The 121896-nt window shown below is 47.4% G+C and overlaps 1 protein-coding gene across 7 annotated transcripts; it reads left to right on the forward strand.

Annotated features, from left to right (window-relative positions):
• Window positions 1-9948: 9948 nt before the first annotated feature.
• Creb3l2 (cAMP responsive element binding protein 3 like 2) lies at window positions 9949-120962 on the forward strand. Of its 7 annotated transcripts, none has more exons than XM_005082405.4 (12): window positions 9949-10416; window positions 74610-74826; window positions 90068-90243; window positions 91783-91870; window positions 95260-95444; window positions 98341-98487; window positions 99407-99465; window positions 100612-100680; window positions 115833-115932; window positions 116172-116298; window positions 117482-117698; window positions 119461-120962. In XM_005082405.4, the coding sequence occupies exons 1-12, from the start codon at window positions 10315-10317 to the stop codon at window positions 119534-119536; spliced, it is 1563 nt and encodes a 520-aa protein (XP_005082462.2). In that variant the 5' UTR covers window positions 9949-10314; the 3' UTR covers window positions 119537-120962. The 7 variants fall into 7 exon arrangements, with proteins under 7 accessions (XP_005082462.2, XP_040584481.1, XP_021089945.2 ...); XM_040728547.1 differs by lacking the exon at window positions 9949-10416 and adding an exon at window positions 11740-11881; XM_021234286.2 differs by lacking the exon at window positions 9949-10416 and adding an exon at window positions 24124-24300.
• Window positions 120963-121896: the final 934 nt, after the last annotated feature.

The raw sequence follows: 121896 nt of genomic DNA on the forward strand, positions 1-121896 counted from the left end.
AACAAAACTATTAACATTTCCATTGATAGCAACAGATCAGAAAAATGAAATTGAGGAAAGTACCATGCCGTGGCCAGAGTAAGAATTAGGGATCCATTTTAGATGGAAATTAGAATATCTAGAGTTTCCGTTCTGAAACCACAAGAGCAGATGCAACTAATAGTGGAATATTTCATGCTATAAGTTGGAAAACTAAATATCTTTATGATGTCAATTGCCCCTAAATTTACTTAGAGATTCAAAGAGACTTTCCTTGGAATTTCAAACACATGGGTGATGGGACAGTTCATGTGGCAGTGTACAAGACCTGAGTGACCCATACAGTCTTGGAAAAGAAGAAAGGCATCTTAAGTTACCGTGCTCAAGGCAAACTATGGTCCAATAACTAAGACTTCCGCTATAATAACAGACACACAGTGGATAAAGCAGCAGATAGAGTCGGAAGAGGAAATGACTGAGTGGAGCCCTTTGTGGCTTTCATGTTGGAGACGTGGGGAAGAGTTGGTGCTGTGGCCGGAGTCTGAGGCCACTCACAGTCTCCTGTTTCCTCGAGGGATCCTTGTCTTCTTCCTTGATGTCTTCAATTGATTTGATGTAGCACACGTACATTTGGGGGGTTAATACACTCTCTTCTGAGTGGACAGATTTAAATGTTAATGTCTTCTTAAAACGCTCTCCCAGACATGATGGGCAAACTCGTGGTAGCGAGACCTAGCCAAGCCGACGTGTCGGTGTCAATCAAGCTGATACATCAGTGTCAATTACTTAACGGAGGAAGAATCTTGCAGCTCTAAGAGCAAATGGATAATTGTGCAAAAAATAATAATTTCTAACTTAACTCATATTATGAGGGAACTTGAATTTGACATGACCATAGACCAAAAATGTGATAGGTGAAATTATAAAGCTTTTACCTAACAGAAGCAAGACACAGATTTCCATACCTTGGGATAGGCAATGATTTCTTAGGAACCAAAAATCAATAATCCTAAATGAATAATTAACAGCTTAGAATTAATAGCAATTGAAAAGGCTACCAATGGACATCAGAACAGCAATGGCCTCTGGGGGAGTACTGACTGGCAAATAACATGAGGACATTTGTCACACTCACAATGGATGTGCTTATTTGATAAAGACACACACACACACACACACACACACATATATATACATATACATATATATCAGCAATAAGAGGGATAAATAGTCTCATTAAAAATGTCCAAGAGAATTGGGATCATATGAACTGGGCATAATGACACACACCTTTAATCCTAACACTCAGATGCAAAGGCAGGCAGATCTCTGTAAGTTCAAGGCCAGCCTGGTCTACAAATTGAGTTCCAGGACAGCTAGGGTTACACAGAGAAAACCTGTCTCAACAAAAAAAAAAAAAAAAAGAAAGAAAGAAAGAAAAAACAACAACAAAACAAAAAAACCAAAAAGAATTGGAAGCATAAACCAAAGAGAAATATCCAGATGCTGGAGAGATGGTACAGTTGGTTAAATACACAGAACCCATGTAAAAACTTGGTGTAGTGGCATATATCTGAAACCGCGGGTCCAGGGGCAGAGAAGGAGGATCCCATGGGTTTGCTGTCCAGCCAGCCTGAAACAGTGAGCCCCGAATTACAGAAAGACCCTGCCTCAAAAGATACAGTGGTGAGCAATAGAAGAAGATACTTAGTGTTAACCTCTGGCCTTCGTGCATGTAGGCACAAGCCAGTGCATTCATACATACATGTGCGCCAAATACACACAGCACATATACACACACGCACTTGAAGAAAAAGGATGCGTCCAAATGGTCAGCAAATCTTTGGTCAGGTATGCAATACCATCAATCGTGGGGTGAATACAAGTAAGACCAGTGGCACACGCCCATCAGATCAAACTCATGAACAACAACCTATAGCAGGCGTCCATGAGGAGGGGAGAGCACGTGACACTCCCGTGGGGCCGAGGAGAGTACAAAATCCTCCAGCCCTTTGGGAGTTCATGTTTCCAAGGAAGCCGAACGTGCACAGCAACTCCGGACCTCAGTCATACATTCCAGAGAGGTATGTTCATTATAACCCCAAAGAGGCTTGCAGGAAGCTTAATCTGTCTAGTAGCTGCAAACCGGAAGCAACCCCTAGTTCTACCTAGAAGTAAATGGACAAACAATGACACATCAGGAAACTGGATATCTCTCAGCGAAAGAAAAGAACAAAGGGCGAATAGAGTCGTCGTTCTTCGTGGATTCTGCCCACGTGCTAACATGTGTTTGTGACTATAAAAGCAACGTCCATGATGTTTCTGTAGTTCATGGGCATGCATGGACGGGCGAAACTTGGCCAGTTCCAACGAAGGTGGCAGAAGTCTTGCTCCAGCTCTCAAGCTAAACACGTGGCATTTTCATAACTTATTTAATGTCCCGTTTCTAGCACTTTTGTGCTTTTTTTTTTGGCAATTTTGCTGTTTAAAATGACCCCTGAGTGGAGAGCATACTTAGTGCAAGAAGGCGTGACGTGAAAATTATTAAATATGAAATTTTAAACAGGAACATAAATTATGTCTTTTGCTGGTTTATATGTATTGATAAGCTTACACATACACACATATACACAATAGTGGTTCACTCTGTGTTTGTACACGTACCATGGACATACCATAATACTCAATAAGAATTTTATTCAGGTTATGTTTTAAAACTGGCCGGTCTAACCTACGGACGTGAGACCAGCAATGGCCTCGGGGAGTGCTGACTGGAAAATAACATGAGAACGTGATGAGTTGTGGAAAGGTTCACCCGGGAGTTGGCGGTTAAGTCAGAGGTGAGACTTGGTTTCAAAGCTATCATTTGGGTTAACAAGCTGCAGTGTTCTTCTACAGCCACAGGGTGGCAGTGTTGTAGAGATGACCAAAATCAGGGTCTTCGAAATGGATCGTGTTCTCCCTCTTCCTTCCAGGAATGTCTGTTCCGTTCCGTGTGACTCGGTAAACTGTGTCCTTTTAATGAGACCTACACTGTCCCGAGGGAAAACAAAGCACAGCACAGCACACCCCTGAAGCCCGTCTACCCTTTTCTTGGCCCTGTGCATCAAGCTCAAATCCCCACTTCCTGTCTGGATCCTACACCCAATAAGCAAGGCCCATTCTCTGAGCACCAGGTACCCCAAACTGTCACATTTAGCCACTTAACCTGAACCTGCACTCCACGGACAGTTCAGAAGAGAAAAGGTCATTATCCCATGTGGCAAAATTGGTGTTTCTGGAAGTAAAGCTTGGAAATGGAGGAAATGCTTATCTACGGGGATGTAAATTGTGCTTCATTAAAGAACGATACTGGAAAGTGAATTCCAAACCGTAAACACTGTGTACCTGGGAGAGGGATATGGCGTGGGTAGCTGGAGCGTTTGTCTAACCATTCTTTATCAATAAAAACCCAGCAGTCGGGTATCAGGGTAAGAACCTGAACGATCAGAGAAGCGCATACTGAGATCAGAGATCGCCATTCAGTATCCACCTTGATCGCTCTCCATTGTATTTACCGAGTCAGCCCCTCTTGTCGAACCTGAAGCTAGCTCATTTGGCTGGTCTAGCTGGCCAACGTGTCTTGGGAATCTCGTCTCTGCCTCCATGGCCCTGGGATTACAAGTTGGCTGCCATGGCTGCCTGGCTTTTACATGGGTGCTGGGGATTAGGAAGCCTGTCCTCGTGGTTGCATATCGAGCACTTTAGGCACTGAAATATCTTCTTACAGCTATGTAGTATATACTGAGCATGTCTTGTCCCTGCCCCCCACCCCTCTCTCTTCTCACCCCTCCTTTCTTATGGTAGTTTGAATGAGATGCCCACTATTGTCTCTGGCATTTGAAGACTTGGTTCCCAAGTGGTGACCCCCGCTTGTGTAGGTTTAGGGGGTATAGTGTTGCTGGAGAAGAGCATGTCACTGGGGGTGCTCTCTCTCTCTCTCTCTCTCTCTCTCTCTCTCGGAGAAGAGCACGTCACTGGGGGTGCTCTCTCTCTGTCTCTCTGTCTCTCTCTCTGTCTCTCTGTCTCTCTCTGTCTCTCTGTCTCTGTCTCTGTCTCTCTCTGTCTCTGTCTCTCTCTCTCTCTCTCTCTCTCTCTGTGTGCCTGTCTGTCATCTGTCTCTTGAGATACAGGTCAAATAAATAAACGTTTTCTTCCATTTATTTGCCTTAGTTGCAGCATTCCATCACAGCAATTGAGAAGCAACAAACACAGTCCTCTAGACAATTTCATGTCCCCTTTCATTTAGTGGTCAATTCACATGTACGTGCACATTTGTCTTAAGCCGTATGTTTAACATGCTCTCTGTTTAGCCTACACCCTGACCAAAAATATGAATAATTTATCTTTAGTTTTCCTGTACGGTTTTGCTGTGACATTTATATTCTTAGCCAACCTGAATTATGAGTATTTCAACTTCAGTTTTCCCGTACAGTTTCACTTTGACATTTACATTCTTAGTCAACCTGAAGGTTTTTAGAATATATTTGTTAAGGTAGCAGTTTGGTAAAAGATTATTTTGTTTTGTTTTGTTGAGACAAGATTTTACCACATAGCCCAGGCTAGCCTGGAATTTGCTATGTAGCCCAGGCTGGTTTGGGATTATGGTGGGTGTCATCATTTCTAAAAATCTGCTTTTAGGTTGTGCATGATTTATGTACCTATAAGCAGAGTATTTGGGAGACGGCAACAGAAGGACCAGGAGTTTCAGGGCAGCATTGGCCGCATAGTAAGCTTGAGGGCCACCTGGGCTATGTGAAACCTAATCTCCAAGACAACAAAATTGAAAATTATAAAACCAGTCAACCATTTTACTCAGCTCAGAAGAAGTTGCAACGCATTAGTGGGCTCTATCTTAAGCATGAATTCCTGTGAGTAGCGTTCCATACTGTGGAGTCTAGGGTGCTACCAGGAGGTTAGCAGTCAGGACAGCACCCACCAGAGAAGGGACAATGGGTGAGCTCGCTGCTCTGTCCTCCCAGCCTGCCTCTGTTGTCCGGGTGATTTCTCCACCTGATCTTGTCGAGGTGGGCAGAGGTCTCTGTACAGATCTCCACTAGATTTTCAGAGGTCATCCTATGCTTGGGACGGTCACAGTGCAGTGTTCAGAACGGAGGGTCAGGGACTTACTTCCCTGCTACAGGCAGAGGGGCTGCATCCAAGAGCCCTCTACTGTTCTCCACCCACCAGCAACCTCCACCGAGGCCCGGGCATGCGTGCCTTTGGCTCTCCCACTCACAGGCGTACTTTGGAGGTGAGCAGTAGCTTTCCTTACCCCTGCCCGAGGAACTGAAGGGAGAGACTCCAGCTAATGTTCTTATCCCCAGCCACCTGGTCCCTATTAACATCATCGCACGAGTTCCAAGGTAAGCACGTGTCTTTTAAAATCATTTTACTACTCCCAGGTATCGTTGTTGGTTCTTTATTAAAAGCCACCACAGCCTTAAAAATGAGGCTCATGTTCAGCTCTATCCCAGTGCTGGGTCCTTGGTGACAATCTTCCCCTTCTGTTCTTGTGTGGTTTACAGCAGTATCTAGGATTTCTTAGGGAGAGGCTGCAGTTTCTCCCAGACTGTGTGTCTCTGCTGAGCTCTGTGTGCACAAAAGAGTAACAACTAAAAAGAGGAGGGGATCGCTTCTGATTGTGTTATCGTACGTATGGGCATTCCTCAAGGCTGGGAAAACATATCTGATGGGGAAGTCCTGTGTATATGTCAATAAAGCACTGTTGGCCAATAGGGAAGCAAGATAGGTGGGACTAGGAATCGAGGAGGATTCTGGGAAAGAGAGACACAGGGAGTCATCATGTAGCCACCATAGAAGTAAGAGGTCCGAACCCTTTCTCTGGTAAGATTAGATTAGCAATTATGGGTTAAATACTTAAATCAGAGATAACCAGTAAGAAACCAAGCAAACAGCCAACAGCGTCATAATTAATATGGCCTCCTGTGTTTATTTGGGACTGATGCGGCTCTGGAACCAGGCTGGCAGGAAGGCTGCACTTAACACATATCTACTGTCAGATGCCACCATATGGCTTATGCCCATAGACCCAGATGCTCAGAAGTCTGCAGCAGGAGAATCATCTCAGTCCAAGGGTTCAGGACCAGCCTGGATAACTTAGCAGGACTGTCAATGAGGCAAAACTATTCAAGAGTGCTAAACCAGGACGAATGAAAAAAGGGTGGATTAAACCTAGTCAGAATTTACTCCCCTTCCAGAGAGTGGTGGCGACCCAGAAGGGAGATTCTCAGAAGGTGGCAGAGAGCAGGGGTGCCGAGTACAAAGCAGGTCCTTGGTCAGAATCCACGAAAACCATGTTGAGAGAGGAGATGGAGTTTGCTAAAGTAGGAGACGCTGTTCCCAGAAGGAAGGAGACATTCTCAGAGCCCAGATCCGGCCGTGCAGTTGTACTTTGCTCAGCATTTTCACACCGACTCGGGTTCATTTTCTCTCCTCTCAGTAGCTGAACTGTGTAAAAACAACTACAGCCAGGGGGCTGAAGGAGAAGGCTCCGTGGATAAAAGCACCGGCCACCAAGCCTGATGACTAACTAGAGTGGAATCCCCAGGATTCACACGTCCTCTGAATGCTACATGTTCCCTGTGGCACCTTCATGACCTTCCTCCCACATACATGCACAAGAAACAAGTAAATGTTGTTCTGGAAGACTCCAGCTGTGGGAGGAGGAGCAAGGGCCAGTCTGTTTCTGACCATCATTAACTTCAGTCTCTTGGGCTGAGTCTTCAGGTCAGAGGTCAATTATGACCCTGGGAATACTTGACAAATGCCACTCTGGAATGCATCCTCTTCCCGATGGGTCCCACATCTTCATGCTCAGGCTGAACGTGGTCTTTTTTCCTCCCTAAGTATGACTATGGAAACAGGTGACTGACATCCTATTTATTTCAATAAGGGAGTTTTATACCTAGCTACATGTGCACAAGATGCTTCCTGGAATTTTCCAGGTATTTAACCCATCCTCTTGGAAAACAAAAGTCTTGGGTATAAGATTCATATCCAAGATTCAGTGGATCGATATCTGCTGATTAATCACATATAAAATGTGCCAGTGAACGGGGCAAGGTCAATATAGAAGCTGGACTCTGTTTTCATGATGGGAGAAACTGTCAGTGTCAGTCCCAGAGACAGCAATGACCAAGACGAGAGGAAACAACACAGACAGCAAATAATGCAAGGGGAAATCAGAAAAGTGTCTGAATTTGGTTGGAGGAAGGCATGGCTTCTAGTCACACACATGCCATCCTACCAATTGATAATAGAGAAGGGAACAAGTGAAGTGACTTCCACAGGACACCAGGAGGCTGGAAAAACAGTCTGCAACACTGCCAAGCCCTAAGAATGGGTGAGCGACTTTGGTGTTCAAGGTGGGAATCAGGAATACGAACTGCAAGGCGTCTTGTGTGTGGTTATCAGGGACACCATTCGTGAAACAGGGGAGGTTGAAGAAATCCCTGGGTTGTGCCAGCATCATCAGGATATGGATGGTCCTGCAACCTACTTTACAAAAGAAAAACTTGGTGGCCTAAAGCCTAGTGCCACCTAGCTCACAGAACCTGTGGGTCAGGATCAGTATGGTTCAGTGCAATCTGTGACTCAGCTCCTCTAACAGATTATTGCCCCTTCCGTGGCTCTCAGGGGATTCGGTTACTCATGGATTGTTCTCTGAGGGACCTCAGTTCCTTGGCTGGTGGCTGAACACTTTCTCTCTGTTCCCTGGATATACCGGTCTCTCCACAGGGTAGATTACAACATGGTGGTGACTCTCTTTCCTTGGAACAAACTAGCAAAAGAGAGGAAGAGAGCAAGAGGATAGAGTCAGAATCCTTTATTGTCTCCTTCTTTTTCCACACTGGATAGGAGAGGTTTACCCAAAGGGGACCATTGCAGAAACTGCCTATCACTGGGGCCATTGCAGAAACTGCCTATCACTGGGGCATTGCTAGGGTCAGACTCTGTCAGATGTAGTCATGTTGGGCCCAGAAATGTTTGTGTCTGTATGCTCTGACCTACTTTCTCATGCTGAAGACTCTGTTAAAATGAAACAGGGCTGCAAGGCAGTGGTGGTGCATGCTTTTAATTCCAGGGCTTGGCAGAAGCAGGTAAATCCCTGAGTTCAAGGCCAGCCTGGTCTCCAGAGTGAGTTCCAGGACAGCCAGAGCTGTTACACAGAGAATCACTGTCTTTTTCCTTTCTTCCTCCCTCTTTCCCTCCCTCCCTCTCTCCCTCCCTTCCTACCTTTTAGTATTTTGAGACAGGGTTTCTCTATGTAACAGCCCTAGCTGTAGCACAAATAATAAAACCCCAGAGGCAGATATTGGGGTTCAAGCTGAAGATCAGAAAAGCGAAGCAGCTAGCTACCAGAGAGTTCTCACCTCTACCAAGACTGAGGTGATCCTATCCTCAGCGTGACTGAATGCACTACACTCCTGTCTCCTCTGCCTTATATTCCTCTCTACTGCTGGGATTAAAGGTGTGTGCCACCACTGTCCAGCTTCTATGGTTAACTAGTGTGGTTAACTAGTGTCTACCACCACTGTCTGACCTCTGTGGCTGACTAGTGAGTGGGACTAGCTTTGCATTCTAATCTTCAGGCAAGCTTTATTAGATCATAAACAAAATATCACCACATCTAGCTGTCCTAGAATTAACTGTGTAGACCAGGCTGACCTCAAACTCACAGAGATCCATCTGCCTCAGCCTCACCTTAAAGGTGTGTGCCACCACTGCCCATCAGGAGAAAACCTGAAAGGGTAATTTACAAAAGAAGTTGTGGTTTAGGAAGCTAACAGTTTAGAAAAGAAAAACCAAGGGCTTATGGGAAGTTGAGAGAACTATTATATAAGTAAGCTATGTATTTAAATATTTAAGTTGTCTCTCAAGTTCCTAGACTAGACAAATAGACTCGTTTACATGGAAGCAAAATGTTACTTAAAGACAGTGTAAAGTCCTGAGACTTTTGACTGTCCTCAGACACCAAACCACGCTTTAAAGAGGACAAAACAATACCGATACAGGACTGCCCCATTGTAAGAGCTCCTATGCATCTAAGATGGCTAAATTATAGGCAACTAAGGACTGTTTCCATAAAAGGAAATTGGGAATAAAAGGTCTGTGAACCAGGCACCAGTGGCAAACCCCTGTAATCCCTCCCAGCTCTCCCGAGGTGAGGCAGGAAGATCAGGAGTTCATGGCCAGCCTCAGCTACACAGTGAGGCTGAGGACAGTCTGCACTACCTGCGACCCTCTCTCAAAAACAGAACAAAACGACAACAAAACCCAACTGGTTTTAGAACTTGGATAGGTGTGTCATTGGTTAATGTCTGTTTAATCAAGTCCATAAAACCAGACAGAAAGTAAGCAGTGCGTGTGCCAAAACTGTTAAAATCCAGATTCATGTGCAAAAGAGAGTCACGCGCCCATTTTCGTATATATGGAGCGCATTCTTTAAAATCCAGACAGACTCGGGCGACCTAAACTGGTTTGAAATGTGGGCAGCGCTCCAATCTGTTAGGTCTCTCTAAGGAAATTACGCCAGGGAGCGGACCTCACTAAAAGTGGAGAGTCTGGGGGCGGACGCTGGGCGCGCACGCCGTCTCTTATAAAATGTATTCTTGTCGCTATCTGACTGGTTGGCCTCTTCAGATCCCCCTTTCTCATTGATCTGCGTCCCAGTCGATCATTTCCAGACCCAAGCAACCCATTGGTCCGCCGCGACGCTCGGGCAGGAGGGGTTCTCCAGTGACGTCAAAGATGCTCTCCGCCCACATTCCGAGGTCTGGGCGGAGACTTCCCGCGACTCTGCCCCTGGGGGCGGGACATGGACGAGACGGGGACTCCTGATACGCTAGACTTGGCAAGGCGGGCGTCCGATTGGTCACCGGGCTGGGAGGAGGTGGGGTCGCCTCTGGGTTCCCTGAGCCGAGCTCTAGAGCCCAGGGGAGTCTCAAAGTTTGTCCGGAGCCCTAGTGGGGGGAGTGGGCTTGTCGCGCGAGGGCTTTCTTGGCACGAGCACCGTCTCCTTGCCTGCCTTTCGGATGCACAGCCCGGTTTAACTCCTGCACCCCAGGCCCGAGCCCGGCAGGCTTGTCCTCCCCGGGGATTCGCACGTCTCGGAGGACACGGGTCGCGGGGCTGTCGGCGGGGCTCTGCCGGGTCCACGCGCGCACGCTCGAGCGCTCGCCCGCGGGGAGAGGCGTCTCGCCGGCCCGTGGCGGCTCTGAGCGGTCCCCTCGTGCCTCAGCATCCCCGGCCCCGCGCGGGGCTCCCACCGCCATGGAGGTGCTGGAAAGCGGGGAGCAGAGCGTCCTGCAGTGGGACCGCAAGCTGAGCGAGCTGTCAGAGCCCGGAGAGACCGAGGCCCTCATGTACCACACGGTGAGGACCCGCGGCCCGGGCTGGGAGTGCTTGGAGGAGAAAGGCGGTTGTTGTCACCAGCTGGAGACCTGGGAGCTGGGAGGCAGCGTCGTCTGGGGAAGGGGCATGGCCGTAACGAGAAGTCTGAGGATGGAGTCTTCCTCTGTGAGCACACGATGGTGCACAGCTGGGGCCTTTAAACTTTCTTCCGAGTAGTGGCCCTTTGTATTCCAAAGTATCATACTATTTTCCTAACGGTAGCCCCTCTTCCTAAGGCTAACGGTACAGCAGTGTTGGGAAGGGGATGTGTTTTGAGGATAATGCCTCCGCCCAGTTACATTGATTTTTGTGGTAAGATTTGTTTGTTTGTTTTAAATTGGACAAGATAATGTAGTATTTTCTTTCCATCTGTTTCTTATCTTCTCCCCCTTTCCTGTTCCTTAACTTTAAAAAAAATTATATCTTTAAAATGTACGTGTGAGTTGAAAAGCCTTCTTTCTCCACACGGGACAGCGGGGGCCAGCCGCCTGCCTTACTTAGCTGCTTCAGCTACCCAGCCTTGAAGATCGGCTACCTCCCTTTTCAGGGGAAAGATCTCCGAGAAGTCCGGAAAATCTGAGGCAGCTGCATATTTCAGAGAGGCTTTGGGGGAGAGGTGGGACAACTCACCAGTTCCTTCCCGCAGAGACCTCTTGGGAACCTCAACTGCCTCAGAGGATGGCTCCTTTAAAGATGTCACTTTCAGACTTAAGTTTGCAAAAGGGTATCTTGTGCGTCTGATCGTCAGTGTTGGTAATATGGCTTTGTTCTCGATCATCTCCAAGTTTGTAATCAGACACACACACACACACACACACACACACACACACACACACACACACAAACTCTGAGGTAAGAACAGGCTTGGCTGCTTTCCTGCCTTGGTGCTGTTAATGGGGTCAGCGCCAGGATATTTGAAACTTTTGCAAAAAATCGGCCTGCAGGCTCCACCTCGTTGGCCTTTGCTGCTGGCTGACTGTATTTTGGGAAAAGGGATGGGACCTCCTTGCTGCTTCCTACCAAAGCGGCTGTGGTGGCTGAGAAGAGCTGGTTAAGAAAAGCCATGTGCAGGCTTGACAGGGAGTGGTGGTTCCCTCTGGGGCAACAGCCAGATGTTGAGTGTGATCCTGATCCTTTCGGCCTTTGCCCACTGTCCATCCCCAAGAAGCCTTTGGGTTAGGAGCCCAGATGTGCTTCGTGTGCTCCGGAAAGAACCTGAACGTGCTGACCCATAGCTGTTGCCTAACTTTGCAGGGGGGTGCTCCAGATGTTTCCCCTGGCACGAGTTACAGCTTGATCACGAGTGGAGAGGCGCTTGTTTTCAGCCACAGTCCTCACTGGGGACCTGCTTCAGCCAGCGGCTGCAAGGCCACCGATTCAGGCCACCTTGCAGCTGGTGGGATAAAATGTGCAGACAGCCACATTGCTGGATCCCCGAGGCTTTGAGGTGAGTCCCTACCTGAGGCTGGCAGGAACTGCAGGACAAAAGCTTGGCTTGGCTCCAGCTACCGTCTTTACAGTTTCAGAGCTGGGCACCTCGCATTCCCTTTGATATTAACAACTCAGGTTTTCGGTGTCGTTGTGGTAAAGCGGTGACGTGGGGTCATTTTTCTGATAATCCCCTGCTTTTCAGCAACTATTGTGGTCTCCAGACGAGTGTCTCCCTTTTGAACCGCTCAGGCATACAAAATGCCATTCATAATTGCTGCAAGTCATGAGTGTGTGTGTATGAGTCAGTGGTGATGGGGCCTACATGGCTGGATCTGAACCGGGGGCAAGTTTGGAAATGATTTGAAAACGGGTACATTCCCAGCTCCCTCTTGGACTCAGATGTCTGTACGCTGAGCTGTTCATGCAGTTCGTCCATGATGGCGGAGGGGGCTGATTCCCCAAGTAGGTGAAGTGATGGTCTGTTTTTGTTATGTTTTCATTCAAAGATGTTCGTTAACTTCGTATTTCCTGAATAATTTCCATGTGCCAAACAGTATTCTAGGCACGTGGGATACATAATGAACAAAAACAGACCAAAGCACGTGACTCTGAGTAGTTTACGTTTTTCGCACGTGTTTGCAGATGTGTTGGGAAAAACAGACAACACATGAGCATAAAGAGAAGCAAGCAATACAGCACGCTCAACGTTTTAATGGAAACAGTAAATGTAGACTAATGTCACCAGGATGGAGTCCTGGAGGTAGAGGGGCAGGGGATAGACCAGAACTGATGAGTAGTCTCCAAACGGGGGATTGAAGGAGGGGAGTGTTATCTCAGCAGGAGGAGAAGCCTGGGCACAGGCCAGCTGTCATCAGGTGGAGTACCTTGGGGACATGGACCATGTATTTGGCATCATCTTCTGCTGTAGGTTAGCCTATCTTGGTGAGTCATTTTCTTTGTAGATAGGGGCTACTTCCAAAATGCTGGAGCCTGAATTGATCCAGTGAAATTTTCTGAGTGTATTGAGAGGAGAACATGGGGGGGGGGGGGGTAGTGGGGGTGTAGATAAGACTGTCTTTGGGGAAAGTGTTAAGTAAAAGATGATGATAGCTCTGGTCTATACCTCAAAGAGGAGCCCCTGGTGTGTGTGTGTGTGTGTGCCCTTGAGCAGTCTCCCAGGACCCTTGGATGGATGGTGTCCTTTTACTATCTTCTGACCCTCCCCCCACCCTCTGTGTGTGTGTGTGTGTGTGTGTGTGTGTGTGTTTCTTTGGCCTGTGTGTGTGTGTGTATGTGTATCCGTGCGTGCATGCGTGCATGTGTATGTGTGTGTGTGTGTGTGGTGTGTATGTGTGTGTATGTTTCTTGGGCCTGTGTGTGTGTATGTGTATCCGTGCGTACATGCGTGCGTATGTATGTGTGTGTGTGTGTATGTGTGTGTGTGTGTGTGGTGTGTATCCGTGCGTACATGCGTGCGTATGTATGTGTGTGTGTGTATGTGTGTGTGTGTGTGTGGTGTGTATGTGTGTTTCGTGGGCCTGTGTGCATGTGCGTGTGTGTGTGTGTGTGTGTGTGTGTTTCATGGGCATGTGTGTATGTGTGTGTGTGTGTGTATTTTGTGGGCCTGTGTGTGTGTGTGTGTGTTTCATGGGCATGTGTGTATGTGTGTGTGTGTGTGTGTATTTTGTGGGCCTGTGTGTGTGTGTGTGTATTTTGTGGGCCTGTGTGTGTGTGTGTGTGTGTTTCATGGGCATGTGTGTATGTGTGTGTGTGTGTGTGTATTTTGTGGGCCTGTGTATGTGTGTGTGTGTGTTTCATGGGCATGTGTGTGTGTGTGTGTGTTTCATGGGCATGTGTGTGTGTGTGTTTCATGGGCATGTGTGTATGTGTGTGTGTGTGTGTATTTTGTGGGCCTGTGTGTGTGTGTGTGTGTATTTTGTGGGCCTGTGTGTGTGTGTGTGTGTGTTTCATGGGCATGTGTGTGTGTGTGTGTGTGTGTGTGTGTTTCATGGGCATGTGTGTGTGTGTGTTTCATGGGCATATGTGTGTGTGTGTGTGTTTCATGGGCATGTGTGTATGTGTGTGTGTGTGTGTATTTTGTGGGCCTGTGTGTGTGTGTGTGTGTATTTTGTGGGCATGTGTATGTGTGTGTGTGTGTTTCATGGGCATGTGTGTATGTGTGTGTGTGTGTGTATTTTGTGGGCCTGTGTGTGTGTGTGTATGTGTTTCATGGGCATGTGTGTGTGTGTGTGTGTTTATGGGCATGTGTGTGTGTGTGTTTCATGGGCATGTGTGTGTGTGTGTGTTTCATGGGCATGTGTGTGTGTGTGTGTGTGTTTCATGGGCATGTGTGTGTGTGTGTGTGTTTCATGGGCATGTGTGTGTGTGTTTCATGTGCATGTGTGTGTGTGTGTGTGTGTGTTTCATGGGCATGTGTGTGTGTGTGTTTCATGTGCATGTGTGTGTGTGTGTGTTTCATGGGCATGTGTGTGTGTGTGTGTGTGTGTGTGTGTGTTTTGTGGGCATGTGGAAGCCAGTGTTATTTCTCCACCTCCTTTGTTGTTTGAGACAGGGTCTCTCTTTGGCCCGGAATTTGTCACTTAGGCTAGGCTGGATGGGCAGTGAGCACCAGGGATCTCTGCTTCTTTTACGTCTCCCATGCTGGGATAGCAGGGATAGCAGGGATAGCAGTCTGAGATAGCAGGCCTGTTTGTTTTTTGTTAACAATGGTTCTCTGTTTTGAACTCCAGCCCTTGGGCTTGTGAGACAAGCACATTCTGGGATGGGCCTTCTCTCCAGCCCTTCTGTCACCATCTTAAAAACCTTGGTTATTTTTGAATAGGAGTCCTGTAAGTTTATTTTGCAAGGGTTCCCCCAAGTTTTGTTGGGGAAACAGATGCTCTACTAGAATGATGTTGTTTTCCTCTTTCTGAACCGCTGAGAGTCCTTGTTTGGTCTGTTTATTTCTCACCGTGGGTTCCAGCTATTGAACTAAGGTCCTCAGGTCTAGGTGTAGTTATGTGCCCCTTACCTGCTGAGCCATCTTGCTGTTTGAGCTTCCTCCCCTCCCCCATTAGTTTAATTTCATATATAAAAAAATAACTAAGGCGTGATGCTTTGGAGCATGTTGTGAGGTTTGGACCCCACAGCTAATTAGTAATGTAACCTGGATGCAAATCCAGATCTGCTATAGGTTGAAAACTCCTGACTTGAAGAAAGGTATCTGATTAAAAGGTTGGGAGAGAATGATAGGGTTATAGAAACTGCTGAGCCCCGGAGCAGCTCATGTTTAACTGGGGCTGGCCGCCTCTTCTGTGATCTTTTTTTGTTTTAAGTTGGGATTTAGCTAACATATCTGGTCACCAAGGCTCTGTTTTAACAAACCTCTCAATTCGTTTCAAAAAGAGAAAAGGTCCAAGTTGCCTAAGGCTGGGATTTTCTTTCCTGTATGTGTCTTGTGAACACGGAGAGCAGTGCTTTTCTTGTTTAGCTAGCCACGAAGACTTCTCTGTCCTGAAGGCTCAAGGCTTAGGGGAAACAGGTTTAAAGTCACCTGAATAATGAAACACATGACTAGGCTGGATGTGGCTTGCTCAGCAGGTCCTGAGTGAGGAGAGCTTTGGGCTTCCTCTTGAGGCCTCAGTAAAGCCCTCTGAGCCAAGGTGTGACCCAGGAGGTCTGTCACCAGCACTGAAGAGAAGGTTGTGATTAAGGTGACAGATGTTATTTTAGTTCGACCAATAGTTTTTCCATGAAAGCTGCTGCTTCCAGGCCAATCAGGGATGAAAGTGTTTATAATGATGGCTGATACAGGAATGAGGACTTGTCTTTTAGAGTTGGGAACCATTCTGAGAACCTTGTCCCCTTTTTACAGACATGCCTGGATGTTGGGCGATTCTAATGTTATATGCCCTTGTAAGAGTCTATAAAAACTATATTAATGTATCTGTGCACAGACTGTCTGGGGATGTGATTTTAAAAAATGGAAAATTGTTTCTGGTGAAAGGATTTGGAGTTCTAGAGTCAGGAGAAAGGAGGGGGCTCAGGTATATACTATACCATTTGGCACTGTTCAATTTAAATATTTTATTTATTATAATGATTATTTGTGTGTATGTGCATGTGTGTGCTAGTGTGCATGTGTGTATATGTGTATATGTGCATGTGTGTGTATGTGTGTATGTGTGTGTGCACATGTGTGTGCATGTGTGTATGTGCATGTGTGTGCTAGTGTGCATGTGTGGAGGTCAAAGGACACCTTTCAGGTTTGGTTCTCTCTGCCACTGTGAGTTTCAGGTGTTGAACTCAGGTTGTCAGGCTTGCACAGAAAGTGCTTTAACCAGCCTGCGCTGTTTGGATTTTTACATCCTGGATATGCTTAGAAAATGAAGACTTGGAGCCAGATGTCATCGTCATGGCTATAATCCTAGCATTTGAGGCTGACACAAAAGGATCACAAGTTCATGGTCCATGTGCACTACTTAGCAAGTTCCTTGTCAGCCTGGGCTACATAGTGAGACTTTATTAAAAAGATCAGAAAAGGAAAAAAATGCAGTTTAAGAGACCAAGGCAATGAAATTGGAGTCTAAAATGAAACTAAAGTAGACTCATCTAAAACTGGACTAGACGTAATTTTCTCAACAGAGGGGATATCAGCACTGCATTAAAGCATATCCCTCATGTTGCCGCAGACTTTGCGGGAAGACACCAGGCATCAGTGACACGCCATGGAATGGATTCCCAGGCTGAAGGCTAGCCAGCCCTGGATTGTGCAGAATAAACTTTGCCATCATGGCCACTTCCCCTCTTCTGTTCTACCTGGTGAATAAAGATTTTGCCAACCTTTACATTGATTCCATCCATTTAAAAATGAGCAGGTAGAAGTAGTCTTTACAGAGATGGCCGCAGGTTCTGCTTGTCTTGAACGTGCGGTACAGATGTAAAATGAATTGGGGGCTCTACTACTCAGATTTTCCATCTGGTCAGTTTCTGAAGTGAAATGACTGGTCTCCGCTGGTGGGAGTTAAGGAACCCGATGGTGTCCCCTGGGAAGCATCTGGCTTTCTCATCTGGCTGACACTGTCTGCTGAGGAGTTGGCCCAGCTCATAGGCTGAGGGCTTTGATCTTCTTGCCAGCAGGCCCAGGGACCGGCATGGCTGTAATGGACAATGTAGCCTTTGGTGGGTGCTATGAGCTGTCATCTCCTGTCGTTGCCCGCTGGCAAAGCCCTGATGTGGAACCTGGGTCCTCATTGGCTGAGGGGACCAAATCCTCTGAAGCTGGAGTTACAGGTGTTTGTGAACCACCCAGTGTGGGTGCTGAGGACCAGACCCTGCCCCTTGCAAGAGCAGCAAGTGCCGAGCCATCTCTGCAGCCCTTAGGAAAATTTTAACAGCTCCACAGCTGACTTAGTTTATTGTTAAGGATCGTGTCATAGGACCATATCCAAACCAGCAGCTAGGAAAAAATGTAGGATTGAAAGGACGGGCCTAGATTAATTGTTTATGGCTGAAAGAGATACTAGAGGCTTAGGTGTGATTGTTGGTATAATAGTCTGTCAAAAGCTATGTTTGATTAGCAAACAGAGGTGTGCCTGCTATCTCTTGAAAGGTGAGGTAGCAGCTAGAAAAATGTTTTACATCAGTAATTACTAACTACAAGAACAAAAGAATAAGCCCAGATTCTACGTCTAAGGATTGTTTAGGTGTGCTACCAGTGTCCAAGGAAGGAACTCTAGAGTGGCAGAAAAAAAAAGATGAAATACATACAATGCCTGTTCATGGAGGTGAGGTCAGGGAGGGTCTGTCCTAGTTCATCGACCGAGATGTGCAGAATTAGCCATGTTATCCAGACTCTCAGCATCAGAACCAAATACCAGCGCTGGAGGTAGCTGGTGGGGCTAGGAATCTTGCTCACCATGCAAGGCAAAAATGACTTGTACCGTTACAAGTCCACAGCAGGGTGAAGGCTGAGGACCATTTTCAAAGCTATTTTCCTGCTTGCCTGTTGGCTGTTCGAACATTGGTGAAGCATTATGTGTCTGTCTGCTGCATGAACTTCCTGCCGTAGCCTGGCCTCCCTACTGACTTTCGTGGGGCATGGCCCTAAGGCCTTGCTGGTCATTTGCTGTGGTTGAGCTGTAGAACATCAGCCATTAGCACTGTCCCAGGGAATGCCTCTGTCTCCTGCTTGAAGAATTGAAAGGAAATGATGAAGCCTGTCATCTTACCATCTTTGTGCTAACCCTGAGCTAATTCCTCCCTGCTCACTGGATGTTCCCTGGCTCTTCCAAATCAAAGGTCCAGGTGACCTTGAATTTTTGGTACAGAGTGAGTTTTATATGAGTAATCTGAGACTTGGAGTAGTAATTTGCTCCCCTGGAAGACCGGCTTCTTGAGACCAGATGCGCCTTTGGTTTTTCCATGCCCTTCTCTTTACTAAGTGATCCATGATAGTCCCTTGACACACAACCATCCTGGAAAATGGATAAATTGGGTGATTCCGGTCTTTTTTGTTAATATATAATGATGTATCAACATGTGCGTGTGCATGTGTGTGTGTGCGTGTGTATTTTAAATCTGCATTGTCATGAAGGCTTTTTAAGATACACATATTTAGTTTGATAAGGACTCCATGTAGCTGGCTTGGTGTCTTAGTGTTTCTCTTACTTTGATGAAATATCGTGACCAAAGCAACTTGGGAAGAAAGTGTTTATTTGGCTTACACTTCCATATCACTGTTTATCTCTAAATGAAATCAGGGCAGGAACCCAAACGGGGCAGGAACTTGGAGGAAGAAGCTGATGCAGAGGCCATGGAGGAGTGCTGCTTACTGGCTTGCTCCTTATGGCTTGCTCAGCCCGCTTTCTTGTAGAACCCAGCCTAGGGATGGCACCACCCACAATGGGCTGGACCCTCCCCTGTTGATCCCCAATTAAGAAAATGCCATATAGGTAGATCTTATAGAGACATTTTTTTCAGTTGAGATTCCCTCCGTTTAGGTAATTCTATAGCTGTGTCAAGTTGACGTTAAACTAGCCAGGACACTGGTATTGTGTCTGCCTTTTGTTTAGAGAAGACAATGAAAATGGAGCAATCGTCCAAGAGCCCTGGCTTTCACTAGGGGTGCGAGTGGAACCTGTATTGTAGAATGGGTGGGTCTCTATCCAGGCCCCCGATTGTCTGGAGTCCTTGGGCGTGTTAGTTGGATTTGTTTCTTTGCCTGTAATAGACGTATTTATTTTTACCCTGTCCTCTGTGTCAAATGTCTTTAGTTTGAGGATGAGCTGTCCTGACCATGGGAGTCTGATGTCACTTGGGAAGCAGAGGGGGGCTTATAATTATTCTCTTTTGTGTATCTGAATTCTTCTCTTGCCAGCTTCTATCTTCAGCTATAAACACACGTTTCTGCCTTCGACACATGCTTGCCAGCTGCTCATGTTTCTGTCAGTCTTGTTTATGGTCAGGTTTTTTCCCCCCACACAAGTAGTTATCAGCTACAGCCTCTATTTCTTTAGTCTCACCCCGGTGCTCTGGTTCCTGTCACTGATTGTAGGCTTCTACAACCTCCCCCTAACTTCAAGTCCAACCATCCTTCCTCTGTGTTTACCTCCTGGGCCTTGTGGAAATATTTGACAGTGTTGACCATAGGCTTGCCTTGTAACTTTTTTTTCTCTTTGAGATGGGGTCTTGCATTGTAGCCTGTGCTGGCTTTGACTCTTCTAAAGCTCAGGCTGGCCTCAAACTATCTTCTGGCATTAGCTTCCTAAGCACTGGGACTGCTGGCATGCGCTATCATGCCTGGCTATCAGTAGCCTTTGCTTGAGTTCCCACAACACTGAGGGGATGGGGTCTTAACTTCTCCTCTGTCACTGGCTTCTTGACTCTACCTTAAACATGAGCATTGGGTCCTTGGCTGTCTTCTCTTTCTGTGTGCTCCCCGCCTCCTGGTGTAACTGAGTCTTCAAGTCTGTTGTTTGTTGATAGAGAACTGGAGATCTTTGGAGTATGACCCCAGATTCTTCTGGGTCTGCCTTAGCTGCAAAACATCTGGGGCTGAGTAACCCTTGAATCTTTACAGTATGTTCCTCTGACTAAGGAGGGCCCAGGCTTGCTTTGCTTCCTGTTATCAGGCTCCCTTGTTATCTCAGGGGTGTTTGGTGACTTAGCAGTCCCGAAGTGTCAACCCATGCAGTGCTCTCATGGGCATTCCTGAGACAGCTGCTTGGGGATTCAATGTCACCTACCACATGCAGCCTTGTTTTGTCTGGACTTCTTCTACACTTTGGCAAGGGATATCCTTTGTGGACTTGGTGTGGTGGTGATATGTAGAGTTGTTTCACTGTTTGGAAGGTCGGTGCAAAAGTCAGCCCTTAGATCATGTCCCTTACAGTCCTGTGGGTCTCATGACTGTTCTCAGGGTGGGTTACAATCTGTTCATGTTAAACTGGCTGCTTTTGGGCTGCTTTCCTCTGATGTAACTTACCTAAATTTGACTAGCATTGTAGAAGAGCCTTGATTTTTGTCATTGTTGAAGAGTTCGGATGGGTTCCTCTGCACTGCCCAAGTCTCCATGGCCCTTCCTTGCCAGTGGCATCTGTGGTGGGCAGCTCTCATCCGGGATCTAAAACATTTTGATGTGGGAGCTCATCACAAGCAGCTTGCTTCATACTCCATGCCGTCTACCCAAGCCAAAGTCCACATTTGTGTTAGATGGGCTGAAGTTCCCTTTATGGCTTGGGTACCCACCATTGAATGTTGTTGTTTTTGTCTTTTTAATACAGGATGTCACTCTGTGTTTCAGGTTGGCCTTAAACCCACTGTGTAGCCAACAACAGAAATCTTCCTGTCTCAGTTCCCCGGAATACTAGAGTTACAGGTGTGAACCATTACACCAGACTAAAAGTCTCCTGTCTGAAAACAAAACCAGGCTACATAATGCCATAACGAAACCCATTACTTTGCATACTAACTTAACAATATATTAAACAAAAACTCTAGAAAACTTCAGTTAAATGGGCTATTAAAAATAACAATAATGGTATTCAATCGGTTGACTACTTCATTTGGACAACCTAATTGATGGGTATAGTTGTGTGTGTGTGTGTGTGTGTGTCTTGTTTTTTATAGTCTCTGCAGCCTAGGCTGGTCTTAGGATCATGATCCTACTGCCTCGTCTTGCCGAGTGCCGCCATTGCTTATGCATGCCGCCCCGCCTGGCTGATTTGTATTGTATAATGTGGAAACCTGCCTTCTGGTTTAAAAGTTGGCTTCAGTGAAATCTAGACAAAATAAAAAGTGGAAAAAAACAGGGAGGTAGGAGACATTTTTTTTCATATTAAAGAGAAAAGGCCTTTCAGAGTCCTTGGCAAATAAAAGGTGTCTGGGGAGAAGCGATCCACAGTTTCCAAGTTGTCTGGGTGGAAAATCCTGGTTTGTAGCATTTCGTGTCTTGGAAATGTCTGAATAGCTTTTGTGTAAAGGGAAATTCCTTTTGGCTGAGAGCGAGCAAGCTAGCGGGACTCAAAACTGATAGGGCGATGTTTTTAGACAAGTGGAGGACATGGGATTTGTGGTGACGAGCCTCCCTCACTGGGCAATCCTGTTAGCAGACAACCTGGGGCGGCCAGTCAGAGCCTTGCCAGGGCTCCATCACCAAGGCCGTCCTTGCTTCCTGCCCACACATCCTGGGGAAATAACACTCTCAGTTTGTTCCTTCCTCCAATCGCAAGATCTCTGTCTCTCTGTGTCTGTGTCTGTGTCTGTGTCTGTGTCTGTCTCTCTGTGTCTGTGTCTGTGTCTGTGTCTGTCTCTCCCTCCCTCCCTCCCTCTCCCTCCCTCCCTCCCTCCCTCTCCCTCCCTCCCTCTCTCCCTCCCTCCCTCCCTCTCCCTCCTTCCCTCCCCCTCCTCCCTCTCTCCCTCTCTCCCTCTCTCCCTCTCTCCCTCTCTCCCTCCCTCCCTCCCTCCCTCCCTCCCTCCCTCCCTCCCTCCCTCCCTCCCTCCCTCCCTCCCTCCCTCCCTCCCTCCCTCTCTCTCTCTCTCTCTCTCTCTCTCTCTCTCTCTCTCTCTGTTTTTCCCCCGTAGAGTCTGGAGGAGCAAAGGCAAGAAGGCCATTGAGTTATAAGCGGTTAAATACCGGGAATGTGTTTTGCAGGAGAGCTGTGCTCAGGCTCTTTTTTACAGCACAGGGAATGGAATGAGAGATGAAAGGATTGAAGAGTTGCGAACTCTTTGCAGAGTCTAACGTAGCATCCACAGTGGGTGCTCCAGGGTGAACAGGAGCTCACAATGTAGAAGGGTAACAAAAAGCTGGAGCTCATCCCGGGAATCCTAAGTAGTTTTGTTTCAGAAAGGGGCTTCAAACTCAAGATCTTTCTGTCTCGGCTCCCCTAGTGCTATGATTACAGAATGGGCACTGTCACTTCCCCACAGACACCCCCAAGTACTTTTCAGTGTAGCTTGGGGAAGGGGGCTCTGTGGGAGAGTGTTGGGAGCTAGTCCAAGATGGTGAAAGGTTTGCACGTTCTTTCTGTAGATGGGAAGGTGGGAGCAGTTAATAAGACAAGGACAGAAGCAGAAATGTGTTTGAGGAAGGAAACTCAGAAAGCGGTTAAAAGATAACGCTTGGATGGTGGAGTTGACGGTGGCAAAATGGTCTACAGGCTGGCAAGTTCATCCGGAGGCCTGGGACCACAGCGGGAACAATGTCTGTGAGAGGCTTCGAAGGCCGATCTGGAGACTTGGTGATGTGAGGAAGGAAGAGTATGGGAGACTTCCTGTGCCCTGTGTTGGCTGCTTGAGTTGCCATTGACCTAGAATGGGAATGTTTGGAGAGCAAATGAGTTTGGTGAGAAGATAACGAGCTCATTTTCAGACTTGGTGACAGATGCATTTGTGGAATATTCAGGAGTGATGTCTGAAACGCAACTGGGAAACTGGATCTGGCGTTCTGGAGAGGGGTTCCAATTGGAGATTTCAGTTGGGGTGCTGGGAGTCTGGCGCTTTGTATTGAAGCCAAGGGTCCACATAAAGTAATCTAGACAGGCCTGGGGGAGGGGAAGAGGGAGAGTAGAAGGGGAATGGAGTGGGGGACACAGGGGCGTGGGCGTGGCAGAGGAATAGGCTGGTGAACTCAGAGAACGCGCAGAGGGAGTGCAGAGAGCGGGCAGACTTCCTTTGCAGGATCCCGAGGGCTGGCAAGATGCTAGGGAGTGGTCAGGGTGAGGAAGGCTGTGTGTGCCCTCCCGCTGACTGCGAAGCCCACTAGGGATGGATTCGCCTGTTAGTGCAGGGCTGTATCAGTGTCGTCTCTGGCGGCAAAGCCTTTGTGCAGGGCGGGGGCTCCATCTGGGAAGAGCTGTCTGGTAAGAGTACAGACTGCAGGAAGGAGGGGGAGTGTATTAGCAGTGTACACACAGTCAATGCCAGTTTTCAAAACTGGCAGCATCCTTGGTGCCTCTGTGGTCCTGCTTTCATTCTGCCCATGATGAGTCCATTTGTCCCTGGATGTCCTTCCAGTCAGCATAGTGTGTGTGTGTCTGTGTGTGTGTGTGTGTGTGTGTGTGTGTGTGTGTGTGGTGTGTGTCTGTCTGTCTGTCTGTTTGTGTGTTTCATTTGCGGTCCACAAAAAAGGCGGAAGGCCACAGACTTATAAAAGTGCTGGAGTTTGCCGCATGGCCACAAAGAACTCATTTCCCTTCTTCTGATTCTTTCACTGAGAAAGCACTCCGCACACCCATTCATGTTGAGCCCAGAGTCGTCAACAGTACTCACACTGTGGGGAAATAGAGAGAAGGCCAGGTGTGGTGGCCTAAACCTGTGAATCCCAGCGTTTCGGGGGGTAGAGAGACAGGAGGAGTAGGAGTTGGAAGCACATTTCAACTACAGATGGAGTTTGGGGATAGCTTGGTTGCTTGAGATTCTGTTTCAGTAAGAGACATAAGAAAGAGAAATGAAGGAAGGAGAGAGAGAGAGAGAGAGAGGGAGGGAGAGGAGAGAGAAAGAGAGAGAGAGAGAGAGAGAGACGACACAGAGGGACAAAGCTTCCCCAAACAAATTGGCTCCAGTGTTGGATGAAGTACCAGGGCAGGTGAGGACAGAGGCTTTGTAGTGTGGCCAGCCTGCAGGAAGGACTGAGTAAATGCTGCTTTAAAGGAAATAAGCAATTCCAAACTGTTGCCACAGAGGGCGGTGGTGGCACCCATGCCTGTTCCCCTGCAGACCCCTGCCCCATTCTGCCCTCACTGTCCGCTTTACTGAGTCCAGGGATGCTCTTTTCCAGTCTTCAGGCCTCCCAGGGACAGGAGGAGTTCTTAATCCTGGCCTGAGGTCAGCCACATAAGTGCTGAAGAGAAATACGGCTGAAGAGAAAATTTGGGTTTCTCAGCAGCCCCAAGCTTCTAGAAGGGCTTCCTCCAGCTGGGATTCCTCCTACAGGTGTGTGTGGGGGTGGGGTGAGAAGAGTTTCTGGTCCAACTAGGACACAACTATCTTGAAGCCTTTGGGTCTTGAATTTTGTTTTATTTCTGTGACTGGGTCTCACATAGTCGAGGCTGGCCTTGCAAACACTTTTTGGTTTGTTTTAAAGATGAAAACAAGTGGTGTGTATGTGTCTCCGTGTGAGTATGCACCAGTGCATGCGGGTTCCAGGGAGGCCAGAAGAGAGTACCAGATCCTCTGGTGCTGGAGTCATGCACAGACAACTAACTGTACACCACCTGACACAGGTGTTGGGAATAGAACTCTGGTCGGATGGAGAATAGCCAGTGCTTTTAACCACTAGGTTATCTTTCCAGCCATGGCCTCACACTCTCCTGTAGCCAAGGATGACCTTGCCTTTCTGATCTCAGGTAACAGGGATGTGTGGCCCCCACACCTGCTTAATATGTTGCTGGGTGTTGAACCTAGGGGCTGTGTATGCTAAGTCATACTCTGCCACCAAAGCCACATTCCCAGCCCTTTCTCATCCTTTCAATAAGAAAATGTCTTATAAATTTGAAACTCCTACAAAGGAAAATCTTCTAAAAATAATTTAACCTCAAAAGTTTTTTGTATTTTAATTCGTGTAGAGGCACTTTGCCTGCCTGTATGAATATATATCACATTTGTGCCCGGTGCTCGAGGAAGTCAGAGGAGGGCATTGGATCCTCTAACTGGAGTTACAGACAGTTGTGAGTTGCCACGAGGGTGCTGGGAACCTAACCCAGGTTCTCTGCGAGAGCAGTCAGTGCTCCTAACCTCTGAGCCATCTCTCCAGCTCCTGAGTCTTATTATTTTTTAAAGCAGTCCCAGGTACAGGGCAAAACTGAGCACAGGCGCAGGAAGTTTCTGGAGCCCCTCCTGCATACGAACCTCCCTCACTTGATTGCTCTGCTGCCACGTTGTAGACCCTGACTTCATCAGCCGGGGTTGCCTGTGGCAGCGGTGCACTTTAACTTTGTGTCTTTAGATCAGTCATAATGGTTTTCCCATACCACCAGCAGGAATCTGGATTGGCTTCTAAAAGAGAGTCGTGGGACTGTTGGCACACAGATGCTGTTTTTCCTTTATGTTGACGAGGGCTTGCTCAAATGCCCAGGTGCAGACCTGTGGATTTCAATAGAGAGCAGCTGAAAATTTGGGAGTGTTGGTTCCTCCTTGTTTCCACTCCAGATGACTTAGTTCCTATACATCATCCTTTGCAAAAGGGGCTGGCGTCTCCCAGAGAATTTATATAAAATTCTAGTGCAGGCTATTTACATAAAACCAAAGACTTCCCCAAGTCAGTCTTTGCCACTCTGACTTTTAGCTGCCTGCCTGATCATGCGTTCACCTGGGAGGTGCTGCTTGAAGTTGTTTTTCTAGTTCTGTTCTGGGTTTGCAAGTTTTCTTTCCAGGATTCTTGCTGCAGGCTGTGACCCACATTTGGGAGCCCCTGGAAAGCGGGGCCTATAAGGTGAGGTCAGGACCAAGCCCACATGGAAACAGGTCTGCTTTCTCTTGGGTTCAGGGCATCACAGGCTATATGAACATACTCAGTGACCTTGACTTGTCTTGAGGTGTGCATTGTTCTTGCGTGGTGAGAAAGAGAGGCAGACGCCTAGCTGCCAGCGGCAAATCCTTTTGGCAAGGGACACGAGGTTCTTTGGTGTTGCCTTTGATTTGTGGGAAGAAACTGAACCAGCAGGAAGGCCAGGCAGACTGAGAAACATGAAGTTTGGGCTTTCTTGTTCCGTTTCTTCCTGGTTCTGTTTGCTCTTATTGTCTGCAGGTGGCTTAGCTCTGGGGGAGAGAATTGGAAGTGGGATTTTGGTTTCCACACATCTTCATGGCCCTGATTGTTGTTGACAGACTGTTGAGAGCATTTAAGCTCTGCTGTCATGACACACACAGAAAGCCATGGTGTCCCTAAGACTCCGGGATGAAATCTAGTCACACAGGAGGGTTCCACCTCAAGTGGTGCGGGCTCCAGCTTCCACTGCTGGTTCCCCATCCCCAACCACATGCCTGGAACTGGGTGCTCCATGTCGGAGTGAGTGAGGTTCTGGCTGTCTAACCCCTGAATGTCTTTCTGAGGCTATTTCACCAGGCTATGACAGATAAAGGATGACACGGAGTAAATGTCCACTGTTGTGCCTGGTACCAAGCTGCTTGCTTCTCAGAAGGGACCAAGTTCCTTTCCTCTAGTTTCCTATATTAGTAATTTCAGACAGACATAGGAAGAAAACTTGTTGAATTATGAACTTATGGTGAAAAGATCAACAAACAGAACAGGGTCTGTGTATTGTAGCTCAGTTATGACCGACTTTGAGGGATTTTGATGCCAGGAGTTTCTTTGTCTTTCTCCTGAATCCTCTCGGGCCCCAGGCCCTTTGGTGATTTGCATGACTGAATTCACACTTCAATTTCTCAGGCACCTGCTCCCAAGGAACTGAAATTCTCTGTGAGTGCTGATGGGGGAGGGTTGGGACAGGTGTTTATATTCTTGAAGTTACAACAAGGGAACAGGCTGTTCTACATACTTGCCTACCTCTGCAACAACTGCCCATTGCTGGACATTGAGATAATCAATTTGGTGTTTTTCTTATATAAATAGCTTTCCTTGCCACGTGTTGCCTAGTAAGGAATCTTTAGCATGAGGAGACTGGGGGAGGGAACCATACATTGTCATTGAGTGGTCCAGGTAGGGCTACAACCCATGACTTCACAAAATGCTCATAGCCTCTCTGTTTTGCGACACAATTCTCCCACCCCTAGCTTCCCAGCAGAGTGGCTCTGCCATGTCATCGAGAAACCCCTGTGCCCAAATTCTGAACCCCAAATTCACCAAGAGACCCATTCTGATGCAAAAGCAAAGAGTCTTTTATTGTTTAATGAGTTAAAGGCATTAACTCAGTTCCTCCGAAGGCAGGGAATTTATTGGGGTGAGCAACGGGAGTGCCTGGAGGTTCACAACAGCTTCAAGGATTTGGGCACTTCCGGGCCTGGACGCCTTGTGTTGATTGGCCAGCTGCAACAGGAATGCCCTACCAGGACAGTTGCTATGCTCTGCGTTCCGCTGTTATCATAAATCATATCCAGAGCCTGGCAGTTAACTTCTGATTGGTTCCTTGCCACATGGAGGGCATCTAGCTTCCTAGTGACTAGGAGGCCAGGCAAGGGAGGGAACTTAGCACATGTTGCTGGGTCAGGGGCCTTTGTCTTGCTGGTTTTTTTCTGCAGCCTGTCATGGCTGCAGAGCAGGAGGTTGGGGAACAAGGAAGCTGTGTGGAGTCTCTCTGGCCCCCACTGAGTTCAGTCTTGGGCTTTCTGAAAAAGTTCATAAAAATAGCCTGGAGTGGTAATCCATGCCTCTAGTCTAAACACTTGAGAGGCAGGATAAGAGGGTCACTACACTTTGAGGCCAGCCAGGGTTACATCCTGTCAAAAATAATAAATACATGTATCCATGAGAGCTGAGTTATCCTCTTCCTCAGAGAGCCTCCTGAGACCTGGGCTCTAAGATGGCATCTGTCTTTCATCTGGACCTGTCAGCCCCCATCGTCCGATAGGAATTCACAGACTCTGCCATGTGAATGGACCCTTTCCACAGTGTCATGTATGTGACTTTGGTCAGTTCAACAGAGCCTTGGGAAGACTAAAGTATCAGTGCTCACTGGGGGTCCCAGTCCAATGTGAGGCACAGACCAGTTTGAGACCCACTGGGTTATGGTCCCCTGGATAGTCTAATACCCTTGAGCACTGGTGGCTCAGGCTGCTCTTACAGGGAAAACACACCAGGTTTCTGGCTTGTTACAGAACTGTTTCCAACCTACAAAACTACTCACTTTCAAAAGCATACACACATAGAGGAGCTTCACAAACCCTTATTCCAAGCCGCCCCCACCCCATTCACATACACACATACAACCAATATCTGGGCCTTGCTACTCTGACTCCAAGGCCTTCTTCCTTCTCCCATTCACCTCTTCAGGGTCTCTCTCATGCCAACTGGGACTGTAGGCCCTCCTAGCTTGCACTCCACAAGGGCAGGCCTGAGCCTTACAGCGGCTTTTGTGATCATTCCAGAAGGCTGGATTCCAGGCCCTGCAATCAGAGGCGGCCCCTTAATTATTGTTGGCCAGCTGCTTTTCCTGAGAAAGCATAATCAGGCCTTTTGATTCCTACACACATACAGCCTGTTCCCTGCTTCCCACCTCTCCAGTGGACGAGAACCTCACAGTACACACATGTTCCAGACCAGGACATAAGCATCCACCCAGGAGTGTCAAAAGTACCAATGGGGGTTTGCCACTTCCCTCCCCCAGAAGCAAGAGAAGAAAGCGAAGCAGTTCCCTTATCGCTGGGGTGAAGAGGCTATGATCAGCTCAGAGCTCATCTCCAGACCAACGCCCACATAAGCATGGCCAAATGCCACTCTGATGCAACACACACTAGCCATGAAATATCCGCCTTTCTCTTCCTGCTATCACACACACACACACACGCACACACACAGATATACACACACATACAGACACACACACACCATACATACACACACATAGACACACACACAAACACACAGATATACACACACCTTACACACACACAGATACACACACACATACAGACCCACACACACACCTTACATACACACACACACACCATACATACACATAGACACACACACACACTCACAGACACACATACACACACACACACACACACACACACGTTTTGCTCTGGGCAGGAAGGCACTCAGCTGTAATAAAGGCCTCTCGATCACTCTTTCAGGTAGAGGTGGCCAAGGAAAGGTAAATGGGATTCTGTTGATGGTCTCGGGGAACCCTTGGCTTCTCAATTCAGGCCTTCCTGCTTCACCTTTCCACTTCCTTCCACAGTGAGGTTAAGGGTGGGCTGGAAGTGAAGGAGATGAATTTGCAGTCATAAAAACACCTCTATGCTAAAGACGGAAGAATACACATGTAGGAAAATTCTAGGCGGCATGAACATTGGACAGCGGTGTAAGTAGTTCTTACCTGTGTAATCCATGGGCTTTCAAGACATTCACCAATGTGCTTGTGATTATAGTTTCTATATTGTGACTGATGTGGGGTTTTTTTGTTTTATTTTACAAAAAGCAAACTGACTGAAGTGAGTTTCTCAAACGAGCAATAAGAAGAAAAGTCTCTTTGCAGTTGGGACCCCTTGGGAATGCTCGCTAGGATACTGGATGTATACTGTGTATCGGCATCTTTCGTGAAATTCCTAAAATTGTAGGCTTGAGCCAAGCAGGGCTAAATGTCCATAACTGTAGAATGAGCCTACAACCAGTGTCCTGTATGTACGTGCTGGCCTCTGCTGTGACTGCTCCGTCCCTTAGAGTATCTTCCAGAAGCTCTATTTCCTGCTGCTGCTAGGCACCCGTTAGACCCTGGCTATTGCCAGAGAAGAGCTTATGGCCCAAGGACCAGAGATACAAACACATATCAGCAAGCTATACCATGTGTTGAACATCTGTATTCAAAACCTAATCTTTAGACTTTGCTTTTTGGACCAAGTGTTTTAAAAAATAAAAAAGTGAAAGAAGCAGCCATGTCCATCATGTCACCGATTAAAGACCTCTTACCATAGTCTCTAGACTCTTCCTCAAAGGAGACCCAGGCTGAAAGAGACCTTTCTGACCATCAGTGGTGGGCTTCCCCGAGTTCCCCCTCCAGGCCAGTACACTTACCCTGGCTAGCGGCTGTGCCAGGCTCACTGGGCAGAGCATCAGTGGACTTTTCTGAGTTGATTGTGGTGCAGACTGGAGTATTTCCCAGTCTGGCGCTTGTATTTTCTCCTGTTCATGCCCTCAGCGTGGCTGATTCTTTTCTACACCCATTTTGGATTTTATTTGACCCGGAAAGTCACCTAAAAACCTTTCAAAACCTGGCCACCAAGAACGTACTTGAAGAGTGTAGATTCAGAGACTCTGCCTGGCCGAGGGCTGAGTCACCCCTGTCCCCAGTCCACTCCAGGGCCCGAAGCATGCAGGAGGCATTTGCAGCCATCCCCGCCTCCCTTTCCCGAGCCTGGCCTTGCCCTTTCCTTTCTCTCTTTTCCTTTGCGCTTTTTGCGCTCCTCTTCCTGATCCTGGGCCTGCTTCCCCTTCTCCTCTGGACTCTCTCTTTGCTTCTCTTTCTGGGAGTCCTGAACTCGGAGTTTTTCTGCTCTCAAATGCATGGCCTCTGGCCTCCTTTTCTTTAGTTGATGGAGTCTCTCAGCTGACATCATGTTCCTCTGGCTTTACCATCTTCCCACACCCTCTCCTGCCATGTTCTCTAAGGCTTAGGTGCAGGAGTTGTGTTGTAGATTAATCAATTGGGGCTGGACGCCACATGGTCATTTGTTTTCTCTTTGTCTCTGTCTCTCTCTGTGTGTCTCTGTCTCTGTCTGCCTGTTTGTCTGTCTGTCTGTCTGTCTGTCTCTCTCTCTCTCTCTCTCTCTCTCTCTCTGAGGTCTGTCTCTGTCTGTCTCTGTCTCTCTCTGTGTGTCTCTGTCTCTGTCTGCCTGTTTGTCTGTCTATCTGTCTCTCTCTCTCTGAGGTCTGTCTCTGTCTGTCTCTGTCTCTCTCTGTGTGACTGTCTCTCTGTCTGTCACTGTCTCTCTCTGTCTCTGTCTCTGTCTCTGTCTGTCTCTCTCTCTCTCAGCTGCTGGCATCACCTGGCTGTGCTGCTCAGCCTGCCTGGTAGAGTTTGCCCTGTCCTGATCTCGGGAGGTGGAAGCAGGAAACTCAAGCTCCAGAGTATTACAAGAGGAAACAGATAAAGCGTCTGGGAGCTGTGACCGGCACACACAGGTGACAGGCGAGGGCCCTGGCGTTTCCTCTCCCTCTCTGGCTCCCACAGACAACCCTCATGAACCTAGCAGATCAGGAAAGGTGTCTCAGGAGCTCAGAAGTGTGCGCTTGGGATCCCCTCACAGGAAGCGCGGCCCTCAGCTCCCGTGGCTCCCTACCCTACATTTGAATGCCCTGTGAGCTGAAATAAAGCACAGGTTTGATGTGTAAGAGTTTTGCACTGAGAAAAGGCCATGCAGTGGACATCTTAGAGGCCACCTAGGGGTAAGACGGAGGTGTGGGAAGTTCACAGACATGAAGCACATGTTCTACCCGAATAAACCGAACTGGGCACAGCTCTAACCAGCCACAGACTGCAGTCTCCCCAGGATTCACGAAAAGAGCCACTCACGCAACTGACTGAAAGGCTTGCGAGACTGGAACTGGAAAGACACCAGGATATCTCACTTCCTTTGCACCAAATGCTTTGCAAGGCCATGATTGCCTGTTGCAGTCTTTGTAACATCTGTTCTACCCGATGTTAGATTTTCTTCAAAGTGGTTTGAAATTAGAGAAAGGTGGCCTGAAGTCAGGACATTTTCAATTTTGGGTTTGCTGAGTTTAGAGGTCTCATGTAATTTTTTTTTTATTTTGGCATCGTTTGCCTCATTTATAGTGGGCAGTTATAATAGTGGTTTTCATTTCACCCAGCTGGTGTGAAGATAAATTGAGATTACTTCTGAGGAGGAAGAGAAGTGAACTTCTGCCATTGCCAGGTGGTGTTAATTCCAAATTATAAGACATTCCTGGAAACTGCTTCCCCGTGTCTCTGTAAACAAAGCAAAACATGTTTATGTATGATTACCTGTCTGTCTATCCATCCATCCTGTTAATTTACCTACGTGTGTACCTATCTGTCTGTCTCCCTATCCCGTCTATCCATCCATCTGTCCTTCCTACTTTTTCTTTCTCCTATCATCTGTCATCGATCAATTCTCTCTCTTTCTTATCTCTTTGTGTCTCTGTCTCCCAGCCGTAATCTGCCCATCATTTAACACCTTCAACATGAAATTGTCCAGGCCATCCTGAAATCCTGATCCAGTCAGATGCCCAATGGATTACATGAAGTTTCCCGCTAAGTCATAGCTTCTCATCCTCCCTGAGCCCCACTAGGGTGCCTTGAGCCCCCGTGAACATTACCTGCCCCCAGCAGTGTGCCTGCAGCCACCGTGCTATTGGAGTCCCCTTTCCTTTGAGCATCAGGATTTCTGAGAGGAACTGGGTGACGGCTGCTCCTGTCACTTGAAAGCATTTGGGGTTAGGGTTCCCTGAGTACTAGTAAACCAAAGCAGGCTTCTCCCTATCTGCATTTTGAGCAGCTTTGCAACCCACTCTCCTGTAGCCTTCCTTTGGGGTGAGCAGTAGTTTGAGGGGAGGAACGATTGTCAGAGAGGGGGTGAGGTAGCACGGTGGTGACCATGTCCAAGGATAGATCCTTGCGGCTGTCTGTGGATCTGGATGTATGGAATAACAAGAAATGTCCTTTGTTGCTTTGTCTGTGGTAGTAGTGATTATGTGCTTGGAGAAACCTGGGGACTGCAGGCTGCTTGACTCCCGCAGGATATATAGATTTGTGACAGGCAAGGATGATGAAATGTTATTGCTAGCCCTTAGGCCAGTGGTTCTCAACCCTCCTAATGTTGTGACCCTTTAATATAGTTCTCATGTTGTCATTGACAAAACCATGCAATTATTTTCGGTGCCTCCTCATAATTGTGACTTTGCTACTGTTATGAACGATAATGTAAATGATATCTGATATGAGACCCCTGTGAAAACAGTGGCTTGACCCCCAAAGGGGTCGCAACCCACAGGATGAGAGCCACTGCCTTAGGCAGTAGGCATGAGGTATTATAACTGCCCCCCACCCAACTTCTCTGTGATTTACATCTTCCAACGAGAACGGTGGGGGAAACACACCACACCTGCCCAGAGGATGATCCCTGGACTAAAGGATGAAATGGTGATCACAGCGACGAGATATTTAGGGCATGAAATCTGGGGCTGATGCCTGCAAAGATTGAGAGCCGAGATGAGTGGAGAGACTGCGCCAGCTTTATGGGGAAGGAGTATTGGCGCAGCAAGTCTGAGCACATGCCTGGTGGCTGTGTGTGTGTGTGTGTGTGTGTGTGTGTGTGTGTGTGTGTGTTACTTCCATTTGGAGAAGGAACCTAAGAAATCCCTAGAGAGCAGGTGGACAAGAGGAGAGTCTTGGTTGGTCACATATCCTTGCTGAAGCCAAAGCTTGCTCAATCAGAGCTCTGAGTATCACGGATCCACATATTCTCATGGAGAGAATGGCTGTTTTGGAAGAGGCTGACTCCGTCAACAGAGTTGATGTCTGGGAAACATCTGGTTCTCACATGTGGGAGTAGAACGCCAAGCAAGAGGAACCACAGAGGGCCATTTGGCCCAGCCTCCCACGCAGCGTCTCTCTCAGTGAATTACCCTCCGTTTATACAGCTGGGCAGGATGGCTCTAGGGTACTGAAGAAGCCACTTTTAATTCCAGCAGATGTGTCTCCAAGCCTGTCTTATATAACACTCGACAGCTTTCTTCCTGCTCGTCTCGGTTGAATGTTGAGGGTCTGCAGGGGGGACAGCACCCCAAGGAGAGCCCTGTCCTGCGCCCTTCACTCCTGTCAGCTCTTCATCCCCCACCCCCCACCACACAGCCCCAGCCGTCTCTCTCCAGCCCCCTGGCTCCCCTGACTTCTGCTTCTACAGAGTTGCAGAAGCAAAGGCCCTTCTGTCCTGCCCAGGAGGCTGGGGAACAAGTGACAAAGGCCCTTTAAGAGATGGAGACAGGCCCGAGTATTGCAGATGTGAGGTTACAGTGTGTCAGTGGGGGCCCAGGAGCTGCAGTCAGCTTGTTGGCTGAGGCCTAAGTATGGGGCTCACTTGTGGGTTCTGGAAAAGAACTCCCCTGCTGCTGCTGCTGCTGCTGAGCATTCAGCCCCCTTCCTGGAGCCTCCTCAGAGCTCAGAGGGATCCTCCCTCAGCTTTTTTGGAGCTCCGTTACAGGTTAAACTCTTGCTGAGTTTGTGCAGTGAATGGCTTATCAACATCTCTCTCTAGGAAGTACCGAGGAAGCTTCCCTGCCACTTCCTCTCAGCTGTTGGGGTGACTGATGTCCCCCTCCCCTTTTTAAAACACGCCCATTAACATCATCGCCTTGAATTCGTACAGCCTTCTAGAGAGGCTGGCTGTCTCGATGGTGACATGTCTCCTCTCACGTCACTTTTGTTGCTCTGGTTACCATCTGTCTGTAGACGACGGACACCTCATTATCTCTTTAGCCTGGGTCTGTCTACAAGGCCTGACCATCCGGTTGCCAGTGTATCCCTGCACCAGGCTGTCCGGAGGCTCTTCAACTAAATCCCCCAGGCCCCAACGTGTGGCGCTTCTCCCTGCTAGTATTAACCCCGGACCCATCTCCCGCCTGAATGAACAGTGACGTCATCTCTCCGCTTGCACAGACGAGCATCTATCACCTGCCCTTGATAGCATCATCTCCCCCTTAAATCTAGCAGTCCCCACAGGCCCGCAGCCTTCCTTCCTGAGTGCTAGCTACTCCATGGACTTGTTTCCTTGGCCATCTTGGTAGGGCAAGGTGAGCCCAGTTTTCTACTGGAGTAGCCTGTGGGCGGGTCTCTGGGAATGCGCTGTGTTCTCTGTTTCATGCCTCCCTCAGATTTATAAGAACTCTTTCAAGCTCTGGTTATGTCACTGTCACCCCTTTCACTCTGTGATGATTTTTACGTGGCTATTAGGACACAAACACAGCAGCACCCAGGGAGGCCTAGAGCATTCTCTGTGGTTTGTCCTCAGTTATCTCTGTTCTCAGATACGAGCCCCTTTCCTTTCTTTTTATTTTTTTTTATAAATTGTATTTTATGTGCAGGAATGTTTGTCTGCTTGTCTGTACATGTACTGCATGTATGCAGTGCCTGTAGAGGCCTGAAGAGGGCGTTGGAGCCCCTGGAACTGGAGTTACATGTGGTTGTGAGCTGCCACGTGGGTGTTCAGAAACCAGCCTGGGTCCTCTGTAAGAGCAACAAGGGCTCTTAACTGCTGAGCCATCGTCTCTCCAGCCCCTCCCCACTGTTCATCCTTATAGCTCTCTAAATATATTCTTTCTTGCACTGTGGCCTTTGCACCCTGCACCTCTGTCTGAACACTTCTTCCGTTTCCTTTGATCAGCTAACAGGTACTTGTCTTCCTGGTCTAGCTCAAGGCATAAACAAATACCTTGCCTAAGGAGAGAGAGGGGTTCTAGCCCGCGGTCTTTCTGGTTCACTCTTACTTGGTTGATATCGCATCTGTTGTTAATGGGAATTCCCACAGAGCAGGGCGACTCTTCCCTTTTCATCGCTGTTGGCCCACCCCCATGCCCAGCTCTCAGCAAGATTTGTTGAATACATGAATTTCCCTATCAGAGTCGGCGATGCGTAATCACTGGCTCTAGGAACCGGGCGTTGGTGGCGCACGCCTTTAATCCCAGCACTCGGGAGGCAGAGGCAGGCGGATCTCTGTAAATTCGAGGCCAGCCTGGTCTACAAAGTGAGTTCCAGGACAGCCTCCAAAGCCACAGAGAAACCCTGTCTCGAAAAACCAAAAAAAAAAAAAAAGTAGGAATCGTTCCTCAGAATGTACGGTGCTGTTTCATAAAATGTTCTCAGGCCGGGCGGTGGTGGCGCACGCCTTTAATCCCAGCACTCGGGAGGCAGAGACAGGCGGATCTCCGTGAGTTTGAGGCCAGGCTGGACCGACAGCCTCCAAAACAATACAGAGAAACCCTGTCTCGTAAAAACCAAAAAAAAAAAAAGTTCTCAGATAGCTAGGAATCAGATGGAAAATGGCACAGTAAACTTGGGGGGGGGGAGTTGAAATGCCCGTTTAGAAGGGGAGTCATCGGTTACTTGGTCAGTACCGATAGCTGATGCCACAGAGCACGGGAGTTTGCAAGAGGAGAGATGTAAGATGGAACTGTAAGACCCCTTCTCGCGACTCCCGTGTTTTCCTGCACGGCCCTGGGCACTCGCATCTCAGATCTTCTGAGTAAGTCTGGGAAAAGTCGCTCACCTGTGTAGCCAGGTCTGCGTGTTCTCGATGTGGGGGCATGTCCCATCACTGTTTGTTGCTTGCGCCTTCTGGATACAATAGACTGTGACTTTTGAGTAGGTTGGGTCCTCCACCTCCCCAGGGCTGTTCGGCTTTCCACTGTGCTGTTCATACAGACTAGGTACCGCTGGGTTGTTCTGGAGACTATGTGCCTTGCTGCAGTATTAAACCAGTTCTTTGCAGTTCACTGCTTTTAAGCCGTAGCCACGTTGAGCTTATGGATTCTTTGGTGGATCCGTGTCTTCTGCATGGGGTAAACCTATGAGAAAATGGTTCTGACTGCAGTACTTGGGCCAGCATTAGTTGAAGAAGTGTAAGCCATTTTAGGTTTTCATACCCACTTCAAGGTTTGAAGTTTCTGAGGAGAGAGGAGGGACAGAGGGATAGAAGGGCAGAGGGAGGGAGGAGGGGAAAGGCAGGGTGAGAGGAGGATGAGAGAATGAACCTTTTTCCTGTCTGCACTGGGGTTGGGGATGTTCCTCAAAACAAGCCGGAGGACTCTGTTGTCAGGACGTCCATCTGGGCACCTACTGGCAGGAAAACACAGGTGTTTACCCATGGATGCTACAGATTCACGCCTTTCCCAATCTCTTAGCTAGAAAAAAAAATCTGTCGTTATTGTTTATTATAAAAAGCCATAAAACTAAAAAGCAAAGCCCTGCATCCCTCAAAATTCATTATCCGCTTTCCCCAGCCGCTGCTTATTCCGATAAACCATCAGCCACCACTGTCTCTGAAAGTCTTGACAGGGCTGTGGTCTGTAATCTTCACGGGTCTGTTGGGCTACAATTCTTGCGGTCAGTAATAGAAACCTTCCTATTTCAATGCTTCTCCATCCTTTTTAGTGTGTCCATCCTTTGTATATATGCTTTGCAGTTTCCTAATACTCACTTACAATGTTTGGCTGTTTTCCATGGTTTGCCCTTGGAAATCTATTGTCATTGTTCCTAGCTAAGAAGTTCAGCAGGCGGGAACTGCTAGACTGAAGCAGAAACACTGCGTGACTTTTCTGAGACTATCTGAGAAGCCCAGGGTTCAGGCAAGGCAGTTTGCCACAGGGAAGGCAACCCAGGACATGGGCTGAGGACGTGAGATCTGGGCACACTAGCTCATTGTCACACGAAGGGAGTTTTGCTTGACTGACCTCCCACAGACCCTTAAATCCCACATAGCACCTTCTGTGCCCTCCAATTTTTGACATAACTCAAACTCTTAGAATAAGCAAGCAATGCGAAACTCTATGCAGATTTGATTATTTTCCTTCTAGTTTGTGTTTAGCGCTCAGAAATCACACTAACTTTATTTAGGAGCTCAAACGGCGTTGCGGTTGGAGGCCTGCCATCCTCTAGGTCTTTTAGAAGTGTGGGCACTCCCAGACTCTCACAGTGGGGCTCACAGTTCTAAAGTAGCTGGGGTTAGGTGTGTACCGTGCATGGCGTTCAGGGAGCTGCTGGAAGCTGGAGGCATGGCTGAAGGAGAAAGCTGTTCTCAGAACAAGGCACATGCTGTTGGATTCAGACAAGTGGTGTTTAACGGCCCCGCTGGCCCCTTGCCCACCCTCCAGCCCTGTGGAATGTGCTCTGTCTGGACTGCTCTCCCAGTCAGCCAGGCCCTGACTTGGAGAGAGAGGACTGAAGTCTGCTCTCTAGGCCCTTGGCGCATTCCCCTGCCACAAGGAGGAATCTGTTTGGAGGACCGGGCTTCACCCTAGGCCATCCCCCTCATTCCAGAGGCTCCCCACTTAACCTGGGGAAGCTCTTTCCCCCCATCTTCTTAGAGTTTCTTTACTGGTGGGCTTTGCTCGGAGTGTACAGCCGAAGACAGGGTTTGTAAGACTGTATGCAGAGCTTCAGTTGAGATGTAGCGCCCCACTCTCGTGTTAAAGGTGGGGTAGAGAAGCTGGGGAGGTGGCCCCTCTGTTGAGAGCAGCGAATGACCCAGACCCAAGCACCCACATGGCAGTCCCCAAACTGCAGTGGCAGAGAGTTGTGAGCCACTAGGTGGGTACCAGGCACTCTAAAAGAACAGCCAGTGCTCTTAATCACTAAGCCAAGCATCCAGCCCTCTTTGCGTATTTTATTCTGAAAAAGTTCAAGTCTGAGGGAAGTCAGATAAACAGTGCAACAGGGCCAGGAGGAAAAGACGCGCGATGCCAAGCCCAACAAACCGAGTCTGAGCCTGGGATACAAATGGTGGAAGGAGAGAGCCGACTGCTTCAATCTGTCACCCAGTCTTTACGCTGTGGCACACATGTGCCCCCAACCCCCACATAAATAAACAGAAGTAATGTAAATTAAAAAAACAAACAATAGCCCACTGCAACAAAGATGCCCCAACCCCCACATAAATAAACAGAAGTAATGTAAATTAAAAAAACAAACAATAGCCCACTGCAACAAAGATGCCCCCAACCCCCACATAAATAAACAGAAGTAATATAAATTAAAAAAACAAACAATAGCCCACTGCAACAAAGATGCATATCTTTCCATTAAATTCTCCAGTCGCTAATAGTTATCACATTAGCTTATCTCTGTGTCTTTCCATGTGTGTGTATAGGGTTCTATTTTCTTTATTATTAATTAAAAATCTTTTTGAGAACCTCATACATGAAAACCACTTCTATATCATTCTTCCCCCCTTCTGAATTCATGATGTCGTCTTCTTTCTTTATTATTGCTATGCAAAGATGCACATGGATATACAGCCTACTGGGTATATTTATAATTGTTTGTATGTACTTTTGTCTGGGGCTGATCACATGGGATTGGGTAACCTGTGTGGAATCTCATCCCTGAAGGATGGTTCTTCTCTTATCAGCTATTACCTCTTTATAGCTCTTCATCTAGGGGTGGTACCCTGTGGAATTTCCCCACCCACATCGCCTAGGCAACCCTACTGTTGAGAGTTCCTTGGTGCAGCTTCTCTGTCGTGTTTTGAGGACACTAGCTGGCAGCGGGCTTCCCGCTCTTCTGGCTCTTACAGTCTCTTTTGTCTTCTCTTCTGTGATTTTCCCTGAGCCTTAGATATAGGGATTGTTACAGATGTTTAATCGGGGTTGTGGGGTTGGGAACCTATTCAGGACTTATTTTTATTTCCTTTTGCTCAGTGACCCTTTGAAAGCTCGTTGAGACATAATGACACCACCCCAGAATGCTTAGCAAGTGTCTTTGAAGATCCAAGGCATTTCCTTAAATAATCTCAATGAAAGTCATATTGCCCAAATGTTTTTACTCTATTACCCTTTATGTCCATGTTCAAATTGCTCCAGTTGTCCTCAAAATGTCCTTTATAGATAAACGCTTCTTGTATTACTCAATACACAGATCAAATATTGCTGTCATGATTTCCCTAGTTGATGTTCCCGGCATCTTCAATCCAGCCTGCTGTGAGTCCCTGCTGTAGAGCTGTCCCCTGTAACCACACAGTGGCCTTCCTTGACATTTGTTAGCTCACTGGGTGCCACGTCTGTTTTTCCTCTCTTCTACTCTTTGCCCTTTTATCTTTCTCCCCTTCCTCATTTTCCTTTCTTTTCCTGGGCTCTCTCTTTCCCCCTCTTTTCACTAATTTATCATAGTGCACATAGACTTACACGGAGACTGGGAGATCATGAGTCATCAGCTCCAGTCCAGGGAGGCACCGCCAGTGGAAGGCAGGAGGGGTCCAGTGTGCAGTACCATCGTGCATTGGGAAAAGTGTGGCCTTTTCAAAGTCATACGAACATATCAGATTAGCAAGTCTTTACTGAGTGGTCTTATTGTATGATCTTGGGAAAGTTATTCATCCCCAAGTGCTTTTCTCCCACAATGAGAAGAGTCCTATTACTCTTGCAGTCCTGTGTTAAAGATTAGGAAAAATACATCCCAAAACAAAGATCCTGGCACACAGCCGATGATCAGTAATTGGGGACCATTAGGTAATTGCATGATGTCCCGGCCAATGTTTGGACCAGGGAAGTCCCAGGTGAGTGAGTGGCTGGCAGTTCATGTAGGTGACCAAAATGCGACTGCCCTCTGGGGTGGAGTTTAGGGCAGGCCACCGGGTAGGATGGAGATTTGCAAGGCTGGTGTTGATCTCAGAAGCAGGGACTGCAGCTACACTCCCATCAGAAAGCACGGGGCTTGGCACCTAGAGTACAGTCTAAGACTCAGAACCAGCCGTCCCACCGGGTTCAAGTGAATGGCAATGCGGCTCGCTACTGAGCCTTGTGTGAGCATCTCTCGTTTGTGGCTCACACTGGGAATGAGCTGGGGAGGCAGGGAGCTGCCGTGGGAGGAGGCTGGCTCTCTAACAAAGACCAGCATTGATTTCCTTTCTAGAACTGCTGGTGACAGGATAACGGCGGTTAGACTTCAGAGGGGTTTTCTTCCTGCGTCCTTGGCCTTCTGCTGGACGTTTGGCACAAGGTTGTTGGTGATACCATCCATTGTGGACTCAGAGTCAAACTGCTGTGCTGGCCTAAAGCAGCCAGCATCTGCCTCTGTCAGCTCAGGCTGCAGGAGCAAAGCCCCACGGTTGACGTGGTTGAAACAGTAGTTCTGGAGGCTGAAGGTTCAAGGTCAGCATGCAGTAGGGTGTGGTTCTAGTGAGAGCCGCCTTCTGGCTTGAATGCGACTTCTTCATGCTGTGTCCTAACAGGACAGTCGGAGGGAGCGGAGGAGGAAATGAAAGAGGGCAGGGAGAGCATGCTCTCCGGCTTCTTCTTACAAGAGCTCTAATCCGTTGTGAGGACCCTGGGCTTCGTGACTATGTAAACACAAGCACCTCCCGAGGCCTCTCTTTCAAACGTCATCACACGGCAGGCTAGAGTTTCAACATATACATTTTGAGGGCTCGATTATCCTCTCCTCCCACACTTGGGAATCTATATTTAATGGGAACCTTACCTTGATGTGGAGGCAGGGGCATGGCATGGAACTACAGTTCTACCAAGATGTCCTTGAACCCTTGCAGGGGTTTCATGAGAGTGCCCTTACTGCTTGGGGCCTTCCTTTCTGCCTCTGATGCATTCCCGTTTACACTATTTCTCATTCCCCACATGAACCTGAGGCAAAATGGCCTTGCTTATTCTCTGTAAAACCTCCAAATTGAACTTTTTATAGCCTCAAAGTAGAACTTTCTCCCAACTCTCTTCAATAGAGTCTATTGTTCCAAGCTTTCCTTCTTCCCACTGAACCATGGCTAAAATCAACATATGACTCTCAAATATCAGGGCCCAGTATGCCTAGCGTTTCCAGATTTCTTTGTGGGCAGCATTTGCTTTTGTTTTTCACCTGCTTTCTGAAAGAGCATCCTATTATGATCCAAGCTTATCAGAACATAGTTCTAAGGAAGTATTTAATCTTTCTCCCTTCCGGAAGAATCTCATGGCTGTCACACATGTACCTCTTTTCTTTTATTTTCTTTTTGTTTTTGTTTTGTTTTGTTTTTGTTGGTTTTTTTCAAGACAGGGTTTCTCTGTATTGTTTTGGAGGCTGTCCTGGAACTCGCTCTGTAGACCAGGCTGGCCTCAAACTCACAGAGATCCGCCTGCCTCTGCCTCCAAAGTGCTGGGATTAAAGGTGTGCGCCACCAATGCCCAGCACACGTATCTCTTTTCTTTGGCCAATGTCCCATATGACTCTGCTCCCAGTCCCTGCTCTCCTAAGTCCCTCATTCTGTCAGTGAACATCAGGTTCCTCTCTCTGGTGGCCAGTGGTTCTTGCTGTGTTCTCTGCAGACTCTAGGTAGCAATGAGAACTCGTTAGAAGGGCAGACCTGGGTCCCTCCACAGAGGTTGTAAATTAGAAACCCTAGGGGTGAGACACAGTGTTCATGCTTCAGTGAATGCTCCAGGGGATTCTGCTGCACCCCAGTGGTTAAGATTTCCTGCATCCCATTAGATAGATGGAGTCTGTGGGTATTTATCTCCTTATTGACTCTGCCCCCAAGTAACAGCATTTTGTTTGGGTCATCTTTAGACACCGAACCATTGTAATAGAGTGAGATATTGAGTGACACCCCTCCCCCAATTCAATGTCTGCAGGAGCTTATAATTTGTGCCAAAGTGTGGCGAATGGTAGCAGTACTCACTTGGGCACAAAAGACATCTTTGTTCTTACGCCTTCGTCATGCATGTAGGCCATGCTCTCCCTTAGAGGAGTCACCAATGCTTTCTGGCACCAGGGTTCTTTGAAAGGTGACACAAGGAAATATTCCAGAAGACATACTAGCATTAACCCAATCACCCGTGGACTCTTTTTAACATTTTAAAATTAGTGATAACCAGTATCTCAGTGGGGGTTTCCAAGTCTCAAAATCAAGGGCTTGCCATTGTTTTGATTTAATTATTCTATGGGAGAAATTGAATGCTTAGATTAGTAACGTTCCGTATGTTTCTGTCTTGGCTTTGTTCTCATTTAGCTTTGGTTTTCCTATCTTAACAACGATTGTAAGTATATTTGCGTGTAGATGTGGGTGTGTGTTGTGTCTGAATGATAAAAGGAAGGCAGACTGACTTTGCTCATTGGAAAAATGTCAGTTATCTGAGAGGAAGGAGTGGCACCAGGGTGGGGGAGGGCTCGCCATCTTGACCTTTGATACCTAGATTAGGGCCAGTGTCCGAGTCCTTTCTTTATCTAGCTTACGGTAGGTTAATCTCTGTAACGGAAGTAGATTTTGTTCACTGCTGCTTGCAACTCTCTGTAGTCTGAAGAAAAGGGTAGACTGTAGTGTTTTCAGAAAATTCAGCATTGGATTCTTCCTTTCCTATCACATCAGCTTCTCTCCTGTCCCTCAGTGTGAGGTTACCGGGGGCAGGGATGGGACAGGGCGGGGTGGATGTGGGTGGGGTGGGGTACAGCGGTATGAGATAGTGGTCAGCCTTACAAAGCCAGCCCCTTCATGGACGACCCGGGTTTTTGAAGTGGCTTAAAACCCTTGCATTTGGAAAGTCAGGCTCCTAGGGTGCTTCATACTGTGCACCAAGGGCATGAAAGGGTTAACACCTGGACCTGTGGGGGCAGCTGGGGAAAGTGAGGCTGTCTTTGGCATGGTGGTTTTAAAGGCAGGAGGTCTGTTTAGAGCTCTGAGCAATGCATTTTTCCAGAAAACGGACTGTGATGAAGTCTTCTTATGTTGTCACTCTTCTGATGATGATACCAGTTGTTAATTCTCATTCCTCCCTTTGTCTTTGAGCAGCTATGCCAAATGCTACCGTAAGCACTGAGGAAAAATGGTTTAAAAAAGAAAGGGTAATGAAAGATATTAGTGTTTCTATTTTAATGTCCCAAAAAACGTATCAAGGGGCTGGAGAGATCACTTAGTGACGTGCTGGCTTTCGTGTGTGAGGATCTGAGAGTGATCCCCAGAGGACACATTAAAAAAAGGAAAAAAAGCCAGGCGTGGTGGCACCATTCGTTAACCATTGCTTGGGAAGGTGGACACTGGTGTCTCTCTGGGGCTTACTGGTCATTCGTTACAGCCTGCTAGACAAGTTCCAGGCCAAGGAGAGACCTGGCTTCATGAAACAAAGCATGTGGCTCTGATAACAACACCCGAGGTTGTCCTCTGACCTGCCACACGCTCACGCGCACACACGCGCACACACACCACTTAATTCTTAATTGATAAAATAGGTCAAGGAATGTCTGGTCACAGACTCCCACTGTGTTTATAATATGTAGAGCAGGGTTTCAGGAGCACCAGGGGGACGTTGGATGTATTCCACATCTAGATATTCTAGTATAAATATGGATCATGAAAGGATGAAGTTAGGAGAAAATTTAAATTTAGTCTGATACCAAAAAAACCCAACCAAACAACCGAACAAAAAAACCACAAACAAAAGTGATGGCAGGGGCAGGAGTGGCCATGACCCCAAAGATTAATCTGGAAAAATTTCCAATAAGCTCAGAATTCAGAGTGTGTCCCCCGAAGGCAGAAGGACTGATGTTTGTTTTAGGACAGCTGTGACAAGAGCTTGGGGTGCTGGAAGCATCGAAGGCAAAGAGAAGGGGCCTGGAAAGTGCAGGGGCCGGCGCAGTTCTGATTTGTGAAAAGCAGGGGCAACCACGGGCTCATTGTTAACAGGCCTTCGTGAACAGCTGGAAAGCAGAGCTAGAGTTTGAGGTGTTTGGTAGAGTTGGTCCAGAGAGGTCAGAGTGCTGCAGGGATGGGGCTCTGTAAAAATGGAGAACCCGGAGGATGGAGGGGACGTGTCTGGGCACTGGGAAGCGTGGGGTACAGAAGGGAGGGGCCATCCCCCATGAAGATCTAGGGGACCCAAAAGACCGAGGGAGGCTGCCTGAATATCACGTTAGACTCCATGCTCCACCTGGCACGCTGGTGCTCCCTGAGGGAAAGCAAGTGTGCTGTGAGTGCTGGGGGTTATGTGTGGAGATAGAGTGGAGGGATTCAGTTCTGCCAGAGATAATTGGAGAGTACCGGGTTTGTGCCGTGCTTTGTGTACTAGACTCACAATAGTTATTCACTGATACGTGGATGAAGATCTGCCCACCCCCCCCCCCCCACCCCCGCTGCTGACATATAGTGAGAGAGATAGGAAACAAACACAGAAATGCATTAACTTCTCAGGACACGAGGCTCATTTTATGGGAGAAGGCGGGCTTGGTGGTAGCATGTGTTTACAGATGTTGGAGGAGGCAGGGCGGCCCCTTAGATATTGAAGGTGGTGAAGACGTGGTCAAGCCAAATGTCTAGGAGAAGGAGTTCTCAAGATGTATAAACATATGAGTGTGTGGTGGGGGTGGGAGTGGAAGGGGCCTCACACACCTGGAGCAGTGTGAGCAAGGGAAGCGGAGGGGGGGGGGACTGGTGCTTGGAGAAGGCGGAGGGGGCAAAGGGGTAGTGGACCTGGAGGGCAGCTGGTGGTCCTAGCAGAGGGTGGGGGTTTGTACAGAGGAGAGAGGAGACACTCTGGCTTTGTGTTAGACTGTTCAACAGTGTTCTGAGCTACTTCGTGAGTCCAGTGTCGGGATTTTCAGCTGAAAATCTCTTAGGTCCCTCACGGTGGGCCATCCGACCGATGCTCCTGGCTTTGGGCCTGACGTCGGGCGGGGTGGCAGAGAGGGAGGAAGAAGGTGAGATGCAGGGCTAGGGTTGATTGGTTTGGGGGTTAATTCAGTGGGGGGGGTTGGGGCACTTTCTAGGATTGCAAAGGTTAAGGTCAGCTGTGAAGACACTGAGTGGTGTGGGATAGGGGTGTGGCTCCTGAGATCAGGGGACCCTGGGCAGTTGCTTCCGGGAAACACAGATGAATGAGCCTGAGAATTCCCGGGGACAGAGTGTAGAGACGAGCGGCCGTGGCCAAGGTCTAGAGGCTGCTGAGGAGCCACCGGGCAAGAGGCTGGATGTGCAGCCAGATGGTTACTTACCTAGAATCTGTGAAACTTCGGCTTCCCCCAAAACCTTCATTTAGGTTTGGTGTGCATGGTTGTGTAGGTCCTATCCTTTGAGGAGGCTGAGGCAGGAGGATCACTTGAACTTCCCATCTGACTTGGCAAGATTAATTTTAAGAGGTCAAGGAGAGACAGGATAGGGCAGGGCAGTGCTTGCCGACGGCCTGATTTAGGGATGCACCTGTAATTCCAGCGCACTTACGGCAAGACGGGAGGCAGAGATAAGGGTAATGAGAATCAAGCTAGCTAGCCTAGAGAAGCAAAGGAAACCCTGCCTTGGAAACAAGGTGGAAGGAAAGAAATGACCTCCACACACGAGGGGACGCGGGCTCACGCACTCGCACGCACGCGCCTTTTAAAACAATCTAAAGGCTTTAGTTCTCCAGGCACCGCCAATCCTTTAAAGAAAGGGGGTGGGGAGTGGCCGGGTATGGAAACGGGCTGGGAGGTGAGTGGCTGTCAGCAGCATGCATGCGTGTGAGAGCTGGGCACCATGTAGGCGACACAGTTGCTTCTCAGGCATCCTCTCCCCATGCTGACCTGTCTGTGTGTATGCATGTGCACTGTGTGTGTGCGCGTGCACGTGTGCAGTTAGTTTTGTGTTTATTTGTGGTCACTGTCTTTCAAGTTTGCATCCCCACGAGCAGCCTTACAAACTCAGCTCTCATTATTCTTTAGGGGCAGTATTACACAATGTAAAATTCATTAGCCGTGTAATCAGACATCTGGCGGTTTAAATTCTAGCTCCCACGCATTCCAACAGCGTGTTAACCCACGTCTCTGTTTGCTGCGGTACAAAATGGGTCTGATCATATTTACCTAATGAGGTAGTTGTGAGAATTCACAGCAAGTTCGCACAGTATCTTTTTCACTAGATGTTAAAAGCACCTAGTAAAATGCTTTTACTGGTATTCTGTTTGAGGGTTATAATGGGAATGTCAAGTGTGGACAGGGAAAGGGGCCATGGGAGAGTAGACCTCTGAGGGATCAAGGGGAGATCCCGAAAGCAAGAAGTTATTGAGGGGCAGGGTTTATCACCGTGCTTTCTGCTCTGCCTAGAAACCCATAATAAATTCACTTTGTGAATCCTAGATAGTGCGTTTACTTTCCTCACTGGACAGCAAAGCATACTGCTCTCACAGGATAATCTACGTTGGACTTTATAGCTGATTCCCATTACCCCACTTTACAGTGTTTGAGAAATCGTTGGTTTGGTTCCTCATTGAAGAATTGAATACTATTCACATATATTTCTGCTATCCCTTCTGTTCATAAACGAGTTCCTTGAAGACAGTGATTTTAAGCTCTCTTTATCCGCCAGATGATCTTAAGTCTTTGAAGCAGCTAAGAATTGATTTTCTCATTCTTTGGAGGGAAGAGAAAATATGAGGTTAGTATATGGCTGTTTTTTTGGGTTTTTTTTGTGGGGGTGGGCATTTGTTGATGTTGTTTCCTCTCTCTCTTTTTTTTTTTTCTCCTGTATCACAAATCATGACACATCTTTCTGGCTTGGAATAACCATAGTAATTTAACCCAAGACTCTAGACCAGTGTTTTGCCCTGGGCCTACTCGATGCTCTGCTCTTTTGCTGGTCCCAGCTGGGTCCCCTTGTGAGTCAGCTGTTGGTGGGCAGCCAGCTGTACTTCTAGGGTTGGCTGGCTATCAGGTTATCAGCTCGGGAGACAAAGGAAAGGAGTGGTGGAGGTTGGCCTCTCGTCACCCAACAGTCTAGCCCTGGCTTGTGCCAAAGGCAGCTTGGGCTTCCAAGAGAAAGACTGGAAATGCCAAGGACATTGGGGGCCCAGTTTCAGAAGTGGAACAATGATATCTCCACCGTGTTCTAGTGGCCCAAGCAACTCAGAAGGTCATCCCGATTTAGGGAGCAGTGGGTGGGCACACCCCCTCCACCCCGAGAACCCCCCCTCCAGGGGAACAGCTGTGATATATTAGTTTCTGTTTGTTTGCTTTTTTGTAATTCTTTCTTCCAAAAAGGATTCTGCAGACCTAGCGAGGAATCAGTTGGAGTCCCTTGGAGCCCATGATTGTTCCAGTTGTTTCCTTCAGGGCCTCTGTGGTAGCCTCTACTTTATTTCACTCCTTTCTGTTTCATGCCTTGATTTCATCGTTTGGATCTTAAATATGGCTCACATGTTAAGGGCTCAGTTGTCAGCCTGCATTATTGTGAAGCATAGGAAGTTAGGCAGTTGGGAGAATGCCCTTAAAGAGGGTATTGGGGTCCTAGCCCCACTCCCTTCTCTTTCCTGGCCGCCACAAACTTTCTCTGTGATGTTTACTGTCTTGTCGCTGACCTAAAAGCAGCAGCACCAACAAGCCATGTCCTGAATGAAACCTTTGAAACTGTAAGCCAAGGTAAATCTTTTTTTTTTTTTTTTGGAGTAGGGGAGGTTTCGAGACAGGGTTTCTCTGTGGCTTTGGAGGCTGTCCTGGAACTAGCTCTTGTAGACCAGGCTGGTCTCGAACTCACAGAGATCTGCCTGCCTCTGCCTCCCGAGTGCTGGGATTAAAGGCGTGTGCCACCACCACCTGGCGTAAATCTCCTTCTTTAGTTGATTATTGAAGGCATCTGTCATAGCATCTGAAAGATGGCTGACAAAACAGGCATTTTGAAGACTGGAAAGAATTCATAAACTTTCACGCCCCTTCCTTTACGGTGTGGTCTCATTTGTTAAGTGCTGCTGCGGGAAAGTTAGGTCTGACCTCCACTGACCTTTCCCGGACACCAGCTGGACAAGATGCACTTCTGTGTACTTGAGTGGTGGCCAGGATAAGTGGAGAGGTTGGCTGGGTGACCCAGGTTCTCTGGCTCAGGAGCAGCTTATCCAGTGTCTTTGACACAGAAGATTGACAAGAGTAAACAGGCTTCCCTGAACCCACTGGATCTCTTGGAATAGTGACGGCCATGGCAGTAGATGCTGGGGAGATAAATGAGTTCCTTGAATCCGGTGATTTTAAGCTCTCTTTATCCATCAGATGATCTTAAGTCTCTGGGTTGGCTTGAAGTAGCTGAGAATTAATTTTCTGGTTCTTTGGAGGGTGGAGGTATTGGTTACTGTTCTGTTGCTGTGATGAAATACCATTACCAAAGCAATTTATGGAAGAGTTTATTTGAGCTTACTGTTGTAGAGGGTAAGAGGTCATGATGGAAGAGAAAGCATGGCAACAGTGTCAGGAGACAGACAGAGAGAGAGAGAGAGAGAGAGAGAGAGAGAGAGAGAGAGAGAGAGAGAGAGAGAGAGAGAGAGAGAGAGAGAGAGAGAGAGAGAGAGAGAGAGAGAGAGAGAGAGAGAGAGAGAGAGAGAGAGAGAGAGAGAGAGAGAGAGAGAGAGAGAGAGAGAGAGAGAGAGAGAGAGAGAGAGAGAGAGAGAGAGAGAGAGAGAGAGAGAGAGAGAGAGAGAGAGAGAGAGAGAGAGAGAGAGAGAGAGAGAGAGAGAGAGAGAGAGAGAGAGAGAGAGAGAGAGAGAGAGAGAGAGAGAGAGAGAGAGAAGAGACAGAGAGACAGACAGAGACAGAGACAGCAAACTGCAAATAGGGTAAGGCCTTGATCTCTTGAAGCTCTCCCCCAAGTGACATACTTCCTCCATCAAGACCACAATCCCAGCTGGGCGGTGGTGGCGCACGCCTTTAATCCCAGCACTCGGGAAGCAGAGGCAGGCGGATCTCTGTGAGTTTGAGGCCGGGCTGGACCGACAGCCTCCAAAACAATACAGAGAAACCCTGTCTCGTAAAAACCAAAAAAAAAAAAAAAAAAAAAAAAAAAAGATCACAATCCCTAAACCTTCCAAAACAGCACCACCAACTAGGGACCAAAAGTGTTCAGATGCCCAAGACTATGGGGATCATTTCTCATTCAAACCACCACAGGACCTTAGTGGTTAGTCTTGAAGACTCACACTTGACAGGGATTGTTTTTACATGTATTTTACCTTAGAATTTTAACTGGCGTTAGACCACTGTTTCTCATCACTGTGACAAAATCCTTGAAAAAAAAATCATCTTAAAGATGTGTTTATTTGTGCTAATGTTCCCCGGGATACAGTTTGTCATGGTTGGGAATTACTTGTGGCATGAGCAGGGAGTGGCAGGTCACATTGGGTCCAGTCAGGAAGCAGAGTGCAATGGCAACTGGAGCTCAGCTAGTTTTCTCCTTTTTATTCAGTGCAGGACTCCAGCCTAGGGAGCGGTGAGTCTTCCTGCCTCAATTAACCCGATCTAGAGAACCCCTCACAGGCATGCCCAAAGGCCTGTATCGTAGGAGATGCTAGGTCCTAGAGCCCTAGCCCTGGGGTGAATATTGATAGTGAGTATAAACCACCATAAAACTTAAGTTTCTCATATTGTCGGTCTTCTATGCTTGCAGGGTATTCTCAGTTACCTCCTGACTCACAAACCTAACTCTATTTTCACTAAGACTCCACTATAGGGAATTGCACTGGCAAGCTGGGATGACTGTTTCCCTTCGGGACCATGGAGGTCTGGAATGGTGACGGCTTAGGAAAAAGCTAGAAAGTGACTGACTCATTTCCTCAGGACCTCAGGGTACCAAGTATGGCAGACTTTGTGGGGAAGAGGCCTCATTGTATGGCTGTTACCTCCTCAGGAACAGATAGCTTTTCTTCTGCCCTAAGGTATAGCATGAGCCCATCTGATATGTTTTCATTGACTGTTGTGTGAACGCCTTGGCAGAGGGCAGGGATACACATCACCTGCTTATTGTACGTCCCCAGCGCCTTCTGTCTTCTTTGATGAAAACTTGTGAAATGGGTGAATTGAAGTGATTGGAAGGAGCAGGAAGCTGTCAAGCCTGAGTGCAGATTATAGGGTGAGAGGTGGCTCTGGGGTTATAAACCCGGGCAGTGCTGAGGGTGGCCTGGATGTGACACGGAAGGGCAAGGAAAACAGTAGGGTCATGGCATTCATTAATTTATCAAGCGTTCGTTTGCCTTCAAACCCTGCCTGGCGTTGCAACCTGAGGCTTCCCCATGCTGAAGCTGTGAGTAACGTGGCCGGTGGCCACATACATGGAAAGAGGGGAAATGGGCAGAAGTGCACAAAGATTGGTGAAAGGGAGGTGAGTTTTGGGAACGTGTTGGGCGCACAGCACAGCGTCCTGAGTGGGGAAGGCTGTGTTGTGAAAACTAGAGGAGTTTTTTTTTTTTTTTTTTTTTTGGTTTTTTCGAGACAGGATTTCTCTGTGGCTTTAGAGGTTGTCCTAGAACTCGCTTGGTAGTCCAGGCTGGTCTCGAACTCACAGAGATCCGCCTGCCTCTGCCTCCCGAGTGCTGGGATTAAAGGCGTGCGCCACCAACGCCCGGCGAAAACTAGAGGAGTTTTACAGGAAGAGAAATGAGGAAAATCATTCCAGGGTTTCCAATCCGTTCCAGCATGTGTCCAAGGCGGGGAGATTTGGTGATTTGGTGACCTCCTTATCTCTCCACCAGGTCAGGGACAGGAAGACACAGACGAAACGTTCTGAGGATCGTCATGTTAGGAGGGATGGGGATGAAACACACACACACACACACACACACACACACACACACACACACACACACATTTAGAAAAATGCAATACTGCCCACCCGGGACAGCTACTCGTTGTCACTGCTGTTACTCAGCTTTGACACTTCCCTGCATGGGGCAGACATCCCCCTCCCCGCCACAAAGGTGAGCGCATCCCCCTAACATGGGAACGGGTTTCACCTGTCCTAGTGCATGAACATTTTACAGGAAGCACTGTTCTCCGTGTCAAGCCAGAGGTCGTAGAGTCTGGACAGCGACATACAAACTAAAGTACAGTCAACACTGTTGCTTTGTGCCGTTGCCCTTGGCTATTCAGCGTGGCCCTCTAGATGGATGGGGAGTGTGCAGAGAGAGCTGTTGAGGGGCTGAGGTCCCAGCAAGAGCTTTGTGAAAAAGAGAACTCAGTTACCGTTCCAAGTGAAGAGTTCTTTGGGAGTTAGTTTATCACACAAAGCCAGAGGCAGGACACACCCCAGCAGGACACACCCATTTCTCTTGGTAAAAGTGGCAGTGGGAGGATGAGGGAGACAGCTCTGTTGGCAGGGTGCTTCTCTTGCAAGCGGGAGGACCTGAGTTTGATTCCCAGAACCCACATACAATGTTTTGTTTTGTTTTCTAAAACCAAGTGTGTTGGTGTGTACTTGTAATCTTAGCACTGGGGAGTTGGAAACAGGTATGTCTCTGGGGTTCACTCACTGGCCTGCCTAGCCTACTTGGTGAGCTTCAGGCCAGTGAGAGACCTGGTTTAGAAAAAAAATGATAGGCACTGTCTACGGAATGACACCTAAGATTGTACACACACACACACACACACACACACACACACACACACACACGCACGCACGCACGCACGCACGCACGCACGCACACAGTGGTAGTTGGAGCATCAGACAGACAGGTGCTGCCCTAAGAAGTTGTCACTTAGCTTGAAACTGTTTTATGATGAAAACAAAGCTTTAAATATGGAACTGAACTCTACTGGGGCTGCATTATTTCCAGCCACCACCTTTAACTTAGTTTACACAGATCTGGTAAACCATTTAGAAACATTTCCAAGGCCTCTGGGACCTCACTTTATCTTGTCATCCTACATATGGCACCTGCTAGTATAAGATGGCAGTAAAACCTGAGTCCTGAGCTCCCAGGGCTTGGCTAAGTGTTTTAGATATCAAGCTGGTGATTATTTCAGGGGATTTGAAGGTACCCAGGTGAGAGATAGATTATCCATGTCTCAAGGAAGACTGGAATCTGGTTGTGCCTTCTCGATGGCCTCGGGGACATTAGCTATCCTCTTTGAATTGTTTCTCTCAGAAGTTTCTAGTTTTATCTGGAATCATTCAGCTTTTCTCTAAAAATGTAAAGCTGAGAGAGCAGAGGTACATAACTAAAAACTGAGTGGAATTGTTTGTTAGTTTTCCTCTGAAACACTTTTTCCTTCCTGTGTGTGTGTGTGTGTGTTTGCATTTTGTTTTTGAAACTACAACACTTGTTTTATAACTGATGGAAACCCTCGAGAGTGTGTGTGTGTGTGTGTGTGTGTGTGTGTGTGTTTGCATTTTGTTTTTGAAACTACAACACTTGTTTTATAACTGATGGAAACCCTCGAGAGTGTGTGTGTGTGTGTGTTTGCATTTTGTTTTTGAAACTACAACACTTGTTTTATAACTGATGGAAACCCTCGAGAGTGTGTGTGTGTGTTTGCATTTTATTTTTGAAACCACAGCACCTGTTTTATAACTGATGGAAACCCTCGAGGTGAAGTGCATGCTTAGGTCTTGGGCTTAGGTGGAATTCATGTCTAAATCAGTGACAGACGGTTTTTAGGTGCCTCATCGGCCCAGTCCCTCTGGTGTTTTGTCGCTCAGCCTGGGCTCTCCAGCTGTGCTTCCTCTTGTACTCGGCAGGGCGGCCACCTTTGTCACAGGCCGACTTCTGAAGGCGGTGGCCCTAGCGTCACAGCAGCATGTCTTTGCTCTCCAAAGCATGACGCTCTGTGCAGCATCTTGCTGCTGCCATCTGGGTCAAAGAGACCAATACTCCCTGTGGATAAGCTTCTGCCCTGGGGACGTCAGATTATTTCCTAAGTATTAAAATGCATGGGCTTTTAATCTCAATTGGAAGGGAAGGAGCTGAGTACCCTCACACGTACTTCCAAGGCTCTGAGTAATTTTGAACATGTCTGTGTTTGGCTGTCAGGGCTCACCGGGAGAAGAGTGAGGTGGTGGGCGCTACTAAGGTATTAATCATAGCATGGTCATTGAGTCTTCCCTTATGACACCACCCTCTACCAGTCAGTGCTGGCTGTGACAAATGTCACCAACATATGCTTTTCCTATGCCTGTCTGGTGGCCTTACTCTGTACCTCAGTGGTGAGAAATGGGCAAGAATTTCTCCATAGTGTCTAGCGACTCAACCACTTAGAAAAGGGCAGGTGTCGTTCTGAAAGGTCAGGGGGATATCGGTTGGTCACAACCATCTCTCAAGTGTGTTAAAATGGGACCGGGTTTGCACACCAGCTAAAGCGCCTCCCTAGCAGACATGAGACCCTGGGTTTGGTCCCAGTGGTGGTGCAACCCCGTCCCAGATTACAAGAGATGGAGGCAGGAAGACCAGAAGTTCAGGGTTGCCTTGGCTGCCCAGAAAGTTTGAGGCCGGCCTGCAATACGTGAGACCTTGTCTCAAAAAGGTGTGTTTAAATGGTGGGAGGATGGGAAAGGTTGGAGAATCTTGTTTAATGCTAAGTAAGGCTTCGAGGGTGCCTGTAATCTGCCAGTTATATCCTTAGTACCATAGTCTTTTCATTTTAGGACAAATGATACACGGGACACAATGTCACTAAGTGCCAAATGCTACACTTGGTCTATTGGAATCATTCAACACTGTGGATCAGTTTCCAGGGTCATCTGCTTATCGATTCTGTTCGAGTATAACAGATACCTTCCTGAGTCCCAAGGTCAAAGGGCAGAACTCTGGTTGTACTGTGGAGGTTGAAAATTTGAAAATAGCAGAAGCCCAGCAGGGGCCTCTTGGGTGGGACTTTCTCTCCATGAAGAGTGATGGGAGGTTTTGTGTTGTTTTTTTCCCCCAGTGACTCATCAGGACAGCTCTGATTTTTCTTCAAGCCTGCAGCTCACAAAACCCCTCTTCTCTCTCCTCCTGACTGGTTGCTAGGTCTCATGCCTGTGTGATATCCCTGGCCAGTGTGAAAGTCTCGGTGATATTTTTCCACACAGAAAGGTCCTCTTTGTTTGGCTACCCTTCACTTGGTTATCTGGCTGCTAATGAGCTAGTCTGCACTAAGTGTTGCCTAGACACCATCATGAAAACAGGCTTGGGTAAAGCTTTTTTTCTTCTCTGTCACAGGTGCTTTCTGATTAGGTTTGGTGTTAGAAATAGCTCAGTGTATATACCCCCTGGCACATGGAAGTGAAACCCAGCCCGTCAATGGAGGTGTCTCCATGTGCCTGTAGTCAACATTCTAAAATGGTCCCGGATAACCCAAACCTCTCCTCCTCTATAACCCCACATTACCTTCCCTTCTAGGAGACTCTGTTGTAAATTGCTGGCCCTTTCTAAGGAACATTAGCAAAAAGCAACAGAAAATCCCAGACACCATTATTCATCTGTCAGTTACTCGGAGCACAGCCAGCCTGGGGTGTGTGTTAAGTGGGAACGCTGGCGCCCCAAGTCGGTCATGAAGCAGGAATGTGTTTCGTGGAGTGGCCGTTAATCAGCCCGTGATAAGCAGGCTTTCAGCAGAGCAACCCCGGGAGCGGATCCTCTTTCCAAGCAATTCCAGTGACTTAGAGGAACAAACTCCCTAACCCTGGACTCTGCTCCTTCCCAGGAAGCAAATCATGATGGAGTCAAGAAATACCAGCACGTGCATTTTCAAAGTTCTTCTTAAGTGGCTGAAGGAGTCTTAAACTCCTAAGCAGGGAAAGAAATGATTGTGACTGGACCTGGGGTCAAAGGAGAAAGAGATGCCAGGAAACCTTGGTGTTGGTAAAGTCAGCAAATATTTACTGAGCACCTCCTACGTGTGGAATTTCCCGCATAGGTGGGGTAGGGTCCCAGTGAGGCAGTCAACAAGGTTCCGATAGTGAAGTCCAGAGCAGATAAATGTTAAGTTCAGACAATGGGAAAAGTGAATGCGGATGACCCCAGTGGAGGCCTGGGTACTGTCTTCCTGAGCTGGCTATTGATACGGGCAGCTGAGAATCTGACATAGGGGGACCTAGACTCAGCAGCTGGGATGCGGGGAAGGGGGTGCTTTGCAGTGGGGATGGGTTCTAGAAATCCAGATACAGAGGATGTGCAAGGCTTAGATGACAGCAAGTCATTGTCAAGTTTCCCGGATGGTTTTAATCACCGGGGGGGGCTTAACATGGTATCAGTCACACGAATGACGATAAGGACCTGCAGACCTTTCTCAGAATTGCTTCTTTTGCAGTGGTGACGTGCCACAAAGCCACTAAATTAGCTACCGCATTCAATGTATCCCATTGGCTTATTTACACTGGACTCTAGCCAAGAGCTCCATACCTTGCTTGAGTGGAGCATACCTGTCCCGGGGATGTTTTCTGTAAGGCACATCATAATCTCCTTGCTGTAGGGACACGTGGCATCGTGTCACAACTGTGCCTGGGGCTGCTTCAGACAGCAGACTCATCCAAAGTGCCGAGATGTGTTAACATGACAGTAAACAGACCCCGAAGAGGACGCTGTGTCCAGTGTGAGGATGGAGCCCGAGAAGCAGGTAACCACTGCTCTCCCTGCTTTGCCCGGATTCACAAGACACCGTGGAACTGCCACTGATTTGAGGGTGGTCAGCAAACTGTGGCAAGAAAATGAGTCACAAATACAGCGGTGTCCCTCTGTCCTACCGACTGGTGGTATGTGACTGACAGTGTGGTAAATGGCTCCCCCGTGAGCGTGTTTCTATTCACAGAGCCAGATCTTGAAAGCCCTAGGAGGAGACAGCTGGAAAGGCTGAGGTAGGAGACAAGCAGCCCCCTGTGTCTCAGAAGGGCTGATGGCACCATGTGGCCTCTCATTTAGGAGGGCCATGTATGAATTTCTGTGTCGTGGACTAACTGTCCGGAAAAGGACTAAGCTGTGAACTGACTGGAACCATGTGTGACGTCACCTAAAATGACGGACAGGCATTTTCCTCACCCCCCTGAGAGCTGCAAGAGTGAGTCTGGACCCTTTCTTTGACCACTGTCATCTGGTAAGAATAGACATACTAGCCGAGCGTTGGTGGCGCACGCCTTTAATCCCAGCACTCGGGAGGCAGAGGCAGGCGGATCTCTGTGAGTTCGAGACCAAGCCTGGCCTACCGAACAAGTTCCAGGACAGGCTCCAAAACAATGCAGAGAAACCCTGTCTCGAAAAAAACAAAACAAACAAACAAAAAAAGAATAGACATACTGAGAAACTAGATCTCATGTAGTGCATGCGCGAGTAACACAGACAGGCATAGTTCTCTTTTCTACTACTTAAACATCTTGTGTGTTTATGGCGACTATGCTCCACCTGTGTCTTCACCATGAAGGATGAATTAGCCGTGGATGCTGACCTTTGTTTCCCTTAGAAGGATGGAACAGTAGGGAGAGTGTGGTCCTGATACTCGAGGAAATAGGTTTTGAGTCTCTGGCTCCACCCCTCCCTTAGCTCCACCTTCAGGTCCATCGCAGAGCCTCTCTGGGCTTACATTTTCTCATTGACAAGCTGGCTAGGGTAATTACTTAACTCCCATGCCTGTGCTAAGGATTTATTCAAACAATACACCTAGCCACTTTTCTCCTTGTACCTCCGTGGCTCCTCGGTGGCTCATCACCCGGTGACCTTTGTCTCCCAGCTGCTTGGCCTGGAGAGGCTCACACCCAGCCGCACCATTATCATACGGCCGTGTACACTGGCTTCTGCATCAGTCAACGCCTAACCCAGCGTCGCTATTTACTTTCTTCTAAACACAAATGTTCAAGAGTAAACGCGGAGGAAGATTCCCCTAGATTTTTTCTCTCTCTACCCCTGAAGGCGTTGCCGGGTTTTCTGTGTCAGTTGTTGAGTGGAGGGCGCAGGGACACTCGATAGCTCTGACAGACAAGTCAAAGGTATGGGAAGCCGCTCCCTCAGTGCGGTACCCGCCTCATCAAGGGAACGGTGCCAGGAATGACTTGAGCCACAGGATCCTGGTCAATAGCGGCGTCTTTGAGATACTAGACTAGAGACATGAAGACCCCCTTTATGATAATTTGATAATTTTGCAATTGCATGGTACTGTGTGGTTCTTTGTGGAGTTCAGAGCTTCTTCACCTTACTCCGAATAAGGACATTTCCCAGCATCTATATTTTAAAAATCTATTTATGGTCTCGTGGATTGGCTCCAGGGCATGCTAGGAAAATGCTTTGTTACTGAGCTTCGTTCTCAGCCCATGAGAGTCTTTTAAGAACTTGTGTGTGAAGTTAACAGGTGAAACCCAAGTACCAGGGTACATTGTAAGGTCAGCCCCACAATGGCAAAGACGACGGGGTGATCAGTCTCATGCTGAACTCCAGGTCCAAGTGGCTTCTTCTCTCTGAACTTTGGTAGCTGATATCTACAGGAGAGAAAATCGTGATGGCTTGATGAGATGACATGGGCTGTGATGATCTCTGAACCCTGATGTGAGCTGACTCATTTCTCAACGAGGGGGAGGGGAGGGGCATGCTTCTTCATCGACCTCCTTTAGCTACTTTTCCAAGTTGTGGGAAGGTCTCCCCACATCTCCCATTGTATTTGTGTGCCCTGTTATAGTCCACATGCATGCGGACATCTGCAGCATCCCATGACCACTCGGATTGGCATCGTCTCTTGATTGCCCACCTATGTTTCTGTATAGGCCAGAGAACGAAGATGACACAATACATCTAGCACATGTCTAGGACCTTACGGTCTAAAGTAGTGCACGGCGTGGCAGGTTATTGGACGAGGCTACTTTTCAGTAATTTACTAGTATTCGTGCCATCACATCAATCCATCAGAAAGACTCAGACTAGAAAACCCCAGGTGAAAAACACAAGCACGCTTAAAAACAGCCAAGAGGACCGTCTTAGGGTTGAATTCTTGTCTTGGTTAAGGTTTATTGGCATTCTGTTTTCTTCTGGTAGTTGCAACAGGTATCTGCTAGTGAGAGCTGAGTGGGGGACACCAAAACTATAACACATTTATTTTAGCCTTACAGGGTTAGAGAGCTGGAGGAGGGGAGAAGCTACAGGTAACTTTCGTGTGTCCCCATACCCCCTCCCGCCCCCCGATCCATAGTGTTTTCTTGGCTACCATTGAGCTGAAGCTTAGGCACTAGCTGGGAAGAATAATTGAATCCTGAATGGGCTTTTGACAGTAGTACTAGCCTCCTCTTTTGGATTCTGTAGCCAGTTGTAAGCTGGGTTGAAGTTTCTGTGTATGTTTTTGGGCAGTTGATCTGCCTTTTCCAGACCAACAGGAAGGAAGACTTGGAGACATTATTTAAAAGGACCTCCTGGTTAGGACAGTCCTAGTGTCCTAGTTAGGGTTACTATTGCTATGATGGAACCCTATGACTAGAAGCGGGTTGGGGAGGAAAGGGCTTATTTGCTTACACTTCCACATCGTAGTCCATCACTGAGGGAAGTCAGGACAGGAACTCGACCAGGGCAGGAAGCTGGAGGCGGGAGCTGATGCTGAGGCCATGGAGAGGAGCTGCTCACTGGCTTGCTCATCATGTCCTGCTCAGCCTGCTTTCTTATAGAAGCCTAGGTGTAGCTGGACAAATTACGGTACACGGGATTGGGATGAAGTAAGTTAATTTTACTGATGAGAGAATCACTTACATGAGAAACTGACAACCCAGGGTCAGCACTCCGACAGTCTCCGATGCTCTCAGAGACCCGACTGGAACCGAGAGAGAGAGAGAGAGAGAGAGAGAGAGAGAGAGAGAGAGAGAGAGAGAGAGAGAGCTGCCTCTCCCCAGGTCTTTATCCCACACCCCACGTATGCACCTGTGACCACACCCAAATGGGCGTAGTCAGCATCACAGGTGCTTAGTAAGATCTCTTCCTACAATTCCCCTTTTAGTCTAAAGAGAAGATCAGACTTTATACAAAACTACATACAAAGATGGCAAAATTCAAGTATGCACTAGGTAAAGGAGAAGTACAAACATTCTCCCTCAAGATCTAAAGCCAGTAAGCAGGAGCAAATGACAAGAAGGACATATACTATAGAGCTGTACTAAGCAGGAAAGTTTAAGTCTAGTACCTAATATTTCTATCTAGGGAGAGAGAACAAGAATTGTAAAAGTCTAATCTTCAACCTCATCAAAGACCCGAGAAGGAAGAAAATAATACCCGTTTGGGCATGGTCACGGGTACCTAGTAAGATCTCTCCCTGTACCCAGGGACAGAAGCATCCACGATGGGCTGAGTCCTTCCCCACTGATCACTAAGTAAGAAAATGCCATACAGCTAGATCTTAGGGAGGCGTTTTCTCAATTGAGACTCCCTCCTTTGGGATGACTCTAACTTGTGTCAAGTTGACATAAAACTAGCCAGCTCACCTAGACAGGGTGGCCTTCCATTTAATGAACTCGTCAACTGAATCAGAACCTCAGTTACATCTCTAAAATAGCCTCACATCATAGCCTCCTCTTCTACCCTACTCTTACTGCGGATGCTGAGCTCTGGGGAAGAGGCTAAGTACCCAGAGAGCAGGGAGCAGAGACCTGGAGTCGGCTTAGGATTCAGCCCACTGCAGCAGATGAGATCCGGTGAGTAGCCAGGGTCTGTGTGGTGCCTTAGCTGGCAGGAATGGGGTAGGTATTTGGATTGTAGGATCAGAGATAATGATTTTTAGCTGTTTGTCACTGGTGGTCACAAGTCGCAAGAGCAGGGAGCTACCGCTAAATACCATTCAAAAATAGACATTTAGCTGAAGTACTTGAGGGTGGAGTCCACGGTGGAGCCTGCCTGATGAGGAGCTGTGAAGGGAAGGGTCCATTGGGGGTGGGGAGACGCGGGGATGGGGACTGGGGAGTCTCTGGCGTTGTTCATGAGAGTGTGAGTCCTAATTGCTGCTAATGTGGGGGAGAAGTTGAACGGGGAGATTTCTGTCCATTTAACAGTGTGTCAGAGGCTTCTGGTGACTTGGTGTATTACTGGTATGCAGAATGACTGCATTTTAAACCCCGATCCCCAGTGGGCTCTTTATTTACATATTTAACAAGGATGGAATTTCCAATATCCGCCCTCTGGACAGAAAACGTTGCCTAGTCAGGGATCCTCGCTGTTCTTTGTTCCCTGAGGACTATTTAAACCAGGTTTCACTTAATTCTTTTAAATGGAGCCTGTTTTCAAGGTGGAAAAAAAAAGTGTTTTGTTTTTCCTCTGCTATCACAAACTTGAAAGTTTTTGTTGCAGAAAACGTAGACCAGGAAAATCTCATATCTGTTTTCCTCTATAGATTCTCCCCCTTGCTTACCATTTCTCTGTCTGTATACCCCTACTTCCAGCATTTTGTAAGAAGCCTGCCCTGTTATCATTGAGAAGCTACAGGGAATTCAGGTTGTTCAATGCATATCCGTGTTAGGGCTTTTTACAACGTGTTGGCAAATGAATTTCTGCCAAAGTGTTTTAAACAGTTACTTAAACACACCTTAAGTCATTTCAGCAGTCTTATCTGGGCCATTTCTGTTTCACATGGGAGGTTGGTAGCAGTGCCGGATGATCACCTCCGTTAGGAGACCCATCTTGGTGGCTGCGTCCTGTGTGTTGATCCAGTCAATGCTCAGAGCTCATCCGTGTAGCGTGTCTGCTGCTTGCGAACACCTCCTCTATGTTTGCCTTTTCCCTGCTCCGTTCCCAAGGCTCCTTTTTAAAAATGCCTCTTTTGTGAGTTAGCAGCCCTAATAAACAAGCCACTTTGTTGAATGTAGGAGTGTTAACACTGCCACAGTCTCCCAATTTGACTGTGCGTGGCAGACGTCACGAGGTGGCAGGGTGGTCCAGCTGCACCTTGGTTCCACACACAGGCTCTGTGTATAGCTCAGTGAACTGGGGTTTGTCTTTCATTTTTTTTCCTTCCAACTGGAATGCGGGGGCAGAAATCTGTTTAAACAAAGGTGAGCAAAGGATCATGGTAGAGCCTCAACTTAAAAGCTTCGCTGGAAGCCTGACTTTGCAATAAGGACATTGAGGAATGTGGCACATGGATTTATCAGCTCATATATCAATCCTTTTTTTTTTTTTAAACTGGTCCCATGTACACTAGGCAGGCTTGCCTCAAATTCACTGTGTAGCGAAGGATGACCTTGGATTTGTGGTTCTCCTGCCTCAGCCTCCTGAGTGGTAGGATTACTTGTACCCAGTTTCATGTGATGCTGGAGATTAAGCCCAGGACTTGAGGCATGCTAGCTAAGCACTCCGACAACTGAGCAGCATCCCTAGACCAGGGGCTCCATTGTGACCGTATACCTTTTTGACTTTTTGGACTGTATGGCGACACTTTCGGTTGTTGTTGTTGTGATTGGAAAGGGAACTCCACTAGCATTTCATGCCCAGAAGCTTGATCCATGTGTAGGCTAATCCCGATGCATGCACAGTCATTTACAGCATGGCCTGGTTGAGTACCTCTAGCAACTTCACAACAGTTGCGTTTCTTCTGACGAGCCGTGTAGAAAACATGAAACCATGGCCCTGGGTTGCTCTGGAAATTTTCCTGCCTCCTTTTTTCCCACTGAGGTTACTCAGAGCCAAGGCTGGGAAGATCTTGGATTTGTAGGTCAGGGAAAAGTAGTGCAGGGCTTTCAAGCCTTCATCTACAGTTGGCCTGTAAAAGTTGAGTCATGGTTTTGTTTTGTTGATAAATGCCTTTCTGGTTGTTTGTCTCTAAGGCCAGCTGTGGGAAGGGTGGAAATCAGCCAGCACTGTCCAGCTGTTAGCTCAACTGTCCTCAGGGAAGTAAATTCTTTGCCAGGAGGCCCAGAAAAGGCCAAGCGAGGGCTTCGCAGGGAACACTGACTCAGGCTTAGGATTTGTTTTCAGACTGTATATTCCCTCTGGTGGAAGGGGAAGCAGAGGCCAGCTGCATCGTTACTGCCTTCTGAATGAAGGGTGGACCAGGTCCACCCTTTACTTTATAACCTGAGAAAAGAGACCTAGAAAGATGCAAGGACTCGTCTGGGAGGGAGTGGGGGGGCAGTCACAGAATCAGGTAGTGAGAATATGTCTAAAACTAAAAGCCTTGGAGTCCCAATGAGACATCCTTTCCAGCACACAGGCAGACTTCTCACAATTTATTACTGGAGCTTTGCTCACTTTCTTTCTAAAATATTCCCCTCGTTCCCACAAAGGCATTGCATCATGGTCCCACTCAAGCCACACATGCTTCTTAAGGCAGTTGGCTGCAGGATGGGGGAGGAGACTGTTTTATGGACAGCAGGCAGCTCTCTGATCGTGCTGCTGTGAGCAGTTTGCCGTCATTGGTTAGCCACGGACAGCACACAGAAGCAGCACCCTATGTTGTCTTCCGTGTAGGGAGAAGAAGACGATGATGACAATGATCACACGCACACACACACACACACACACACAAGCTGTTTGGTAACCAGTGTTAACATGTGGTGCTTACATATGTTTCCCAGAGAGACTCTATAGAATATTTTTGGTTTGGCTGTTCTTATAACAACCTGCTAAGATCACAAGGTTTCATTTATGCTCTTTCTTAGGAAGACAGCAATGTGACCTCTGTTGCTTAGAATCAGAATAAAGAAACTTTGGGTGTGGCTATGATGCTTTCTGTCAAGCTTTTTTAGTTCACTCTTTTTTGCACTGAGCTCTGTCTTGGGTTCCCAGTGACCGACCCAGTGTGTGGGGGTATATCTCAGGCTTCATAATGGCTACTTTAAGTCATTTGGGTCTTTTTGGTCAGCAGTTTCACCAAAACAGGAATTTGGCAATGCCGCTTAGTGCTGGCCAGTTCTCTTATAAAAGTCTGAGTGCGGGTTGGAAAGATGGTTCAGCAGTTAGAAGCACTGACTGCTCTTCCAGGGGACCTAGATTCAATTTCTAGCATCTACAGGGCAACTCAGGACCCTCTGTAACTTTAGTCCAAGAGGAATCTGAGGTCCTCTTCTGGCCTGCATGAGCAATGCATGTGTGTGCTGCATAGACATACATGAAGGCAAAATGCCCATACATAAAGTAAAAGTAAAGGGAAAATTGTTGCATGGGTGAGAGGTTTGCATGAAATTATAATTTCTGGCTAGAAGAACACCAGAGAATATAATGGATATAATCAAAGTTGATTTATGGAGAAGCAGTCATAGGGAATGGGAGAGATGATTTCAGAGTGGAGATGTGGGCCTCTTGCAGAAAGGGGGAAAGAAGATATTCATTATAAACTGATGAGGTGACAGCCAGGGACATATCTTAGTTGGTAGAGTGCTTGCCTAGCATGCATGAAGTCATGGGTTTGATACCTAGCATGCACAAAATGGTGGGTTTGATCACTTCATGAGCTTCTGTGTATGTGTCTGTGTGTATGTGTGTGTGTGTGTGTATGTATGTACATGTATGCACACATGTGCATGCATGCATATTTGTAATTCTAGCTCTTGGGAGGTAAAGGCAGGAAGGCAGGAGTTCAAAGTTATTCTTGAATACATAGTGAGTTGGAGCCCATGATAACCTGTCTAAATAAGTTAATTTTAAAAATAAATTAATGACCTGAACATTGAATCCCTTGCTAAATAAAATGGGTAAAAAGGAAGCTAGTGTGAGTTCACTAAGAAAAAGATGAATTATGAATTAATGAGCTTGGTCATTTTGTATATATACTCTATGGATACATCAGAGAAGTAATTGGTATTGTGTCCCAACTTTAGCATGCAATGAAAATGACCTCAGTAAAACATCAAACCTTACTAATAAGTACGTATTATGTGAAAGGAGCTGTTCTAAGTGATGAGAGAAATATCAAATTCTGCTTATTTGAGAGGAGGTACGGAGTCACTAGAGAGTCATTTAAAGTGATGGAGTTTGTATCTCTGGCAGTGTGGCTACCATTAGTGGCTTCTCCCGAGTCTGGCAGAGTAGGATAACAGGACTTAACAGAAAGTTCTTCATTCTCCTCTGCTTCAGGATATTCTGTCCTGAGCAGGTCATTCAGCCTTTATGTTCTAGAAGCATTTGGAGGTGGAAAGGGGTTTGTTATTGCAGTTGGTTTACGTCCATTAAAGGATCTGAATATGGGAGCAGACAGCCAGTGGCTATTGTGTTCTAAGTTTTGGCCACTGCTAACTGGCTAGACGAGATAGAGGTAAGAAATTATCACCTGGAGTACTGGGACATAGCTTCCTCAGCCAATTTTTTTTTTACCATGTCATGCCTAAAATATGAATGCATTGAATTTGTTGATATTAAAGTTCTGAAAAGCAGATTGTATTTCTGATTTTCAGATGAGATAGAAAGTACAAATGATTTGACTAAGGTCAGATGCTAATAATAATAGGGCTGACTTAGAAATACAGCTCTCACTAGGTGATAGTAACACACACCTTTAATCCAAGTACTCAGGAGGCAGAGGCAGGTGGATCTCAGTGACTTTGAGGCAGCCTGGTCTACAGAGCTAATTCCAGGTTTGAGGCCAGCCTAGTCTACGGAGCTAATACCAGGACAACTAGGGCTGTTACACAGAGAAACACTGTCTCAAAAAAAAAAACAAACAAAAAAAACCAACCAACCAACCAGACAAAATAAAAAATCAAACCAAACCCAAACAAAAACCACAAAACAAAACAAAAAAGCCATCTCTCAGGACCTAAAAGAGGATTGATACCAGAGCTCCTTCCTTCCTCTGTGATTAACAAAATCTGTAGACACTCAAGCCTTTTGCATAATGATATAACATTTGCATAAGCCTACACACATCATCTCATGTACTTTAAATTATCTGTAAACAGTTTACAGGCTGAGGCCATGTAAATAGACGTTCATTGTATTGTTTAAGGAATAATGACAAGAAAGGAAGTCTGCTAATGTTCAATACAGAAATGGTTGTTTGGTTTTTGTTTTGTTTTGTTTCTGAAATTTTTCAGTTTCAGTCCATGGTTATTCTGTCCATGGTTTGCAGATGGAGACCCACAAGCGTATGTGTGAGCCCGGTGAGTGAAACACTGCTTTACTTGCCTAGCGTCCCCTGATGTGTAGCAGTCGCTGTCATTCCAGAGAGGTGGGTCATACTCATGAAGTCTAGAGACTGCATGGCTGAAAGCCTGTTGCCTTATCTAGGATGATGGAGCAGCTTCTGGCAGTGAGCCCCTCCCTGGGAGTTTAAACAAGACGGTACCTTGTATATCTGACACACACCTCACCCTGTGACATCGTTGGCACATAAATAAGACAGAGTCCGTCAAGTATGCATACCTGACAACTGACCTGGCATTAGGTCTTGACTTAAAGGTTAGATTGCACAGCAGAGTATATGTCTTGCTTTGAAGATTCCAGGTGGCATCGGACGTGGGGGGCACCTGTGAGAACCTCCTCACTCGCTTGTTTGGTGAGCCTTGTGTTTGGTCAACCCTTGGCTCCGATTCATGTGCCTCTGTTTTTCTCCAGTTGGAATGGTCGCTCATGATTTCAGAGTTTCTACCATCCTCAGTCTCTGACTTTGGGGCTGTGTTATCCTCCACAAGTGTGTCAGGAATGGCAGATGTCCGCCATTCAACGTGGACTCAAGATAGTGAGAACGAGTATCTTAACAGTGCCTCGACTGAAGGAGATGCGGGAACACCTTGGACTGCTGGGACAAAGCCCAAAGGTTGACAGTAGAAGACAGGAGTTGAGGGTGGACGGGCATACTTTCTGTTGAAGAATAAAAGGAACCTAAAAATTGTAGTGGGGAAGGGGAAAGATATTCCTACAAGAGATTGAGCGAAACACCCTCCACATTCACTTACATCATGAAAATGTAAAGGGGTTGAAAACTGCAAACTAAAGAATCCAAGAAAGAGTAGCAACAGGGAGCAAAACATAAATCAAGAGGAGACTCTTGAGGGAATTTAGCTGCATGATGACAGATCACAAATTTAAACCCGTTTTAACTTTACCTGTGGGTAAGTTGGGTTTAGAGCTGTGGCAGAGGCTGTTTTCTAAGTGTGGAAGTGTTGGGAATGCATGTTTCCCAGGCTCTGGTGTGTAGGACAGCCCAGGCACGAGCCCCTCTGTGGCCAGCACTGGCATCTAAGGGTGGGAGGGACTCATATGGAAGGAGAGAAAGGAAAGAAGGAGGGAATGACCATGAAGACAGCCGTTCTCTGTACCCGGGGTCTCTGTGTCTCCCCCTCTGTGTTCGGAGAGGATAGAGTTGCAGACTCTGTACTGCTTTAGCCTTGATCCTGATTTTGGGTGACTTTCATTTGATGGTCAGGTTCAATTGCCTGCTAAGGAAGAAGCAAGAGAAGGACTCCCAGGCTCAAAATAAACCAAAGAGGCCTCTCCTCCTCCATCGCACAAGATTCTGCTGCTCTAGAAAGACCCTAAACTAAGAGTCTGAGTTGCGAGCGCTCTGGTAGAGATGTGGTAGTGGGGGACAGTGACGGAAGTGTTGGAAAGCAAGCTAGAGCCAGGGGGGACCCTGCCCTGCTCCTTTGGGTTCCAGTCTCCACCCTCTGGCTTAGCCGAGTTGAAGCAAGGGTGAAAACTCCCGGTGCTCTGCAAAGCACCAAGCATTGGGCATGGAGGGTAAACATTACTGTAGCTTCTCGCTAGCCCCACAGGGGACTGGAGGGATAGACACCTGGGGCAATGGAAGGAGAGGCTCTTTGTCAGGCCTACAGTCTAGTTTGGGTTCGGAAATTACTCAGTTACATGTTTCGGGTTCATTGGCAGCTATAGATGCCAATGACGCACGCAGAAAGCAGATGCAGCTTGTTTGTGCTAGCTGAATGAAACGCTTGGAGCCCTGTTGTCCATCAACGGGCTGTTCACCCCATTGAACTTGTGCGTGCATGCGTGTGTGTGTGTGTGTGTGTGTGTGTGTGTGCTCACACGTGTGCGTGCACTGAGAGTGACAGTCTTCAAAGGAAGCAGTGTGTTCTCCCTAAAGCAAATTCAAGAAGAGCTGCTATGGGCCATTAAGGATTGGGCTACAATTGTTAACAGTTCATAATTTCTTATTTTAATGATGGAAAGTTACACAGTTTAAAAGCTGTTCTCAATGGTGCACGACGTCAGACAAATAGCATCTGTAAAAATTTGCATTTAGATTAATAAATAAATGAAGGGTGACAAGAAATGTTGAAGAACATTTTGAGGTCTGCAGCAAAATTGAAGAAGAAATACTAGAGGTTTCCCTGACAACTATATTCATGACCAACACCTGGGTCATTGTGACCCATGCTGATGGGCGCTGACACACCCTTACCAGGAGAGTCAGTAGTTTACGTTGGACTTCCGTTAAGTGTTGTGCATTCTGGGGGAATGGAGAAATGTACCCTGACATGTGTCAGCATTACAGTGCCATGTACAGGAGTTAACTATCATTCAATCTTGGTGTGCCCTTGTTCCTCCCCTGCAGAATAATTCTGTATATAAACCATGGATGCACCTATGTGTGGATTCATAAATGCTCTCTTCGAATCCACATGTGTCTTTGTAGTTTGATTAATTCTATTACATGTTTTATCTACAAAGAAAAGCATACCTGCTTACAACATACTTTAGTGTGTATGTCATAGGGTAGGACTTGAGACATTTCTGCTAAACTGCTTGTTAGATTTCAATAAAACAAATAACATTTACCAATGTAAAAATCAACCTCCCCCGAAACACCCTTAATAATGGAAGAGCTCTAAGGCTTGGCCCTCTTTTATTTATTTATTTTTTAATTTAGAGACATCTGTAATTGCCTGAAGTTAATGCCAGAAACAAATTGGGCACACTTGGAATTTTCTTGTAACGGGATTTGACTCATCAGCCTTTTTTTTTTTTCTTTTTGGCTTGTAACTTGGACAGTGGTTGCCTTCTTCCTTATGGTTGTGTGTGTACAGAGTCCTGAGTCAGAACCTCTCAGGTCCAAGGCCTCTGGGGAGGGGAGGGGACAGGGAGAGCATCCTGATGGTCTCCAGAGCCTTGGAGACCGTCTATCCCAGCCCAGGACTGTTTAGCTGGAGGAGGCCTCTGTTTCTAGTCAGCTCGAGGCGTGTCCTCTAAACCCTTCTTTGTCAGCTTGCCCCACCGCATTCCCCACTGGCGGCTCCAGGCCTTGGGAGTGCCTCGCTGTGTGTGTGAGGCTCCTAGCTGTGAGTTTTCGGCTTTGAAGTACAAAGCCTCCTTTTTTTTTTTTCTGTCCAAGTACAGTCTTTTCAGGCAGAGGCCCACAGCTAAGGCAGTTCTAACTCCCAGACCACAGACCAGAGAACAGGACGCTTAGCAAGTGTGGATCAGGGCTCTTGATCTGGCCCTGGGGTTCGTCAAAACCGATTTATCTGCTATAGCTGCTTCACTAACCCCAGGGTAGAGGTCACGGGGGGGGGACCCAAAACAAACAAATCAAAATAACAAAAAAGACCAAGAAAAGCAAGCCCACAATAGAGGAGGGCACTCGCCCTTCTCCTCCAAGGCAAAAAAGCTTGTATAGTCTCATTTTCTGTTGCCTCAACATTTTAGAAAATTATAGAGTGCCCTAGCTGAATAGGTTACTAACCATGGCCTGCCAGTATCTGTGAGTGATTACTATTATCTTTGTTGGCAGTGCTTAGGCTCAGTGCATGGAATACCCCTCTTCTATGTGGGATGGACTTAAGGGGTGGGCAAGCCCGGGTAAGTAGGGTTTGTGCACCTGTGGCTGTGGGTGTGTCTCAGGCAGGATGGTCCAGCACATGTATGAGTTTGTCCAGTAGGTCCTTGAGTCAAAGCAAGATACCAAGTATGGACCAAGTCCAACATCTCTCTGCTCCACCATCCCTTAGCATCTAACACCCTACTCCTCGAGGTGGACAGGTACTGAGTGTGTTATTCCTCAAGGAATCCCCACCACCCCATTCCTCCAACACACACACACACACACACACACACACACACACACACACACACACACACACACTTAACTGATTTCAAAAGCGGCGGGTTGGCAGCTCCACAGTCCCAGTCTGCTCTCTTCTTAGGCTGTGAGCACCCAGGACCATGACCACAGGACATGCTTCAGATCCCTCTGTACACCAGACTAGTTATTTTCTCTCTTCCTGCTTAGCCCCCTCGCCTGGCCCAGTGCCTTGGCCAGAGAGCTGTACATAAGCTACATTGGATTCGTGGCCTCAGGGGTGGGTGTTTTGAGGAAGACTGTAGGAAGTCTATGTACCAGTTATTTGAGCTCGTTACAATGCCTTCATTTTGTTCCCATCTCATTTCTTTTTCCTGACCCCCCCATGACTTCAGATCTTAGAACAGTTATTAGCATTAGGTCACCTTTGTTGTGTGTGTGTGTGTGCGCGCGCGCGCATGGCATGTGTGTGTGTATGGTGTATGTGTGTGTGCATGTGTGTGTATGGTGTATGTGCATGTGTGTATATGTGTGTGTATGGTGTATGTGTGTGTGCATGTGTGTGTGGTGTATGTGCATGTGTGTGTGATATGTGCATGTGTGTGTGTGGCATGTGTGTGTGTGTGCATGTGTGTGAGAGTATATACACACCTATGCATGTATTGAGACAAGAGAGGACATTGGGGATCTTGTTCTATCATTCTCTGCCTTATTCCCTTGAGACAGGGCCTCTCACTGAACCTGGAGCTAGACTGGGAGCTAGACTGGTGGCCAACAAGCCCAGCCATCCTCCTGTCTCCACTACTGTGGCTCTCGGGTCATGGGCACAAGGGTGGTCACATCTGGAGAAGGGAAAAAAGCCATGCTGTTTGAGTGAAGCTGGCATGGAGCTCAGCCAGCTATGTGGTAGACAGACAACATAACGTTGGAGGGAGAACTTTTGAGAAAGAGTGAGGAGGCCCTAAGTGCCAGAGGAAGCATGCTCAGAGCAGAGGTAGGAAGAAGAACAGGAAATATGATGTTTTTCTGAGTAAGTCAGAGAAGTGGGATGATTTCAGAAGCCATAGCACTGCAGCCCATAAGATGCTGTGCTAGTCAGGGGGTAGGCTCCTGGGAAGGAGTGGTAAGTACATTGTCTCTTTAAAGGGATCATTACTCTATCTCTTCAGCATGACTTAAGGTGAGACTGCATTCCTAGGGTTGGGCTCCTAGGCTTGTCATTGACCTGCCCAACTGGAAGCTTAGGTCTCTTCCCAGGCCAGAGGTTTCATCCTCTTGACCAGAAAACAAAAACCAAAACCAAAACAAACAAAAAACAGTTTTCCCTTGGTGGGTCTTTGTTATTGCTCTTGATGCCATTCATCTATGTTTAAATGAAGCTACCCAGTGTCCTCACTGAGCTGGATGAAACACTTTGTGTCGTGAGGTAGGGTCTAACCCAGTTCCAGCTCAGATGACTCTGGACCCTGTAGCAGGGATACATACTAGGAACCAGAAATACCTCCACCTTCTTTGCTGGTGGATCATAGAAGGCATAGGTACCTCTCCACTGAACATTCTCTTAGTGCGTTTGTACAGTTTTCATGTGGAAGACTGTGTGCTCAGCAGTGTCTGCGTAGCATTAGAGGCAGACTCCAATGAGGCCGCATGCTGTAGTAGAAAGGGCACAGGATGTGGAAACCCTTAGGCTTGGCATGGGACTTCAGTTCTGTCCTTCATCAATAGCATAACGCTGGACAAGGTACTTACGTATCATAATCTACAGTGTTCTCATTGACCCAGAGGTATGTCTCTCCTGTAGGAGAGTATCTGATAGGTCACTCAGCTTACCAGGCAAGCCTACCATACCACCTAAGCTGTTTCGAAGAACTTGCCATGGAGCTCAATGGTGAGGCTCAAATGTCTATTTCTTGGGAGAAACAAGGTAGGGAAAGTCCCATCAATTAGAAATAAGAGGACCCTAGTACAAGGGCTTGTGATAGATGACAGAGATATTGGACTGCGGGTTGCTAGGCAACTTCACAAGATTACTGTGATCATTGCATATGGAGTAGGCTATGAAAGTAAATTAGCAAAGCTAGATTAATAGGCAGGGTGGTAAAATGCAATGCTATCATCTCTAAAACAATTAAACTACATTTGTATAACCCTTGGTTCTTTTCTCTGGTTTTGGACCACCCAAACATAATGCTTTTTTATCTGGCTGGCATTAATGATGGGCTGGTGCAGGCCTGAGCTCTTTACCAGCAATAGGAGCTTGACCTGTCTGCTGAGTCCCCAAGACCATAGCTGCCGAGTAGACCCAGCCAGCACCCCCTTTGCTGGTCTGAGTCATGGCATCTGGTGGGACAGATTGGGCGCCATCTCTTTAGTCCCCAAACCTACTCAGTGGTTACCTTTGTTAACTCCAAGGTGGGTGGCTAGGCACTGTTAGCCTTTGCTTCTGGGGAGCTCCTTTTCTCCAGAGGGGGAGGTTATGATTTAACAATTGTGAATTTTCAGGGCTGCCTGTCATTAGGGCTAAATTGTTTCATAACATGATAATTACTGTATCATCCAAAGTAGGGGGAGCCTGAGGAAGGCGAATAGAGCCAGGGGGTTTATTATTGGTTATCGAGGGGATGTTCATGAAAACATTCATTAGTGCTTCTCTGGAGAAAGAAAACAGGGTGTCAGCAGAGCAGGCCAGCCTAGGCAGCTTCGCCTTGCCTCCGGATGGGACGGGATTCCAGAGGCTTAGTAAAGCCAGCCTATCCGGCCAGCATTGATCTTGTAGCTCGGGTCAGAATTGTGGTTTGGAAATGGGCAGACTGTGATCAGTTCTTGCTTTTGAATCTTAGGGTTTGCATTATTTGCTTCCCTTTCTGTTACTGTGATTTTGTTCTCAAAGGTAATCCCATCAAACACCTCATAATAGTCACTGTCCATCAGTCCCATCAGGCCGGAAGTGTAGGCTGCTTAGGGGACCATAAACTGACCTTTGCTTACTGTGTAACAGAAAATCTGGTTCAAATCTTAGTCTCACAGCTGCCCTGATCCTCTGTTGATTCAGCTGGTAACAAAGGAAGGTTCTTGGGCCCCATGCATACATGTGATTCAGAGTCTCCCTCTTCAGTCCCTCCAGATAATGTCTGTGTGTGGAGAAGTTTAGGACACCCTATCCTAAGTGGCCATGCCTTAGGGAGGCATGGGTCTTTTTTGTCTTCATGTTTATTTCATGTCTTCCTAAAGTTTGACATTAGCTGCAATGACTGGATTTTCTTCTTATCTTGAACACGTCTAAACCTCCGAGGATTATGTCACAGTCTGAGGGCAAAAGTCGTACAGGCAACAGAGTGGTGAATGGAGGTGTATCCAGCTTCCTGCTGAAACAGAAGTGAGTATAGAATTATAGGTGGTGAGGTTAGCTTCAGTGTGGAGATACTTTTTACATTTGGCAGTTCGGGGAGACATTTTTGGTTTCACACCCAATTTGGGGGCAGGGTGTCTGACTTCTAGGGGGTATTGGTCCAAGATGCTGTTAAACATTCCATACCATACAGACCAAGCCCCCCCACACATGCACACATGCTGCTGCTACAACCTCTCCTCAAAATGTGTCTAGTCCAACATACCAACAGTGCCCTGATAAGTGTTGTCCTGCAGATCCTTGTAGCACCGTTACACCCGTCTGATGGATTGAGGGTTAATGGGGCTTCATCTCCTTCAGTGTGGGAGGGTGGACAGGGGGATGTAGTAACCCCAGATATGACATACAGACTACTCCTATAGCTTGTCCATGGCTTGGCAGGGACTGAGAAGTTTGCAGAACTAGAGATGGAAGGTGGAAAATGGTTTACGAGAGTAAATGGAAAAGAAACAAAAATCCAGTGGAGAGAGCAGAGAGAAGTGGGCTGTTAGCTGCTTACAGTTACTACAATGCATGCCTGATATGATTAACATGCAAAAAGAGAAGGTTTCCTTTGGCTTATGTTGTGGAGGTTCCTTTGTGTAACTGGTCACTTTGCATAATTGATCTCCTTGCCCAATTGCTTCATGCTGACGCTGTTGCTCTGGGCAAGCCAGCCTACCTTGATATGTGGGTGCATGGCAGAACAGGGCGGCTGCTCATTTCGTGGCTGAAAAGTGAAAAAGAGAAAAGAATCCCAGGGTCCTGGGTGACCTGAAGACCTCCTTCTAGGCCCCACCTCAGAAAGGTTCTATTACCTCTCAACAGCAACATGGAGGAGGACCAAAACTAACACATAGACTTCTGGGGGACATTCTAGATTGGGATTATAGCACTGCCCCTGTTACTTTTGAATTGGGCACCTCGCTGTAGGCATCCTCTTACTCTGTGGAAATAGAGGACAGCCTTTTTAGAGATGTTGGTCGTACCGAATGTGGCTGACCATTCCAACAGTGGCCCTCGGGGAATCACAGCATCCATGCACACTCATCTGCAAGTGGATTTTGTCATTTTCTTTGTTTGTTTTTTCAGTCCCAGTAAGTAGAGTTGTGTTATGCCACACTGTGAGCCTGGGCTGGATTTGTCACTTGCCTTGACTAGAGCGTCCATGGAGACAAGGATGTTGTGTGACAATGGTGTATGGTTCTAGCTTTCCTTTTGTTCTTCGGGGAAGATTTCTACCACTCCGCCAGCTTCCTTGAATGAGGACCCAGGGGTCCAGCTGCCTGAGTCTGGCCCCTAGCCAAGCATGCAGTTCAGTGTGACTGTAGCGTGGCACCTCAGTTAAGTCAGCTCCTCTCTCAGACAGCCCGCAAAGTGTCAAGGAATAATAAGTTATGATTCGTTTAAGCTACTTTTTAAAATATTTTTGTGTGCGTGCGTGCGTGTGTGCATGCATGTGTGTGTGTGTGTGTGTGTGTGTGTCTGCGCACATGTGCGCACAGACTCACAGGCTAGAGGTCAACCCTAGTGCTCTCAGGGCCTATTCACCGTGCCTTTGGGGCAGTGTCTCTTACAGGGACCCGGGGCTCCTCAATTAGGCCTGACTGGTCAGCAAGCCCTTGGAGTCCACCTGTCTCTGACTCCCCAGCACTGGCGTCACAGACACGTGCCTGTCTTTTCATGTGTGCACTGGGGATCAAAGTCAGGTCCTCATGCCTGTACCATCAGCACTTGCCTTCTCTCCAGCCCCCCTGCCGAGGTTTGATGGACAGAACTAGACAGGCGGACATTGCAAGAGACTACACGGGCATCTCTTTGCCTTGAGGTGTGTGTGCTGAGTGTCCGGGTTGAGAGTAAGAGAACCTGAGCTCTTCCTCCTCTGCTTCTTACAGCACTTCTCAGAACTCCTGGACGAGTTTTCCCAGAACGTCTTGGGACAGCTCCTGAACGACCCTTTCCTCTCCGAGAAGACTGTGTCCATGGAGGCGGAGCCATCTCCAACATCACCAGCGCCTCTCATCCAGGCTGAACACAGCTACTCCCTGAGCGAGGAGCCCCGGGCTCAGTCACCATTCACCCATGTGGCTGCCAGCGATGGCTTCAATGACGGTAAAAACCGAGAGCAGAAGAACCCCGGGGGCCTGAAAGCCTTTGACTGTAGCTTGTTGAGGAGACGGGTGTGGGCTCTGTTATTGTTAGCATCCACATCAGCCACCTGCCCGCTGCCTGGCGCTAAGGTTGTAAATGCCAAGAGGAGCAGCATGTACTTTCCTCCGCTAGGCTGCATCTCGGGGAACTTGCTGTCACTGAATCATCTTGCTGCCTTTGACTTGGGCCTAGGGCAGCCGAGCAGCTATGTGCAATCGAGCTGATGACACCCAGCAGTGCGGGAAGCCTGCTGTTTTATGGGATAGTATCATTTTCCCGACAAAGGGTTGCTATGATAATTCTTATCTAGAGAAACCTCTGGGGGCCATCCTCTTAGCCATTTTCTAGCATGTTCCACTGGCCCCATCTGTGTGGGATCTTGGTGAATGTTTTGGACTCTCTTGTTGGTAACCCTTTTGTGCCTATTCTCAATCACCAATGCTGCTGCTTGGCATTGTTGAAGGACGGGCTTTTCTAATTCCAGAGATGATAAGGCATCTTGACCGTTACTCTACAAGCCTTTTAAACACGTCATTTTTCCTGCAAAATGTTTGCTGTGTTTTCCACCTTCCCAGTTCTCCACGTGTGCATGCATTCATACACACACATGTGCACACACACACACACACACACGAATTGTTTTATCTTCTTAGAGGGACAGCCAACTATTTTAAGTACTTTGAGTAAACTTTAAAGACCTTGTTTTCATTCCCGCGTATTATTTTCCCCCACAGGAGGATGACACAGTGAGGTGTAGCCACTAAATTGATCTCTTTAGGTTTTGTTCTGAGCCCCCTTCTGCCATCCCTTACATGCCATGTGTGTGTGGCAATATCTTTTACAGGCTGCTCCCCACATAATGCATGGCCTCATACTTCCCTGTGGTTAAAGGTCAATGCCTATACCCACATGCATAAGGAAGGGGTCACTCCTCCTGGGGAATTCATTACTAGCTTCTAAAAAAATTAGCTTGGGTACCAGTAACACATCTTTCTCTCAGGACACAGAATGTTGTGGGTGTGAAGAATTCCCATTCTCCCCGAGGGTACATTCTTGCTTGAAGGGTAACTCTAATCTAAACAGGGGAAGTGTGTGTGTGTGCTTGCTTGGTGGAAGGGACGCTGTGAATCTGGTAGTGGGTTCTCCATAGCTGGAGCCTCACCCAGATGATCTGATTTTCCTTCTTTTGTGGGGGAGCTCAGGAGCATGAGGACTTAGCCCTCCCCCGGGGTCTGTCGGTTATTCCTGCCTTACACCAGTAGGATGAGGTGTAACGCCTCCCGGAGAGAAGGAAAAGGGAACGGAGCTAATTTGAGGACATCATGGTGTTTTGCAGGTAAAATGAGGCGTTTAAAAAGCTCAGAGCAACATCTACTGCATAGCATCTCAGCAAATCACGTTCTGCTCCCAGTGCCTGCCCCCTCCTGCAGTTCATCTCAGAATTGCCCTCAGATGAGATGCAGAATATGCTCTCTGCTGTGACTAGTACTGTTTTCTCCCCAACCTCATCACAGATGGTGAATTGCTATAGCAACATGTACAGCACACGTTATTTGAAATGTATGAATTGCTTATTTCTCTAACTTGCCATGTAATGTGGTCAGACTGATTGACCATAGGTAACTGAACCATGGGAAGTAAACACGGATGATGGGGAGTTGCTGTCCCCCCATTCCTCACTGTGTGCAGACCAGCTCAAGTAAGTCAGTTGTCCGGGTTTCAGGTTAAATCATGTAAGCCCTAAATTAATCTTATTATATTTTAAATGGGCCTTTGGTGAGTGGCTGGACAAAATGACTGTTAAGATTTCTTCTAATTCTGAGACTCTTTGTGGGGACCCACTTGCCTTCATGCAAGGCTCCTCATGTTCTTCTTATTGCTGTATCTTTATTTGTCTCAATAATTCCTTTGAAACCTCTACCTCTAACCCTTCTTCATTTGTGGGATTAATCTTCAGTGTCTTTTGCATTAGCCACTTATAGTGTATAACAAATACCCCACCCCAAAATTAATGTCTCAGAATGACTATTTATACCCTTGTGATACTTGTGTGGTTTTGGTTCATAATATATCATGAGATCAGAATCAGGTGCTGGCCAAGACATTCTCAGGGTTAGACACTCTACCCTAAAAGCAGCTCTCTAGAGTAGTCGACAGGTCATTGGTGGTGAACTGGTAGCCCTTTATATGGGTCTCCCAATGGGAATGCTGCCCTCTCCCACAAGTGAGAGATCTCCTGTCAGTTACCTATCCGGACACAGCCAGGTAAGAGACTCAGCCGCCCACACAGCTTAGCAGTGATTCATCGTGGTAGGGAATTGCACAAGAAGGTGTCCAGCAGGAGGTTCAGTCACCGGAGGCCGTCGTGGATGCTGACAACCATGCTGTGAAGTGATGTCTTGGTGTCTGGATCCCTTTACCTAGTATTACTATGCTACACACTCTTCATTTCATGTGTCCAGTGGCTCTCATGTTCATATTCAAGGTCCTGGATAAATATGAAGAAAAAAAGTCCATTGCTCTCCAAGAATGTATCAGGAGGGGAGGATTAGAAATGTGCAGTACACAACTCATAAAAACGTTGTGCATGTGCCAACCCTAGTGGAAGTTATTCACACCTGTTCCAAATTCTACGTTACCACTGACTGCCTTGGGAGGGTCATTTAACTCTCCCAGCCCGGCTTCTCTGAGTGCAAAAAGAGGTGAGAATGACTTTTCATGTTTTCTCTTGAGGATTAAGTTTGATAGATTTCATTGTGTCTCGGGGTCTCGCTGATAGCCAGGAAGTTCTTAGCTCTGTTGCTCTGTTATTTACAACTGAGATCTCCAAGAGGACAAGGGTATCAGTAAGACTTTGTAGGGGATTTTTTATACCTTACTTTATTTATTGGGGGGCACATGAGTGTGCATACACCATGAACATGTAGAGGTCAGAAGAAACTTTTTTTATTTTTGTTTTACGAGACAGGGTTTCTCTGTATTGTTTTGGAGGCTGTCGGTCCAGCCTGGCCTAGAACTCACAGAGATCCGCCTGCCTCTGCCTCCCGAGTGCTGGGATTAAAGGCGTGCGCCACCACCCCCGGCTCAGAAGAAACTTTGCAGGAGTTGGTTCTCTCTTTCCACCATGTCAGCTCCAGGAATTGGATTTAACTGAAACTGCCGTTACTCACTGAGCCATCTTCTTGGTCATTCAGTTTAGCAGCCCATGAAATTTAGCAGGTACTTAGCTTATTAGTGGGTTGTTTAGTTTTTGTTAGTTTGTTTTTTAATGCATCAGCTCGGCCCAGAGGATGTGCCCCAGATTATAGTTGTTTAGGGGACAGAAATGAACTGTAAACATAATACTTTTTATTTGCCTGGAGATTATTAGTTATCCTTGTATTTTTCAATTACTCATGTAGCTGTTGGGGTCACTTCTATATTTTGAGCTGAGTGAGGGCAAGTTCCAGTCTGTGTCTTGCAATTAGCTTTATGTTTGGCACTTTGAAGATGTCTGATGAATATTTATATTGAATTGCATAGCCAGTTGTCAAGAAAAGAAGATGCTAAGAGATGGAGCCCCTGTCTCTGACCTGCAGGGTAAACTCGTGGAGGCAATTGCTCTGTTCTCCTCACGCACACACTACAGAGGCAGGGCTTCACCTGTGTTAGCTCCCGATGGCAGCTTTCATTTGCAGGATCAAACGCCGTGCCAAAGGGAAGTAGGTATGCTGCTAATGCTTTATGGCTCATTTTCAAATCAATATCATAGCACACTTTTTAGGTGCCAGGATGACATACGGAAAAAAATAGAACGGACAAGGGACGTCCAGGAAGGGAGGGAGAGAGCGCTGAAATGTGAGTGAGATAGACGGGTGACACACACAGGAATAGTGGAAAAGGAGAAACGGGTGTGTGTCTCCCACGTGTAGTTTGCTGTTCAGGATACCCAAACTGGAGATGGTCTAATGAATTCAGTAGACTAACTTTGCTCCAGCTCCACATGTAGGTTCCGCACACCTACTGTGTGCCAGACTTGAGCTTAGATACTTATGAAACACAGGAGGAACTCCTAATACCGTATTAGGCAGAATTTGAGCAGTGTTCCAAGAGGAAATTAAACTGTAGGAGTTTCCAGGAAAGAGAGCGCACTCCCTGAGGAGTCAGGAAGAGCGGCCTGAATGAAGCAGAGTTTCAGCTGGGCCTTGGCTTGCTGCCTGGAGTCAACTCCCCCCCCCCCCTCCCAGGGCCTCAGATGGAGCCCAGAAGACCAGAAGGCCAGGGCACACCGGTCCTCTGAAAACAGATCCTCAGTGAAAAGATTGTTCACAAAGCAGATTTCCAAAGCTCTGGGGCTCCTTCCTGTTCCGTTCATCAGTTGTCTTCCTTCGGCTATGTCTGGACACATTGTTTCTACATCTCCTCCACCGCTGAAATTCCTTCTTCTGTGTAGGCTTGTCTGGTGCTGATACTTTTTGAAGTAGTTTTTATTTGACCGGTTGACCTTTTTTCACTTAGGGAACTTCTGCTCAGTTTATTTTCAGTACATGGATTTCCTTGCTGATTTTTTTTCCCCTCTGTTTTTGGACTTCCTCCTCCGATGTACTGTTTGGCTCACTTTGGAGACTGTCTTGTCAGGGAATAGGCTTTCTTAGCTTACCAGCATACTCAAGTCAGCTTACCAGCATACTTGAGTCATCTATATAGTCATTAATTCTTGTTAAAAGGACTCTGAATTCATCATGGACATTTCAGCCATATTGGGGGTTTGGGGTTTCATTATAGGAGCTGGTAGTTTGGGGATGAGTCATGGTGAAAACATCCTTTGGAGGACTCCCAGAAAGCAAAAGAACCAAATAGAACTGGGGATGGGGAGTTAATACTAGGAGACCCATTCAGCTTACAGACTTTCAAAGCACAGCAAAGTAACATGACAAATGTAAGAGTTCTCTATCCGGTGAACTCTGGACCCCTAAAACTATACACAAAACTTGGGGCTATCTAAGTTTGTTAACTTTCCTGGTACAGGACATTATAATTTTATTTTTTACATTTGTGTGTGTGTGTGTGTGTGCATGTGTGTAATAGTATGTGTGTATGGGGTATGTGTATACATGGAATATATTTATTTGTGTGTGTGGTATGTATACATATGGTGTATGTGTGTATGGTGTGTGCGTGCATGTGTGTATATAGTGTATGTGTGTATATGGAGTATGTGTGTGTATAGTGTATGTGTACAGTATGCGTGTATGGGGTATGTGTGTATATGAAGTATGTGTGTGTGTATGCCCATATGAGGGTGTGCACATGCACATGTTCCAGAAATGCTGAGGTGGGAGTTGCTTCTCTCCTTCCACTACATGGGTCCTGGGGAATCAAACCAAGGTCCACTGGGCTTACCTGCAAGTGTCCTCACCTACCAAGCCGTGCTGTGGGCTTCGATAACTTTCTTTAGCTCCTCTAAAGGTTCTATGACTAAAAATAAAAAGTTAAGAAACCTGGTCTGCTGCAGCATAGGACTCATCCATCTCAGAGCTAACTGAAACACTGGAGCCACAGAGTTAGCCTCCTGGGCTCTGGCCACAGAAGCCAGGCCCGGGAATGTGGCTGACCTTCGTGCACACAGGAGGCAGTGTCCACCCATCCAGCCACCTCTCCTCAGGGTACAGGCTGGTGACTAGTTGTGGAGAGTGCTTCTTGTCCAACAAAAACAGTGAAGTGTAAAAAGGAGACAAATGAAGCGGCTGTAAGAAATTCCCCAGTAAAATGTCCCTGGCTATGCCTATGATGGGGTGAGCAACCTTGTATGTCACCCCAAAGGGTCACTGTCATTAGTGCCTATTAGGGGTCGTGCTCTGTTGAAATCAGATTGGGCTGTTAGGTTTATCATTGTTTTCTGCTACTATACTAGATATCTGATGTAGTCACCTTCTAAGGAAAGCGGTCTCGTTTGACAGCTTTGGAGGTTCCCTATTGTCACCAGTTGCTGAGGAGTCTGTGGTGAAGCAACACCTCACCTTGGGACCAGAAGGAAAACAAGACAAAGAAGATAAGACAGGGTCCGATGATCCCCTTGAAGAACATATACCCACTGACCCCAAACCTCCCACTAAGCTGCACTTCTTATAGTGCCCGACAGGGTACAAAATCACACACACACTGGAAGACATGATCCACACAGTAGCTGGGCCTTAAACTTTCTCCACTCACTGGCACTTTTCTTCATCCAGACCTAAAAGCAGCAGGAAGAAAAAGTGGGCCTGGCTTAGCTTCTGAACCCTCAAACCCTCTGACACCTTCCTCCATGCAGGCCACGCCTCCTAATAACGTCAGTCCCTGCGGGCCCATGGGAACCACTTTCATGCAACCAACCACAGTGTACGTTTTAGATTTTTGTTTGCTTTGTGTTTGTTTGTTTGTTGAGATGGTTTCTCTGTGTAGCCTTAGCTGTCCTAGAACTCGCTTAGTAGACCAGGCTGGCCTTGAACTCACAGAGATCTGCCTGCCTCTGCCTCCCGAGTGCTGGGATTAAAGATGTGCACCACCACCGCCCGGCTAAGTTCGGATTTTTAAAATCAGTTTCTGTCAGTTGTGCATTCAGACACCTTTTACTGTTTATTAATTTGCCACGGTACCCACATTCAGTTACGTGACTTGCAGTTGAAGGATCTGGAAACTATAGCACAAGGCACACACTTGATTTGCTCCTTCATTTCAGGGTTTTTACTGAAGGAGAAACTTAATAGTGCTAGACTGGGGCATTCAGAGAGAACTTGACGTGGCCTCTGTCCTCCAAGGTTGTGTAAGAATAGAGTTTGAAAGTCTACAAAATGCCGGCAGGTTAATCAGAAGGGATATGTAATGCATTGGTGCCAAGGAAACTATTTGGGCTGGATTAAGAGACTAACTAGTGGGGGCTGAAGAGATGGCTCAGTGGTTAAGGGCGTGTACTGCTCTCGCAGAGGACTGGAGAGTTCGGTTCCTAGCACTTGTATGAGGTGACTCAAAACCACTTCCAGCTCTAGGGGACCCTCTTCTGGCCCTCACGGGCACTGCATCTATGTACACATGCCAACCCCCTCCCCCCCCAACACAGACATAGGCACTCAGTTTAAAAACTAATAAGAAAAATAAATCTTTATACAAAAGACCAACTCTTGCTGTTTCAGGTCTATAGAGCACAGACAAACCAGGGGCATCCCTTGTGACCAGTTGTCCTGCTGATGAATCCACTGGGGCTATTCAGGGTTTGCAAGAGCTAAAGATAGGGCTAAGCATTGATACCTTATGCCACAAGCCGCTGGAGGAAAAGGACCCAGGAACTGAGCACTGTGGGGTGACTGGGAAGCAGGGTTGGAGGGAAGAGGGATGTGATGGTTGAAGAATCAAAGGAGAGAATAATGGTTCATGGCTGAGGTTGCTAGAGCAGGGGAGAGGTGCACAGAGGGTTGTCTGCAGAGCAGGGAAGGGGTGCACAGAGTGTTGTCTGCAGAGCAGGGGAGAGGTGCACAGAGTGTTGTCTGCAGAGCAGGTGTGTGACATAGATGGCAAATAAAGTTGTTTTTGTTGTTGTTGTTTTGTTTTTGTTGTTGTTTTTGGATTAGAGAAATAGGCTGCAGAATTCACACGGGATTGTGTGTGTGAGGAAAGGGTTAGGGTGAGTCATAGGTGACTTAGGTTTCTGCCCTGTAGCCTTAGAGGGATCTTGGTGTTGACATGTTCCCAGGAAGTGGGGCCCAGGGAAAAAACAAAGACACAGAAATGAGAGAAATAGCTAATCACATTTACTCTGAGCTGGTGTCGAGAGCATCTATGTGAGTCATCCCAGAGGGGTAGGCGAGGATGACGTATTCAGCATCTGCTTCATTCTGGGTCCTCTGCCACGGGTGGGATGATGAAGGGGCCTGCTTGTCTTTGGGTAGGACACACTAGGGCACATAGGTGAAAAAGATAACAGCGCTTCCCTTAAAGCAGTAAAATAGTGACCCCCTTGCTTAGCCACTGCAGTCTAGACAGTATGATGTAGCCAACAGCAAAGTCGACGACCGTCTATCGAGTAGAGCTACTTCGATTATTCAGTTTTGTATACATCTGTATACTAAATTAGCCTTTTCAAATCAGCCCTATGTTCTGTGGATATTTACGTGGTTCATGCTCTAAACACAACATCCTGCAGGAGAAGCCGCGAGTCTAAAAGCAGACTGCCAGTCAAGTACAACACGGGTCTCTAGAGTCCTATTTTGTAGGTTTGAGTCTGGGCTCTGCCAAGATTATGAATAATGTGATCTTGGGTGAGTTGCTTCACTCTCTCTCTCTCTCTCTCTCTCTCTCTCTCTCTCTCTCTCTCTCTCTCTCTCTCGTCTCTCGCCATTCAGATCTTTAAAATGAGAATATAGTCTTTAGCCCCACAGCGTTGCTGGAGGATTTCTCTGAGTTAATACTTATTGAGCACTTAGAACGGTGCCTGTCACTTTGCCAACACCAGATAAGTGTCAGCTATCCTTGCTATTGTTCGTCTGTGGATTGCTCTGTAATTAAATACATAATTTACCAAGTGGCTGTGATAGGAATGGCAGGCGCCGAGGGGAGAGTGTCTGTGTACACAGACACAGAAAGAACACAGAGTGACAGCGATGGCTGATTGTGTTGGTCTCAGAGGTCCATGCAGCACAGGGCGGCTGTCTGCCCAGCACGTTTTAGCTATTATGAGCTGGCCTTAGACAATGTTTCTTCATATTGCATGGATCGCTGGTCTGTAGTACAGGAGTGATCAGTACTTTATTTGTCCCTATGCCTACTTAAGGGCTCAAAGAGAACGTTCGTTAAAACATAACCCTTCTAGGCTGTATTGAACTATTGCTCCCTTGGAAAGCAGCACGTGGCGATGAGAGTGAGCCCAGGCCATGGGACACGTTTCTGTGTGAGCTCCAGGTCTACCACACACCAGCTGTATGTACACTTTTGGGCAAATGACGTCTTCTTGCAGTTAGCTTGTTTTTAAAGTGGGAGTTGAATGGTTACATTAACCTCTGTGGTTGCTCTTAGGACTAAGTTAATATTTCAAAGGACTTAGAACAATACCCAGCCCATGGCAAATGCTTTCGGCGCTGCTGATTCTCCTGTCGTGAACTCTTCTTCATACTCTTCTGTATGGGAATTTGTTTTAGGGCACCATGTGCAGACAGGCCGCTGGCTTCCATACATGGGCCACAGTTTTTCATAATTCTGACATGTTTCACAGTATTCTTATCCCACAGCCTCAGCCTTGGAATTTTTAAAGGAGATCATTATTTTTTTCTTATTTTATTAGTCTGGTTGTTTTTCCTGCATGTGTGCATGTATGCACCACTTGTGTGCCTGGTACCCTGGTTCCCTGCCATGAGACAGTGGCATCTTTTCATCTTTGCTGATAGCCAAAAGAGGACATCAGGTTCTCCTGGAACTAGAGTTACAGACAGTTATGGACTGTCATGGAGTGCCGGGCGTTAAACCGAGGTCCTCTGGGAGAATGGCAAGTGCTCTTAGCCACCGAGTCAGCTCTCTTAAGCTTGGTGGGGGGGGGGGGGCTTTATGTGGAAAAAAATAAGATTTTTCAGTTTCGTTCAACATGTTCAAAGAGCAAACAAATAAGATGAAGGTTTAGAGGAGGCATATGTAGCTTAGATACTTTCTTCAATTTATATATATAATTTGGATAACAGATGGATACATGTAGGGCTTTTTTTTTGTCATAGATCCTATTTGTACCAAGTGATTTCTCTTAACAATATATGTTTACTCCTATTCTGTGTTTTATAGTGTGTCCGTGTGTGTATTCTCACACACACCTGTGCATCTGTCTGTAAAACACAAGTCGTGTGCAGGGTTACTTGACTGTGCACATGGAAATGACTGAGGCTTTACTCCTGATGCTGTCATTTCATTGGCTTTAAGTAGCTCTGTCCTTTGGTCTCCAAGGCCACCTGATGTTTCAGTCATTTGATCATGGTGTTGATGGTTGTTCCATTCATTGTGAGCTCAGGGAAAGATTTGCTCCCTACCATGAGACAGTGGCATCTTTTCATCTTTGCTGATAGCCAAGGCTGATGCTCAGGAGATGCAGCCTTGGAGTTTGACCTTTAGGTGAAGCTGTGCAAACAAAGTCTGATGCTATGAGGGGTACTTTTTGTCCAGAACATGCACTATTAAAATTAGGGAGGGTGTCTTTCATTCGAAATGAAACTGAAGAGGCATGAGGATACGATTCAGAAAAACACTTTTTTTGTTGTTGTTCAAAGTCTGAATTGCATAATTTAGAAAAGATACAACTAGTATTTCATACACTTACTTTTCTCTCTCTGTGTGTGTGTGTGTGTGTGTGTGTGTGTGTGTGTGTGTGTGTGTGACCAGTTATATGAATAACTGAGGATGCATACAATTCTAAGCCTCAGGGGTCTTTTTTGCCAGTAAAATTTAACTGTAAAACTAAGACCCCGGGCAAGTTGTAGAGGCCACTCCTTTCGTAATTCTATCCTTTGTTAACCTTCTGCCTTACAGGCTACATTTGCAATTTTCTTTTCTCTAATTTGATATTTAATTCCAGTGGGGAAAATTTTTTAGGTCAATAGCCAAGAGTTGGGAATGTAAGCTCTCGTCTCTAGTTCCAACCACACTGGAATGCTGCCCTCACCAAACTTCACATTGACTGCCCTTCCTCAATCTGAGATCACTTCTCTTACAATGCATCTGGAGGGTCTGACTGACCAGTCTACAAGTATTTATATATTTGTATTAAGCGTGTATGTGCGAGTCAGAGGACAAATTTTAGGAGTTGGCTCTCCTTCGAGTTTTATGTAGGTTCTAGGAATTGGACTCAGGTCATCCGGCTTGGGAGGCAGGTGCTCTGTTCTGCTCAGCCATCTCAACAGCCCATCCAAATATTTATTGACACAGCCTCCAGGTGATGACTTAGAGGAGTTAATCTGAAAATATCAGTGCAGTTATCCTATTGCAATAGATTATGAGGTCAGAATCCCATCCATGTTACATTAGCTAGCTACGCTGTCTAAGAGACCATCTCAAACCCCGTACTTTTACTTTCTGTGTGTATGTGGGGGCAGTCTATTCCAGGGTGGTCTCCAATTTACTCTAGTCAAGGATGATCCTTAGATCCTCCTGCCTCGGCGTCCTGAGTTAGAGCACTGGGATTGGCAGTGTTTATGTACAAAGTATATACTTTGTATATACTAAGTAAGCAGTGTATCAACTAAATGTAAATACCTGAAATAAAAATCAGTTCATTACTAGAGTTCGTGCATTTCTACTACTAGGGATTATCTGATTGACATGGGATCAGCTTAGCAACTGCCTCTTTCAGCTACATTCACTCTCATCTCAAGGCTAGCAGAGACTCGGATGGCTTGTCTCAGCTCACCTTGGCATGCGTTTGATCAGTGAGGCTGTGCTCCTTCCTCTGGGATCAAGAGATCAGTCATCTCAGCACATCCTTATGTGGTAATGAAGCCATAAGAACATAAACCCAGTCTTAGCCAACTCATTTCAAGATTCTGCTGTGCTAATAAGCTAACGTGCCATTGCTTAGGCTAAGTTGCAGGGCAAAACCCGGGTTATTGAAAGCTCTTATAGCAAAAGGCGCAGTTGGAGGGTATGGTGGCTTACGTCAGTATAGCTTCACCTAGGAAAGGAGCCACAGGACATACTTGTGGAGAATTGTCTTGATGAGGTTAATTCAGGCAGAATACTTCCTGGAACAAATAAGGGCAGCACCACACCCACTGGGCGCCAACCTTTATCTCTCTCTACTTAATGGATACAAAGTGACCATCTGCCTCACACTCTAACCACCAAGCCTTCCCCACCTATGACGACTACCCTCCAACTGCAGCCTCCCCACCTATGACGACTACCCTCCAACTGCAGCCACCCAAGTCCTTTCCTCTCCTAGGATAGGAGATCTCCACTGAAATAACAAAACTAACACAAAGTGGGAAAGCTGACCGGAGTCAGCAGTGGGTCATGTCATCCACTCCAGTTTCTGTCAGGTCATTGTCATTCCAAAGCAACAGAGGAGGCAGGGCAGACATGTCCGTGTGTGACAGCTGGGGGTAGTGCTGATAGTTTAAAATGCAGGCTTTTAGAAATACTAACGCTAAAGAATAAGACAAGAGTCACGGTGTTCTGACTGATTGTCTTGATCTATATTTACTGTTCAGACGTGTTTCCTTTGTCCCTGTCTTAGTGTATTAACAGTGTTCTGTTGCTGTGGAGAGACACCTTGACCACAGCGACTCTTATAATGGAAGACATTTAACTGGGGCTGGCTTACAGTTCAGAGGCTTAGTTCATTGTCATTGTGGTGGGAAGCATCCAGACCCAAAGGAGTGGGGGGGCACTGGGCCTGGGTTGAGATTCTGAAACCTCAAAGCCCATCCCATGGTGACATAACTTACTCCTACAAGGCCACACCTCCAGTAACGCCACGCCCTATGAGTCTATGGGCCATGGGGGGGCGGATTTTCATTCAAACTACCACAATCTCTTTTCTTCATCAATAGTATATTATTGTACCAAGGTTTTCCCTAGTATATTGTGGACCTTTCCTTTGCCATTGAAAAGGCTTTGTAAATATGTCAATGTCTGTGCACAATGAGAGTGTATTCCAGCACATCTATGCACAAATCTCCATCCACCCACTTGCTGGCTTGCTTCCTTCGTGGGAAGAAAGCTGGTCGGAATCGAGCGAGCGATCCGGGTCTGACCTCAGGTGGCCGCGTGGAGGAGATTTACACACGTCAGTCTCCTCATCTGTAAAAATGGTGCCTTTGAGCTTGGGCTTCATTTTAACTCGAAGCTTCTTCAAGGTGGAGGACTAAACTGCAGTCCCAGAATGGAGGCATGCTGGCAACACCAGTTGTTTCTCCTCAGCCAAGCTCAGGGGCGGGGGAAGCAAAGCTTCGGTCTTCTCACTTGGATTACTCCTGTAGTCTTCAAGAGAGGATGCTTCCTTCTGCAGTCCGGTACCATTGCTGGCTCTGCAGTCTCTGCTCCCTTGGGACATATGTTTTCAGACAGGGGCTAAGCATGAAGACTCGATACTGCCCTTTCCCAGAGCTCAATTTCTTCTTACCCCATCCCTTCCAGCCTCTTCTGGTAGCAAATGGTGTTCAGTTTGGGCTGTGAGTGTGACCTCTATAGAGCACCAGCTTCAGCATCTCACTGGTGAGAGCTGAACCTGGTCCACGCCCTCTCTCTGACTCTCCCTCCCTTCCCCATTCAGTCCTAGGGATGCTCTCCCCCTGTCTTCCTTGCTGTGGACAGTCTTCTAGCTCTGAGCCTTCTTGTGGGGGAGTCACTGGTCTTCTTTGGGCCCGTGGTTCATTTGTTTCTATAAGCTGAGCAGGGCGCCCATCTGGCCAGCAGAACTATGTGTCAAGGGCAGTGCGGTCTCCCTCCTCTGGCAGCTGTTAAAAGGCCCTTTGTTCCCTCCTCGCCCCTCCTGGTCCAGGATGTCGCCTACAGCCTGTGATGGAAACCACCCCCATCACACCAGACACTGGGCAGCTTATAGAACTCGCTCTGAAAGCAGAATGCCACCTTGTGAGTGGGAACCTAACCTTTTCTGTGCTCAAAGGAAGTAGCTCGTGGAGTTCAAGTTTGTCTTTATGAGCTTCTGCTTTTGGGGGCTCCTCCCAATGCTTCCCTCCTTCGCAGCTCTGTATGATTTTTCAAGTACCGCCCCGCCTCTCTTTTAAAGTAGAAAACTTGAGCCAGATTCTTGAGCGCGCACAGTGGGGACTGCTCTGCACCCCAGAACAGTTGTGGGTAACCGTGCAGGTGGGGCTTGTCCCAGATTGCAGAGGGACTGCCTGCTTTGTGTGCCTCTTCTTAGTAAGCCGGTGGCACTTGAGGGCTGTGGGCTTTGGGAACTGCTGGTCTTTCTTTTTTTCCCTGCATGTTTCCAGACTCTTGGCTCTCCTTCCTTACCCCACCCTCCATCCCTACAGGGTCGGGCTGAATAATTTGCTCTGAAGCAATTTGGTGCAGCTTACACTCCAGAGCAACGCATGTCCGGTGACCGAGGAGTCCCACTGGTTCCCTCTTGCTGCTCAGCAGTCATCTCTCCCCAGACCCAGCCGTCATCATGAAAGCCTTGGTAGCAAAACAGAGCCCGGGCTCACCAAGACTCCGTCCTCTTCCCTAGATGAGTCTTTCATCCGTTTTGGTCAAGAAGACCCAGAACTTTCCCAGGGATCTGGAAGTCTAGTTAAATTTGAAATGTCTGTGGGGAAACAGAAGAGGGCAAAAACTAGGGAGTGGGAATTAAAAAAAAATGAAGGAAGGGAGGGAGGAAGAGAGGGAAAAAAGAAAGAAAGAAGAAAGGAGACAAATAATTGAATCCTCTGTCCTGAGGCCTTGCTTGCCAACTATTAGCCTGTTTTTTCCTTCTTACTTTTGACTATACTTATTTATTTCTAAACAGATAACATATTCACTTGGATGGAACACCAAAAAGTAACATGTTCCATGGTTAAAAACCTTCCCTCCGGTCTTATTCTCTATGTACTGAGTCCCCTTCTTGCTGTGTCCAGGAAGTCCAGTGCACTGGCTACTTTCCTATTGCTGTGATAACTAACCCACCATAACCAAGATAACCTATAGAAGGAAAGGGTTTACATGAAGGTTAGAGTCCCTCATGACAAGGAATCGTGGCGGCATGTAGTAGAGATGGTGACAGGAACAGATGAGAGCTGAGAGCTAGCTCACTTCTTGAGCTGTAGGCAGGAAGACAGAGAGTGCCCCATGAATGGCATGCATGGGCTTTGGAAACCTCAACACCCATCCCCAGTGACACGCCTTCTGTTTTTGAGCAAGGCCACACCTCCTCAACCTCAAGCAGTCCCACCGACTGGGAATCAAGTACTCGAGCGTCTGAGCCTATGGAGGACATTCTTATTCAACTGCCACATCTGATTCTGTCTTTGCCGTGTAACCCTCCCAACATTTCTTCAGGCGCCTTGTGTCCGGGCATGTGCATAGAGAGATTTTTCTCCTTGCCGTCCATTTCCTCATCCGCGTATCGCTTTTCCCGTGCTTGTTTCTCTTCATTCTCCTCTCAGTGGTCCTTTGCTGGAGCCGCGGTTAGGAGTAGTCCGCCGTCCCGTGTCTCACTTACACGCGGGTGCCCTGATGTGTTCACGTGTGCCTTGTCCTTTTCCCACAGAGGACGTGGAGAGTGACAAGTGGTACCTGTCTGCAGACTTCCCTTCGGCCACCGTCAAGACAGAGCCCATCACAGAGGAGCAGCCCCCGGGGCTCGTCCCCTCTGTCACTCTGACCATCACAGCCATTTCCACTCCTTTTGAAAAAGAAGATTCCCCTCTGGATATGAATGCTGGGGTATATCCAGTTTTCTTCCTTATAAATATAGATATTGAAAGGTAGAGGTCCTTGGTCTCCAATAAAGCGTTTATCTTAGGAGATGCACGCATTTGAGGGAAAACAGCCGTGTGTGTAGGCATGCATTCCTGTGTGTTGGCATGCATGAGTGTATCGAGAATGTGTTAATTGTTAGCAATATTGATTATGGCAACCTTCAGAGGTGTTGTGCAGAACAATCCGTGGCAAAGATGATTCATTTCTTACTTTAATTGCCACTATGGAATTAAATACACAGTAAAAAACATTGATTATGGCAACCTTCAAAGATGATTCATTTTTTACTTTAATTGCCACTATGGAATTAAATGCACAGTAAAAGGGGAAAAGCTGTGCGTGGCATTGGCTTTCATTCCAGAGGGAGAGGATGGTTGAGGCTGTGGTACAGACCACAGCATTCGGTGCCATGGTGAGTGGGCACGCTGGCTCTGCATGGACCTTTCTTTCTCTAGAACCCTGCAGAGTTGCTCTTACCCAACCCGGGGTCTCCTACCTACTGGTTCACACACGGCACGTTCCTAGTGGAGACCATAGGAAGGCAGGCGATCCCTCCTCACTGAAGCCCCTCCCTGTGGGATGTAGAATTTAATTGTACTTGAATCTCCCTCGGTGTTTCAGGGTCTGATGGCAGACATGAATCACACTTGTATATTTTCCAGTTCCACGTTCAGAGCCTCATTGTAGCGGCTCCAGAAATCCCCATGTAGTTACATATCCTACCAGCCAGATGTGACGTCTCTCTGGTCCTGAAAAGGTAGCACATCGGGAGAAGCCGTCCACACATCACAGCCTCCTCACTAAGGAGATCTGGGTTGCAGTTAACCCTAAGATTCCTTTCCTGATGCCTCTCTAGATCCCCGGTGGGCTCCTGAGATCTGCATTAGTCTGTTTGCCCCAGGAGATTTTTCTTCAGTTGATTTATATGCATGTGTGTGCTACATGTGTACATGAAATCAGTGAGTCCACAAGGGGGCATTGGATCCCCTGGAACTGGAGTTACAGGTGGTTGTGAGCCACTCTGTGGGTTCTGGGAACTGAACCCAGGTCTGTAAGAGCAGTGAGTGCTCTTAACTGCTGAGTCACCTGCTCAAGCCTTAGTTGGCTTTGAAGTATGTATGTAACTAACAGTTCAGGGTCCTGTCCTCGTGCTCCCTCCCTCCTTCCCCTGGTGGGTATTTTATAGTTAGATATTGTCATCAGTCGTCAAAGCGTGGGGGGGATAGGACAAAATGGAAGCCTGTGACTCTTAATTTTTACCAGAATATTTTACCATAAATGCCTTTATCATAACACTACTGCCACCACAACCAATAATGATGATGATGATGATGATAGTAATAATAATATGAGCCTTGTCAGGTCCCAGGTTTGGCTGTGATACAGTAAGATGTAGCCCATGCTTTACTGTGCTGGCCCCATAGTAAGGCACAGTTGGCGAATAGCCTGCTCCGTAAAGGCAGTTACTGAGTTAAAAACACATGTTTGAAATTCCTTTTCCAGGTGGATTCGTCATGCCAGACAATAATTCCTAAGATTAAGTTGGAGCCTCATGAGGTGGATCAGTTCTTAAACTTCTCTCCTAAAGAAGGTATGCTCCTCGCCCCTTCCTCCCTCCCTCCTCCCTCACCCTAGGTGCTCATTCTAAAGGAAAGGGAGCACAGGACAGACAGTACAGGATTACAGAGGTAGCTGGCCGTACGGAATTATCCTCCTGTTCTCGAGAATCTTGATTGCAGTGCTGGCGTTGGTGGCACGCCTTTAATCCCAGCACTCTGGAGGCAGAGGCAGGCGGATCTCTGTGAGTTTGAGACCAAGCCGAGCGAGTTCCAGGGCAGCCTCCAAAACAATACAGAGAAACCCTGTCTTGAAAAAAACCAAAAAAAAAAAAACCCAGAAAACAAAAAAAACTTGATTGCAGGGGCTGGAGACATGGCTCAGAGGTTAAGAGCACTGACTGCTCTTCCAGAGATCCTGAGTTCAATTCCCAGTAACCACATGGTGGCTCACAACCATCTACAATTCAATCTGGTGCCCTCTTCTGGCAGGCAGAACACTGTATATGTGATAAAGCAATCAAATGAACCTTTTAAAAAAAGAATCTTGATTACAAAGATATAGTTTGAAAACTAAACATTTCTATAGAAAAATTATTTCTCTTTATGTCCTTCATTTTCAGCTAAGCATCAGTGTGATTTGATGCTTTACTGGGGGGGGGGTTTAGACCCTTTATCAACTGCTGTGACATGGCTGACAAGACCCACTGTCCCTGCTCCCTCTTAGTGTGAGCCTGCTAGCACCACCATGGGTACCCAGCAGTCCACGGTGGCACTAGCTCAACTAAAACTTGAGTGTTAACCCCTCTGTAAATGAAGTCATAATGCATCTGCACAGTCAGGGTGTGGTTTTAGCTGTCCTGTTTGGGGGACAGTTGTGATGAACATCTTTCCTGCTTGGTAATGTCCATGGTCCTGATGGTATACCTCTTGGGCTTCTTGACTTTAGAATCCAGTCATGCCTGGGAATTGTTTACTTTTTGTTAATTCTCTACATCTTTTTTTTTCTTCCTGACTTCCCCTTTGTGTTCTCATATGAGGTCAAGTTGGGATCCTGAAGGCAGACCCTCAGCCTCAGGGGGCACAGGAAACTCTCAGTACCTCATTTATACAGAACATGGAGCCCATGGCTTGTTAAAATTCTTTGTCTTGTTGTCTGCAGCTTCCTTTTATTTACGCGTTCAACATATGTTGAGATGTTCATTTCGTTGCATGGTCAACAAAGGAGTCAGCATACACAGTTACAAAGAAGGTGTGTGCATGTGTGTGTGTGTGTGAGAGAGAGAGAGAGTGTGTGTGTGTGTGTGTGTGTGCGTGTGTGCTGCAGCCTGCAAAGGAGCACACTTTGTACATGAACATTGTATACAAAGTACCTTATTTCCTCTAGGACTGGACCTAGGGCTGGATCTGAGACCACTGAATCAGGGTTGGCCATGACTGCCCTTACTATCTGTAAAGAAGTGAAAAGTTAAATGACCCATCTGCTTCTGTATTGAGCCTTTGTTTCTTGGCATTGAGCAGCACACATTCATGCCTTTGAGTCTTGGAGTCTGCTCTCAAGCATTTCTTTCATCTTTATGGCTGCTTACAATCACCAAATGTATCTTTTCTTTTTACTGTGTCACAGCCGGAACAATAGATCCCCATAGTGGAGGAGGAATGGCAGTCCTTCCTCGTTATCCTGGATAAAGACAGATAAAGAAATTGAATATCCTGGCGTACAGCAGGCTTTCTAGGCAGAGTAGCTTGCTGTCCCCAACTCCTTTGGCAGCCGAGGAGCAGCATTTCAAATGATGTCTAGAAACCTGATCCTGGGGCACCTGCGTGCAGATGGGCAGGCTTTTCCTGTGCGCCTGCTGCCCTCTTTTTTGGACTAACCCCAAAGGAGTAAAAGCGTAGCCTGTGTCAGGCCGGGGGTGGGGGGCAGGAGAACTCATGGTGCCCTCGGAGATTCAACTGCAATCTCTGGTAGATTAATCTGATTCACAGTGTCATATATTCCTGGCATGGGGAAACCTTGGCTAATACCTATGGCATGCCTACTTTTTAGCCAGGCATGTAATATGTGAAAGGGGCATACTCAGCCTACCCCTGAGCTACTCAGGTTTGTACAGAATGCAAGTGCCCTGTGGATACAGAGATCCTGCATGAAGCTGGGCCCCCAGGAGGGATTGGGGGCAAGGGGGCCCTCAAATGTAATCTCTCTGAGCAACAGTGGCTGGCAGAACAGAAAAATCCTGTTCAGGGAAGAGAGGGAGGGAGCCTCCAGGTGATAGTCTCCATTCAGAAGCTCATTCCAGCTGCCCTGGGGGTGCTGGCCTGACCCCTGTGGGGTGCTCTCAGCCCTGGTAATGTGCCACCCCGCCCCTGAAGAAAGGCTTTCAGGGAGAAGGCACCACATTTCTTTTTCTTGTGACTACTTACCTGTCAGTTTAATGTTGGATGTAGGGTTTCTGAATAAAGAATGCCTGGCCTCCTGCCCGCAGGCCCCACCAGGCACATTCCTTTAGAAACAAAGTAGCTTTTCTCCAAGGATTCCACAAGCTCTCGGGTCGGCAGTTTCCTAAAAGATTGTTTTAAAAAAGCTGTGTACTCCTGACACCATTTAGGCATCAACCTGTGTAAAGTATCTGAAAAAAGACGGCGGGGGCTGGGCGTGTAGCTCAGTTGATGGAGGGCTTGCAAAGCGTGCAAGAAGCCTCTGATTCCACCCCAGGACCAGATAAATCCAGGCTTGGTGGAGCACACTTTCAATCCCAACATTCCAGAGGTGGGGAGGCAGGAGGGTCACAAGTTTAAGGTCATCTTCAGCATCCAGAATTCATGGCCAGGTGCGGGTACGTGAGTACCTGTCTCAAAAATACAACTGTAAGCCAGGCGGTGGTGGCACACGCTTTTAATCCCAGCACTCAGGAGGCAGAGGCAGGTGGATCTTTGTGAGCTCGAGGCCGGGCTGGACCGACAGCCTCCAAAATAATAGAGAAACCTTGTCTCATAAAACCAAAAAAAAAAAAAAAAAAAAAAAAAACTAAAAAAATACAACTGTAAAGGGCCACAGTGAAACGTCTTGTCCATGCCATGTCAGGGGCACCCACCCTCCCAGGCCACCCCTGGAGTCATCCTGTGGTTAGTGTCTCATGCACATGCCCGCCCGGGGTAGCTCTGTGTCTGTGCTGGGACTAGGAAGTGTGAGTCCATACTCACTTTGTCTTCTCATGTAAAAGAGGCAACAGGGTACACAATTCTGTGCCTGGCTCCCCTCTTCTCGCTGCATCATGTAAAGAACTCTCCAGGTCAGCCTAGAGAGAGTCACCACTTTGCGCGCCCACCCCAGGCTCCCAGCGTGGAGACAGACGCGTGTGTTCCACTGAGTCTCTTGTTACTCTTCTGATCGATGGGATACATATGTTCTCTTCACCCTCAGCCTCCGTGGATCAACTGCACTTACCACCAACACCACCCAGTAGCCACAGCAGTGACTCCGAGGGCAGCCTGAGCCCTAACCCACGCCTGCATCCCTTCAGCCTGTCCCAGGCCCACAGCCCTGCCAGAGCCGTGTCCCGGGGCCCCTCTGCCTTGTCCGCGTCTCCCCTCCTCACAGCTCCACATGTAAGTATCTGACTGGCCCTTCCGGACAGAGCCAGGAATCCTCTCAGTAGGATTTTTCATTCTTGCAATGAAATTTTTGTTTAATGATCGGAAGTCTTTGTCTATGCTGTGTTGCCGTAGCAAATTCTGAGTAAGCTAGGGAAGATTTCGTTTGTTTGTTTTGGTATATAGTCCTGGAGGTGGTGGATTCTGAGAGCATGGCGCCTATATCTCCTTAGCTTCTGGAGAGGATGCTCCATGTGTAGCAGGGAAACAGAAGGAAGAATCAGGGAGCAGGGAGGACACTTGTGCCCAGGAGACAGGGACCTGTGTAGCGGCACACCGCCATGGGAGCTAACCCAGTCCTGTGAGACCCAGCCCACTCCAGCAAAAAGGCATTGATGTGCATTCTTCACATCCACTCTTCTCAATGGCACCACACTGGAGGACAAGCCTCCAGATGGGGACAGACTCGTTCAAGGTGCAGAGTGGAGTAGTAAGAACTCTAAAGAACATGTTTGTAAAGACTTGCCCACAAATCGCAGTAATTCTACGTTTCATATGCACAGGCCCAGTTCTTCCCGATCCATTTATTCCCCAGGGCTAGCAGACTGAGACATACCGTGCCTGTCCTTTTCCCCTCAAAGTTCCGCCGTAAACACTTGCCATTAATGTAGGTGACGCTTACTTAGTCTGCACTGGGGAATGCCTTTCATCTCTTAGATAAGCTGCCTGGGGAGAAATTTGAAAAGAAAGTCTCTCTGAGATTAAGTTCTTTGATGTCAAAAGCTCAAAAAACGTAGTTTAATCTTTGTGTGTGTTGGGGGTCTGGGGACAGCCTGGTACAAAAATCACAGGTCATCATTCATCCCACACACATAAAAGGAGGGATAGAGAATTCATATTTTATTGTTCGGAAGAGGGAATCTGATTTCTATGAGGTCTTAAAAACCACAGTCAGATTTTTAAAATTATACTATATGAAGAACAAATTTTAAAGATAATATTTTATTCTTTGAAAATGTTCATACATGCATGCAAATATAAATGAAATATTTTGAGAAAGTATGGGAACCATCTATCAGCATAATTTTGAAAGTTCTGAGATGCATTTGTCCCCATAAATTTTAGATCTTAGCAGGTCACCAGCACTGAGAACAAAGGAATTCATGTCCCCTTCTTTGCCTCTTCTACTTGAACATGGCTTTGGATTGCTGGAACTACTCTCATCCTCTGTGTCTGCATCTCCTTCCAAGATTTACCCATTTTGCACACTTTTGGGGGGGAAGCCCCCCACCCCCATACTCTTGCTAGCGCCAGGCAGTGTTTACTGCTAGGTGCCCCGTAGAGCCCTACAATGTCTGCTGTATTGAACAGCTCACCCTTTGCTGCCTGGCCCCATGAGCCCACCTGCTCTGGGCAGAGGCCTCTCCTGTTACTTTTCTGAGTGGAGCACGGCCTTTTGCTCGGGACGCGCCTCCCCCCGATCCTGAGAAGGCATCCCTTCTTCAGAGAGCAGCCTGCTCGTCTCATCGCCTCTCAGCCTGCTCTCGTCTTGTAAAGTCACAGGGCTTCTCTTTCTCCAGCCAGCATCACAGCTCAGCACTCAACTGCTCTGAGATTTCACGGGTGCCACTTCAGACTTAAGTCTTGATCCTAAGCCACTTCAGAGACTGGGTTTGGTTTCAGTCCCCCGTGGCAGGGAGCATGGAGATTAAGCACCAGTGAGTCAGCCTGAGTGACTAATAGAGATGCATCATTGTGTCCCGGGCTAAATGGAGGAGCCGCGGTTCTCGTCTTCATTGCTGATAGGGTAGCGTAGGACTCCGGAAGCCTGAACTTCCTTGGAAGGTGCCTGCTGGTGTATCTCTGGGACTTCAGGGCCTTCCTCAGCTGTAAGGAGGGGAACAGCAAACTGTGGTGTGGAAGAAGGAGCTGGTTATAAAATTAGCCCTTGTAGGAGAACAATAAAGTCTTTGTTTTTTATTGTTTTTTATTTAAGTTAGAAACAAGCTTGTTCCACATGTCAACCCCAGCTTCCTCTCCCTCCCCTCCTCCCCCACCCTCCCCACCAGTCCCCCCAATACAATTGTTTTTGTTGTTGTTGTTTTGTTTTTTGCTTTTGTTTTTGTTTTTTCGAGACAGAGTTTCTCTGTATTGTTTGGAGGCTGTCCTGGAACTCACTCTGTAAACCAGTCTGGCCTGGAACTCAGAGATCTGCCTGCCTCTGCCTCCTGAGTGCTGGGATTAAAGGCGTGCGCCACTAATGCCCAGCTACCCCCAAGACAATTCTTGAATGAAGCTGAACTCCAAGGGTATATTCCATCATCCCTAAGTATCCAGAGATATGAAGTGTGAACTCTATACTGTTACTTTGCATGTATTTCTTGGGAAACGGTGGATGGAGGCCTCTTTAGGCTTCCCTTTGAAGGTGACTGAGCAGATCTGAGGTCTTGCTCTGCAAGCACAAGGGCTTGGGTTTGAATCACAAGCATCCTCATAGAAAAGCCAGGCATGGATGCCTGGGTCTGTGACAACAGCCTTGGGGGTTGGGACGGTTAGATCCCAAGAGCTCACTGGCCAGCCAACCTGGGTGAAAACGTCAAACTTCTGGTTCAGGGAGAAGCCCTGTCTCACTACAGTTTAGAAGATGCCCTATGTCCTGTTCTGGCCTCCATATGCACACTGATACTCAACATGCATGCACCACACTTACATATAAAGCACATACTACACGTGCCTCACACGCATAAGTAAACAAATAAGTCACCCACACAGGCACACCTTTTCTCTCTTGTCTCTTACTTGAAAGCACCCACTGCGCGCAAGCCGTTGCGACGGGTCCTCCGTACTCTATGTTGAGGTCTTTTTTTTCAGCCACTCCTCTCTGACCCTTCTGCGTTCCCTTTCTGCACAGAAGCTGCAGGGGTCTGGCCCCCTGGTCCTGACGGAGGAAGAGAAGAGGACCCTGGTCGCTGAGGGCTACCCTATTCCCACCAAACTGCCCCTGACAAAATCCGAGGAGAAGGCCCTCAAGAAAATCCGGAGAAAAATCAAGAATAAGGTGAGCGGTTCCTCTCTAGGCATTTCCGTGACACACAGGGAAGAACTGAACCCCTCACTGCCCTCCCCCACCCGCTCCACCCCAAAGTCCACAGTGGGACTGCCTGTCTCCAGGCCAGGAGCACAGACACCACCTCTGCCCAGCCTCTCCAGCTCTTCCCGCCCACCATGGGTGTCAACTCTCACGCCAGTGTGTATGCTCCTTGTTGTGTGTATGCTTCCTGTTCAGAAGCAGGAAGAAGAAGGTACAAGAATCCCCTTTTATGTTTAAAAACAAAACAAACAAACAACAACAACAAGAAAACCAAAAACCCAGCCTTCCGATTTTTTATGATGCATATGATATTTTCTCCTCTTTGCCCTGTATGTCATTTATAGACCACTGTGACTCTATGCTAGGGAACTTAAAGGTTTGTTTTTCTTGATAGTGGCCTGTGATAAAAAACCAACTTCAGTAGCCACCTGGCCTCTGTCTGGGCTTGCCTGTTGCCTCCAGGGCTGAAGGAGCCTGGTGAAGCCCAGGCCTGGGACCCAGGCAGAGAGAGCAGGAGAGGCAGGCAGAGAGGGAACCCCAGTACCTTCAATGGAGCCAGCAGACAGTTTACACACATCCAAGCCCAGCTGGCGGATTTTATATAGAACTGAGCCAGCTGAGGTCCAGAGAGCTGACATCATCTTTCTGAGCTATTTCAATGATCAGTCTGTGACCCAGGGGTTTGCTGGCGGGTTGGGAAGATCTGCTTGGGTCAGAGACGGGGTGGGTGGTGAAGAGATTGAGAGTCCACAGTTTAAACAAAGGGGAGCAGGACACCGGAGTGAGGCCAGCTTGGCGGATCTTTGTGCGGTTGGCCTCCCTGTGTTCCATCCACTCCTGTCTTACGTACAAAACTGGAAATGTACCCCGTCTCTTTATTTCACAGATTTCTGCCCAAGAAAGCAGGAGGAAGAAGAAGGAATACATGGACAGCCTGGAGAAAAAGTAAGCCCGCTCACTGCCCGGTTGTGTGTTTTTCACATATTAGTCACCAAGCACGGTGAGGCGCCCAATTTGGCTTCCATGATCCCCCCAGTGCATCAACAGTGTTGGCCTGCCCCCTGGTGGTCATATGAGGAACTGCTTCTAACCGTGCTTTTGGACCATGGTCTGGAGTGCTGGCTTCTACGCTCCTTGAGCAAGTTTTAGATATAGACATTCCTGAAACTCCCAGAGGTGCCCAGCTTTCGCCTGCTGGGAAAGTGTTGTTTACCAAGGTCCTCTTGGCTTCAATGACACAATTCAGACTCTCGTGTTTCCTGTATTCTGTAATGCGAGCTGCGGGTGGACACTTTATATATATACATAAAGGCACCTTTGTTCTTTTGAAAGCCCTGGAGTGCCCTAAGAGCTCCAGGAGAAGTGTGAATCGAGTGCTGTCTCCACTGACCTAGGAAGCATCTCTTCCTCTGACAAGTTGGCATGACTTTGAGATAGGAAGGAGGTCCCAGGAGACCCATAACCGAGTCTTTCTTTCTCACTTGTGCACGTGAGAGCAGGCACTGGCCGGCTTCTAACTGGTTCTAGAAGTTTCTGCGGGAAATAGTGTGTCCGTGGCCTGATGTAGGTGTTGCAGATGCAGCAGCAAGCACTCTTCTTCTGTTTTTGTTTTTTTTTTTCGTGTCCTAAAGGCATCCACGGCCGAGCTTATTTCTATGTATCTCTCTCCCCGGCCTCTCTGGGCATGTGGGCTCCTTACTTCACTGTCCTGGGTTCTGGTCCCGCCTGCCTTTCACACAGGCTCTAAGCTTTGTAGCCGACCTGGTGAGGAGTGCTGCGGCTCTCCATCCTGCAGTGTAGTATGGGTGAGAGCGACCGATGGGAATGTGTGAGGAGCCAGACTGAGTTGCCTGATGGGGGACTGTATGTGCCCAGCCTGTGCTCCTTCCTGAGGAGAGCTCCCCTCTCCCCCCCTCCACCCCCCACCCCTACCCCCCGCCTGCCAGCCATGCTGTTCCTTTAGACTCTCTCTCTGTCCTCCACTGACCACCCCTGCTTCTTTCTCCGCGATGCCACTCACCTCAGCCTTAGCTCCTGGCTGGGCAGTTGCCCTGTGGAGAGTGACTGCGAGCCTTCGCCCTCTCTCCTCAGAGTGGAGTCCTGTTCATCTGAGAACCTGGAGCTTCGGAAGAAGGTGGAGGTCCTGGAGAACACCAACAGGTGAGTGTGGCCACAGGAAGGTGGGGAGGGGCCAGAGCAGGGGGGGACGGGGTCCCCTGAAAATGGGGGTGGCCTGGATACCCATGCAGCTGGGCAGCGCCTGCTGGCTCTGCTTCGAGGGCTCCCCACCTGCACACAGGCGTGTGTCCAAACGCGCGTGCGCACACAGCACGTGCGTGCTCTCTGCTTTTGAATGCTTGGCAGGGAGGACGATTAAAGGGGAGTGGGCTGAGGGTGTGGCTCAGTCCTAGAATGCTTACCTGACACCCACAGAGCCCCAGGTTCAGTCCTGAGTACCACAAAGCACAAATAAACACAGGAGGGGTAAAGGGGGGCTTGGAGCAGAAGGAAGTCCCTAAGTCCGATCCTCCTGGAAATGACACTCAGTTTTAGAGCTGGACAAGGAGGCGTGGGGAGTTAACGTCAGCTAATTATAGCAATAATCATGTTTATTAGTTTAAAAAGAGACTCTTGGCTTTGTAAGCCCTTTTTTAAAAAAAAGGAATGGCTTACATTTCAGTCGCATTTTGAGACATTGGCCGTGGCTCTGAGTTGCTTAATTCTTTTGACATCGCCTGTGCTGTTATTGTTTTTGGCACATTGCAACTATTGACTCAGTCACCCTTGTGGGGTGGTATGAGATTATCCCCATCATACAAATGAGGTCTGGGACTCGGGAAGGTTGGCGAATTGCTGGGCACCACTTAACAATTTAATCCTGTGAATTTCAACATGGAAAGATCCTATTGGGTTTAACTCTAGCTCACACGCAAGGGATTAGGATGGGGTAAGTCATGTCATGTTTGATTCAGAGCGTGTGTCCCTGGACACCAATGGTGCTTATCTGTGTTCTGAAAATGTCATTTGTTGGTCAAAGAGCCCTGTTATCCTTAGTGATAATTATAGGTTCTATAAACAAAACAAAAACTCTCTGGGAGCTAATATATATATATATATATATATGTATGTATGTATATATATGAATTAGTCAATATGGAGTTCAGCATTAATGCCTAATAACAAAATGTCAAAGGCCAAGACTCAGTCTCTTCAGCAGTGACCTTGTGGTTTCAACAGCCACTTTGCATTTGAAGTCCAAGCCCTGTATCTGTCTATATGGGTTTTTGCTGCAGCAGTAGGCTGAGAAATCGAGCTGTTCTCCGTGGGGGTCCACAGATCCCCTCTTGGTTATCTGGCACTCACAGAGAGGGTCTTCTGTGTCTTCAGGCTGCCTGAGGCAGGATGGTCCCCTCCTCTCCCTCGCAGGGACATTACCCCCATGCTGACGGAACTTCCTCCCACTGTAGGACTCAGTTCCTACTGGGGCTCATCTGTGCTCCCCATCTTCTGAGTCACCTCCCTCTGGCCACTTTTCTTCCCCGCGGAGGAAGTGACTTCCAGGCCCTTCTGGTCCCCTAGATCCTGCACCTCAACCGTTTCTTTAGGGCTCGGTCTCCTGCCCATCACCTGCTGCTGTGGATGCTCCGTGCTTCTGAGTATGAGCTTGGGGAAGGACCAGGAGGAAACCCTTCAACATAATTGTTGCAGTCTGTGTCCTGGGGCCTGTCTGTCAGGACTCAGCTGTTAGGCCTCCCCTTGGCCACTTGGGTGCAGCAAAGCCTCAGCAGGGAAGAAGGAGCCTGTTGCGGGACCACAAGCCACCTGGCCTGAGGAGGGCTGTCCTCCCCCTCTCCATCTGGCTACACTTTGTTTTGTTCACTTGTTCCTTGATTACCGTGAACGTTTAAACAATCCTCCATGCTTTCCTCCGCCCAAGTGCTAGGATTACAGGTGTATACCCCCCCCCCCACATCCAGGCTTGAACATTTTTGCCTGTTTGTTTGTTTGTTTGTTTGTTTATTGGCTTAGATCACGCATCCACACCTCCAAAGGTTCAGTTGGTGTAGGCATTCATTGTGTGTCTTCTTATCTTTAACATGCAGATTCTCTTCCGAGTCCACATTTACTTGGTACAGAGCCCAGCCAGTCATCCACGGCCTCTGCAAGTCGGGCGTGCCTGTGGCGCCCCTTAAACCGTCCTTTGCTTTGTTTTTGAGTTTAGGTATAGATTCCTCCTAGGGTCCTCTCGTCCTCCTCATGGGGTTTGTAAACACTCAATTTTTGGTTATCCGCAGTTTCTGGTTATTACCTAGACAGGTTAATATGTAAGGGATTTAGAAACAGCTTTGTAGACTCCAACCATTTCTCCTTTAGTTGGTAGCAGGGTATTTTTATTTAATAGTGTTGTGGGAGATCTGTGCATGTGTATGCATGTGGCTGGGGAGGGAGTGGAGGCCAGCAGTTGAAATCCATGTCCTTGCCTATTGCTCTCCAACTGCTTTTGGAGACGGGATCTCTTAGTGAACCTGGAGCTTGCCATTTCTATAGACTGGATAGCCAGAGAGTCCTCAGAATTTGCCCCCTAACTTCCCAAACCCCAGTGCTGGGATAACTAGAGCATGCTACCACACCTGTCTTTTAAAGGAGTTCTAGCCATCCAAATTCTTCATGCTTGCACAGTGAGCGCTTTGCCCATTGGGCTAGAGTGCTCCCTGGGGCCCACTGGCCAGTCAGCCCAGCCTAATTGGTGTACAGCAAGGTGAACACCTCCTGAGGATGACACCTCTGCCCTGCCGCACACATAAGCACGTGTGCGTGAGCGTGCACACACACATAAATTCAATATATGCTTATATAGAATACATACTTAAATCTCAAAATTCTTTGATTTGGATCTGTCATTATTTAGAATAATTGGTATATAAGTGTTTGTCTCGTGCATATTTCTTTATTAGAATTTTTTCATTGAATAAAATATACTGAACTCATTGTCCATGGCTATATTTCAACTGAATCATCATCTGAAATGGTCTCATAACTCTGCCACAGGACATTGGTGTTTGGCCCCTCCCTGAAAGTGGCTAACAATTAGAGTAGCCAGGACTAGTATATAGGCACTGGCCACAGCAGAGAATGGGTTTAGCTTCTTTTGCTGTATCTTTAGCTTTACCTGGGTGTAACTGACAGAGACACTGTACATTTTTGAGTGTCATCATTTCATACATGTGTACATTGTAAAATGTAAAAAAGTAGATTATACCCTTACACAACCACACACACACACACACACACACACACGCAACCACACACACGTGGTTATCTCTCTGTCATGCAAATACTTTAGGTCAAAATAAGAATTGGCAGGTGTCTTACTGCCATGTCATTAATTGCAGTGGCCTACTGTACATCAGTTCACAGAAGCTTTTCACTCAAAGCCTTTAACGAACCTCTCCCTACTTCCCCAGCTCCCTAGTCCTCTGAACCAATTTCACCTTCTTGTTTCTGATGGACTTTTAATAAATCATTCTGCATACAAGCAGTGCCATAGTACTTTTCTGTTTCTGTCTAGGTTCTTTCTACAGCAGGGGCCTCTCTGATTTGCTAGCCCCACACTTTGCTAGACACTTGGTAGCCAAGAGCCTCCGTGTGGCTCCCCCCCCCCCCGCGCCCCCCTCCCCCACCCCCCCCCAGACCCTGTCTGCTCTCTTCCACATCTCCTGGTTCAGACTTAACTTCCAGTGCACAACCTTTAAGTGTTGGTTATGACTAGAACTTGATTCCTTATAATATTCCTACAGATAATTTTACCCAGGAGTTCTCCGGTCACCATATCAAGTACCCATGCTTCATGTATTATGACTTAAAAGGCAGACTCACACAAGAGCTGTCCATGCTGAAGCACCATCCCAGATCTTCTCTGCCCTCCTTCTCCTGTTTCTTGCGAGGCCCTCCCCTTGCTCGGAAGACCGCAGTAACCAAAAGGACTGTGGTGTAAACACCGATAACCCTGTGCCCTAACACCAGCTGCAGAGAAGCAGGTGGCGGGGGAGGCTTCTGGACTCCTAGTCACATCACATGGTGTTTGAGCTGAGCACAGACCGGGACTGAACGGACACACAGCTGTGTTTGTGCTACCGTTGACCCTTCTCCTGTCGCTGACCTTGGGAGGCAGCTGGACAGAGGTAGAGACAGATGACAGATGCTGATGGGAACCCGATTGCAGGAAGTGGGTGGGAGGCATAGAGTGCCACCATTTCGAATGGCATGACGCGCTGAGTGACTATTTCATCACTCGAGGGAAATAACGCCTCTCATAGCTAAGATATCCAGGTAAAGGATACTGTCGGGGTTCTGAGCCAGCCAATCTGGACTCTGCACTGAATTCATCAAAAAGACTCCTGGCACATTGGTTTCCAGGGAAATGACACCTTTTTCTGAGCTCAAGACACTGGATGGGGGCCAACCAGAAGTGTGTGTGTGTGTGTGTGTGTGTGTGTGTGTGTGTGTGTGTGTGTGTGTGGGTATCCCTGTTTCCTCTGTCTTCAGAGTTGACATATGGTGCGAGCACACCTTCATGCCGCCTTTCCTAAGATGGTCTGCTAATTGCATGCCATCAAGGAAGCAGAGAGGAAAGAGAGATGGTGTCCCAGGGGACCCTTCCTCCTAAGCTCAATCAGCAAGTACATTCGCACTTAGCGGTGCCGGTGGTGGGTGGTGCCGGTCGGGGCTGCTGGACACTCCTCTGCTTCTCTGAGCTTACCACTGGCCTCTCAGGATGCAAATTCGAGCTCTCAGGAAGGCTCCACCCTTTCTTACATCCTGTTCTTCAGCCCTAGGGTCACTTCCCCTCAGTGATACAGGGATCCCACCCAGCCCATCACAGGAAGGTGTTTGTGGCCCGGCTGGTGCCACTCACCTCTTGTTTTGTTACGCCTCTAAAAGGATGTGGGCTCCAGTCCCTCTCCTCCCGCCTTGATTTCTAGACTCTTAGGAACCTGGTCTTACAATGCACTTTAGAGAGAGCTTGTTGTTTCCCTGCTAGTCACTGTCAGGCCCAGTGAGGTTGTAGTCATTAAAATAGTGGAAAGCAGGAAGGGAGCTGGGATCCAGCCACTCGACTGCTCCGGTGCTGCCTGGGACAAACCTGGCCAAGAGAGCCTGTGCCTTGGAGGACCCTGGTTTTCCTCTTCCCCAGAGCCACACCTCCTCCATGGGATGGATAGTCAGCAAGACCACAAAAGGAGGCGTCTCCCCAGAACATGCACTCTCTGCTGGTACCCAGGAGCCTGGAATTCTCTGTCCAGATGTTCTTAGCCTGTTTCCAGGGTCTATGTGGACTCCTTACCCCAAGTCTGTTCTCTGAAGTGTGAACTAGGGGACCTGTGGACCCCTGAGACCCGTGGGGTACCAGAGGTAGTTCTCTGTGAAGTTTGTACGTATGATTGGAGCTGAGACAGGTGTAGGGAGTCAGGAAGATGTGTGGGTGTGTGCGTGCACGCGTGTGTGGGTGCGTGTGTGCACATGTGTGCGTGTGTGTGTGTGTCTGTGGGGGGGTCAGGGGAAGAATGCTCTTTCCCAGTGTCAGGCCTAGGTTCATTTGATGACCTTTACTATAGAAGATCTGAGATTCCGCAGTCCGAGACTCGGGCTTCGTTGAGCTCAGTGTAGCGCACAGTGTGACCGCTGACTCTTTTGCGTTAGTTTTCTCTGCTACCACATTCCAGAGAAGGTTCAGGTGGGCATTGCCCTCCCAGTGGCTAGGGCTGAGGAGGTCGTGGAAACTTCCTGCTTCTTTAGCAAGCTGTAAATAAGCCCGCTTTTCTGCCCAGCGGTAGATATTACTTCAGCCCTCTAGGCTTCCGGCTTCGTGAATCAGCCCTGGGAACGGCCCATGGGAAAGGGCAGTTAGGCCTCCAGTCCTGGCTTGGCCAGAGAACAGCCCCTGCTGCATTCCTGAAGTGGTCAAAAAAACATCTGACAGAAACTTTGCTGAAGGAGGGTTTGTTCTGGCTCCTGGTCTGAGGCAACCGTCTGACATGAAGGAGAAGACACGGCAGGAGGGTGAGGCAGCTGGCCACACTGCCTGCTGGCCCTCAGCTGCTTCCTCCTTAACCCCTTTCTGTTCAGTCTTGGACTGCGGCTCGTGGGCCGGCACCACCCACATTCAAGGCGGATCTTCTCACCTTAGTTGAACCTTTCTGGAAAGACTTCCCAACACTCCTAGAGGTGTGTCTCCTAAGCACACCTTCTAAATCTAGTCAAGGTGACACTGAGGGTCGGCCATTAAACTTCCGATGTCTCTTCAGGATACCAGAGAGTAGTCTCCCTTGCTGGGCTGTGGGGTAGAGCCGGGGAAGGGAAGCAGGCTCAGCCTGGGTCCAGGTTCAGGATGCTGTAGTTAAGGCAAAGTCAAACATAGTATAGAGAAAACTGAAGCGGCCTTGTTGATAGTGCCTTATAGACAGTCAACCCAGCTTAGAGTGGTGTGAGCCTTCAGACATACTCCTGTATGTAGGCCCCTTTCCTGAGACCACAGGAGTTGGGGTGTGTATTTGATCAGCAGTGAAAAATCACCCAGTTTTACTCTTTGATCTTTCTATTACCGGATCCTCTCTTAAGTCTACTTTTCTTGGCCTTTAAACCCTGTGTAAGAATTCCTATCACAGATTCTTCCCAGTTAAGTCTGCTGGGCTTTGCCTGCATCCTGGCTCTCCTGGGGTATCTGGTGAGTCTGCAAAGCTGTGCACTGTCTTTGTGTATTCCTCCCTACACACTATTGTGTCTTCTGAGTGTGAGTTCGCCTCCTCATCTCCTTTGGACGGGTTACTGGCAGAACCCACCCTCTGCCACATACAGAGGAGTCATGGAGGACAGAGAAACTACCCATATTACGTTTCTCTAGATTTTCATCCTGGTTTACTTCACTTTTCATTTCTCCAGTCTCTACATCCTCTGTTGTATGAGCTGTGTTTTCTTTTCATATGGAAATACCTCAAACTTCAAAGAGGTGTTGCCAGCTCTACCATGGAGCTCCCAGAGAGATCAGAAAAACATTTTAATGTGCCTTAGTAGTGAATTTAGAAATCTCACAGACTGGGTAAATACTCTAAAATTCTCTTTTGTGTGTTCCTAGGGCAGTAGGTAACACAGTCATTCAGAAATACTTTCTGGTTCTTTTAAAATGAATTTCCTGTAATATAGAAATCCCTCAGAAAGAAGGCTGCAGAGATGACTCCAGTTAAGAACAATGGCTGCTCTTCCAGAGGACACAGACTTGATTCTCAGAACCTACATGATAGGTCACAGCTGTCTATAACTCCAGTGTCCTCTTACGACCTCTACAGGCAATGCCCATATGTGATGCTCAGGTGTAATAGAGACAAAATATCCATACACATAAAAAAATAAATAAATAAATTCACCCAGAAAAAAGGAGACAATACTCCACCCCCCACACACACCACTTCCTCTTTTTTATTTAGGCTGGAACCCCACAAATGACTCAGAAAACAAAAGAATGTAAAGTGTGAATTAAAGTTTAAGAGTGTTAGCTGTAGGTGTCACACTTTAAGGTAGTGAGATAGTTCACGTTCCTTCTGAAAGACCTTGATGGGATTTCTAATTGTTAATATTACCTTCTGCCACCCAATGGGGTAGATGTCTGGGGCTTTGGACTCGCTGGGGCTCAGAACTTGCCAGACACTAGCTGTGTCTGACTGCATGGAGGCAGGGTGGGGAGGGCAGCTTGAGGATAAATGTAGGTGGGTTTTGCTTCAAAGGGATATGAGTGTTTATCTATCCCATTGAGCCCCTGATTCGTGTGTGTGTGTGTGTGTGTGTGTGTGTGTGAGAGAGAGAGAGAAAGGAAGAGACAGAGACAGAGACAGAGAGACAAACACACAGAGAGCATGCACACATTGGTTAAGTTACATTGAGACATTTCTTTGAAAATCACTTCATATTTTATATTACCTACAGCAAACATAACACAAAACATATATATATGTTATAACTAATGTGTCTCTTTTATTCATTATTATCAGTCACTGTCAGTTGTTCCCTGATACTGTATTTTCTGTTTGATTTCATTTCACTGAAATGATATGGCAGTTACAACCCAACTGATCTCATGTCTCACTAAAGGTTCATGATCTGGCATCTGGAAAGTGTCGCTCTAGGTACTCATGACAATGCTGAAAGAAAGAAGGGAAGGGGGAGGGTGAGAGGGGGAGAGAGAGAGAGATCTCATCATCTTCTGAAGAAGGCTGATTCACCTAGAGAGTGGCTCATACACATATGTATACACAGCAACACAGCATGAACTATAAAATTCAGATTCTAGTAAGGTATGATATGAGATTTAATGGAAGGTGTTGGATAGAAGTTCTGTCCTACAGCCCTTTAGTCCCAAATAAACACTCGGAGGCTTCTATTAATTATAAACTGTATGGCCAATGGCTCAGCCTTCTTATTGACTAGCTCTCTCTTAATTAGTAACCAATTTCTGTTCATCTATGTATCTGGTCTTGGCTTACCGGTGAATGCCCTGGCATCTACCTTCCTGGTAGCTACATGGTGTCTCTCTGGTGACTCACTTTCTACATTCCTCTCCTCTCTGAAATCTCCTAGTCTGGTAGTCCCACCTACACTTCCTGCCTTGCTACACCCTGCCTGTCCATCAACTGAAACAGCTTTATTCATCAGCCAATAAGAGAAACATATTCACAGCATACAGAAGGACATCCCCTATCAGGAAGGTGTGTCCATGGCGAGGATGTTGGGTGAATCTCCCACTCCATAACTGGGATCCATCAGTGTATTCTTTTTCTTGGTTTCTGACTCCAATGGGAAATGAATTTCTTGACTGTTCAAAAGCTTATCTACAGTAACTGTATATCTTTTGTACTTACTATTGGTTCCTCTACATCTTGGAAATAAAGGATATAGAGGAAAAGAAAAATTTAGCCAAATATGAAGATAACAAACCAGACCACCATGTATTTTCCAGTTCCTGCAAGACTGAGTCTCGTACACTTGGATACTTTTAATGCTATGTCAGATTTTCTCTGATGGTCTGTGCAGGATACATTGTGATGCTTTATTTGGGGCAAGACTGCAAGCTTCCTTTGACAGCTCTTTTGAAAGGAAAGTTTATTGTACTTCACCATAGGACAAGAATCTACATTTTTCAATCAAGCATAGGACACTCCAGTTTAACAAGTTGTGAAAAGTCTGTTGGCCCAGATAAAAATGTATGTTAAGCGTGTTTCTCCCTCTAAATTAAGACCTTGATCCCAGAAGCCCAAGAATTCATTAAGTCATAATTTGCCATACTCACTGATGGTTCAAAATACAGTAATATGTGGGGAAGTGTGCACGGCGCTTTGGAGGAACATTGGGGCCTTATAGCTGTTTCTCATAACTCTAGTTTTAAAATAGTGTTTCTGTTTCTCCTGGTAGCTGCCTTTCTTATATCAAGTCCCTCAGGCTGGTTGACTGGCTATTGTCACCCAAGTTTTCAGTGCTGCAGGTGATGACATCTGTCCTGGTGGCATCATAGAATGCCCCACATCACCTCAGAATATTATATCTGTTCTAAGGCCTTCCAGAGAAGGAAGCTTGCTTAGTCTACCAGCCATGAAGAGACAGCAAATGCTTTTCAGAGATGCTTTGCTTTGGCAAACCAGATTCCCCTTGCAGAGTGATTCTCCCATGATGCTACTGGCTGATATGGTTAAGGGAACTAGCTTTGCTCAGTTGCCGAAGCACACAGCTTAACTCGATTAGTGGCATGGAGCTGTCATGGTGAAGTCTAAAGGTGGGCTCCCCCATGCTCAGAGCCAGCCTTCCTATCCCGCTGAGCATGTACCTGCTCAGCAACACTACAGCAATCCATCTACTTGGCGTCTGACCGAGGAACGGCTCTCATCTCTTCCATTTATCTAAATAAATGAGTATATTCTGGGTTTGACTTCCCGACACTGAAACTTGCGCAGGGCTCATTGGAGTCTATCTGTCACTTGCATTGTCTTTAATACACCGATAGCAGTTTCACAGAGAGTTTGTTTTCCTGTGTTGTTTATGACTGTTCTAAGGGTAGCATAAAAAGTCCTGGGTTCCATTATGGCATTCTCGTATATATCTCATTGTGTTTGCTTCTTATTGCTCTCCTTGCAGCTGTTCTGTCTTTCCTGCTTTCCAGCCATCAGTATCCATTACATTCTCTCCCCTCTCATGGCCCCCTTTCATCACACACATACATGCATACACGCACCTGCACACATGCACACGCATGTACATACACATATACACACACACACACACACATGTGTTACGGGATCCCACATGGGTCCCCAAATAACATACAGGACACTGTATTAATTATGAAGCTGTTGGCCGTTTGCTATGGTTTCTAGTTGGCTAGCTCTGACTTAAGTATTAACCCATATATTTTTATAAGGACTTATCTTTCCAAGGACGCAGCCTCATGCATCCTCTTCCCGTGATCACATGGCAATGACTCACTTCACTACATTTCCCAGAGTCCTCCTGGACTCCTAGTCCCACCTATCTTGCTTCCCTATTGGCCAACAGTGCTTTATTGACATATACACAGAAGGACTTCCCCCATCACACATGAATAGACATGCACACATATATGCATATACATGTACATATAAACACATACACACACATATATACACATATGCAGATACACATGTACATATATATTCACAGATATACATATATACACACATGCAAATATCCACACTTATACACACATATAACATAGGCATATACCATACACAATACATATACTCACATATACATTTATATGTACACATAGGTACACATATTCACATGCATAAATATACATACACATACTTACTCATATTTAGGTATACACATATATACACAGGTGCATACATATGCACACATGTATCCACACAGACACACATGCACATATACACACATGTATTCACACAGGTATACATGTGCTTATGTGTACACACATATGCATATACACAGGTACACATGTACATACACACACACATATATACATATACACATGCACATACACAATATTCACACATATATACCTGTATTTACATGTATCCACATACACATATATACACATGTACACAAACATCATACACATATATGCATACAGGTGTACATAAAGGTACAAATGAGCACATAATCACCTGCATGTATACACACATATAAACATGTACTCCACACATTTGTGTCACTATTACTGAATGTTAGCTGGGGATCACCTCAGAGCCATTGGACTGGCTGTTACCATAGCCCTCTACTTTTGCCTGGGTCTTGTTACAACTCTCCCTTCTGTGGTCATTTGTAATAGTGACATTTCATGTCTAGCCATGCACACAATACTCCAGTCACATGACTATCAAGTTAATGTGACTGGACATTAAGAGAATGTAATTAAGGAGTATTTTACTGTGAATTTTATTAGGTGTTGTGTACAGGACTTTGTTGTATATATTGGAAGGTATGCAAACTGCTCACTGGTTATGGCCTTCTCAGGCAACTACTCATTATTCCTAGAACTCACTTGCTCTTCATTTTCTTAGAGTGAAAACGGTGGATCTTGTAGGATTAGACATGAGTTCCCCCAGACTGTATTGGCTCACAGGAGCCTATGTGAATGCTTGAGATAGAGGAGTTATTCTGTTTCTCCCTGTCAGGATGCTTCAGGGCTACAGACTGGCAGGGCCTCTGGAGTGCTGCACATGCGCGCGCGCGCACGCGCACACACACACACACACACACACACACACACACACACACACACACACGCATCACCATTTCACTTCACCTTCACCAACCCCAGCAGGAAAAGCAGCAGCAAACAGCACGTCCTCAAACTGTTGCATCCTGCCAGAGTGCCAAACTAAAAGTTTGTATTTGAGACTGCATCATGCTTGCTCATCTTAAAGCTGTGGATTATAAACCGTTAGGGATCAGGACCCACTAAGTGACTGTTGTCATTTCAGCTGACTCAGTGTGTGATCGTCTTTGGGCGTGGAAAGCCTAAGCCGACGGATGCCAGGTGGAGCCCCTCCAGTCAGGGAGCTCAGCCTTCCCGGCTTCCTCCAGCCAGGCTTCAGTGACTTCCCCAAGCTTGCTTCTATAACTGGGTGCATTGGATAGAGGTTTGGCTTGGGACCTGTGGCATTTATCTTATCAAGGATCTGTAGGTGTATCTGCCTTGCCAGAATTCCCTTCTCAGGGGGAGACCTGGTGTCTTCTGGGAGAATATTTGTCTAGGCACTAGGGAGGTGCCTAGTCTTGCTGTGGCTTGGTGTGCCATGGCTGGCTGACATACAAGGGAAGACCGCACTCTCCTGGGGAGAGGGGAGGGGGCGTGGATTGGGGGGGAAGGGGAAAGTTGAGGGGAGGGACTGGGGAGAGGGGAGGGAGAATGTGATCAGACTGGGAAGAAATTAATTAATCAGTTAATAAAATAGATAAATAATAATATGGAAGCTAGGCAAGGACCATGGCGTGGGTGGAGAGGAAGTGTGGAATGTTTGATGGTAAGCAGGGACTGTGGACAAAAAATAGCCTGGACAGTTTTGCTTCTAAAACACCAGAGGACACTGGAGCAAAGTAGATGGCATTGGTACAACTTGGGAAGGGTCTGTCTAGCTGAAGATTGGGTGGCCAGAGGATACCTACCCCTGGGCAGAGTACGACTGAGTTTGCATTCTAGCTCAAGAGTGCTTAAGACAGAGTTGGCGCACCCAGAGAAAGAGTCAGCTGGCACCAGAAGCAGGGAGGCCCCCTGCTGTAGTATAGCAGGCAGCCAAGCCTTTGGAATTGACACCTTGCTTGAATATATGCCCCCAGGACTTCAGGGAGAGCCTAGCAAGGGGCAGGGGCTGGCATTGCGGATGACAATGTCTCCCCCAATGCTATGGCTTGCAGAATCTCAAGTCTGCAGAAGGGGCTCTACTCAGCCAGTGGCCACATCACTCAGAATTTGATGCTGTGGTGGGGCTTTGTGCTGTTGGGCAGTGCAGAGGTGTGTTCTGAGGAAGTTTTGGTAGAAGAAAGAATACGTTTAATGCTTTCTGTGCCGATATACAAGAAGGACAAGGACTCTATGTGTGCCCAGGGAAAGCGGCGCCATGACAGGCAACAGAGTGACTGTGGTGGGCAGACGAAGCCTATTTTCCGAACAAAGACTAAAATTACAAAGAAGATTGTGCTGAGGCTTGAGCCTGTTGAGCCCAACTGCAGATCTAAGAGGATGCTGGCCATTAAGAGATGCAAGCATTTTGAACTGGGAGGCGATAAGAAGAGAAAGGGCCAAGTGATCCAGTTCTAAGCTGATCTTGTTATGAAGACAATAAAATCACAATAAAAGAAACTCACCTTGGGGTTGGTCTTTTGGGAGGGAATAAACTAAAGTTATTGAGAAATTCCCTGAGAGAAAGAAAGAAAGAAAGAAAGAAAGAAAGAAAGAAAGAAAGAAAGAAAACATTTAGTGACAGAAGAAAGGTTCTACAGCACAGGAACTCTTGGTTATGAACTTTTAAAGTAGAATTTAAAATAGATATTCTATCGGTGTGTCTCAGCCTTGAACAACATGCAGTGTGCTTTTAAAGCATATCCTGCTTTGATAACTATTTACAGGTCGTGTCTAACCACATCTGGCCATGCTCTTATGTAGCCAAAAGGAAAGTATGGTTAGGTCCAGTAGCCTTCTGTAGGAAATACCATTTCACAATTCAATGAGATTATTCCGCAGAGCAAGAACCCAGAGGAGATGGGGCCAAAGGGGGATCTTTTGAGTTCAGAAAGTTTCTGTGGTGTGTACCGAGGACTGTTCCAATTGACCTACCAATCCCACCGCTACTTAAGCTGCAGAAGGGAAAGCTGTGCTTAAAGCCAGCCTGCCCTTGATTTGCTTAAACTGAGAGGACTCGAGCCCGTGATACTGGCCAGGGCAGGGTTGCAAAAGCTTACGAGTGTTTCCAGCATTTGAAAGCCATTTGGAGGGATAGCTCTGACGGGAAGCAAACCCTCAAGGAAATTCCAGAATTCTTGCTCGGCTCTGACACATGGCATCCTGGTGTGCATTTTTCTGAAAATCGTTTGACACTCAGGAGACTGTATTTTCTCATAACACCTTTCCGTTTTATCATGTACGCTGGCTTTGAGTGGAGGAGATAAGGTGAGGTGCTTCAAGCTAGTCACACTGAATTCCTGCGAGACACTAATCCAGGAGGGTTTGCTGCCAAAGCCCGGCTCCATCCTGCCATTCTTGGCTTAGGATTTACAGCGAAGTTCACCGACTACATCTTGATATTATAAAGAGCATATACTACTGTAGTCTTCTCTCAACCGTCACAGTTGTCCTATTTGGGGAATAGAAAAGTCCCTCCCCCCTTTCCCTGTCTCTCTCTCTCTCCTTCCTCCCTTTACTTGCAGTGTGCTCTGTATACACCCCTTACTCAGAGATGCCCCGGCCATTTCCAGTCACAGTCACCACCTCCGGCCACTCCTTCAGTTGTTCTCTGCTGGTCTTTGTTTGTTTTTCCTTCTCATGGCTTCGCTTTTATGGATCAGCATTTCTCCCCTCTAACGAGTCTCTTGCAACCACCGCTGCCCTAGGCTGTCCAAACTGTGCTGTAACACAATACCATAAATGGAGTGACTTAGCAACAACAGAAATTGATTTCTTACTGTTTTGGAGGCTGAGGCAGCCAAGATCAAGGTGCTGGCAGATTTGGTGTCTGGTGAGGGCTGCCTTATGGTGCCTAGAGACAAGGTAGCCCCTTGCTGTGTTGTCGTGTAGTAGAAGTGATGATGTCTGCTTTCAGCCCCTTATATGGGTACTAATCTTGTTATGAAGACTTCACTGTCAAGGTCTGGTCACCCCCCCCCCCCACACCCATGCACTCTCTGTATTACCATCGTATTGCAGGTTCACTTTAAACATATGGACTGGGAGAGAGGGGACACAGAAACATTAAAGTCTGGTGACCATCCACGAGTGTGCCCCTCTTCTTTGTTCATTAGCTGACAGACGGGCGCCTGCCTGTCAGGGTTGTTTGGGGACTCTTCTCTTCTCCAGAGCAGCTAAAGAATGGGGCAGGCTGTAGCACTGTCACCCAGGCTGAGTCTGAAGCTCCAGAGAGCTCTGCCGCGCTACGGTGCCCCAGGTGCGGTCCTCCGCCCCTCTGGACCCTGCTCAGATGCAGAGCCACCAGGACTTCACAGGAGCATTGCTGTCTCACACGCCCCTTCCTGGCTTTCCTTTGTCACCTTGGCAGGACACTGCTTCAGCAGCTTCAGAAGCTTCAGGCTCTGGTGATGGGCAAGGTCTCTCGAAGCTGCAAGCTAGCCGGCACCCAGACTGGCACCTGCCTCATGGTGAGTTTTCCCAGTTTCCAGATGCCCCTACCTTGAAAATGCCAAGAGTGAATGAAGCCAGAGAGACCAAGCATCTTGTCCCAAGGCTTCTCCTCTGGGGGTCATCACAGGGACGTGACTGGGGTATAAGCTGTCCCCTGACGGAGCGGGGGTCTTCCTTCTCCCAGTGCTTCCAGGTGGCTTGTCCCTGAAGGTCTGCTCCCCGCAGTCTAGTCCCCATGCTCTCTCCTCACTCCCAGGTCGTTGTACTCTGCTTTGCCGTTGCATTCGGCAGCTTCTTTCAAGGCTATGGGCCCTATCCTTCTGCCACCAAGATGGCCCTGCCCAGCCAGCATCGCCTGTCGGAGCCATACACAGCCTCCGTGGGTGAGTCATTAGCTTGTTTTGTTTGCCTGAAGTTGACTTTCCCAGCTTTCTGAAAGGAATCTCATCCTGAATCCCGATGTGTAAAAGTGGAGCGACTCCATTTGCAGGTGGGGTGTTCTGGGAGTAGGCACTAGACTCCCTTGTGTGGCACCAGAAAAGCTCTGATAACTCCCCCACCCCACCCCACCCCCACTTTGAGGTCTGATATGGGGGATTTGGCTCTTGGAAGACTGGAGAGTAAGGAGGATATTTAGTTTTTCTGAAATCTCATGATCGCTCTTGTGTCTCTGACTTGAAGTAGAATTCTACATTATGGCAGTAAGAGTTTGCAGCAAAATTAGAGAATTGGTCTGTCTCATGCCCAAAACTTAGAGAAGTCGGAGGCTCTGGTGTTCACATCAGCCTCATATACAGTTCTCCCCTTAGCCTATGATGTCTTTTGAGTATTTAGAAAATAGAGGGAGGACAAAGAAGGAATATACCCAAAGTGGCACAGCTGTGTTAGTAACAATACACTCAGTGTTAGGAGATGCAGGATTGGAGGAAGGGACAATTTTACCATCCTAAAAATGCCTGCGGATTTCAGTAGTTAGTATATCCAGGCCAGATACATGATACAATGTCATTCCATTATGATGCTTTCAGTGGCTTGTAGGGAAGTTTCTTTTCTGAGGGAAATAGCTCTAAATTTCAGAAGCTAATGGACACACAATCTCTATGCCCAGGAAATGACTAGAGTCATCTAGCTCTGTAACTGTCCCATAATGCAACAGAGATTGCCTCCCTCTGACTTTGGGGGTTGGCTTTGGGCTCTCTCTGCTTCCCGGGAATGCCTCCTCATTCAGCTGGGCTTTGACAACTCCAAGTGTTTAACCCACATTTTTCATGAGCTGGTTTCCCCAAGACTGTTATGGGAAGGGATGAGAGGCATTTTACTAAAGGCAGTGAGTGGGGATATTGACTTTGCATGTTGTTCTTCCAACCTATGTAATTGATGTAACTTTTGATGTCTAAACTCTGAAACCTGAAGTCAATACAGAAAGCCCAGCCCAGCTGGCACTCACCATCCCAGAGGACGGGAGCATGTTGTCATCAGCTACTGGCCTGGGGCTTTAGGAGAAAAGGGCATGTGTGGGCATCCTATGTTATCTTGCTAACATCCGTTGCTCTCTTCTTTCTGCAGTGAGGTCCAGGAACCTGCTAATCTATGAGGAGCATTCTCCCCTGGAGGAGCCATCGGGTCCAGCCTCAGCTGGAGAGCTTGGGGGCTGGGACAGAGGTCCCTCCCTGCTCAGGGCATCGAGGCTGGAGGCCCTGCCTGAGGTGGAACTTCCCCACTTCATCATCTCCAACGAGACCAGCTTGGAGAAGTCAGTGCTGTTGGAGCTTCAGCAGCACCTGTGAGTCCTATAGGTGCAGGCCTCGGGGCTGACTATGGCGTGTGAGGCAGCCCTGGCGGGGGGGGGGCATGCACTCTCCCAGAGCTCTGGGGACCCATTCAAAGCCCTGGCACTGGCACTGGGGAGAGTCTGCGGACAGCTGTTAGCAGGGCAAAGGTCTCACTGAGCTAATCCAGTGTCCACACCATCAGCCCAGAGCTGGCAGCGACAGCCCGATTGAGCAAGAGGGGATGTCAGTTTTCTCAGTCACTATCTCAGTGTGACAGGAGATGTGGTAGCTCATACCTTTAATCCTAGCATCCGGGAAAGTCTGTAATTCAAGGCCAGCCTCAGCTTCATAGCGAGTTCTCGGTTAGTCAGCCTGGGCTACATGAGATCCTGTCTCCAAAGCGAAAAAAAAAAAGCATCTGGTGACGTCAGAGAGCTTGTTCTGCAAATGCACCTTCAATCCAATTCTACAGTTCATTCTAACTAGAGGGAGAAAGAATGTTGTGCTGGGTATCAATATAATTAATGATTTACATGTCAGTGCACAGGAATCAGCTGTAGCTGCAGATGAAGTGCCTTTTGTGTGAAATGCTTGGGACCACAAGGTGTTTGGAATAGTTTCTAGGTGTTGGGATATTCGCATCTACATAATGAGGTATCCTGGGCATGAGACCCCAGTCTAAACATGTAATTTATCTGTGTTAGGTAATCTTAGGGCAGTTTGGGAACTAGGGATGTTCAGCCTGTAAACATTCGTGTATTTGCATTGAGGGACAGTGGTGACGAAACACAGTGTATTTCTTTCCCACGTTGAAAGTCATCCATATATGGCTCCAACTCTGCACACATTGCTCCTCCCACATAACTGGGGGTGGGGGTCCTTTTGAGAACATAATGGCTGATGGGATCTTATGGTACTGTTGTTGTAGGGGGGCACTTTGGGGTGCTCATCAGCATAGGAAGCATGCGTGTACCCTCTGCGTGATGTGTGGTGAAACTGATGAATTAGCTAATCTGTGCCCCTAGATGGCTCAGAAAGAGGGCTGCTCCAGGGTGCCTCCACGCACCAGAGTTCATAATCATGTGTACTTTTACATGTGTACACGGCACGCATGTGTTTAACACTTACTAGTACTAACAACTGCCAAATGCATTATTATAACAAACCTTTTAAGTGTCCCAAGATGTACAACCTTAATTTTATCCTGGAGCCAGTCCTGGAAGCCCTGGAGAGTGAGCTGTTGGATAACACGGCCTTTAGCACACTCTGCTCTCCTAGATCTGTGTTTGGAAGCCCCATTCAGATCTCTGAGTTTACTGTGATAACTCCCATCATAATTCTGGGAGACTTCGATCGTGTATCTCTTTTACAGTATGCATTTTGTGTTGTTTTAAGTTGATTCCTTAAAAAAAAATCCTTGTCTGGATTCTTAATTCTAGAACAGATGTCAGCCCCTATCCTTCTGCATTCTCCTTCCCGTAACTTACAGCATCAAGGCCATTAATAATAATAAACAGAGAACAGTTACTGAAAGCAATTTAAAGTAAGTCAGCATCAAACTAGCATGGGTCTCCACTGGGCCCAGAGAAAGTCGGGAATGTGGAGGTGAGCAATGACTAGTGGGAGATCTGGGGAGCAAAGAATAACACTGGGGGTTTGACAGACTCTGCCAGGGTCAGCCCACAAAGCTATAACTGACTCATGATACAGAGTCTGAGAATTTTAGCAAAACCTAGCGGCTAATACTTCTTTCTCCCTTTGATGCCTTCACAGGGGCAGCGGCAAACTGGAAGGCAACGAGACGCTCCAAGTTGTAGAACTTGAGAGGAGAGTGAACGCCACCTTCTAAGGCACCATCTCCATCTTCCTCTTCTCCTAACTCCAGCTGTGCGTCCCCAAACTGTCTCACCCATAAGCTTCTCCTTCACCCCTGGATCTTGAGGAGGATGTGGACTAGTGCGGTGTCTTGAGATGGGAGGCCAGTCTGGGGCTTTCTGCTCGTATGTCCCCATGGCTCTCCATCCCTTTCTCTTACTGCCATAGGAAATTATCTTAGGGGTGAGGTAGAGGTGGGACGAGCAGGCTTGTTTCCGCTAGTGTCATGAAGATAACGCATGACTCTTCCCTGTGAGACGTGACCCTTTCAAAGAAGACACGACTCCCACGTTCAGTTGAGACCCCAGGCTATAGCCACAAGTACGCCACAAACAGGATGCCAGGGAGTGGCGAAAGCATGACTCCTGGCCTCCCTTGCTCAGTAGGACTCCAGTGCGACCCTGCCCCCCACTGAGAGTACCAAAGTGTCATTCCAGTCTTCTCTGTCTGTTCTGCACCCTGGAGCCCTTATTGGATGCCCGCACAGGCAGAAAGGACTCCCACCACATCTTCAGGCCGCAAGTGCAATTCCTGAAGGCATCAGGCTCTCCTCCATGCCTCCCTGCCCACCGTGTTGCTTGTAGAATACCCCCACACCATACACACAGCCTGCGTCTCTACAGACAGTAGCTCTGTCTCCCTGGTGTCCCCACCCTATTTGTAAATAGTATTTATTAGCTTGCTGAAGCTCCCCCGCCGACCGTAGTAGAAAAATTCCGTGACCCCTTCTAACAAGCAGAGTCTTCTGCTGGTCTTTGGAACAGGAGAGTCCCCAGGATCTGGAACCCCCAGTCTTTCTAGTCGATGCCTCATTTTCTCCCTTTCCTTTCATTTTCAAATTGGAGACCTATAAAATAATCACTGCTGGGCAATCCTGTTTAGCATGTGCCCCCTGGTGGATGAATTCACGGGGAATGATGGAGCCCTGTCTTCTTGTTCAGGCTGCAGGCTCTATGATGTCTCTCTCTCTCTCTCTCTCTCTGTTCCTGCCACAGAGAAGGGAAGTCCTGCCCCTGACAATAGGCATGGCTGACAACCTTGCTAGCTTGTCCTGCATCCTGCCTGCCTGCCTCCCCCACCTGCTTCCCTCCCTCTGCCCTCTCTCCACCTGCCTCCACTGAGGGAAGGGAGGGGGACTGGTGTTGGTGACATTTATACACCCTCAGTCATACCTTTTACTGTCAGGTTTGGCTACCTTGCAGCTCATCCAAAGAGTCAATGAACCCCCAAACTCCTTTCCTTTTTTTATGATTAAAAAGTAAAATCTGTAGTTAAAAAAAAACCTTTTCTCTCTTTCATACGAATAAGAAATGGAAATTACTCTTTTATTGTATAAGATAGAAGATTCTTTTTAAGTGTTCCCCCACCCCCAGCTTGTAAAAAAATTTTTATGTAAGAAATGTGCTTACACTTTGTATTTTATTTTTAGCAATGGCTGAAGGACCTTTAGTTTTGGCCTCTCTCTCTCACACACTCTCTCTCTCTCTCTCTCTCTGTCTCTCTCTCTCTCTCTCTCTCTCTCTGACTCTCTCTCTCTCTCTGTCTCTCTCTCTCTCTCTGTCTCTCTCTCTCTGTCTCTCTCTGTCTCTCTGTCTCTCTCTCTCTCGCCCGCTCTATCTCCCACTCTCTCTCTCTCTCATTTCCCCTCTATCATTTACGTGGCCATTAGAGCCCGTGAAGAGGGATTATGAGCACACTGGCCCTCTCTCTCTCTCTCTCTCTCTCTCTCTCTCTCTCTCTCTCTCTCTCTCTCTCTCTCTCTCTCTCTCTCGCCCGCTCTATCTCCCACTCTCTCTCTCTCTCATTTCCCCTCTATCATTTACGTGGCCATTAGAGCCCGTGAAGAGGGATTATGAGCACACTGGCCCTTGCATTCTGTGTCACAGGATTTGGTGTTATTAGTGTTTGCTGTCATGCTCCATGAACAGCTTTCTATTCAGTCTGCTCTGGTCATCATAGGGAGTGCTCCTCCCTCCCTCCCTCCCTCCCTCCCTCCCTCCCTCCCTCCCTCCCTCCCATGGTGGGTTCCCAGCTGGCAAATGGCCAAGTTCACCTTGTAGCATATGAGACCCAGCTCAGGACCACTGCACCCTGGCAGCCCTGTTGCACACAGGACTGTCACTGTCCCTTACGCTCAGATGCCTGGACTGTACAGAAAGGAGAGTGGCTGGTGACTTGCTCCTTTGTAGTGCCAGATGCTTATGCATTGTAAGCATAAAGAATGCCTGTGAGAGCCTAAGAAGGGGTGGGGGGCGGGGGGCCCAGAATGAGTTAGTATGTGTGTGATGAGGAAGGGAGAGTTTGCAGTGAAGGCGGAAGTGGGGTTTTAGGCTG

This window comes from Mesocricetus auratus, unplaced genomic scaffold (assembly GCF_017639785.1).
Source record: "Mesocricetus auratus isolate SY011 unplaced genomic scaffold, BCM_Maur_2.0 Super-Scaffold_100019, whole genome shotgun sequence".
In the NCBI taxonomy this organism is placed as follows: domain Eukaryota; kingdom Metazoa; phylum Chordata; class Mammalia; order Rodentia; family Cricetidae; genus Mesocricetus; species Mesocricetus auratus.

What these genes read in the sequence shown, in the direction of transcription:
- Creb3l2 (XM_005082405.4), top strand. Translation starts at nt 10,315, where the DNA reads ATGGAGGTGCTGGAAAGCGGGGAGCAGAGCGTCCTGCAGTGGGACCGC. An exon ending in CAGCGATGGCTTCAATGACG is followed by an intron (nt 74,827 to 90,067) that starts GTAAAAACCGAG and finishes CTTTTCCCACAG; the next exon opens with AGGACGTGGAGAGTGACAAG. An exon ending in GCCATACACAGCCTCCGTGG is followed by an intron (nt 116,299 to 117,481) that starts GTGAGTCATTAG and finishes TTCTTTCTGCAG; the next exon opens with TGAGGTCCAGGAACCTGCTA.